The 142,257-nt window shown below is 48.1% G+C and overlaps 1 protein-coding gene across 3 annotated transcripts; it reads left to right on the plus strand.

Moving 5' to 3' along the window:
* Positions 1-16,240: 16,240 nt before the first annotated feature.
* On the plus strand, positions 16,241-107,629 carry TCERG1L (transcription elongation regulator 1 like). Of its 3 annotated transcripts, none has more exons than XM_054832724.1 (13): positions 16,241-16,617; positions 17,989-18,135; positions 18,938-19,118; positions 31,570-31,758; positions 69,780-69,905; positions 78,200-78,294; positions 80,340-80,428; positions 84,063-84,217; positions 90,002-90,071; positions 96,091-96,226; positions 100,759-100,848; positions 104,285-104,403; positions 105,518-107,629. In XM_054832724.1, the coding sequence occupies exons 1-13, from the start codon at positions 16,306-16,308 to the stop codon at positions 105,672-105,674; spliced, it is 1,866 nt and encodes a 621-aa protein (XP_054688699.1). In that variant the 5' UTR covers positions 16,241-16,305; the 3' UTR covers positions 105,675-107,629. The 3 variants fall into 3 exon arrangements, with proteins under 3 accessions (XP_054688699.1, XP_054688700.1, XP_054688701.1); XM_054832725.1 differs by having other exon boundaries at positions 90,005-90,071; XM_054832726.1 differs by lacking the exon at positions 69,780-69,905.
* Positions 107,630-142,257: the final 34,628 nt, after the last annotated feature.

Below are 142,257 nucleotides of genomic sequence, written 5' to 3' on the forward strand. Positions count from 1 at the left end.
GTAAGAGAGTAACAGGAAAATTCAGAGGGATTGCAGAGGAGTGTGGAAGTAGCACTGACATTTTGAGAAACTTTTAAAAGATGTGGGTAACTACAATGTTTGAAGCTCTGTGATATTTAATATCTACCACTCAGTTCAGGCTGCTCAGACGCGCAGGAGCTGGTGAGATACAAAAGTCGCATCACCGGGTGATGCGGCACAGACATGCCTGTGCTGCGTCCCCCACGGATGGAGACAGGTACCACCACTCGTCCCTTCCCTGGGGACCTCAGCGAGGCTTCCACAAGCCAAGGTCCTGCACGTTGACCGGGCAGCGGGGGCCAGCGCTCAGCAGTAAATCCCTGGTCCAGCCCTGGACTGGCTCACCTTGGGTGCAGCCTGAGGGATGATGCTCATGGCCAAGTTACAGGCTGGGTGGGGAGGGAGTACTTTTTTTAATTACTTATCTTTAATTTGTTAGTGAAAGAGCTGCTTTGTTGAGCTCAGAAAACCTTTACCTATGGCAAGTGGCAGCCTTCACTGGAAACATTACGCTTTCCCCACCTGATGAGAAACTTTTTGAGTTCTGCTGGCTCGCTACCATACATATGGAAGGATTTTTAACGGGAGAGGTCAGGAGAAGATGGGCCACAAAGTTAATCACGGCATTACCTAAGTGGATAAATAACTCTTCAGCAATGGCATTAACCTCTCGTGCTCTGCTAACTGTATTATTGCAAAGGTTGGCCATGTCACTTAGAAATACCTGTATTTGGTTTTGGTGTTTTTTTTTTTTTTTTTTTTCATTAGAAAGCTACTGGGCAATCCCTTTGATCTCTGTCCACCATGTCCACCCCTACCCCAGCATGTTCAAACAGGCCATTAGTATATTGAGTTTTCTCTGAAAGACCCCATGAAGAACTCAAGAAGGACTTAACCCAAACCCCAATGAAACCCCAAACAAACACACAAAAGACTGTGGTGAGCTCAGGGACCTCCCCCCCCACTTTTACATGGGGTCACAACAAGAGACACCCAGAACTCAATTACCAAGGAGAAATACCGTGGAAGATGTAATTGCCACCTACCAGCAGGACCCTCTTGAATTGATTACTTTTTCCCTCCAGGAGCTTGCTTGTCAGTTGAGTTTTGCTTTCATTAAAGTACTTCTTTTTCTTTTAATTTTCATCAGCTCAAAAATATCCTGAAAAGAAACCTGGGTGGGTTTTTTTTTTGTGTGGTTTTTTTTTTCCCTCCCTTGTAGAATAGTGCTACCAGCTATTTTTAAATTAAATAGAGCAGAGGAATTTTCTAATAAGAGAGGATTTCAGTCGTTATTAGTCTCCCTTAAAGCCCAAGCCCGAAGCAGACAGTTTTCCCCACCACTGTCCTTCGGAGAAGAAATGCACAACGAGTCTGCTGCTGCGCCAGGCACCACATTCTTTTTTTTGGATTATTTTGCAATATAAGTCTTTTTACTCTTGTCTTAAATTTGCAATCCTCAACGTGTCTGGAAAATTAAACTGCTTTACGAGGTTGATCACAGGTCTTTACTGAGTAGTAACAGTGATTTTTTTTTTTTTTTAATACCTAGATGTGTATTCCTTCCAAAAACCTGTATTAACTGATTTTTTTTTTAAAGCTGCTTAGAAATATTTCTCTCTGTCCCTGTCTTTCTTTCCATCTTTCCATCTTCTTAGGAAAATTTAAGATCATACCCATTTGTACCTTAAAAATAACCATTGCTTTTCCTAATGGTGAAGAAAGTAATAATTTGGGATTCTGTCTCAATGATTATTTAGTATGTATTTCTTTAAAACATAGAATCATAGAATCCCAGACTGGTTTGGGTGGGCAGGGACCTCCCAGCCCATCTAGTTCCAACGCCCTGCCATGGGCAGGGACACCCTCCACTAGCCCAGGTTGCTTGAATGTTTTCTAACAGCTAATCTTATAAAGTTAGGAAAGTGTTATTATGGATTGATGAAATAACAAAGGACATTATTACTTGAACAAAAAGAACTGATTTGAATGCAGTAATGCTTAGTCTAATTATAATGATTAGCTAGAAATACTTTCGGCCAACAAATTTTTTTTTTTTTTAGGTAAGCTGGATGCATATTTATAATTTACAAAGCATATCTGGCACAGCAGAAGTAAGTGTTTGGAAGCAAAACAATAGACCTCTGTGATATTGCTACCAAGACTTCAGGGAAAAAAAAGTAGATGTGCTCCTGCGGAAGGGGAAAGCTGTTGCAGCAAAGCCTGGGGTTGTTTTGGGTTTGGTGTATGCTTATTGGTGAGGGTTTTTTTGGTGTTTGGTTTTTTGTTTTTTTTTTTTTTTTTTTTTTTCCAATAACTCTGATCAGGTCTATCAGAGGGGAAAAACATGTAGATGGCTTTATGAAAGATGAAACAGTCAAATATCTTGTCTAATGATATTAACAAACAAGGAAAAAACATCCCCTTGCACCCATACCTAGTGTGAAATCATTGTTGGTGTATGTTCTGAGACGAGAACCTACGGCGTGGTTTTTAGAGCGGTGTCACGGCTCCTTTTTTTGCGTAACGTGTCAAGACGGGTGAGGAAACAGGAACAGAGGGGAAGAGCAATCAAGCAGGCGGCTATTGCAGGGGTTGCCACCGCCTGCTGCGGGAAGTACCGTGGGCGTTTATGGGACTCCGCGGCGTACGCCAAGGACTCCAGCCCAAAGCACCGGGTCGCGTGGTCCCGTCTGGTCTTGCAGCATCAGGTTAAGCTGTCCGTGAGCGTCGTGCTTGCCCATGGCTGAATTTCAGCCGCCGTGGGCTCACCGAGCGAGCGGCAGATGTAACGTTAAAATGTGATGTCGTGAGATCTTCCCACCGGGAGCTGGTTCTCGGTTAGGGGGATGTCTCTGCGGGTGACCTCAAACGCGCTCGCGTTCAGTTCATCTTGCATCGCCGCGTCTCTGGAGCGGTTTTGCTGCTTTCTGCACCTGACAGCTGACTCTGGCATCTGCAATGAATCCTTCTGTAAAAGAAGCCAAGTGAAGAAGGTTCTTGATGTCAGCTCATAGCCCGTAGGAAAACTCATTAAGAGATGAGCCGCTCCATGGACCGGTTTGAAAATAGAAGTTCTCGCACAAGGAAGATTATTATTCAACAAAATGATTTTTTTCACACAGCGAACAAAACACAAATTGGGCTTGTGACGTGAACGACATATTGCGAAGAAGCATCGGTTGGGAATATCGCCCTAAACCAGCAGAAGCATCTGCCCCGGCTGCGGGAGCGTGTGCTCCTTGAGGAGTCGTCGCTCCCCAGAGCACTGCAGGGAGAGAAGAAAGCGGGGCTCAGAGGGAGTCCCTGGCTGTAACGAAGGGAAGAAGGCAAGAGAGAAAATAATGCTCGTTTCTGCCCTCCGGTATTTCCTTTTAACACCGGAGGTGTTGTCCTCTTCAGCTGAGCAAAACATAAATAAGTTATGATGCTGGTGATGCTCAACCCAAAGACAGAAATGCACAGCTTAGAGAGATCTCTCGAGAGACGAGAGCGTGCGTTTACCTTCTGTGGACAGAGATAAAATCAGTCCTTGAAGGGGTTTTTTGTTTGGGGTTTTTTGTTTGGTTTTTTATTGACCAAAGTGTCAGGGAAATAAAGAGGGAAGATGAACTCCAAAGGCTAGCTGAAAAACAACAGCAACAAACCAACCCAAAAATGTTTTATAAGATTTTGAAATCAGCAGAATCAGCCTAACCATCTCAGAGGAGGAAAAGCAGACCCGAAAACCGGAGTTAAAACTGGCCTGGGCAGACCTGAGGGGAGGCTGCCTGGCAGGGCCCGGAGAAATACGGCCGTGCTGGGGGATGGGATGATCTTCAGCCTGAGCCTGAGTGATGGGAATAACTTTTTGTATTTGCTACTCAAGTCAATGCCATGTAGTGGGAGATAAAGCGCCCCTAGAAACTGCAAGCGAAAGTGTACACAGAATTAATTTATTTTTATTTTTGCGGTAATTTGCCTATTAAAAATCCTAGTAAAAAAGAAACAATAGAACTACTCCACCTCTTTGTGTAACCTTTCCCTGTCTTTGGCCTGCATCGGGCACTTTCTGCCCTTGAGTCTGGGGCCGTGCGGTCGTGCCCACCTGCACGCATGTCTCTGCAAGCGGGAGGGAACATCAGTGGCATCTTCAACCTAGAAATTCATGTTTGGCTGCTTTACAAGATGATTTAATAATTTGTGCAGTTTTTAGCATAAGATCTTTCCGAGCAACAAGTTTCTTCTTACGAAATAAGAAAATAACCTTTTATAGTGTTTTCTGCACTAATTTTAAAGGCTGAAAGCCACAGCTCAACGTTACTCACAACCGGTGTGAAACGGGGTGATCCACGCTTCTCTCTCCAAGAGCAGCTCCTCTGCATCCCTCGCCAGCCTGACCACTCGCTCGCCTGTATCAGTGCTTGCTTTGTGCTGGACCCTATCCTCACACGGTGACTGCATCCCGAGCCGGCGGCTCCCCATGAAGGCAGGGAGACATTGCCGCTCCCGAGCCCTGCGGCCGGTGGACCGAACCTGCTGCGTCTGCGGATGGGCGGGTGAGAGCCCCGCAGGGACGGATCCAGGACGGGGAGCGATGGGGCTGGATGCAGGATCTGTCCTTTGCCCTCCGTGTACCGGTGCCCAGCGGCACGCACCATCGCCTGCCTCCCCCCTCGCCCGTTCCTGCACCAGGGCTGGGAACCGGATCCAAGAGACAAGTCGGACAAAGCCTCCTGAACCCTCCCCAGCATCTCCTCCTCCTCTGCCCCTCACTGGAGGGTGGGAAGCTGCGGGCTGTTGCCGCTGTACATCGCGTTGCTGCTCTGAGCCGCGCGACCCAAGTACTGGGGGGATGCTCTGATCCCTTCGGGGGACGGAGCACCACCGCTCCCCTGCGACGGGGGCTACCCAAGGTGGCAGGACCGCGTCCTGCCCCCAAACCCAAACGGTGCGATAGAACTGGTGTCTGCGCCCAGCGTACTGGTACCAGCTTACCGTGCAATAGCTGGGAGCTTAGCACTTGCCGGAAAAGCTTGGAGCGGGCGTTGCTCTTGGCCAGAGAACTTCCAGGCGCCGGAGGCTTCTGGCAGCCCCCGCTTCTCCTGTCGGGGTCACGTGCCTCCCGTGCGCAGCAGCATGGCCTGCTCAGGGGGACAGCACACGCGCCCAGCTCGGCGCAGGGATTTTAACGCAAGCGTTTGTTTTTAGAATGGTTTTACGTTCTACCTCGTTCCTACGTAAGTGGCTGTGCGCTTTAACACACGTGGAAACCAGCCGCCTTTTATCCAGCCCGAAGCTGCTTACAGAGGAAGGTGGCTGTGCCGCCGTGGGGCGATCCCTGCTCACACGCGTGTGTGCCAACTGCTCACACGTGTGCGTGCCAAGGCAGGGAAAGCTCACGGCACGGGGCGGGCGAAATGCAGCATCCAGCCCTGCTCGTAGGCTTGCCGCTCGCCGTCCCGAATTGCAGGAGAAGGACCTGGGGTGGAATAAATGGCCTAAGCTAACAGCCAACTGCAAAGTAAAATCATCCCTGCAATGGGTAATTAGGTGGCAAGCAGAAGTAGCTGCAATAAGGAGAGACCGGGAGAGCTCCGTCCTGAAAGTGCTGTGAAATGCTCTTCTGGGAGCGGAGCAGAACCCATTACAGCTGAGTGACTGAAGAACAATACCGGGGGATTTAATGTCGGAGAAATTAAAGCTGAAGGTTTCCAGATGGAATAATTAGTTCTCGGTACATTTTTTTGTAACTTGACACTGATATTTCCACATTTGGTTCCCAAAGTGGTTTTGGAGATAAGTATGTGATCTGGTATGCTGCCTCCACCACTGAATCCAGAATAATAGTGACGTTACTTAGGAGCAATAATCTGGGAAGAGAAATAATTAGGTAACAAAAGTTTATTAAAGTTAGTACAAAGAGGATAAAGCTCATAAAAATGGAGTTGTTTGGCTGATAAAGTTTTAAACTTGCAATGAGCTTTGACATAACCGTGATAACATGGGGAGGTAAAACACCTAATTAAGAAGCTAAACCCATGTATTTGTACCTTGGAATAATGTATAAAAAGTAGAGGTAGTAATGATTTCCCACCTTCTGCAGAGACCTAAGTGCCCACGACTCACCCTCCCTCCCCTCATGTATTTTAAATAACCTGAGTTCAGCATAACCAACTGTCTCATAACGCTGCCTTTGCAACAAGCCCTTCTAAGCAATTTGTGAAAATAGCGTGTGGGCTGATGATAATTAGGTGCCTCAGGAAAAGTCTGTCCTTGGCATGAAGCATCGCTGTCTCTTCACCGACTGATTTGGTGCACGTCGTGTACGGCAGTAGTGCGGTAGGTGGGTGCAGCACCTTCCCCGCGCTCCCACTCGGCATCCAGAACGGTGCTGCGGGGCATCACGTCTGCACTCCTCCTTGCCTGGACACGAGCGGCCCTCGAGGACCAGCACTCACTGCACGTGCTGGGAACAGCAGCTCCGAGACAGAAAATTGTGTCCTGGGGGCAGTTTTGAAGACTTTCTACAAGACACGATATGATGAATGACTGTTTCCAGCCCTCTGCGAAGCTGACCGCGTTTTTTGTTGTTCTCGGTGTTACCCGCGTGTCAGAGCCGTTCCTATTGTTCCCGTTATTTCTCAGGTTGACTGCTGAGTTTGAATAAAGCAGGTTTCAGGACGGGCCTTGCGACTATCAGATAAGCTGTGGGGCTGTTTTGCTGTCTTATGCCTTATCAGTTAATGCAGTATTGCTCCCGTGTCTTTTCTGGAAAACGGATTAAACAATAACAAATGCTTGTTTAGGACTGCAAGAACCGATACGAAAACTCCTCTTCTTCCAACTTCCGTGCAAACCACAGTGTTAAAATGCTGAATGGTCTACAGCAGTGAGGAGAGGACAGTTTTTTATCCCTCCAGGATGAAATGCAACTTGCCTTTGAGAGTAAGTAAACAAGCTGCTGAGGATGTGACAGACTCTTTTGCTGGACTCTGGTATCTTCTGCCTGCCCTGGTAGTGTTATGGAGTGTGCAGGTTGCAGATTTGATTACTGCTCTTCACCTTTTATTGATAAACTAGCTACCAATGGGCACCAAAAAAAAAAAATTGATTCTTTATACTCTAAACCCTACTGTTAGTCTTTCTACAAGGGAGTTCATCTGACTATCCATCAAGTATCTCCTTAGAGTAGTAGGTAGATGTGAGATGGCACCATCTGTTGTTTGTTGTTTTGGAATCCACAGCTTTTTGACTAGCTAGATGTTTTGAGCTTATCATATACATACTGTGCTGAAATTCATGAAACAGTTAATTTCTAAGCAAGTTATTGTGAGTGAATTCATAGATCTGACTTCACTGAGAACCTGGAATGCTCCAAATTTCTTCCTAGCTACCTAAGGTACCTGAAATGCATGGGAGACACATGGTGATGCAGAAGACCAGATCTCCAGGCTTTCAGTGTTGGCTGAAGAATGTAAATCAGGAAAGCATCCTTCTTTTGAAAAGTTAAAAATAAACCACCCCTACTGATTCTCTTCTGGGGTGTACCAGCTACAATCCAACACCTTCTCTTCAAACCTTCAATGCTAAGCGTGTGCCTCAGTATTTTGGAGGACTAAGAAGGTGCAAATCTGATTCTGAGAAGGCTACCTTGCTGCAACATATCTCCTCTGAGATCCACAGGTTCCTTCCAGACAAGCCGTAGGCTCTGAAAGACGGGAGGGAATAAGGAAACCTGTCTCTGCTCGTGGTCAGCAATGCCTACCAGGAGTATCTCCTACAGAAAGACCCTACGGCCCTTCTTGAGCCTGTGGACCAGCACCGGGTCAATGCACTTGCCCCAGCAGTGCTTGTACTTGGGGGAGGTGACCGTACGTGGCTGGGAGGGAGCTCTTCCCTCATACCCACTCCCTGCCATCAGGGAGAAGCTCCCTTCCCTTCACGTAACGCTTGGCCAGCAGCAGCTACTGCGCTTCTAAATTCCACCGGCCGACACGTGGTGCCTGAGGGCAGCACCGCTGCCCCGACCGCGCTACACAAATTCCAGCTGCGCACCGAGGATTCCTCTCTCATGGGGTTTTAGCTGTCCTCACCTATCTGTCGGGATGGAGAGGGGAGATGGGGTGAGCCAGGGATCGCTTGGTCCCAAACTAGCATGGAAACTCTTCGGAGTCTTTCAAAGGCAGGCCCAGTTCAAAGTGAGTTGTGTGTGTTCTCAGGAGTGCTCTGGGACAAAGGGTGGCCAGAGGTAGATGTCTTCATCCCAGGGGGTTTTTATCCTTCTGCCGTTGGGGGGTGGAACTGGGAATAGCTACCAAAGAAAGAGGGTTAAAATTAGACCAGAGATGTGTTCCATCTGACTAGTTAAAAAGCAAACCTTGCCTCAAATGACTGTGCTCTTTACTCTTCAATTCAAAAGGGAAATATTTCCAGCAACTTAGTCTCTTGCATGAGCATACAAAATATGCCCTTTTTTTTTTTTTATATATATATTTTCCTCTTGGTTCGAACGCCTTTCTGTTTCTTTTCTTAGCTGCCTGAATTGATCTTCCTATATGCAAAACCCTGCAGAGCTTTACTCTGGACTATGCATTAGTTGTTCATTTTTTAAAGAAAAAAAAGGCATGTTTGACTTCTGCATCCAAGAGGATTAGAATAAATTTAGGATTTTAGCAAATGGGTTTAGCTGTCCCAGCAGTCCTGGCAGGAGATGTTTGCCTGTCCCCTCCATGCTCCTGCTTTCGGTTGACCATGCAACTGAAGGGCAGCAGCCTCTCATTTGTTTTCCCTTCCTAAATAGCCAGAGTTTGAAATTTTGGTATCAATAACTCCATATTTGTATAAACCCCCCCCTTAAGAATATTGTATAAGAAAACAAATTGATTGAAGTATAATGGAAAAGAAATTCACATTTTGAAGCTTAATTTTCCAATTATTTTTGTGCAATCGCGTCCTTCTCCGACAGCTGCTCAAACTGCCGCTGGGTTAATGCAGCACCCAGCAAGGTGACGATTAGCCATAATCTCCTGGTGGGGCCACCAAGAAACCCAAAGGCTGGCAAGTTTGAAGACAGGAACAAATGGCTAACTTGGAAATGGAAAAGTGTCAATGGCACAGCAGCTCCAGAAATCCCCAGCAGCATTACGAGGACTCGGTCGATTCTGACCAGCACAAGATGTTGATGGCTGCTGGGGCAGGCTGGGGATGGAGGACTGCTGCTCCACTCGTTTCCCCACCCAGAGATGGTTTTCTACCCTCGCCTTTCTGCAAGCTGTAAACCAGCCCCGCTCCCAGGCTGGCGGAGGGCTGTGCTGACCTGCAGGACAGTCCCTGGGGTGACAGGACCATCCGCAAAGCCTCAGCTGCTCTGTCAGGTCTCCAGGCCATGGCCAAGTCCTGCTGCTTGCTCCTCTGCCTCTCATTCTCACACCGGCTCATTTCAGTATCGATAATCTCTTACCCCGGGGCTTGTTAAGCAGGGAGATCCCTTCACTGAGATGTTTCCTGAAGTCCCTCCCCGTGTTTAACCACTCTTCTCTGCTGTTTGACTTTTTGTGTCAAAGGCGTCTGTGTCCTCTGGGTACTCGGCAGTGCTGCTCTGACTGCCCGGCCAGGTTTGCCATGGGTCACCACAGAGCTGGGGAAGGTCTCCTGGGGAGCCAGGTGTCTCCAGGCAGCTCTCATCATCCCCAGAGACTGAAAAAGGGCTCCTAGGAAGGTTGGAGTTACATACCATGCATGTTTTCCTGTAGTGATTTTTATTGCCCTGAAGCGGCTATTAATTTCACTCCTATTTCTGTGATTCCTCTTAATGGGGTTGAAATGGGGCTCATGGAAATCAATGGAATTTAGCAGAAATCAGACTGGAGATTGGGTATTTCACGTTACAGGAATAGAAACGAAAGGTCATTTTACTGCAGGATTTTTCGTTTGATGTGTTTGCTTTGGGAGCTCTGTTCGGTGGAGGACTGATGTGTGCTCTGAGGAGCAGCGCAGTCTGTTCCACCATCCACCACTCACACGTACTGCGCAGCTCCTCCTCGGCACGGGCATTGGCCACCAAATCACACGAGAACCTGACTGGTTTAGGCATCGGGGTTTAATCCCTCTATCCAGGTATAGAGGGACAACTGCCTGGTAGCCACCATTTCCAAAAAGGAGGATTTGTCAAAGCTTCAGATGAGCTGCATAGGAGAATAAAAATAGCATCTGTGATTCTGCTAGCTAGAATAAAAGCCGTAGGAACAATCAATCCTCATGCCACAGACTATACGCTGATCGCTAGCTGGACTCAAGCTCATTTCCCTTCATAGTATGGTATCGCACAATTAGGTGCACAGAGGGTTTATTTGATACATTTCTGAAATATCTGCTATTTACCGCTGCTGGAAACAAATGACTAATGCAGCAGATAAGGATTAACCCAAGGGACAGACCATTAGTCTATGTTGTTATGAGAAAACTCAACAGAATAATCACCTCGCCAGGTCATTTGTTTGGCCAGATATTTTGACAGCTCTGCTTGGGAAGAAATAAGAGCTCCTAAGATGGGGTTCTTGATTGCTGCACTGCGGTGAAGGAGTGAATCAGGTGGGTTAGTACCTCAAAAAAAAAAAAAAAAATCTGCTTGTGTTCACGCTTGCTTTCTCAGACAGCCCAAGATGGCCAAAGATGGCTGAGGAGATTCCCTCTTCTCGCTCCAGCCCCTCCACACGGTATGAGATGAGCAGTTTAACCTGAGAGGCAGACGCTGGCAGAGATAGCTACAAACCTCATTCCCTGGGACTCTGAGCTTAGACAGCGCACACAAGTGGGGAGGAATTTATTTATCAGGAATTTGCTGAAGCATGTAATTCTGCTGAGATTGTGGTCAGTGCTATCATCTACGGGCAACTTCAGCATGTTCAAATGTATGTGGCTACTGATATACCTGTATACAGGGGGTTCTACATAGAACCATAGAATCACTTGGGTTGGAAAAGCCCTTTAAGATCCCCAGGTCCAACCGTCACCCCAGCACTGCCCAGCCCCCCACTCACCCCTGTCCCCAAGCACCACATCTACACGGCTGTTAAATCCCCCCAGGGACGGGGACTCCACCACTGCCCTGGGCAGCCTGTTCCAGGGACTGACAGCCCTTTGGGGGAAGACATTTTCCCTCATCTCCAGTCTAAACCTCCCCTGGCACAACCTGAGGCCGTTTCCTCTCGTCCTATGGCTTGTTCCTTGGGAGAAGAGACCGACCCCCACCTGGCTACACCCTCCTGTCAGGGAGCTGTAGAGAGCCACCAGGTCTGTCCTCAGCCTCCTCTTCTCCAGGCTCAACACCCCCAGGTCCCTCAGCCGCTCCCATCAGACTTGTGCTCCAGACCCTGCACCACTTGGTTGTCCTCCTCTGGACACGCTCCAGCACCTCAACGTCCTTCTGGTAGTGAGGGGCCCAACACTGAACACACCAGTGCCCAGTACAGGGGGATGGTCACTGCCCTGGTCCTGCTGGCCACACCATTTCTGATACAAGCCAGGATGCTGTTGGCCTTCTTGGCCACCTGGGCACACTGCTGGCTCATATCTGGCCCGTATCAACCAGCACCCCCAGGTCCTTTTCTGCGGGGCAGCTTTCCAGCCGCTCTGCCCCCAGCCCGTAGCACTGCCTGGGGTTGGTGTGACCCAAGGGCAGGCCCCGTCACTGAGCCTTGTTGAACCTCATACATCCCATGTCAGCCCATGGATCCAGCCTGTCCAAAGATAATGCCTTCTGCATCATGGTACAGGATAAATTCTGTTCATGTGTGTCATACCAAATTGAATTTATCCCTACAGATGGCTACTGTGCTACAATGGAGAGTTGCATCACCTATTCTGTAAAATAGTTTGGTCATCACCTGATATTGTCTCAGCATGAAGAAAAGTGCTTAATAATGTCCTCAGTCTGTAACTTAGATATTAATGGAAGAGATCCCTTTTTGGTTGTTTAGACCCATTTTTCAGACTTAAAAATGAGGATGATGTGTGTAAAACTTTTATACCAGTGCTACATTGGCTTTTTAGCTACCTAAAGCACATTTTGTGGCTTTTGAGGGCTAACGTGTCTACCAGATGTGAGTGATTAATTGTCTCAGGTCCCTTTTTTCCCCAAAAGCACTTCCAAGTTGAAGTTGCAATTGTTGAAAAAAGTTATGCCTCAAACACCTCTCTTCTTCCACCATGGCCTTTTTATTAACTCTCCCTTTTGTCATGAAAAGTGGAAAATACCTCCCCCTCCACTGACACGTGAGGTTTTCCCAGTTTGGCTATACCCCCGAGGCTGGTACGGGATGTGCTGCGCTGGCCTCACGGCAGGGAGCTGTGCCTGGGTCGCTTCCTTGCCCGCTCCCCGACCTGCGCTGGAGGAGGAACCTCCAGCCCTTCTGTGTCCCTTTCGCACCCTTAGAAAAATCTTCCAAGGCCCAAACTAGATCTTTTTTGCTACAACTTAGGACTGGTACTTCTTGTTCTATCCACCAGGAGCATGAAAAACAGATGAATCCCCCCTTCTTGTCAGCAGCCCTTGTGCATATTTATTACCACGTCCCTGCTCCCCCCTCTCCTTTCCATTCTATAGCCCCAGTGGACCACAGGGATCTCCAGCCCACCGGCATCTCCAGCCCACCAGCATCACTGCCACGAATTTCACGCAGCACTGAGCACTGGGGAGAGACTCCTCGAGTGATTAACGCTGTAGCTGGGGTGACTGGAAGGGACTGTTGCTGAAATCACACGTGGGTTACTGTACCATCCTCTCGGCGATGTACGCCATTTCAAGCACACCAGGTTTTAAGGTGACCATAAATGCCGCCTTGGTTCACAGGAATGTGTAACGAGCTCATCAGCAGCACGAGCATCCCAGCATGATTGCCACGGGTGCTGGGAATAAGCTCTGCGAGGAACTGGGGAACTACCCAGCCCTGTGTTACTTCTCACTCGAACACAAGGACATCCCTCCAGCCTTTCCTTCACGGAGAGTGCAAGGGCTGGGCAGGAGGAAGATGTGTGTTCAGGGCAGCCCCCACCAGAGCAAAGCAACCTACTGCAAGTTGTGGAGACGAAAGCAGCAGTAGGTGGTAAGCAGCACTAGGGACACCGCTCTGTGGTGTGGTGTCTTCTCACGCTCTGAAGATGAACATGATGCAGATCCTGTGCATATGAGCATGGGAAGCGAGTCCAGAGTGTGAAAATTTTACCTGAACCTTTTCACTTTGCAAAGTGTGGCTTCAGAGCCGACCAGCGCTGTGCAGGGTGAGCGGAGTCTGTCCTTGCCTCCGGGCACCGCTGCTGGGGGTTCTTCCCAGCAATGGCACTCGCTGCCCGAACGCTCGCTGCTGCCTTGGCTTCATCTCTGCGCTGACGCTGGACTCGGCATCACTGCCACTCTCTGGGCTGGCCGGGAAAAGCAGAGCCCCAGCAGCGAACATCGCCTGTCTCTGGTGGGTGACGCAGCCCCTCTCTCCTGACATCACCCCTGTGTCCTGCCGTCACCCCTCGCTCCCCCGTCACCCCTCGCTCCCCCGTCACCCCTCGCCCCTGCCATCACCCCTCCCCTGCCAGGCTGCAGCGTGGGAGCACTGAGCTTGGACCACGATGAGCCTCGTGCGTGTGGGCTCGTCATCAACCTGCCACACAAATAGATGGGAAACACCCAAACACTTCCCCAGCTGCAGGGAGGAAGGCAATAATAATTTTATTACTATTTTTAAAGTGTAGGAAAAGGAAGCCTAAGGAAAAAAGCAGCTGACGCCGGCGTGTGCCTCCTGCAGCCAGGCTACAGCATGTCTGCCAGATGAGAAACTCCCCTCTGGCCCCGCTGACCCGAGTGAGCTGCGACTTTCTGAGGCTACAGCACGCATACGAACTGTCCCATCTGATGTTAGGAACGTATTTAGTAAGACTGCCCACTGGTAAGAAGTGATAATGATTTTGATCTATTAATCAGCGGTTTTGATGGTCTAAATAACAACGCTGGTTTGTGCTTCAAATAGTTACACGGATGCTGGGTCTCGGCTGGCCTTTGGTGATTTCAGTGGCCTGATGTTGGGCACGGTTTCCGCACAGGGAATAAAGTCCTCTAAGAAACAATCTTTCTCCCAGACCTTAACTTGAGAAGTCTTGCCAGCGACGCGTGCCTTGGGCAACGGCGGCTGTGAGTAGCCCCCACCGACCGGGAGCGGTGTGCAGCCACGGGGGCACGCCGCTGAGTGCCGAGGTGGGGGACACGCACAGCTGCTGAGCTTCCTCAAATTCGCCTTCGACCTTTTTCCTCCCCCAAATAAATCTTCAGCCACTAATAAAATTAAATGGTTTTTTTTTTTGCTGTTATTTTCAGTATTTTATAGAGGAACTATTGCATTTAAAACAGACTACTCAGGGACCACTGCATTTCATTGGAAACAACCTGATTTTTTTTTTTTGTTTATATTCTTCTTCTCGTTGTTGTCATGTTTCTGTTTCTCTGTTCACTTACAGTGACCAGGAAGTGATTTTTGAGTTTAACAAATAGCCAAGCACTAAAACATTTAGAAGTGATCTTCTCTTTATCTGATTTCTGTCACTTTGCAGATTACTCAAATCTGTATTTCCCAGTATTTCTCTAAGGATAATTGTAAGCCATGTATTTCTCTGGTCTCGTGTTTACCCACAGATCATCATAATTTGATTTCAAAACTTCTTGGGAATTACCTTTACTAAGGTTATTCACTACCACGTGCCACGGGAGATCCAATTCCTCTGCACCCCAAATAAAATTAGAGAGGCTGAGGAGAAAAGATTAATTTCTGAGACGTTTGACCCGTGCGGGTTAGGAAGCCCCTGGCTCGCCTACGGACAGCTGTGCCATCCCGGTGCAGGAAGGTTTCCCTGGCACTCTGACGGGCTGGGACCGCGGTGATTTACAAACTCTGGACGGGCGCAGCGGGGTATTTGCCTTTTCTCACCGTGCAACACGCACCGCGCCGCTGTGATGGAGAGCCGGAGTAGTGCTGCTGGTTTGGCAGGGAAATGTAAGCAACGATTTTAAACCGTAAAGTTGAAGCGTTCGTATTTTCTGTGAACTCAGGCTCAGCCCATTTGCCTGTTATTCATTCCTTTAATTTTTTGCTGGAGAGGCTGGAAGCTGTGATGCCGTCAGCAGCTAGAAGAGGCTTGCTCAGCTCCCCTCTCCTCGGAGCCACGGAAAGCGGGGAGGAGAAGGCAGGAGAAACAAGCCCACAGGTTGCAAGCAAACAAGTTGCTCACTCCGGGGACTGCCTGCCTGCGCTGGGCCAGAGAAGGGAGCTGCTCATTTGCAGGGGTTGGTGCTTGTTTTTCCCCGAATCATTACACCAAGTATGATGACTCACTCCTAACTGCTTGAGGTTACCTGTGACCAAGCCTCAAAGGCTTACTTTTTAATGAGAAGCTACCAAAGGCTTCTTCCACGGCCTGGCAGAAGCAGAGGGCACGCCTGGACGGTGCGTGGTGGTGGTGTCGGGGCAGTGGGACTCCTGCCCCCCTTCTCAGCAGCAGCAGCACCCATAGAGGCCAGCACGGCACCCCGAACGCCTGTCCCCAGCAGCTCCAGCAATGGGGGCCGCAGCAACAGTAACGAGCACGTCTCCTTTGCATGAGCAAATTCGTGTTATGAGGATTTTATTGCTGTTGAAGACAGGAGAAGGGCCTCATTCGAGGGGGTGTCCATGGGTTATTTGCACCCGATGCTGCTGCCAGCTCCCCCGGAGCAGCTTTCTCCGTTCCGCGCCGTACGTGGAGCTTTCTGGGTTCCGCGCACGGCCCGGGGAAGGGGTGGAGGTGGCGGAGGCGCCGTGCCCGCTCAGGACCGCCCCGCAATGCCGCCCGTCTCCTCGACGCCCCGTCCTGCGCTGCTCTCCCCCCACGGCAGGCCCAGAGAGGAGCCCCGATTCCCCCGAGTGCCGGGGAGATGTTTCCCCGCAACAGAGGCGGACCCGAGACGCCAGGCGCTGGCGAACAACCTCAACGCGATACGATCCCCAAAAAACCTTTTTTTCCGCGCCCCCACCGAGGACCACGGCAGAGGCAGCGCTGCGCCGGCGGGGGCCGCCCCCGGGCCTGGCCAGGCCGCTTTATCGGGTGCCCCCCCCCCGCCGGGCGGCCCCAGCGCGGCCCCCGCCCCTCCCTCGCCCCCTTCCCCCCCCCGCGCCGGGCGGAGCCAGCCGGCGGCGCCCCGCTGCGAAGTGGAGTTTCACTCGGCGGCGGTGCCGGTGCGGAGCGTGGGGTGCCCCGGCTCCGCCGCGCCCCGTGCCATGTAGGATGCTGCCGGCTCCCGCAGCCAAGCGGCCGCCGCCCCTGCTCTGGCCCCCCGCCGCCGAGCCCCCGGCGCCCCCCTGGGCCTGGGTGGTCCCGGCCGCCGCAGGGCTCCTCAGGGTCGGCGGCGGCGGCGCCGGGGCTGCTCCCCCCCCGCCTCCGCCGCCGCCGCCGCTGCTGCTGCCGGCGCCGCCGCCGCCCGCGCCCCCCCCCGCCGCCCTGCTGCGGGCCGCCCCGGGCTGGCGCGTCCCCTGCGAGCCGCTCCTGCCGCTGCTCGCCGCCGCCGACCAGCACTCCGCCGCGCTCCTCCACGGGCAGGTACGGGCGGCTCGGACCGGGCGGGGGCGGCGGAGGGGGGGGGTGTGGTAATTCTGCGGGGCATCCGCCGCGGGGGCAGAAGTTTCCCGGCGCCGCTGCCCGGAGCCCATCGCCAGCCCCGGGGACGGAGCCTCCGGCAGCCGCTCGCCCGTAGGGCGGCTCGGTCCGGGCAGCGGCGGGACAGGCGCCCGCGGAGCCGCGGGGGGGTGCGGCGGGCTCTGCCCGGCTCGGCTCGGCTCGGCTCGGCGCGGAGCGCTGCGCTGTGGGCGCGGGTTGCGCGGCCCCGCTCCGCGCTGCTCGGCCGGGCAGGCGCCGCCGGAGGCACGGCGTGTGGCGGGGCTTCCACCGGGCGTGGGGACCGCGGGAAGGAGCGGGGCTGGGAGAGGGTCTGCCCGGTCTCTGCTGCGAGGCTCGTCCCCATCACCCGGTGAGGGCCGGGAGCGGGATGCGTTTTCTGCAGAAGGAGAGCGGAAAGGAAGAAATACAGTCATACGTAACGTCAAGTGTTTTGAATATTGATAAAGGCTAAAGTTTGAGTCACGTCAGTTGGACCAATCTGTCTCGTCAGTGTTTTCCCTGATGAGTATTTCAATTATTAATTGCTGTCGTAAAGCTGCTTGAAATAGAGTTTTTGGGCTGGAGGCTTTGTCCTGTTACAGCAGAGACATCGGAAGCTGTACTCAGAGTTTTGCCTCGTCTTTATATTTTTTGCAAGAAAGAAGTAAAAATGAAACGGAGATGTGAGCCCTGTAGTATCCGCTCGATTTCATGTGAGGATTTCCAGCCTTTTCGAGCACGAGCGTCTCTTGTGGTTTGGGAGCAGAGTGAGTGGGAGGCAGAAAATAGGTAGTGCTGGGTCTAATGAAACAGTAACATCAATTATTCCCCAGTGTGAGACCACTTAAATAAACTGCAGAGGTGGTTTTACTGTGGGAACCCATTTGCCAAACGAATTTAAGTTAAGAGAAAATACGTTTCCGACATTTCCTTTGGTTCTCGTTTGTCTCGAGGCGAATTTTAAAAGCGCTTTCTCGTGATGTTTTTGTTTTGTATGTGAGATTCTGTTTGAGCAGAGAAAAACCAAGCTTCCCTAGCTACTAGCAGCCATCAGCCAAGTACTGGTTTTACTGCCAGGCTACTGATTTATGGCTTTCTAGAGCAGTTTATAACGCCAGTGCCACGTGCCACTCACCAGATATTGCCTAAAAAAGCCCACAAATGGTTGCTGGACTGAAGAGACGTGTTTGAAATTTTCTGTACTCTTTTTTTATATAATTGGGAAATCATGAAAAACATCGGTTTACTCAGGGTAAAATCCTTTTGTTAACTTTTCTTCCTGTTTTGTTGTTTTGTTCCCCCCCCCCCCCCCAGTGGATATTTGGAGCTCATTCTCCAGTCATAGGATTTTCACCTTCTTCGAGCGTGGAATTTGTTCCTGTTTTTCCACCTGTGTACACATCTACGCTTCCACCTCATGCTGGGAAAAACTGGATCGATAAAAGGCTACCGAACTGCAAAGTAAGTCTGATCTTGGTACGCTGAAGTATTTTAAGGCTAAAGTATACAAAGCATCTGAGCTGTGGGTTTTGTGAATTGCGAAGGCGTGCGAAAGGTCAGTAGTTTGTCAGGCAAAACCCCGTGGAGGAGGGATGTTGTAGGGGATGGCTCACGGGGGAGGCTACTTCAGCAGTTACACGTCTTCGCTTTTCTGAAGTTATAAAAAGACTAAAACATCTTTACTATTAATCATTATTACGTTGAGTAGAATGTTTTGATTTTACTATAGGGTGTGATTATGAGAGTTTTCAGTTTTCCCTTTCTTCTTGGTACTTCCACTATTTTTTCCCCCAAAGAGATGCCGTGGTACAGCGCTGGCAGCGGTGATGTCACCGCGAGCGCTGCCCCGTCGCCAGCACCACGGTGTCCCTCGCGGTCCTGCACCCTCGTCCCACCCACAGTTACCTACATCTGTACATCTGCCTACCTGAATAATTAAAGCACGGCTTTGTGCCTTTACCCCATGTCCCTCCCTCGCCCCCATCTCTCCGGTCTGGAAGACGACTGATGTCTCCGAGTTGCGGATGGGCTCGTTCCTGAGTAGCTGTCTCTGAGGCATGACTGCCTTCAGCGATTCTTTTCTTTTTGTGAGGCTGCATCACCCGATGGATGGAGGAGAAATCAATCTATTGTTGCAAGTTTGTCCCTGAATTGAGATACTATCTGCATTGTAATATTGACTTAAAGATGCTTTATTCTCACTTTTATTTCTGAGTTTTGTGTCTCTAGCCTTAACATTCTTTTATTTATTTATGCTGGACAGATATACTTGAACAATGCATTTGCTCTGGATTCGGCGTGGATATATCCTGAGGAATCGCGACTCTTCCAGGGAAATGAGAAGCCTCTGTTAATGACAAACCAAGTAGCAATGGCTATAGCCAGGCCAGCTGCTGCCTCCAGGCCTCTTCCCACGGTGGTGTTGGCACCTCAGCTGATACCAGGTCAGTAGGACATAAATAATTAAGTAGTTCCATTTGGGTTTTTTTGTTTGGTTGGTTTTTAAATGCATCTCCCAGAGATGCATAAGCCATTCTCTAAAGTAAGGGTTTCATTCAGCTGAAAATCTCTTGCTTGATCTGAACCTTGCTGGCAAAGCGCGTTTTGTCCTCTAAATGACTTCTAAAGAAAGAAAAGACCACGTGTAGTTACAGAAGACCGTAACAGATTATTCCATAACTGGCTGTTGACTTTCAGACTGAAGGGGCCAGCCACTCCCAACATACTCGGTTTATTTTCGAACAAGAAATTGCTGACACAATTCCTGTATAATTCTCCTATCGGCTGCTAATTTTAAGAATTCGATGTGGTCTGTGCAGACAGCTATCATAGAGAAGAGCGATTGATCCATCATCTTGTTAAGACTCAGTTATGCAAGACGATATTTGTGAAATAAATTCCATTAATCTGCATAACTTGAGTATGTCACAGCTGTTAACAGAAAAGTTTAGCTTTATACTAGGAAAAGAACAGAAAATACATTGCGGTAAAACCGGATCTCTCTATTTTGGTGTTCCAGTAGTAATTTGAAATAGCAGTTGTCTCACGGAAGAGGTTAAGAGGTAAAATGCTACCGATGTTTAAACCCCTGACGTACAGTCTTAAATTCAGAATTAGGATGTTCTTAATGGCTTGCTGTCACTGTCTCTTCCGTTGTTAGACGGAAGGTGACGTCTGTTCGGTTCACAGCAGAGCCCCTCTGACCTTGGTCTTGGCCGCATCGAGTACCTCCCGCTTCGCAGCTGCGTAGCACACGGGAAGTTTTCTTGTGTTTTGCCAGTAATGCAGAGATTCAGTGAGAGCGTGCTAGAGGAGATCCTTACTGTTTGGGTTCATTTCCCAGACTGATTAATTAGCAGCGAATATTGTTCTCTATCGCAACATGTTGAACCACTCGAATCGGTTCCGTATTTCGAGGTTTTAGCAGTCCGTTGCAGAAAGCTGCCTTCCCCTCCTGCCAGAACCGCCCGATGCTCAACTGGAGCGCGGCTCGGCAGCGCTCAGAAATGCGAATGCCACGGGCGGAACCCCATTACGCCGATGCATTCCTCCTGGGGTGCCGTGGGAATACTTGAGCTGTTCCCAGACAGGATGCGCTGTTGGAAGCGTGGTTTTAAGGAGAGGCGTGATGGCGAGGGAGGGGGGGAGAGGTGCGGGTGGGAGAGGTGCAGGGAGGAGCACGAAGACCCCCAACCATCCTTCTAAATCTTCCCATCCTTCTTGAAACCTTATTTCTGATTGAGGCAAGCGATGGTAATCCAGTGACACCCCAGACCGTGCGTGAGCTCCAGAGCTGGTGCAGGGAAGCGTGCACGGTGATGGCGTTACTGCAGGGTGGCAGTGTCGGCCCTACAGCCATAATCAGAAGCCGCTTCTAGGAAGCGTTATGGTAGTACTTGAAGTATTTCCTATATAATCTTTACACTTAATATGAAGAGTAATAAAAATACTGAGAGCAAATTGCTTAGTTAAGTGGTTTAAACCGAGAAGTTAATAAGCTTTTTGCAGGCTGTGGGGCTGTATTCATTTTGAAAGCCTGTCTTACGGCAGGTTTGCCTTCCACAGTTATCGGTAATGATATAATTGTTTTCTCAATGTATCAGCAGTGTTACAAAGATAAAGGAATGAGGCATCGGAGTTTGGCGAATGGTAATGCACATAATTTAACAGCTGTGAGCTCCAGCTACTAGGTGTTATTTTCTGTAAGAAAAGGAAGCAGCTATTATTCTCACGCATATTGCAAAACATGAATTTATGTACTTACCATTTTGTGTATCTAAAGTGACTAGTGACATTTTATTTTCCCACCTAGGAATGATAGCTTGCTTTATGTCTACTGGATACTGCATTTTTTGTGTGGAAAGCAGTGCCTAGATATTTTCGCAGAGAAAGGATGAATGTTTTTGTCTCCTGCATTGTGCTCTCTGCTGCGTGGATGAAGTCAGGGCTGGTTTGGTCCCGACTCAGGCGTGCCCGTATGGCATCTGTGCGTTCCGCACATCCCCGTGCGGTGACGTGGGGTGAGGGAACGCCTGCGGGGCCCCTTGGTGGCACCCTTGAGATGAAAGCTGTAGCCCCCCGGAACATGCTGTTCGGTGCTTTTACTATTATTGGTGCTATTTTAGGTGTTTGAAGGGACGTTCTTGCAGTTTGGCATTCCTGGCTCTCAAGAGCATCGCCGACAGTGGTTCCTTGTAAAGCGGGTGTTCTTACTGCTGTGTTTGAGAAGGTTTTCCCGGGAAACCTTGGAGAACAAGCCTTTCCTCCAGCCTCCTGTGAGGGAGGGAGCAGGAGATACAGGTGACGCGTGTTGTCGTCTCTTGAAGACATGAAGTTCCCCAGAAGTGCTTCAGAAGCTGCCGGTGGCGGAGCCCGTGGCAGGCTGCCGCTCTGGCAATGGCTGGGCAGTGAGGGGCGAGGGAAGCATGCCCGTTGAGGTCTGAAGAAATCCTGTGATTTTTGTGATGTCGAGATGATAGCTTTCAGCTTACAGCCCTTGAAATCCGTGTTTGCCTTCTGCTTGCTGGAGGGTGACTGTGAAATGCAAGGTTAGCGAGTCAGCGTCTCCTGTAATGGTGCGCACGGTCCCGTATCGCACAGGCTGCAGCGTTTGCCGGCTCTCCAGGGAACGCGATGCGATGCCTCTGCTGAACCTAACCGGCTGTGGGCACGCCGGTAGAACCACTGCTGTAGTGTCGTTACTGGGCTCCTTGCTGAAGACCATAATACTCTGCAGCTGATTTCAGGGTATCGTGCTTTGAGCAGATCATCTATGTACAGACCCAGGAATCCTGCGGGGAGACCCTCAGCCTGCGTAAGGACTTCCAGCCACGCCTGACCCAAGGGCTGGCCACAGCCAAGCACATGGAAACGAGGGTCGCTTCTGTAAATCTTCCCAATGGGTTATTGAATAAAAACCCTCAAGGGTTTCTAGGGGTTAAGTCATGGGCAGTTGCTCAGCAGCAATTTGGGGACCTGAATAACCTTGAAAATGGTTTTATGGTAGAGGAGCTTTGGCTGGATTGTTGGGTAAATGGAACCTGGATGCTGCCTTCTGCACTTTTCTCAAAGTAAAATCTAGCATTTCGTAGAACCCCAGCCTGGTGTGGGTGGGCAGGGACCTCCCAGCCCACCCAGTGCCACCCCTGCCATGGGCAGGGACACCCTCCACCAGCCCAGGTTGCCCAAAGCCCCATCCAACCTGGCCTTGAACACTGCCAGGGAGCCAGGGGCAGCCACAGCTTCTCTGGGCACCCTGTGCCAGGGCCTCAGCACCCTCACAGGGAAGGATTTCTGCCTCACATCCCATCTCCATCTCCCCTCCTGCAGCTTCAGGCCATTCCCCTTGGCCTGTCACTACACTCCCTGATTTGAACATCTGTTTTCGTTTTGAAACATTTGACAGTCCTCAAATGGATTCCCCCCCTTCATTTCAACATAAATTGCATTTTCTTACTGGTCTTGAGTGTCGTACTGGCCCTGGTGCTATGGACATCTCCAGTAATAGCTGCTGAGGTCTATGCAGGAGAACGCGTTACGGCAAACACACTGTGTTCTTGGAGGTCTCCTTCGGGGAGCCTTGTCAGAGCCACGAGTGCTGGAGGAGATGCTGAAGAGGTGAAAACCTTCTGATGCTTTTCATCTTTAACAAAATGCTGAGAGTATTTTTTTCATTTGTAACAGGGGCAATCTAACCTGGAATGAAGACGTTCAGTGTTGGTCTCCTTGAAGTAAAATAGTCTTCTTAAATCATAGAATCATAGAATGGTTTGGGTTGGAAGGGATCTTAAAGATCATCTAGTTCCAACCCCCTGCCATGGGCAGGGACACCCTCCACTAGAATCATATATTTTATTTTCTTTCCTTTTTTTTTCTTCTTTTTTGTTGAATGATTTTTCAGTAGAATATATTTTCTGCTAAGTCAAAGCTTTGTTGTTGCCTCTACATTTCCACAGTGTCTCTGCTCAAAATCAATCTTTTTTTGCTCTTTCATCCATTGGTGTTGAAATGAGGAATACCAGAATGAAGAGTTCATGTATATTCTTTCACCGAATTGCCCTAGCATTACGGATCCCGTGTATAGATTAAAATTTTGATCCTCCTTATTAGTGCCCTTTTCTTTCGTTTAATCCCACTAACCTTTACAGAACTGAGCCAATATTTTTCATAGCAAATATCAGTGTTAGAATTTATATGCATATACACATATATGTACAGGTACAGTTTTCTAGGCAATTTCAGTTTAAATTTCAGACGTTACAAATCTATGAGGAAATGTCGTTGCTTTGTGTTAAATTTGGGTTCCATTCTCCTGTGGTTTTTAACAGTTTTGAAATACATGACACAAGTTGTTCGACCTTCTGTATTTCCTAAACTGAAGGATTTCAGTCCCAGGAGTCCTGTACAAAACTTTAAAGTTGGGAGCTCTTTCTCTTACTATTTTTTTTTTTGGGGGTCAGGTTTTGGGCCTCTCAGATTGGATTTTTTTTTTTTTGTATTTAATGTGCATGTGGTAGGGCTCTCTGTTTGTAAAACAAGAGTAGCACTGCAGGAACTTGAATATCCCTGAAATGCCATGAAACCTCCTTGATTTGTGGAGCATTCAGGCACTGCAGAGACGAACACTTTATTAAATCTCTGGGAATGCTTGGTTTTAATCACAGCCTTTACAGAGTTTTTGTGCTTTCTGTCTTATCTACCCAAATCGAGTGAAAACTGTAGCCCAGTTAAGATATGGTTTTTTCCATTTAAATTATCAAAATAAAATGACATGTAACGTGTTTATGGGAAAGGTTTGTAGTTCTGACCCTTTTGTAAGATTATCCTAGCTGGCCCCAAGACCTTGTGATAAAGAAGTCCAGATCATTCAGTGATTTGCAGAGGCTGTTTTGGTTCGTGAGGAGCCAGGGTTTTTTATTTATTGCATATGAGCAACAAAGTGAGGTCTCAGCGATGCTGTTACTGGCAGACTCGTGCAATAGCTGGAGTTTACAAATGGAAAAGACAATAAGCTTTTTCCTTTTCTTTGCATTGGGATAAATATGTTATTGAAGTCAATCCACTGCTTCATTTTCTCGCTTCAGTTGCTCAGCAGCTGACCCTTCAGACCGTGTGCAATTTAGATAGTGGGTCCAGCAGGTTCTGTCTTCTGCATCCTGCAAGCGTCAATACCGGTGCTAAAAACGTATGTGCTAGAGGTCTTCCAAGAGTTTGGGCTTGATAAAAAGACAAGGTTCCCTGCAAGAGGCAGTGGAAGCTCCCGTTAAAATGCTGACTGGTGCCAAGCCCTGATGGGGCTGGGGGGGCACTGCACTGGGGGGGGGGGGCACTGCACTGGGGGGGGGGGGCACTGCACTGGGGAGGGGGGCACTGCACTGGGGAGGGGGGCACTGCACTGGGGGGGGGGGGGCACTGCACGGGGAGGGGGGGCACTGCACTGGGGGGGGGCACTGCATGCAGGCAGGCAGGAATGGGAGTGGAATTCCGGGCACCCGAGGGGAGCACCCAAACCACGGTTCAGCAGCACCACGCCGGAGCGGGCTCTGCCTGGCGAGCGGGCGGGCTGGGGTGTTTATAAATTGCTGTTCGGTGAAGTCTGGATCGTGTAAGAGGTGAAGAAATGAGAGGAGGGGATTAACCGAGCAGCAACTGTGTCTCCACCTTCAAAGTTCAAACCCGAGGGTGCACCCTGCTGAGAGCCACGGGGTGCTGCTGTGCCGGATCGGCCAGGTGAGCCCCCCAGACCCCCGGCACTAGGCTCGGTTTAAATAACGCTTTGCATTTCCTCCTCCTTTTATAGAGATACTCTTGTTCTACGGAAAGTACCCAGCTGGAATGACATCCCAGCCTGCTCAGGCGTATGGGTCCCATTGACTTGGTGGCACCAGGAAATACCTGTTACAGGGTAGAGAGCCGGGTGGGGCAAGCAAGGAGAGTAGCTGGGGCTTCATCCCAGGGCTTGTCGTGAGCAGCCGGCTAATCCTATCCGTGAGTAAAACAGCAGTGAAAGTAACTTACCTTCCCAGTTGCTATCCATTTATGGGGAATTATCTAAAAAAAAAAAAAAAAAAAAAAATTAAATCCAAATATTCATAAAATGTCAACAGGTATGAAGTTTACCTCTGACTCCCTAAACTTGGACCTCCCTCTTTTTTGTGTTTTGTGGGTTTATTTGTTTATTAAACCTCTTTTCGCTTGGCCTCTTGCATCTGGTCCTCTACCAGCGTGAGGGACAATTTATCGGGAGAGTTGGGAATCGCACCTTTCAGTTCAGGGAGCGTGTGTCCCTCGTCTCAGCCCTGAGAGGAGAATCCGAACCAAACCAGCCTCTCCTTGGAGGTACTGAAGCCAGTGTATTTATGTGTATCTATGTGTAGTATAAAAGTCTATATTATTAAAAAAACCTCATGTCTTCATACGTAACATTTTAATAATCAGAAGCCTTTTAATCCTAGCTCTCATTTTTTTACGTACAAGTGATCGTTTTTATCGGCTCTGCAAATGGCCCAACACGTAGGGTTTTCAGAAATACTGGATTTGGAACTGATGGCTGAAATACTTTTGAGAAAATGTTTTTCTCTTGGTGTCCTGCCGTCCCCGGGGGTTTCCCTTCCCGGCTGCCGTGCCGGGGTGCCTGCCCATGGCAATGGAGGAACTGGGAAAACAAGCAGAAAAGGCTCATTTTCTTCTGTAAATCGTCAGGTTTTGCCCTGTTGCGGTGTTGGTTGGTTGAATAGATGAGCTGGCCAGGACGGCCTCTCTGGCTCCACGCGGTGCGAGCAGGACCCCCCACTGCGGTGCTGGGAGGGCAGAGACCGCCGGTCCCCGCGTAGCTTTGGTTGTGCTTTTCCCCTTTTATGGCTCACCTTCAAGGAGGGATGATGAAGCACGGACAGGACTTTTAGCCTATTTCAACCACCTGTTGTGTTGGGTGTTTTTCCTCCTGTCATCAAAAGACAGTTGTTGTCAGTTTTAGTATTGATAACGGTCTGATAAGTTTAATAAAGAGCTGTCATCGGAAAGGCGTTAGTATCGTTCTTTTTCTCTTGCAGATGCTACAGATGAAGGGAAAGGGAATAAGGGATAATACACAATAATTCACATTTCAATCTTTTTTTCCTTTCTTTTGGAGCTGTTTTTTCATACATCATTGGAAGCAGCGTTAAGTATTTTATGATGGCTGTTGCCTTAGAGCTAAACCGCCGTGGTGCCGGGACGCGTCCTCGCCAGGCTGGGCTCTGAGCTGTCAGCTCTTCCTTACCGCTCCCTCCTCCCGACCCGTCTGGCCGCAATGGCCGGTCAGGGAATTTGCTCCGTGACCAGCGTACCCCTTCCCGGAACGTACTGACTCCAGGCTGGCAGCCCTGCACCGCGCACCGGCCCCGCGCCGGCGGGCTGCACCGGGGGGGTCGGCTTGGGCTGCCTTGTCCCGGGATGCAGCGACTTGGGCAGCATCAGCTGAGATGCAGTGACTGTTTCTGAAACAGCTTTGTAATCACAAGTGATGGACTTTTAATTTTTGGGTTTTTTTAATAGCGGGGACTGTGCAGTGCTTGGATGCAGCGAATTGGGTAAGAGGGGGTGTGCAGCTGGGTGGGTGCCTGAGGCCAGGGCGGGCAGCAGGGTAACCCAAAACCAACCCAGGGATACAGGCAGGCGGGGTGTCAGGGTCAGGTGGCTTAGGAATAAAACCAAGGAGCTTGTATATTGCTTTAAAAAGAAGAAAGAACAGTATATATCCTTCTATGGGTGAGGTTCAGGACCTCAGCATTACTAACTTTTATTAACTCTATGGTCAAAGTATTTAACTTCTATTTAATTGAACTGCTGTTTAATTTTATATGACTTCCATAACATACACATTTAAATTGAAACCCTTAAAAAGAGTTTTTTATTTTAAATATACATGGAAAATATTTCAGATCCCTGAGGAAGCTACTCAGTACTTGGTGTGATTTTTTCCCAGTAACGTTGAGTTCTGGTATCCTTTTCCCGTGCTAAACTGCCCCAGGTTAACGTGGGAAACAGCACAGACCCAGGAGGTTCGGTGGCTGGAGAGCTTTGGTAGAAACGAAGTGCTGTGTGTTTCCATATGTGTGGTGTTCACCTGGATAGAGACAGAGCAGCACGTTGCAGTGGAAATCTGTTTGTGTTTTAATTGTGTCTTTGGGCTATTCTGGGCAAAAAAGAAGAGGCAGCCAGGTCAGTGTCTGCGTTGGTGCCCCTCGGTCCTCACGCGAAGCAGGACCTGCTGATGCAGAAGAGCTCTTGCGGGGTCTTTGGGCAGTTGCTCATGGGCTGAAAGGATAAGCAAGACCCAGCGATTCGTTGGGTCATTAAAAGAAGTTACAAGGAATGTTATGCTCCTGCGTATTAATGCTTTTTTCTCCAAGAGAGACGAAAAGTTCAAAAGGTCTTTAACCTGCTTGAAATTTTTTCCTCTCTTATTTTTTTAATGTGGGTCTTTTGGGAAAGATATTCATAACCTTTGGTAAAGATGTTTTCCTGTAGGTAAAACTGAAGACAAAGACTGAAAGACTATAATAACCCAGTGCAATTTAAAGTTCATTACATTGTACAGTAAGTTTTCACAATGTGGATAATTTTGTTATGTGAAAGGGAAAGTTTTGAATGAAGGTAAGAGTGGATCTTCATATCTCACAAGTGTTAGTAGTCTTTGCTTTTGTCTTGTTAAATAAAGTAATTTCTGTTCTTTTGGGTGTTTTTTCTTCAAGGAGAGAAAAATCTTGTGGCTTCAGATTGTAACGTGTAAGATGATGTCAGTAGCCAAAGGCAGTTTTGGTGTGCTCTGCCTGGTTGCAGAGACCGTGTGTGAGTGTAGGGAGGGCCCTGGCACAGACCGGGGGGAGCAGAGGCGTTTGGTGGATTTTGGAAAGGACATTGGGCACGTTCTGTGCTGGACACGATATGTCTGGTGGGTCTCTGCGGGGTTGGCCTTTATGTCGCTGATGGTCTCCTTCCCCCCGGCAGGTGATGGAGACTACTTCAGGGCAGTGCGTTGTGGCGTGTGATTTAGCACATGCCGTAGGACCACCATGTCCATCGGTCTCTCTCTGGATCGCGTACCCGCGTGGGGAAGGCTGACAGCCTGCTCTCGGTGTCCCCTGGAGGGAGATGCTAGCTTTGGGCAGTGGTGGTTGTGCTGTTCTACCCAGCCATGCGCTGGCCAGACACGGCAGCGTCGCCCAGGCTGGTTTGGCTTACACCAGGAATGGTTCCCGATGGTTCCGTTATGTAGCCAGCAGGTCGAGATCTGCTGCCTGAAAATGGGTCTTCTAGGTCAAGAGCAGGAAACGGGGTACAATTCACAAGCGTTTTGTAGAAGATGCTGTGCTAGAAGAGAAGAGAAGGCACAAGAGAGACTCTTCTCCTCTTCTACACCTGTACGCGTAGACCCTTCTCCACATGGATGTTAGCAGGTAGAGCTTTGGTGATCACGCATCATCCTTTGTGATGGGTTTGCTGGTGGGTTCCAGTGCCTTCACCGTGTTTCCCAACTGTCGGTGAATTATCTCTGAATAATCTCTTCACTGCTTCTCCAACTGTTCTCTGCCCTTCAATTGCTTCACACCAAAATGTGCTGCCCATCGCGGATGTTTCCCCCAACCTGTTTGCCTGAGGAGAGCAGAGCTGGAAAGCTGGGGAAGGACACCGAGATGGGGTTTGTTACTTCAGCAGACAAGTATTACCTCACCACCCAGGATGTGGTGTGACTTGGCAAAAAAGGATTTGGGGAAACCACCAGTGCTAGGAAAAAACCTGCGGGTTTTTTCCATCCAGGGTATTGGATGGAATACTACCATATTGATGGTGGTATTTTACCACTATTTTCAAGGCATTTGACTCTTGAAAGTCATGTAAATGTGGGGTGATTAATGAGGATTCTGAAAGAAACCCTTTGAAGAGGTTTTTGGAAATACTTACAGCACACTCTGGTTTGTTTCTGAGAAGAACTTCTCTCCAGCTACGCTGAGTGCAGATGGAAGTCCCTACCTCTGCAGAAGTCACGTCCTTGGCCAGCTTCCAGTGGCTTTGGCAAATCATACGTTGTGTTGCAGGTTGATAAATTGCCAAGATGATTGTTCAGCTGGCTGCAGAGCAAGAGGTGGGCTTGGTGACCCCCAGACACCCTGTGCGTGCTCTCCTCTCAAGTATTAACAATTATAGGGGTAGTCCTTTCGTCGTGGAATTATTTAGCAGGAGAGAGGGAGAGAGAACTTCATCAAAGGCGGGGAAATCGCCAAAACTTCTCTTTCAACCGACTGATCAAACTTTAATAAGGGGATTGATGAAACTTTAATAAGGAAGCCCTGCTTCAGGAGCGTTGCTCATCTGTGCTGGTGGAAGACTTCAGCTATCCGAGCAACTAAGGCTTACGTGATTTTGCTGCTTTCCTGGGCTCTTTGGGGAAATTGTATCTTCTTCTCCAAAATAAAAGAATCAAATGAAAAGTAAACAAGCTATCTGCTCCTGTACCCTGTAGGAAACCAGGAGAAAAGTAATTTTTCTAGATAACATTATTTTTCATAAGAGTTACAGAAGATGTTTTGTGGATTTTTCCCAACTGCCAACAGCTGGAGTTAGGAATGAGTGCAAGCTCTTGGAGGCCAGGTGTTTAACCTGACCTAATGGTCTGTGCTAGTCCTCAGGTGAGTAAACAGTAAACTTGTATTAAACAGTTGGATTAGTTGGACACTGATTTTTTTTTTAATTTATTTTCTTTTTATTTCCATCGTGACTCTGGCAGAATAATCTGTTTTTCATCTATCCACGGTTGAATGATCAAAACTTCAATATTTGTGGGCTTTTGCCTGTATGCCTGTTAGAACACCTGCATATGCATTAATTAAATTAATTCTTCTTGGCATTGACAAATACAGCAGAAATCAGAAAAGTGTGGGTTTTTTTGTGATGCTTACTGAAAATATTTGCTTCTGTTTTGCTAATGCAGAGCTTATTTTGTTGGCAAATAACGGTTTGTAAAGAGTTAGGAGCAAAGCTGCCAAAAGTTAGTATAATAGACAGCCTCAGGAGTCCCAATTAGCCGCAACCAAAGCAGGTTCCTTTCCAAAAACCATTGACCCAGTCTTTCCCCCAGCGCTAACTGGGGAGCGAAACGGCGCCTGGCATCTGAAAGTCAAAACTTTTTAGGTGTCTGAAGCCGGAGCAGGATGGAAAGGCATGGATGGGCTGTCTGGGCTGTGCAGGGGAATGGGATCTGAACCGGGCGTGCTCCCGACCCAGGGCGGCGGCGTTGGGAGGGAATGCATCCCGCTCCCGCGCCGAGTCCCTCTCCTCCTCGCAGAGATGCGCGCAGCAAAAAGAACCCCTGCAAACTCCGGGCACGCCTGGAGCGAGGAGTCTGATCAAATAGTGATTTTTTTTTTTAAATTTTTTCTTTTTTTTTTTTTTTTGCAGAGCTGCAGTTGGCTCTTATTGCCTGAAGGATTTCCACATGAACTGAAAACATTTGCTAAATGACATAATAAGCTAATGATTGCTTAATTTTTGAATACATAGCTCAGTGTAGAGGGAGTAACAGCTGGTGTTTGTCAAATTAGGTTTTCTCCTTAAGATTTTTACTACTCATTTTCTTGTTTATTTAACATATTTAGCCAAGATGGAGCTCTGAAGGTCTTCCCCCCCCCAGCTTGTTAGACTTAAAGGTAAATGTTAGATAGTCTAAAGTGCATTTGAGCCTGGATGTGGAGGAATTCTTCTGAGCTCCTGTGTAAAACCATTGGAAGTTTTCAAGGTGAAGAGTATTAGTACGTAAAACCTGTAAACCTCAGGTAAATGCATGGATGTTACAGGAGAAGAGACAGGCAGATAACGAACTGTGGAGGGTTAATAGAGCAAGTAACAATACCATTCCAATTTGAAATCAGACAACTTCTGTTTTGGAAAAGTCAGAATAAGGGTGGTCACGTGCCATTATGAAGCTGCAGGAGCTGAAGAAAATGCCAACCAATGCGTTCGAATATTTGACTTTTTTGTTGAGTTGTTTTCATTTAAATTTAATAGCTCTGCAGGGGTTATATATGACTCGCTACTGTCTCGTCCCTGTAGGTTATAAGGGTGCGTTCACGTGTGGGGGGTTTTAATATCTAAAAATGCACCAACCACAGACTAGGACTTTAATAATAACGATTAGGAAAGGGGCTTTAAGAGTCCTTAGAAAATATATCATATCATATATATTTGCAATCTAGTGTTTCACCAAGGTGGACATGCAACCAGTGGCGGCCAGGTGGAAAATGTTGCCGACTTTTGTTCCGTCTTGCATTGAAATTCAGAACGCTGAAACCATCATCTTACATAAATGCACTGGTTTCCAACTAAAAATAAAATCTGTTGCATCTCACTCTTCCACAGGTGGGTGCCAGAATAGCCTTAAACCGGTCAGCAGCAATCAGACCCTGGCGCTGGCCGCCGCGGCCACCACTGCCATGGTGTCGGTGGAGCCCGAAGCCCCCCAGGGACCGTCGGTGCCCAGCGTCCAGCCCTGCCACGTGCTGACCTTCTCCCCGATCAAAATTCCAGTCCTGGCTTCGCCTTTTCCAGGTAAGGTCACTCCTGGTGGCACTAAGGAGCAGGTTTTTATGTTACTTTGCTTCCGAGCCCGAGTTTTGCTGTTGGTGTGCTTTGGTAAATTAAATATTTGGGGGATGTAGGTGGCGTTGCTGCAATCCAGAATTGCTATTTTTTATAAAAGCTATTTTTTTTCTTGGTGCTGCTTAGAAGTGTTCTCTGAAAGTGTGTGTTAAAAGTGGGTTCAGAACTCCACGCACGTTTGCAGCGTGACGTTCGCAGGCAGCGTACGACCTGAGCTGCGTCCTGTCACCGTAGCGAGGTCTGTAAGAAAACGTGGTCGTCGTGCAGCAGATCCTCAGGTTGCGATGCTGGGACTTGAAAGGTATCTGCTCGACATACACTAATATTCGATTAAGACTTAAGTAGATCATTTGGGTGTTCATAAAATATGCTGGAGGAATGTAGCCATGGTTTTGTGTTTTTTCTGATAGGTTTGGCTGTGGTTGCTTACTGGAAAAAACGCTGTTTGCTTAGCGTGGCGGTGCGTTACAACTTTCTGAGTCCGGCAGCTGGGGAGGTGCTGAGGCATCCCTGACTCGCTGCGGAAGTCTGACCGATTTAAAGTCTTTAGGGTAACTTTTGAAACTGTATGTGCTTAATGCTCTATTTAGAAATGTTATACCAATACCAATTAAGTTAAAAATTCAAATTAGGGTGCATTTTCTATCTTTTTGGTACTCGAAGTGTAACACCGCAAGATAGAGCGAGATTGAATTTCGCAGCAGGTATGCAGTTATGACTTTCAGTGTTGAGATGAAATCTTTTCATGAGCACTGTACCTCGGTAATTACCGTTCCCGTTGAGCAGCCATTAGAATCGCCCGGATAAACGCCTGCCGAGGGCGGGCGGCAGCGCCTTTGTGTCTGGGGAGCCCGAAGAGCGAACTGGCCCGTAGGAATAAAGGTACAACAGGTCCTCCAGACTGTGTCGAGGAAGGACGGTGCCGAAGCGGGAGCGGAAAGCGGAGCCGTCACTGCGGCGGGGCAGGGAGTTGTTTGGTGCTTCCCGCCGAGGGTCGTCCGACCCACGGAAACCGTTCTGCCCGTTCGGAAGCGAGTGTCTTAGAGGAGAATCCAAAGGGGAGAAACCCCATTCTTTATCGGCGCTGCAAACCAGCGTTACGTGCCAGATGTGTTCTTCCCTGAATTGAGATGCTCGGGCGGTCTGGGAAGGAGCCGTTGCAGGACTTTTGATTTACAGCTGCGGAGGTGAGCTCTGCGTGAAGTCTGTTAGACGTGCTCGAATATCGTAATGCCGGGAAGCTCTCCCGCTTTGGTGACTGGCTCAGCTCTGCGATGATAAACATGTCAGGCCATGATAATTGTTGCTTTCCTTTCGAATGAGTGTATGATAGGCTATCAAATATCACGCTTTGAGTGCCTGAGCAATCATCCTATTATCAATCATTCACGGGAAACCACACACTTCTGGGTGTTTTCTCCTACAGAATATATAGTAGCTTTTTAGAAAAGAAAGCTTGAAAATGCCCGGTCCATGTACAATAAACTTGAGATCCAGCTAACCGTTTTTCTCTATTAATCACCCTCTCTGGAGGGAAGGCTAGTGCCTTTGCAAAGGCTTACATAAAACATTTTTATGAAATTCCTTTTTATTGTGCTGGCAGAGAAGAGGACTCGGAGGTGTTGGGTTTAGATTATCTTTGTCAACACCAGCTCCATGAACGTCTTCCCCGGCTGGGGCTGGGCGGGAGGGGTGGAAGGTGGTGGTAACGAAGGAGCCAGGCTTTTGATAAGTGCAAATAAAGAGGGGGGAGAAGCCCGTGGGGAAGCCCAAAGGTCAGCGTGTGCTCCCCCGGGGCTGCCCCTGCTCTCGGCGGCGAGGTGCTGAGGCTGGATTCAGCTTAATTTACGGGAGAAATGCTCGGCTGGCCAAAGGCAGCTCTCTGCTGTCCCAAAGAAATGTCTCTGTTGCCACGTAAGTTAATGGCTGGGGAAGCATCAAGAAAGCGTAATCTAATGTACAGATAATCCCGAGCGTGGAGCGTGCTTTATAGCCCTGTCGGCTCAAAACATCGGGGCGTTGGCGTTTATGAAAGATGACTTATTGTTCCCAAAGAGAAATACATCTTGGAGAGAGCATACTCCGTGCTCCCTGGGGGCAGCTGCGTTTTTCTTGATCCGTGTGTGATTTATAAAGTAAACGTCGTAATTAATGAACTTTCCGTGTTGTCCTTGTCTAAAGTTTATGCAGGCACTGCTCACGTAATAGGAATGAACTTAGCAAACAAAAGATGACGTTATTTCCGTCTTAAATCTGCCTGTGTATTGGTGCCTGTAAGACTGCACGTGGCATGCTTCGTTATGCGCCGTTAATTGATTCTACAGGAGATGGGTGTTCTGGTACCACCTTGTGCAGTACGGTATTTCTAATCACGGCAGTTTGTTCAATCAATAATCTTATAATTGAATATTTACTTTTAAGGAGGCCTTTTAACATGATTAGTTTTGCGTCCTTACAGTTCAGCTGTGTTACTTTCTGCCAGCCTAATTAGTAAACTCGTTGAGTTAGTACAAAATAGCAGGTTAATGAAACAAGGTGGAACGTCGGGGAGGGATGGCAGTGGGTGCTGGCCGGGACAGGATCCAGGCTCCAGCATTTTTCCAGCCTTGCAGAGGGAATTTCTTGGAGCTTCCTCGGAGCTCGTCGCCAGGTCCCATGAACTAAGGAGAACTTGAAATGTGCAGACTACAGTGGTGATTCTTACAAGTTCATTTTAATAAATTTTTTTTTACATTTTGTAAAAGACAGTCAGAGTTAGAATGGAGTACAGGATATCTGGGGAATTTAAAACCTTTTGTCGCCTTTCCCTGTGCGGGATGCTGTGAAGGATCCTGCTGGGTCTTTGGCCCTGGGACAAGCAGGGAGGGTGGGATGCGCTGAGGATCCCACCCGGAGAGGAGGGTGCGGGTCCGTGCCCTTGGCTCTGTGATGGGAGAAGCTTCTGTAATCAGTGTTAATATCCTTTAAAATCAGAAACCCAATTGAATTTTGGTATGATGTGGTCGTTTGAATAAATTGATATAACAAAACCTTGTCTTGGTGCTATAGGGGTTGAAATTAAATACCAGAGTCGTTCTCGGTTTGTGTTTGGGTTTGTTTACTGCTCATAGGATTGATGATGATTGTTTCTGGTCTGTAAAAGGTGTTTTCTGCCATTGCCCTGGTCTGGAGCTGTGTGAACGCGTTGTGCAGTTCATGGCAGAGTTAAGTCGCTGCTGAAGTAACTTGCTGGGAGTGAGGAGTCAGAGCAATTCTGTAAGCAGAAAAGGAGGGAGCAGAGGGTTGTGTCCCTCCTTGCCCCGTCCTACCTGCACTCTGAAAACCCTCGACTTCGATGGATGTGCATGCAGAACATCTGTATTGAAGTTCTTTTTTTTAAATTATTATTATTTTTATTTGGTAATAATTTCAGATGGAGCAAATCTGTTTTTCTTAGCCACCTGAAAGGCACGTTATTCCTACCTACCCTTCAGGGAGGTTCCTCATGGACAGGGGTGTGAGAAGGCCACCGAGCACCAGGTGCCCTGACTCCAGCTCAGTAAAAGCTCTGGGGGCTTTGCTGATGATTTGAATGGCCGTAGGGTCACATCTACAAATAGGGAGTAGGTGTTTGATAAGTCTGAAAAGTCTCAACATCCTTGTATGTGTTGTTGCAGAAGGATAAAGCTAAATGCAGACCACATGTGATGTGTAAAGCCAGTGGTGCCTGGAAACAGTGAGGCTCCAGGATATTCCAGAAAAAGTTGAAATAAAAAGAAATAAATATGAAAAAGGAAATAAAAATTAAAATACAATGTAAAGTCAAAAGTCTGAACTGTGGCAGCCGATGGTGCTGGCTCCTCTAGCTGCACCCCAGGGAGATGTAATGGGAGGTCTCGGGGGTCTGGGCTGCTGCTTCCAACAGCTGGGAGAAAGTGTTCTCCTTCTGCTCTCTGCTTTTCTAGACTGGTTGGGTTAGTCACTTCTCATTTGGTTGTTTCCTTTAAAAAAAAAAAAAAAAGGCAAATGGTGTGGAAATACCTGGGGAAAATCACAGAATTCTGTTCTGGAGAGCAGCTCAATAGTTTTTGTAGGAATGTGATATTTGAAGTTTTTGCAGATGAAAAGTGATGCCCCTTAGACTTGACTTCCAGATTTCTGCTCTTCAGCCATTCCTGCCTCAAAACTGCTGATCTTAAACCATTCAAGACCAGTCCTGTGGCAATCGGTTTTCTAATATAGTTCTGAGGTATTTGTACAATTGCCAGATACGTTATTCTGTTTTCTGTCCACCAGAATGTAGAATTCTGTCTTAATTCGTTGTAGCATTTTCCAACAAACTGCTAGCATGCTGCATTGATGCCATTGTTGTTTACAAAAGTCACTTTTTTCCCTGGTATTTTTTAAAGAAAGTTAAACATTTCAATTTTCTGTTGCGGACAGGGTCTTTGATGTGCTTGTTTTCTATTACGGAGGTTTCTTTGGGTTTAACACGGTGTTTATTATCATTCCCTTACAGTGAGGTCCGCTTCTAACACGCTAAAATGTGGAGCGGCGGTGGCAGTCCCTCGGGGAACTTGGCTAGAGCAGTTTTTTGAGTTTTAAGCTGATAAGAAAGAAGAACCATGTGGTGTCTTCCATACAGTATAAAAAGCAATGCCAGGTAAAATGCTGATTTAGCCATCTTGAGGCTAAATGAGGCTTTGGGCAACGTGGTCTAGTGGAGGGTGTCCCTGCCTGTAGCAGGGGGGTTGGAACTAGATGATCTTTAAGGTCCCTTCCAACCCAAACCATTCTATGATCTTCTAATGCCGAATATCCTGAATATTATAACTAGACTTCCTTCTGTAATTGTTAGGGACTCCTGCGATGATAAAATTAATTCTTTGGCACTATTTTCACTTTCTTCTAGATGCTGTTGAGCCTCAAGTGGTTGGTTTGGGGGAGGACTGTATTGTGGTCGGCCAGCATTTGCTCTTGGAGGGAGGGATGTTCTCAACGATAGTGTGTCACCTAAAATGCTTATGCTGCAGTTATCATCTGCAAGCTTCTGGAGAGTAAGATGTAGTTATTTTATGTTAAATTTTATCTGTGATGTCTTGAGATAAGCCTCAACCAAGCTGGAGATGCAATATCAATCCTGTTGGCTAAACAAATGTGAAAATGTTGGCAGCTGAGTCATTCATCAGCTGTTCACTGAAACATCCTTGTGTATCCAATGTAGCCATGTGAATGCTGTCTTTAATAGCTTCAATTGTTAGTGTCTGGTGGGAAAAAAATACCAAATTTTCAATACTAGCAAATACCCTTATCCCTGGAAAAAAAAAATCACCCTTAAGCAGTTGGGTGAATCTGATATATGGACTTGGTAGATGGCACTGTGACCTTGGGATGCAACTTCTGCTTTCTGAACGTTTGACATCCCAAAAGGTGTCAGACCTTTTCTAACTCTTTTATCAAATGATCCTTTTGGTCATCCATTTTCTAGGGAGCCTCATGGGAACCCCAGGGACCTGGGGGTGTTGAGCCTGGAGAAGAGGAGGCTGAGGACAGACCTGGTGGCTCTCTACAGCTCCCTGACAGGAGGGTGTAGCCAGGTGGGGGTCGGTCTCTTCTCCCAAGGAACAAGCCATAGGACGAGAGGAAACGGCCTCAGGTTGTGCCAGGGGAGGTTTAGACTGGAGATGAGGGAAAATGTCTTCCCCCAAAGGGCTGTCAGTCCCTGGAACAGGCTGCCCAGGGCAGTGGTGGAGTCCCCGTCCCTGGGGGGATTTAACAGCCGTGTAGATGTGGTGCTTGGGGACAGGGGTGAGTGGGGGGCTGGGCGGTGCTGGGGTGACGGTTGGACCTGGGGATCTCAAAGGGCTTTTCCAACCAATTCTATGATTTAAGTTAAATTGTTTGCAAGCAGCAAGTGTGTTATAAGCCATGCTTCTTTAAAAACCCCATGCTGCTTTGAATAACTCTAGTCTCCATCAGCTGGGATTAAGCAAGAGCAGTAGGAAGAGATGCAAAGCGGAGTGAGCCTGGAGGTCGTTGGTGATGCAGGGATGGGCCTGGCCGTGGTCACACCTGGAGCATCGCCCCGTCCCTCCCCCAGCCCGGGGAAGCATCACTCGCTGATCAGTTCTCCCTCCAAATGGGTTTTGTTCCAATGCGGAGATGGTCCGTGCTGGGGGATGGTGCGTGGGAGCAGTCACTGGGATGAAGCTGAGGTGCCCGGGGATGGAGCCGTTCAGAAGCACGGTGCAGTGAGAAGGGTCTTAGCACAACGTTTCTGTGCCGTCTGCTGGGCTCGGGGACAACCGTTTCCACATCCCTGAGCTAAAGCGGAGGAGGTTCCAGCAGTGCGGTTGGAGCTCCATTTTGGGTTATTCGTTCCTTTTTTCCCTTCTTCTGTTTTCATCCACTGGTGGTTCAGCTCATACGTGTACCAGGCAAAATGTTCCCTTAAATATTTAATGTCAGCCTTGCTGTTAACTTGGGTTTTGTGCCAGGTTTAACATAAAGACTAAATAGGAGCTTGTGGAGAGTCAGGCACTCAGTGATCTGGGCTGCATCGTCACGCTTATTTGCTCTGCTGGTAAAGAGAAAACGTAATTTTCCAGCACTATCAAGGCACGTCTTTGAAGAGGGCTCTATCTTTAAAAAAAAATAAAAATACAGTAACCTGTGGGAATGTAAACAGCTATGGGGAGTAAGTCAGGTATGGTTTATCTAGCAACCTCTAATACCACTTTTATGGCTGCTGTATTAAGAATTGAGATATTTATTTTCTTACTCTCCCATACGACTTCTTAATTATTCGAGTGAAAAAGGTGAGATATGAGTCTGTGGTTATGGACTCTGTAAATTAGCAGCGAGTACAAATATTAAAAAAGGCACCATCTGCCATATAAACCATTTGCCACCTGTTCCCTTGCTTTCAGAATTATTTAATGGTTTAAATGTAATGTTTTAGCCTGCCACAGAACAGCTGGGAAGTGACTAAGTATTTTTCCTATCGGTACCTTAACGGCCAAGCAACGTTATATGTTAAAAACAGCTCTTAATGCCAGCGTTTTTCTACATGCTCTTTCATGTGTCTGTCAGCTTGCTCCATTAGCAAATTCTGCTGATATACAACACGTTTTCATGACAACAATTACTCAGTTATTTTTATGGTGGTTTTTTGGAAGCAGCAGCCTCTCTCCTGCAGCAGTCAGGAGCGATGGCCGTTTCGAAGCGGTCACAGCACTTGGGTTCCGCGAGCATCTGCGACAGCAGAGTTACTCCTGTGAAACCCTTAAGCTCAGCCTAACATCGTCCCTCCCTGGTTTCTTACTGCCATCGTAGGCGAGATTGAGTGAGGCGAGGTGAAATTTGTCTGCAAGAACTGTTGTGTTTTTTGGTTTTTGTTTTTTTTTTCTGGGAAAAGGGTGTTAAGAAATTATTAAGGAGTGAGGTTAGACATCTCTAGAGCTTTCCAGTTTGTTCTGCTGGAGGGCTGGGGAAAGCTGCGCGGCGGTTTGACAGTAGTGGCACTGGTGTTTCACACCAAGGTGCGTTTGGCCAGCCTCTGCAGAAACTGCAAATGCTTTTCTTTCCTTTCTTAGCAAGGCTAATTAAAAAAACCCCAAAAGTGACCCGGTGGGTAAATACTCGGGGAGCTCGTGCAGTGCCGGGCGCGCTGCTCCCTCTCTGCCGGCGTGGGAGCGCTCCGCAGGGCTCTTTCCCCAGGAACTCGTTCCCATCGTTAAGACGATTCTCTCAGTGGTAATTTTCCTTGTGCGTTCGTTATTTAAGACAGCCTAGCCGTTACGTGTACCAAAATTCCTGGGTTTTAGGTGAGCAAGAAATAACGATTTTGGAAAATCAAATGAGCAATTCCAACTATTCAGGCCAGAAATTTGATGTTAATCTGCTCAGGAAGCTTTTCTTTCCCTTCCTGGGCGTCCTACGTGTCTCGCAGGAAAACAGACTTTGAATACCGAGTAGTTCTAACAAGCTGCTTGTAAATGATCTGCCCGGCTTTAATGCTGTGTAACGAAGCAAGCAAATGAATGTTTATAGTTATTAAAGTGATAACTTCCTACTCGAGCTAATATTCAGCATAAAATTACATTTCGGTTTCATATCTGTGTTGGCACGTGCGAGGAAGGCATGCGTGCACACTGGGTTTCTAAGCTAAAATGATGCCAGCGATCCCATTTAAACGAGCATCAGTTTTCTTCTGCTGTTGGACAGTAAATCTCTGCTGGAAACCGCAAGCGCTCAGCTGCCCGACGAAGACTCGCTACGAAATGGGATGGTCGTTCCTAAGGTGATTCCTGTTGTTTGTGTGAGAACTCAGCCCTTTTTCTGTCGTCCTTCCAGAGCTGGCTGGCCCAGCATGGTGCTCCTAGGGAGAAGGGCTTACCGAGGCAAACAGATTGCATGAGCAGGAGATGCAGGGCACGCAGAACTTCTTGATATTGCAGATTTTTCACACCATTCCCCATTGAAAAATGAAGTAAATCACGGAGCATTTACTGATGCGGTTATGTGGACGGACTGAACTGGCTTTACGGTTCACGACGCAGTCAGTCTATACAGAGACAGCGATTTCCAAGGCATTAAGATGATGTCTGCCGGAGCCCATCTCATGTATCGATACGAAAATACGTCTCTAATCCTCCTTTTCCTGGAATATCGTTGATACGACTAACTAGAAGTAGAAGGCAAGATCTTCTGGCAGGATAAAGATACCCTTGCAGGGGGAACGTGCTGCTGGGGTGCTTCATCTTCTCTTGCAAGAATCGTACGGCCGAGCTGGTACCAGTTACAAATTGGTGCTGCCTCGCTTACGCTGTGTTCTTGGATAAACAGCTGTTTTCTCTGGTGGGAAACAGAAGAAACTGGTTCAGTGTCTTGAAGGTGGTATCAAATACTGACAATAGCGAAAACTTAATTAAATATTTCACGTAGTAGTTAGAAAAGACAAACAACCCAAATCCTTTCATTCATGCCCAACTGTTTGCTTGGTAAATGTCATGAAAGTCAGACTTAATTTACTATAAGTTTAATGGCTTGTTAAAACAAGTAGTAGGTTTTTTCCTTTGAAAAACGCCAGCGCGCTGCTGTAGAGAGAGTTTAAATCGGATTTCACGCATTAGTAATAGCATTTACACTGTTAAAATACCTGCAGGGTGGTTTTTCCCCATTCAGGAGACAGGCAAGCGGTGCAGACCGAGGCGGTGATCGCTGCGATACGTGCAGGATTAATACCGATACGGCGGTTAGCGATTTTTCCCTGCGGAAAGCACAGGCACTTTGAGGAATTTTGTCTGAATCGGTGACGTGGTGCTCTTTCCCCAGCCGGACGGGTCACAGTGCCGCCAGCCCCCCTTGCTGCGTCACGCGGAGAGCGAGCTAAAAGCACGCCGTTTACCGCTTGTCTTTGCAGCTTTGCGCTCGTTCGGCTAGCCTCCGAACAGCGTCGTGTCCGTCTCGGGAGTTTCGCAGTCCCGCTGCGGGACGTGGACGCCCTGCCTCTCTTCATCTCCCGCCTAAGAGCGGGGCTGTACCGGGGGCCGGGGGATCTCTCGGGGCTTGCTCCCCGCCTCAAGGGCGGACAGGACCCCCGGGGATCCATAGGGAAAGGTCTCCTCTTCCATACGTTCCTGCCCACCGACAGCGTGCTCCCTGGGCGGTCCCGTGTGTTTCACACCCTCGCTCAAACATTTCATTTCAAACCAGTTCAGCTGCTCCTCGTTAGCTACACGAGACACCATTCCCCCGCCGAAGCCTTTTCAGTAAGGGATTCCCCTGCTTCGTGTTTGTCCCGTTGCAGACTCAAATTTAGTTGAGATTTCTGTAGCTTAAAGCAGAGCCTTAGCTAACCTTCACGTGTTGTAAGTGGAGCATTAGTCTTAGAAGGAAAAACCCAAATTGACTGAAATGAAGAAATAGGTCTTGCAAGGATAACGTAATAGTTTGAAGAAGAGAGTCGTTAGATTGCTCCCCTCCGGGAAAAGATGTACGGACGGGAATTGCTGTTTGCGAGCGTGAGTTTTAAATCAGGGCTGAAGGAACACATTGCTTTGGTGGCTGCTGCTGTTGTTTCCTTAAATTTATTTACACAATTAAACCATTAGGAACTTCGCGCGCGTCGCCGAGGCTTAATACAGTTGCGAGGTAATGCAAAATAATTCAAGGTATGGTGACGCAAAGCCATCTTTTCTGAGCTGCGTATCGGTACCCACCAGCAGTGTTGCAGGGCTTGGGGAGCGGTACGAAGGAGCAGGTTTTGCAGAGGTCCATGTGAAAGGTGGAAAGGTGCAACAGGAGTGGCGCTAACTTTTATGTCTGTCTTTTGCACTAGAGAAAATTGTAGGTGTGTTATCCGTGAGGAGAGAAATGAATGAATGCTTTTTCCTTAGTTATTTAGTTATTTGCCATAATATATTCAGACAACTTTGCTCTATTTTTTCGGTTTATTTTTTCAGTTTATTTTGATGTTGTAAAATGAAGCCGTAGCGTGGATTTGAACCAACACGTTCTCAATGTTTGCTCTGAATTTGCGGGACTGAATCAGGCCTGTACGTTGTGTAAACGTAGAGCAAACCCAGCGCCCGATGGAGGAAGGAATTCTGTGGTCCCGGTGGATTGGCAGAATTTGCATCCGCAGAATCTTCTACCTTCTGGTAGAAAATGGTCAGAATGATGTGTTAGATGAAGAAATAATTTCGCAGCATTCCCTGAAATGGAGTGGGTTCTCAAACGGCTAATAGTGTGTTAATTTTCTCCTAAACTGTTTGTCTAAGGCAATTGTGAACTGAGTAAACTCCGTGCCACAAAAGCGTCCCCCAGATAATTGAAAAAAATGCTACTGCACTTAATCTTGGAAAATAAAAATAATACAGACATACCTGTTTGGTAGTTAATTCTAAAGAAACCGGAATGTAAATAGAAGTTTCAGGGAACCGTGGCCGTTACGTGCTGCTGTCCACGGGCAGGTGGGGGTTCCCTGGCAGGGACCTGCTGGCCCTGCTGCTGGTGGCTTCGGTCCCCAGCCCCGGGACACGCGGGGGGGTGGCACGCCCCGAGGGGCCGCACAGGGCATGGGAGGGTGTGCAGCATCATTACTGGGGTGGTTGTTATTGTTATTAATCCAGTAAAACAGCTATGCCTGTTCAAGCTCTTAGATGGTGGGAAACAGACTTGTAGCAATTGTCGTGGCATTTTTAACCAGTTACGGTCGGGAGTCAGCGCTTGGGTTCTGGTTGACGTCGTGTGTTTCTTAATCAAGCCCCACTCTCCAAGTGTGAATAAATTTAACGAAGTAACGTGAATATTAGCTCGTTGGCCAGGATATAAATAAGGAAAATTAATTAAATTCTACAATTTTAAGTGTGCCATAGCTGCTTCCCTAGAGTACCTAAACAGAATTTCATTGATTTCATTGCAAATGTAGTGCTGTTTACCGCACGCGCAGCGCGCTAACGATGTTTCCGCCGCGGGCGGGAGGCGCGATGGGCTGGTGCTGGCACCGCGCGTCACCGTTCAGGTACAGGACCTTCTCTGAACGGCGAGCCCCAGCGCCCGTGCCCGAAGCTCCTCTGGATACCAGCCCGGCAGCAGTGATGTAAGGTGAAGGCAGGTGACGTCATCTCGCAAAACCCTGGAGTAAGATTCAGGGGTGAGAACTACGGAGCGAAAGGTTTGCCAAGGGAGCCGGGCTGTTTGGTTGGAGGAGCTGGCAGCAGGGAGCCCAAAGCGGAGTCCGTCTGTCTCGGGTTTGTTTCGGAGAACGGATAAAGCTGCAGAGAAAAGTCCGACCGGACCCCGCGGTTCCAGGAGAGAAAACCCCTCCTGTCGACTTCCCACCGTGATTCCAAGAATCAGTCGTTTTTTTTAAATCTCGGCTCGGATCCCATCATAAGAATTGTGCAAGAATTGAAAAAAAAAAAGAACGGCATTTCTGGTTTCTACTTTACTGGTTTTAAAATTCCAAACCTAATTTAGAACTCAAATCCTCCTAGAAATAAGTATTTGAAGATTTTACTCTGAAATACAAAGGATTAGTTCATGCAGAAATAATTACTCTGCTATGATGGACGGAAAGTGGGAGTTCCGAAGGTTTGATACTGCATAATTTAGTGTATTCTTTCAGAATTACATCCTATTAAAGGAAGAAATTGAAATTTTATGCTGGAGTTAGTTTTCATAAGGCTGGAAATAAATCATACAAGTTTTGCAAATCGGACTATATTACGGAGCAGCGAGAAGCGTTACAGGAGACAAACGGTGTGGGGTGATCATCATCGTCCCCGTCCCATCCCCGGTGTGGGCAGGTGCTTCCCAGCCCCGCGGCTCCGACGGGTGCAGGACGGGTGCAGGACGGGTGCAGGACGGGCACACCGCAGCCCTCCTCTGTGTTTGCTGGTGCATCTCCCGTGCCCCCTCTGCCTGGGGAACCGCCACGCTCCAGCCTCGGAGACTCTGTTACCTGCGAAATGTGCCGAGCCGCGCTCGGCATACGTCACTGCGCTCGGGTGCAGGGACCTACGTCCTTGTTTTCCAGTTTTGTATGATGGGTGCCGTGAATAATTGAGAAGGCACCTTTCATCCGATACCGGCTGTCACGTTCCTGGGTTCGGGAGGAGCCCTGCGCGGGGAGGTCACCCGGACTAGGTGCTACTGACTGAGAAACTTCCCGCAAATCTGACAGTCGCTTTTCTTTCTGTGTGAGGGGACTGCGTTGCGCTCTGTAACGCAACTGGAGCCAGCGGTGCCTGAAGTGATCTCGGCGGGGTTTTAGATGTGCGTCCCTAGAAACACGTAGGAACCGCGGCTAGAAAATCAGCGTGCCTCAAATGCCACTTCTGAGCCATCAGCTACATCTCATTTGTGTTTTACTGAAGAGTAGAATAGTAATGCCACGATCATGCCCTTTATAAAAGGGAATTAGGAGGAAGTCATCTTTAAAATGAGAATCCAGAAAAATTTGAATTATTGATACTTTAAAACCAATGTTAATAATGACATTATTTTAAAGACCAATAAATAATTCAAATGTCGAGAACATGCCGGGTTGGTTGTGGATCTATAAGATGCAATGGAAGGGTTTAGCGTGCTGCCTTTCTACAGCCGGGTCCCGGTGTGGGGACATGGTGCCAGGTGCCACCTCCGTGCAGCCCAGCCCCGCAGCAGAGCCTTCCTAGCGGGGAGGAAGGATGGCGCTTCCCCCGTGCAGCGGCGGCATCGGCTCTTTGCGTCCCAGCAATCCGTATCGGTTCCTCTGGCGTCGCGCAGATGAGATCTGGGATCCTTTGCCCAGTATCCTCCAGCGGGGAAGGCGCGGGGTGATTCCCCGGACCCGTCGCCTGCTCTGCCTGGAGCAGCTCTCCCGGGACGGAGGGTGCGAGCAGGAGCCCTGCACCCACGGGCAGCTGCCTGCACCCACAGGCAGCTGCCTGCGCCCCGTGGCCGGAGAGGGACGCGCCCCCGGCCACCCATCCGTCTGCGGCAGCTGGGGGGCTCGGGCTGGAGACGGACCCTGGACCCAGAGCCCCCGGTGCGGCCGGCTGCTGGGGCTGCTGCGTAGCTTCGGTAAGTCACTTCAGCAGCGACAACCGACGTGGTGCCGTCTCTTGTTGGATGGCGGTGGGTTTCCTAGCTATTAAAATGAAGCACGGAAGAGAAACAGTCTTTTCAGATAAGAGTAAACAATTTTTTTGCTTTTCTTTTTAAGTAAGCAGAAGAGCTTGGCTTCGCTTCACACGTGGCTTATTTGGATGGTAAATCTGGAGAATGATTTAATTCCATGGGCTTTGTAAATCCCACAAACTAAGCATCCAGATTTCATTTGCTTCTACCAAGCGCACGGTTTGACTTTCTGTGCAGTACTGCGCAAATCCAGCTCCGGCGTTTGTTATGCCTGGCAGGTGCGCTCTGTTTACTGTAGGCGAAGATGATTTTGCTGGGGGAATGGTACTGTTTGAATTTTTTTTCTGAATTAGCATATTGTTTGCTTTCCAGAGGATCATATTCACTGGGCTGCTTGGGTTTAGAAGACTGTAGCTGCTTTGGAAAGGATGAAGATAACTGTCCTTTGGCTGCTCGCTGTAGCAGCCCGCACGGTGGGCTCCCTCCTGCTGAGGAGTTTTTGTCCCTGGTGGGTAGAGCATTTATTTCCCTTTTTAATATTTCCCTCCTTCCCTTCTGTCTTTTCCTGTGCCTTTTCCCTCTCCCGCCTCGCAGCCCAGGCCAGCTAGAAAAGTTTTCAGTAGTTTCTGTTTTCATACAACCTCAGCCATCACCGTCGTTATCATCCGATAATGGGATCTAGCTCTTTGGTGCCTCACTTTTTTGGCACAATTCTGGCAAAATTTCTTTTTAACTTCTAATACCACCTCAATACCTTTTCCTCAGTGTAGTTATCGGTGTAGTGTTTTGAAAACCCGGAGAACGTTCTACCAGGCAGGTACCGACGCATGAAGAAGGGCAGATGTGATGCAGGGTCTCCGTGGTGAGAGCTGGCAGGGGTTCACCCCGGGAGGCGTGGGGTGCCAGCGAAGGAACGCCGTTTCCCACGCCGCCAGAATGGTTCAGACCCTCAGAGAAACTTGTCATAAGCCAGAATAATCCCAAGGAGCATGCCTTAGGGAATTGTTTGGGTTTTTGGGGTTTCCGGTATATATTTTGGTGTCGCTGTCTGGTCCCCCTGCCCACAAAACAAGCTGGAGGACAAGCGGTCTCTGGGACAGCCTGGTTTTCCCTGGGTGCCCAGCCGAGGGGAGGGTCTCCCGGTTCGGCTAAATATCGGTGAGGGGAAAAAGTGAAAAAGTGAAGGTGCTGTGTCGACAGCTGTGCCTCGCTGTGTCGACAGTGTGCGTATGTGCATACCTATAGAAATGCCCGCAGCCGGGCGGGCGGGAGGTGCTGGGTTCGGTGCTGGGTTTGGTGCTGGGTTCGGCAGTGGCAGCTCGCTCTGGCACCGGCACCTTTCCCGGCCACGGCTGGTGCTGGGAGCAGGAACCGCACGGTGTGAGGCAGAGAGCGAAAACTTGGACCTAATTTTCTTTGTTGACTAGAATTGCGGCAAATATTTGTTCTCCCTTTTCATAGTTAATCTGCGAGCAGCGGCGCTGTCGCGTGAATTTTCCTGGGCAGGCTCCCGGGAGGAAAGTCGCGGGGCTGCCCCCTCCTCACCACCGGCACTGCAGAGGCTCCGTCTGGTCTGAAAACGGTGGCACGGAAACTGAGAGACCTGAGGAGTGCTTTTTGGTGGAGAAGTCTGCTCGGGTTACTGGCATAAAATATGTGAGATTTCTCTAGTCCTGGATATAAAGAGAGATTTCTCTAGGCCGTCTTCTTTCCCCTTCCCTTTTTCCCCCTTCCCTTTTTCCCCCTTCCCTTTTTCCCCCTTCCCTTTTTCCCCCTTCCCTTTTTCCCCTTCCCTTTTTCCCCCTTCCCTTTTTCCCCCTTCCCTTTTTCCCCCTTCCCTTTTTCCCCCTTCCCTTTTTCCCCCTTCCCTTTTTCCCCCTTCCCTTTTTCCCCCTTCCCTTTTTCCCCCTTCCCTTTTTCCCCCTTCCCTTTTTCCCCCTTCCCTTTTTCCCCCTTCCCTTTTTCCCCCTTCCCTTTTTCCCCCTTCCCTTTTTCCCCCTTCCCTTTTCCCCCTTCCCTTTTTCCCCCTTCCCTTTTTCCCCCTTCCCTTTTTCCCCCTTCCCTTTTTCCCCCTTCCCTTTTTCCCCCTTCCCTTTTTCCCCCTTCCCTTTTTCCCCCTTCCCTTTTTCCCCCTTCCCTTTTTCCCCCTTCCCTTTTTCCCCCTTCCCTTTTTCCCCCTTCCCTTTTTCCCCCTTCCCTTTTTCCCCCTTCCCTTTTTCCCCCTTCCCCTTTTCCCCCTTCCCTTTTTCCCCCTTCCCTTTTTCCCCCTTCCCTTTTTCCCCCTTCCCTTTTTCCCCCTTCCCTTTTTCCCCCTTCCCTTTTTCCCCCTTCCCTTTTTCCCCCTTCCCTTTTTCCCCCTTCCCTTTTTCCCCCTTCCCTTTTTCCCCCTTCCCTTTTTCCCCCTTCCCTTTTTCCCCCTTCCCTTTTTCCCCCTTCCCTTTTTCCCCCTTCCCTTTTTCCCCCTTCCCTTTTTCCCCCTTCCCTTTTTCCCCCTTCCCTTTTTCCCCCTTCCCTTTTTCCCCCTTCCCTTTTTCCCCCTTCCCTTTTTCCCCCTTCCCTTTTTCCCCCTTCCCTTTTTCCCCCTTCCCTTTTTCCCCCTTCCCTTTTTCCCCCTTCCCTTTTTCCCCCTTCCCTTTTTCCCCCTTCCCTTTTTCCCCCTTCCCTTTTTCCCCCTTCCCTTTTTCCCCCTTCCCTTTTTCCCCCTTCCCTTTTTCCCCCTTCCCTTTTTCCCCCTTCCCTTTTTCCCCCTTCCCTTTTTCCCCCTTCCCTTTTTCCCCCTTCCCTTTTTCCCCCCTTCCCTTTTTCCCCCCTTCCCTTTTTCCCCCCTTCCCTTTTTCCCCCCTTCCCTTTTTCCCCCCTTCCCTTTTTCCCCCCTTCCCTTTTTCCCCCCTTCCCTTTTTCCCCCTTCCCTTTTTCCCCCCTTCCCTTTTCCCCCCTTCCCTTTTCCCCCCTTCCCTTTTCCCCCCTTCCCTTTTCCCCCCTTCCCTTTTCCCCCCCTTCCCTTTTCCCCCCTTCCCTTTTCCCCCCTTCCCTTTTCCCCCCTTCCCTTTTCCCCCCTTCCCTTTTCCCCCCCTTCCCTTTTCCCCCCCTTCCCTTTTCCCCCCCTTCCCTTTTCCCCCCCTTCCCTTTTCCCCCCCTTCCCTTTTCCCCCCCTTCCCTTTTCCCCCCCTTCCCTTTTCCCCCCCTTCCCTTTTCCCCCCCTTCCCTTTTCCCCCCCCTCCCCTTGCCCCCCCTTCCCTTTTCCCCCCCCCTTCCCTTTCCCCCCCCTTCCCTTTTCCCCCCCTTCCCTTTTTCCCCCCCTTCCCTTTTTCCCCCCTTCCCTTTTCCCCCCCTTCCCTTTTCCCCCCCTTCCCTTTTCCCCCCCTTCCCTTTTCCCCCCCTTCCCTTTTTCCCCCCTTCCCTTTTTCCCCCCTTCCCTTTTTCCCCCCTTCCCTTTTTCCCCCCTTCCCTTTTTCCCCCCTTCCCTTTTTCCCCCCTTCCCTTTTTCCCCCCTTCCCTTTTTCCCCCCTTCCCTTTTTCCCCCCTTCCCTTTTTCCCCCCTTCCCTTTTTCCCCCCTTCCCTTTTTCCCCCCTTCCCTTTTTCCCCCCTTCCCTTTTCCCCCCTTCCCTTTTTCCCCCCTTCCCTTTTTCCCCCCTTCCCTTTTTCCCCCCTTCCCTTGTTGCCCGCTTGCCTTTTCCCCCCCTTCCCTTTTTCCCCCCTTCCCTTTTTCCCCCCTTCCCTTTTTCCCCCCTTCCCTTTTTCCCCCCTTCCCTTCCCTTTTCCCCTATCAAAGTAGGCAGAATTAGGTGGGAAAGCATGCTCACTTGTAATGCTACTGCTTTTGAAAGAAGAAACACACCTTTGGTTTAACACGAAAAAGAAGTCAGCACCGGGGTAGGCTGGGTGGTGGTCGGGGTTTGGAGGGGTTTGTCGGTAAGGACAGTCTCCTCGCTGGGAGGAGGAGGAGGAGGAAGAGTGACCCCCTGGGAAGGGGGAGAGCTGGAGCTGTTGTACAGTCTGTGATTACTGGGATGGCGGGGACGTTTCTACAGGGTCTTTTTTTTGGGTATCTGGGATGGGTGGAGGGGGGCTGCTCCCCTCCGGTCCATCGTCGCTCCCCGGCTGAGACGGGGCGGCGGTGGGGAGGGCGGCGGGTTGCTGGTGGTGTCGTGCCTTTCCCCCTCGCTCAGCTCCGACGGGGGTTTTTGGCTGTTTTTTAGCCGATGGTGTTTACAAGCATCAGTAACACAGTGCACAGTGTTTAAAAAAGCCTAAACACGGCACTTCAGCTGTGCGCTTCTGAGGGGTCTCACTAGTTTTGACTTCGCTTTGGTTTTGAAGCCACTTTGACTTTACTTGTTTCTCTGCCCATCTGTTGGAAATTGCAAAAACCAGGTTGTTGAAAGAAGAGAAATGGATAGAAAAATCTTACCCCAGCTCGGCTCGTTGGCAGAAGATACTCATTGACAGTTGGTACCTACTCTGCAGATCTGCAGAAATATTTGCTGACTTGCTATCTGCACATCTTCAGTTCTCACTCCAGTGAGCAATTTACTTCGGCATTTACTCGTTCCTAAAGTGGCTATGCCAAGCCACATTGAGGTGAAAGCTTGAAATTATCCTGCAGGAAGAAAAGCGCAGGCAGCGTGGGTGCTGCAGCGGGGGTTTTGCACTTGCCGTTGGCGGTACGTGGCGACTTCGGCATTGCCCACCTTGGGTGGAGGGCGAAGCTGCGGGGTCCTTGTAGCAGGAACAAGTGTGGAGTGAGGCTGTTGGAGCTCGGGGAAAGGAAGGAAAATGTTGAGAAAGACTGTAGGACTTGCTGTATGGATGTGCCTAGGGAGGAGGACTGCTGTTGGTGGCTTACCTGCAGGAAGACACGCACCAGAGGCACGGGAGGTGGTGGGACAGGACCAGGGTGCAGCAGGCGGTGGTGGAGGACAGAGGGAAACCGTTTCACGTGAGGAGCAGCATCATGGGGAGCTCTGAAGGAAAGGGCTGAAACACTCCTTCCTTCCAGCCTGGCAACAGGAACGGGCTGTAGGAGCTTCCTCTCTTGACCCAGAGATGTCCAAATTTACTTTCAGAGTTTTGCGGAAGTGTTTGGGGCTCTGTTTAATTATTTTAAAACACGGGGCAGGGTGCCCATGGCACTCCCACAGACATTCCTGATGCCTTCTGCCGGTGGTTGGCCGTCTTCGCTTCTAGACAGTTTTCTCCAGCTACTTAGTGAGCACGTGTGCTTGCAGTTCCCCAAGAGCATGGCATAGCCGGCTTCCGATTGCAGCAGTCCCATGTCTCATGAGGTTCCATCCTCACCTTGTTTTCCAGAGCAGCTTTTCTGCCAGGCTGCTGTGCCTCCATCTCTGTCCATCTGGTCACTTCTGCCACCCAAACCGGTCCTACCAAGGAGAATTTGCTGTCTTTCCTCAGGTCATGGCTTCTGTTTGCCAACAAATTTTTGAGAAGAAGAAACAAAATGTCTCTGTTTTCTGTTTGATCTTGGTCTTTAGCCAGTTTCTGTGTTCTACTACAAGTAAAGTAATGGAAATTAAACCCTGGCTGGAGGTAAAGGTGCCCAGGGCATCCAGCTCTGCTGCTTGGTGGGCTGCTTAGGTGGCTGTGGAACCTTCGAACCTTTGATACCTCTGGCCTTTTCTGGCAAATTCCTTTTAGTTGGATAAATTGACATAAATGGGTAGTTGGAAAGTTCAGAAAACTTCCGGATTCAGCTTTCCTGAAAAGCCAGATTCTGCCTGGAGATGTCCAGTTACTGCCCTGGGATTTCTGTGGGAATTTGGGCATTTGGCTGAGCTGGCATCGCTGCGGCATTAGTCAGGTGTGAAGCACAAGGGTGCGGGTGTCGCGGTGAGCCCTGGTTAGGAGTCTGGAGCGGGCTGTGGGCGTGTGGATCGCGCGCGGGTCACGGAGCGGTGCACGTGTAGTCCCTGCTCTTTTTCAGGGTTTTTAAGTCGACATCGGGTGTGTTTGCACTGCTGATTGTTCCCTGCACCGGCCGCGTTTGAGCTGGGGACCGCGTAGTGCTCCAAGTACGGTTCAGAACAGCCTGCGGCGATGCCGAGAGCGCTTGGCGTCTGCTGAGACAAAGCCACGGAGATGCCCACGGAGCCGGCGCGGTGTCGAGCGGCTGCAGCCTGGGGAGACGGTTCTTTGGGAGGGCTCCGGCGAAAGCCTTCCATGGCACAGCCTGTGCTGGGTGCGCCTGGGAGCTGCTGCCCGGCCGCGCTGCTGCCCGCGTCTCCCCGGGGCGGCGGAGGGGACGGGATGGGAAGGGACGGAAGGGAGCTCCGCCGCACCGAGCCGGGCAGCAGGCATCCCTCGGCGGTCCCAGGAGCATTTCCGCCCCACGCCGCCTTACTTTGCAGGCGTGAACCCGTCTGCCCGGTTTCTTTTTATTAAAGGTGACAAATTTTATCTCTGCTTAAGCAGCTGTTTATGTCCCACTAAGTTTGAGGTTGCATTTCCTGGAAACTCTGTCAATAATGCTTTTATAGGATTTATTTTGAAAGAATTTTTTTCCCTTATTTTTTTTTTAAGGACAGTCACGGCAGCACAGTACGGAAGGTGCCGGTGTATGTGTCAGATGAGTGCCCGGTTACCCTAAATGCTGTCACTGCCCGTCTGTCCGCGCACTGGGTGGTCGTCCTGCAAGGCTCAGGGTGACGGGGAATCCAAGCTGGAGAACACCAATAATTTGCTAATGTCTCAGCACAAAAGTGAAGTGGCTGATTTTGCTCTGCTTCCCTCCAATTACTGTTTTTGTGTGTGTGTCTGCAATATATACTTGATATCAATACAGATCATTTCGAAGGAAAAATTTTCCTGGGTAAGCTTTAGTAGAAACGAAGTAATTTAAAACCGTGCGAGTCTAGCACAGATTGTAATCTAATTTTTGTAGCCATGTCATCTTTATGATTTGTATCTTGTAAATATCCGCTTGCATGAAATGAGATGAAATCGTATTTTCTCTTCGTCCCTAAAAATCAATTGTCCTGTTAAAATCGAAGTGAATGAACATTATACATTGCAGAGCAGTATCATCGTTGGCAATCATCTCGGGCAGTCTGACCATCTGCCTAGGCTGTTGTGGATATGAAGACCGTTGTCTCCATCGTCCCTTTGTAAAGCACAGGGGACGTGTGCTGTGGTTAAGGATGGGTGGGCACGGTTTTGTGCATGGCTTTTTGGGGACACGCACCCCAGCACGGCACGTCTCCAGCCACCCGCGCCGGGGGAGCAGGGACCCGGCGCTTGGTCCCGCAGGACACGCCGGAGCCAGAATAAGTCTTCAGAAACAAACGTTGAGCTTTCTGCTATTCAAAACGCGGTTCCACGGTATTTGTGGAATTAGCTTGTACAAAGCTGGCTTCTGGAGTACGGGAAGAGGTGCAATGCCGGAACTTTGGAAAAGGGAACCCAAACTGAGATTCTTGAACTTCTCCTGGTCTCCTGAACCCTGACCTGGCTGTGCAGAACTAGCAAACGATTTAAAAAGCGGCGGCGTAGGAGGAATGGATGGTACCAAACCCATCCGCGCATCAACGCCTGAGGCCGAAGAGCATCCCGAGGTGGAAGGGTTTCTCTGGGAGCCTTCTGCACCGGAGGGCCCCGGGTCCGTCCGCCCAGCTCCGCGGGCTGGGCGCCTTGGTCCACGCTGGCCCCTTGCAGGCAGGCCAGTCATCCCGAAATGCCGGGCAGGTCTGGCTGCGGGGGGATGACACCCGGCCTGCCGTCACTACGCAGCGATGTGAAAGCAGTGGGTTGGTTTTTCCTAAAGCTTTTTCGATAGTTTAAGACCCAAGTTTAAAACAAGACAGTAATTAAGGTGCAGGAGGAGAGTGCTATATGGTCTTGACTGGGCTCTATAGAAGTAATTGCCGTCTTAGCGGGATTTGGCTCTGCTCCAGAATACGTCTCAATTATCTGAAACTGATAGTGACACACAGCTTGCCAGTTATTTGACATGATAATTTATTTTTTGCTGTATCTTTAAGGGAATGAAGGATCATTGCACATAAAAATATAACCCCCATAAACTCACAAATGTTGGGGTTTTTTAAAGAATTATATCTTAGCACCTCATCATATTGTTTTTCTGTTAAATTCTGTGTATTGCTTTCCTGAAGAAAACCAACGCTGATTCAGATTCCATGTAACCCAGCGCTTCCTGGACAATGAAAATACTAAAATGCTCCCAGGATTTTCCTTCAAACTCCTCCAGCAGCAGAAGCGCCAAGTTGCTTCCTAAGTTAGTGGTGAGAATTTAGGGCTGCCTCGGACGGCGTCGCTGGCTGCAAGGTCTGGTCCTGCCAGCCTCGCTCAGAGGGGTTTGTTCCCCGGGACAGCGCTGCCTGCGTCGGACTCTCGACAGAAAGGAGCAGTTTCCTTTCTCCAGCTTTACGCGAGGCTGGGGAAGGAGGTTGGGATCGGGATGGTTTGACGAGTTGCTGCGGTGTGCACGGCACGGCCGGAGTTGATGCTGCAGCGCCGTCGTGGTGCACGCCTGCGCTTCCTGCGTCCCGAGCTCTGGGTAACCGTCTGTCTCGTGGTTCGGCCGTGGTAGCTACTCAACCTCCGCTATGCGTACGGGCGGGCAGTGCCAGCTGTACCAGCACAGTGTATGATTCTGCACCCAAAAAAATTTCAGTTTCAATTGTGCCCGTTCCGGATGGATGGAGCACTGCTGAGGGTACAGTCCTGCCTTTCCCCTGAAGACATCTTTGCATTTTATTTCTCTCTCTGCTTTTGAAAAAAAACCCCAGAAAACCAGCGTTGCTTCCACTTTTGGCCTTAGAAGTTATGCTTAGTGGCAATTATATATTCAAGTTCCCAAATCTGTCTGTAAGTCCGAGCTGGTTGGGTTGAGCGCTGGTGGCACTGTTACCAGATCAGAGACGCTGAACCTGGGCGCTTCTGGAGACCGCTCTGATGTTCGCTGGGGAAGATTTCCAGAGAGAGGACACCTTACGCAGTAAAACTGTGGCCTGGGAACACGGCATGAGCTGTGCCTTTACGTAGGGGAAAGGGAGTTTTTCGCCACTTGTAAGCCTCCCTGCTTTGGGGAGAGGACAGTCATCAGCGGCGATCCCACGCTTCCCTTTTGGTATCAGGTGAAACATGCTCTGGTTTAATTTCTCTTTGCGGTTGGGGCTAGCCCACGTTCTCCTTCCTGTGCGCAGCCAGACCTGAGAATCACTGAAAACAAAGGAAGCTGGTGAGAAAAAAAAGGTGCCAAACAAATTTGTTTTCTTAGGATCCCTAATTTCTCTTTAATGAACTATAATGTCATACATAATTTTAAGCACATGTTTTGCATATTTTTAAAATGCACTTTTGCAGAAGAAAACTGTAGCTGTTGCCCATACCTCCCAGCTGATCTAGATCTGGTGCAATGTTCTGGTTCCTTTAAAAATTCATGATAAAAAATGTTCCTAGCCCAGAACAGCCATTGTTTGTGCAGCTGGCAGAGAATGAGAAGCGTAATGCTGCAGTAGCTTTGCATTACTGTGGTTTGGTTTGGCTCAAGAAGGATTCCGCCCCCCCCCCCCCCTTTTTTTAATCCTTTTTGGCACCTTAGGAAGTGCCCTGTTTCATTTGTTTTCTGTTGCTGAAACAGGTGTTGAGCCATATTATGAGCCAACGTTTTCCCATTTTTTAAAATATCCCTTTCCCAAAGGATAGAAAGAGCTAGAGGAAAGGGAAGATCAAAGTCGTTGTCTTTTCTAGGTGTGCCCATAAACCTTGGTCCATGTAGAAGATTTATGTCTAAGGGAGATTGTATCATGAGAAGCTTCTCCACAAGTGAGATGAAATCTGAAATGATAGTCCCGTCTCAAATATCCCCTGAGAAATTAAGTTTTTCAAGGAAATTTGAATTAGCGTGTCGGAGGATGTAAGAGCTGGAGAGGCAATCTTAATTTTAACCACAGAGGTGCCGTGGATCTGTCAGTTCTGTCTGCCAAGGTAAGACAAGGGCAGGTCGCTTTTGTACGGTGCCAAAGTACTTCGTCTCCACAGAAGTACTGAGAGGGGAACTGGTGTCAGGTTATTTTCCGATCTTAGGAAGCCTGAGGACTTACCCAGAGCCCCTGACAGGTCACCGTCCCGTCGAGGGATCCGCTCTGCGGATGGCCGGGTCTCCTCTGGCTGAGTCCTGGGACTCGCCAACCAACCGCCCCCGAACCAAACCTGTTTTGCCTTGCAAATCCAAAGGTGAAAAATACTGTCGAACGTTCCTGGGGGTGCAGGGAGGAGTCACAGCGTGCGTTGCTGTCTGGGCAGTGGAAGGCAGCGGCGGGCTTTGGCAGATTCCCGAGTTGAGATGCTGCCACAGGCAGAGGACTGAATTGTGAGAACTAAGCGAAAGGAAACAGCTTGTTTTGTGAGCCGCCGCAGTAAATGTACACTTTTCTACTCCTGCTGAGTAAGGATATTCTCGTTCAAAGCAAACAGTTATTTTCTCTACTTTGGCTGTACTTTCAGCGCTGAATCCATCTTTCTCAAGCACCTTGCTCAGGCATCACAGCCGGTTCCTGTGCAGATTATCCTGAAAATTCCCCACGTGAGCATTTAAGCAGAAGGAGCCCCGGACCGTGGTGCCTGCGCTGCCGCTTCCCCTCCCTCAGCGAGTGCCTCCCAGGGCACCGCTGCCGCGTGCCTGAGCCCCGAAACCCGCTCGTTACCACAGGGCTACTAATAACGTAGAGGAAAACATTTTTCCAATAATCTGGTTTTTATGGCAAGAATTCGCTTGCCAGCCTGGCATTCAGAAGTGTAACAGAGGGCCGTTGTAAGGAAATGTAAATATTTCCCAAACACAGGGCCTTTTCCGTCGCGAGCCCGATGCCGCCTGTGAGCCGTACCCATAGGCTGCTCAAACGGCCGGTCCTGCCGCTCCGGGGTCTGCGCCCTGATGGCCGGCGGGGACGTGCAGGGGAGCATCGCTCGCTGCAGCAAATCCCCGGGAATTAAAGCCGGGTGGAGTCCTGAAACCAAACAGCCCTTAATTCCTCAGCGGTACGGGACGATAAAGCAAGCCTTTCCGAAAGCCAGGTAATTCAGCGGTGGTGGGAGGAGATGGCTTGCGCTTGATTGCTGAGACGGCTGTCTCTGGCTGGTAGGCGTGCAAGGAGATGGGCAATTACCTCCTCGAGTAATTCTCTGACCTAATGAGGGCTGGTTTCCTGCGGATTTATGCCTCCTGGTATTTAAATAAGTGCAAACTTCAGGTGAAGCTTTTTTGACAGTCAGAGCACTTTCCTTTCTCGCGGATGCTCGGGTGCTTAGGAGAAGATGAGCTTTTACCTGTCGCCTTCTTTCAGTCCGAGCACTTCCAGCATCTCGGTCCTCCTCCCTGCCCCGCTGGCCGTGAGTACGGAGGCGTTCCTTCAGTCTTTGAACGATGCACCTTTCTTTTCAGAGTTGCACAAAAGCTACTAGCGGTTTCAGAGGTATTTGTGGAGGAACGCGGGTATGTTTGGGCAAATAGCCCCTAAAAGTGAAGGTATGATGACAAAACTTTGCTTCTGTAGGAGCCAGGTCAAGGAGCCTGGAGCCGTGCTGGGGCAGGTCCAGGGGGTGAGAGCTCGTCGCTGAACAGCTCGTTAGTGAGGAGCGAGGGATGAAGGGCTGCGGGCTGAGGCTGTTGGCGGCTGCGTCCTCAGCGCGGCTGTCGTGTTTCTGCGCCTGCTTTGTAGCAGGCGTCTTCAGTCCGGGTTTCTGTCCAGAGCCGTACGTGCTGGTCGATAAAGAGCCGTCCGTCGGGCTCGAGGAGGGCTCTGGGTGTCACCTCCCTCCCGGCCGGGGGGTGCGAGGGGTGCAGTGTGAGCGTGCGGGGGTGCTGCCGGTGCTTCGCCGGGCAGAGCTGCCTGTCACGCTTACCGTGTAAAGCTGCTCCGGGTCACACGCTTGTTGTTAAGAAGTAGGAATTTGTTTATTTCATATTAATTAAATGATTATTCTTGTACCATTTAACTGAATTCTGGTGTAAAGGTGAGGAAAAAAAGGGGGTGTATCCTTTAGAAAAGATGGGGGATGGTTCTTCATATTGCCTTTCTGCTGTACGGTTGTGTGCGTACGTGTGCATATGTGTGCATGCATGTGTGTACATCTGTCTGTCTCGAGGCGCGTGTGTCATGCTACTGTTTTTCATATAACCAAAGAGTGAAAGTCTTACACTCATTTTCTGACCTCCTTATTGGGCGATTTATTAATCTGCTGGAATAGCAGTGAGATGACTAAGCTTCTACAGTATCCATTTTTAACTAAAAAACCCCCCCAAATTCCTGTGTCAGAACTGATGATCCAGCCAATGCTTTTTCCAGTTTGCTGTGATGCCCTCGAGTCCCTCGTGGCTGTGCCAGGCGGTACCGTAACCTGCTGAGAGCTCTTCCTCTCCAGAAACATCCAGTCATCTCGGTATCACCCTTCACCCTTCCATCTCATTGCCATTCTTCTATTTTCCATCCCAGGTCATTGAATACATTATTTTTGTTACTTTCCAGTACAGTAGCAAAATAGATTTTCAGTAGCAATTTCCTTTTATTTTATTTTTAAATTTTTTTTCTTTTTAATTTAAAAATAGGAAAACTCAAAAAAAAAAATAAAACCACGAGAAACCTGGACAAAGAACAGCAAAGCAATCAGGGTAATTCTGCCAAAAGCAATGATACTGCCAAAACTTAAAGTGTTGTATTGGGATAGGAAACTCTAAAAGTCTTGATCTGTAAAATCCTTCTCCTTTTTCCTCCCTGCCTGCGCAGTCGGTCCGGTCGGGGCCGTGCATCAGGTGGGGGCACGGCCGGCGCTGGGGGTCGGGTGCCCCCGGGGATGTTCTCCTTCAGCTTCCCACCCGGGGGGTGGAGCAGCCCCTGACTCGAGGTCTGCCGATGCTTCGGGGGGTGTTTTACGTAAAGGCTTCCTCAGACATCCATGTGAAGGAGCACGAGCGTGGCTGGTGTGATCCTGATGCCCATGGAGAAGGTGCAGTGCCCTCGGCCGGGACTCGAGCGGCTCTCCACGGGGTGGACTCCCGGTACGGCTTGTCTCCTCTCAAGAGTGTCATGGAAAATCCCTTTTAACGGCAGATCCGCATACGTTTGCTGCTGAAACCCAGACCGTACTGAGACGGTTTTACGGTCCGAGCTCAGAAGGTCCTTGCTGTGCTGCCCAGCTTTCCAGGGGTTTCTCCTCACCACCCACTTCCCTTTCTGGGTGAGTTATGAACCAGTAGATGTTTGGCTTTGCTTGGCCTTCCAGTTCAGTGCCATTCACTGGAACGAGCAAGACCTGCTTGCAGATGGCCGCCTGACACTTGCGTTGCATGGGGAGGAGGGGAAAAACCCCTGCGGACAACAGTTTGGCCGGACCAAGATGAACGAAGGGGGGGTCCTCATGGGGAAAGCAGCATGGCGAGTGTCCACATTGCCTTGTCCTGGTGCGGCGGGTGGCAATGTCGTTGTCCTTGGGGCTGGGAACTGGCAAATTCCTCCAGAGCAATATGTCAGTAATGAAAGAGTTGGACCATATAGGGATTTATTCCGTTTCCTTATTACCGAACCATCCTGCAGCGGCTCTTCTGCCTGCGACCTTCCTCGCCAGCAGAAAGGCTGCGTTTCTCTGCTGGGTTTGGTTTGCATTGGGTAGTGGGTTCCTTCTGGTGCTTCTTGCCCAACCTGCTCCATCCTAGTTACACAGTTCTTTAGGTTATTATCTTCTTTTTCAAGATTTTGAACTTTACCCCTCTTTCTTTCTCTCAATTCAAGCCCAAATCCCACAGGAGACCTTAGAGAGACAACAGAAAGGAGTTTGATGTGAAATGTTGTCAATGATTTTTATAAGCAAGCAGTGGCTTCCCTGCTGCATCGTGCATTGGATTTTCATTCCCAGTAGTTAGCTCCGAACTACCGAGCTGCCCGTGGCAGCAGCAGCAGCAGCGGGGTGTTACGTGCATTTCTCAAATCCTTCACAATGCCTCCAGCTCAGACAGCCGGGACTGTTTTGTAAAATCGCTCAGGCGCCTGTCCCGGTGTCCGTGTTGGGATGCTGCGTCTGCGTGGGAGGGCAGCATCTTCAGGCGCGGGAGGGATGAGGCCGGCACGTGCCTGCCCTGCAACGCAGACCTGCTCGTTAGCTGCTGCCGAGGAACCGATCGCCGCGTGGCTTCACTCATCTGCTCTTCGATTTTCTGTTCCTTCCAGCAGGAATTTGGGTGAGATGTCTTCACAGTTCAATGCTTTTCTTTAGACCAGTTTTGTAATTTGGCAGTGTTACAATAGTTTGATTATTTTGGATTGAGCCAGATGTATAAATGTATATATCTCTCTATCTAAATACAATCTTGATTCCTGTTTGTTGGTGACCCTTTAGCTGCACGGCGTGTGGGGCAGCACCAGAAGAACGCACGAGCAACCTTGTGCCCTTCAGCTGGAACAGGACAAATGGCGGGGGGGGCGAGGAGGTGACAGAGGTCTGTAAGGTCATGGGCGGTGTGGGGAGTGCAAGCGAGTATCAGCCTCTCACGAAGGCGCAGAGGTCTCAGATGTTAAACAAACCGGACATAGAATATTTGGAACTCCTTCCCAAAGAGTTTTGTCAATGCAAAAGCCTCTGTGTGGTTTTATCTTGATGGGTGCAAAAGAGTTGCTAGAGACATTTGTGGACAAGGAAAGCCCATAAAGGTTTATTAAATTACTTGAGCCATGGGTATTTGAAGGGTTGGAAGAGTATCCTATTGAAATATTACGCTATCTCCATGGTTTTTTCTGACGCTTTTTCCCTGTCTGTCACTACATCCTTGCTCCGTTCCTACACTCTTCCCGCAGGCTTTGCAATTAGCTGTGGCTGGGAGCAGGGTGCTGGTCGGGAAGGACCTCGGCTCCGATGCAGCGTGTCCCTCTTACGCTTCAGGTTCTCACGGACGCCGTGCCGTAGCGCGTGTTTTCACGTGCGGGAATCCGGAGCACGTTTCAAACCAGGGCTCTCCCCGCAGCCAGCGGGAGCTATCCCGTTCCAGCACGCCCGCTGCACTTGCAGCTATTTCTTAGGTATGGGCAAGGGTTGTTTCTTCGGTTTGTTATGTTTTCTGTTAATTTGATGTTATATCCCATTAGATTATTAATAGGTGCTCCATCCTTTGCTGAGCGCGGATTTTAGTTTGAAAAATCCACGGAACCCAGGAAACTTTTGAGTCAAATTGTGACCCTTGGAAGACAAGGGAGGGTTTGATGAGCTCAGTGCCAGGATTTCCCCTCTCATCTCTGAAACAGGTTTTACAGCACTGTGTTCATCCGCCCCGGGAGTTTGTACGCATTCAGGGTCATTAGCAGTAAGAAAGAAGGAATTGACGGCAGGTTTGTGAGAAATGTGCTCTGCTCCCCACACAGTTGCTTTCTGTAGGTACTCACCGCAAAAGGGAACAGCAGCTATATCTGCCGCTGTGAAGAAAGCTCTTTTGAGTGTTTAGATTCAATATTTGCGTTTTATTTCACATGTATAGGTTGTCTCCTGCTTTAGGCTTTTCTGGTGTTGGTTAGCTGGGTTTTGTTTGATTTCTCCCTGCGGAAGGGGAATTCCTCTCCACGGGATCACGGGGCAAAGCCCGAAGCCTGCCTTACATCGGCATCGCTCTGCGGGTCCCTCTGGAAGCGTTAAGGTAAAGCCTTTCCCGAACAGAGCCACACCACTGAATATTTAATGCTCTTTGTTAATACATTCTCATTACATTTCAATTTGAATGTAAAAAAGAATCATCGCGGCTCACATTTGACTTAGAAATAAGCATATCTTGGATTGCCTGCTGGGCTGCTTATTGAGTGTGGGATTTTCAGCGTTGCATCAGTGACTTGAAAGTCAACAAAATTATACTGTTAATAGGTTTTCTACTCCTTGGTCATGGGTACACTTTTGGAAATTACATTCTTGGGCTTTATACCACTGAAAATTTTCTCTGCCTTTAGAAACCAAAGGTGATCCTGCCTGTACACAGCAGAATGTAATGAATATACATGCAAACAGGAAAGACTAAAACTTCTGACAGAGCACAGGAATTAACACACCAGTGTTCCAGGAACAAAACAAGGTGCTAGAATAAATTAAAATATTACGGGAAAGGAAGCGAACGTGCCCTTTTCCCACGCCTGAGGCCAGTTGCAGTGGCAGGAAACCGCCATCGCCGAGGAAGCTTGGGGTTGTGCGGATTTCAGGCTCTCCGGTGCAGTGAGCCCGGCAGCGCTGTGCGTTATCCGGATAAGCAATGTGAATCTTCTGGGCCTTTGCCTCGGTCAAAAGATTAAGCCGGGAAAGCAGCAGGAGCGGGGACCCTGGAGTCTGGCGGGAGTGGGAAGCGCCGACCTCCCGGGCCCTGCGGACCCAACGGGATAACCCCCGTTACCTCTAGCCAAGGGTGCCAAAATGGATTTGCCGTTAGCGGTGTTCTGTTTCTGAGCTATCGCAGGTGTGAATGAGCATCCAGGTGTTTCTGGCCTCTTTCCGAGGCGGTTGGTGTTTTCCCATCGCCTCCAGTGGCTCTGACGAGCTTTCCAGTTACAAGTCACACCCGACTGCAATCTCCATCTCTCAGCAGCAGAGGCAGGGTGGTTTTTCTTGATTTACCTTTAATGCAGGGGACTTTATGATGGTGCCATTTGGACGGGAGTCTCCAGTCGAAAAATAACTTACCTGATTTAAAGATGGTATTTAAATAACATATACATTAATGGTGTGTCTTGGTTTTATTAAAATAGCATCGAATTAATGTGGAACGCACCAAGGCAATGAAGCTTTTGTGTTTAAAACCGTTTTGTGATAAGCCCGTGGGCGTTGCGCATCCCCGCTTTGCTGCGGCTTCCTGCGGCGAGGTCTCCCGGGACAGGACGGCTCGCTTGCCTTCTGCTCCAGCCCAGTGCTGCTCTCCAGCAAGTGCTGCGCCCGCGAGCTTCCGGACGTCCGCGCTTCGGCTGCTCGCTTGGTAGCGGGGCCAAGGGGAGCAGCACCCACGGCTGGGAGGTTCCCAGGTCCCTCCCGGCTGCCTCCCCCCACGTCGGGCTGGGCGCGTTCGGATGCATCGGTGGCACCGGGGCCGGTGCTGAGTGCCGGCACCTCCGTACCTGAGCACGTCTGGTCCTGTGGCTGAAGGTCGCGCAGAGGTTTCAAGTGCAAAGCAGCTCTTGTAAATCCTCCGTTGGGCTTTGGCGTGATTTAGGATTGGCCATGAAGAGCGGCTGGGTTTGAGCGGGCCGGGTTTGAGCGGGCCGGGTTTGTCCAGCTGCCGAGGCTGGCAGGGTGAGGATGAGCGCAGGTGGAGGAAGGCAAAGCCGCTGTGCCCACCCGGGTGGGAGCAGGGACCAGAACAGGGCTCATCTCCCCAGGCAAGAAACGAGACAATTCACCCACTGTGGGCACTGTGTGGCTTTAAAAATGGGGGAGAATCTTCTGAAATGAGCAGAATGCAGGAGGCTAAGAGGGCTCGCTGTAAAGAGTTTGTTACAGACTTAAAATACGCCGAAGTGTGTTTTTGAAGAAACATGCTTCACTGTTTCCGAAGGTTGCCACCAGGGTTACTAAGTCATTTGAAGGGCAGCTCTGGCAGGCTGGTGCCATCCTCCGACTACCAGCTCCGTGGCATTTTCCTCCTGAAAACCAGTGGATGGATAGGCAAAGGTTGAGTTTGTGGGTTTTCTTAAAAAACTGTTCGTGGCTGGATTATTTCAGGCAAAACAGGTTTAATGTTCTCAAAAACGCCTGCGGTTTATATTCCTCTGTAACCATCTAGTCCCCACGGTACAGAAAGAGTGCTTCAGTTAAATGTGTTTTTCATATTTTTGAAACAAATATGTAACTACAGGCAAATATGAAGTACACCATAAAAGGTGAGAAAAGATAAAAAAGATGACTGGAGTAGGGATGGGTTTAGGTATATGACAAACATTCAGTTTTTTTAAACGAGAGCCTCAGCATTTTTCTCAGGGCTGAACGGGACGGCGGGGCAGGCTGGGCCATCGCTGAGCATCCTGTTCTGCACCAGGTCCGGTGGCTGGTGTCCGCGTGGAGCACCGCGGCCGTGGCTGCGGTTTGGTTGAAGGATCTGGGGGCAACCAGCGGCTGCACTTTGGGCAGGCGAACAAACGGGGTTGTTCCATCGCCTGCCCCGCAGCTGGGTCCATAAAGCCCAGCGCCACGGGAGCCGATCCCTTCGGAAGCAGCCGGAGAGCTTTGCAAGCACCCCGGGCACACGAAAGCGGGACTGGGTGGGCTGTGCCACCCCGCAGCGCCCAGCCCGCAGCCGGGCAGTGACCCTCCACCCCCCCAACCCTTCTGCGCAGGAAACACCAGTCCCTGCGGCATCCTGGGTTTCTCACCAAGGCAGCGTTGGCTTTGCCCGCGATGCGCCCGGTGCCGCTGCCATCGCCCGGGCACGTTGTGCTCTTACGGTTGGTGCTGTTTGTGAGGCAGTCTTACAAAGCCGTCAGTGAAAACAAGTTCTGAGATATATTTAGCAAAAATAAACATGAAGGACAAACTGCGCCGTTCAGTAACGCATTAAGAGCTTTTGTCCTGTGGCATAAGGAGAAGTTTTGCAAGAGATGAACGCGTTGCAGGAAGAAAAGCTTTGGGTTTAGGAGCGTGATTCAGTGCCCACAAAGCTCAACAGAGAGACTCGTGCTGACTTCACCGGGGAAGAGATTAGGCCCATGCTCTGGATATTTTCAGTACAAACGTGTTAAATTATGTGGCCCCTGTTCTTTTGGGTGCGGTGCTGTTAAAGGCTCCTTGAATCACACCAAGGAAAATTAGGCTTAAACCCTTGCTGAACTGCTAACCTAACTTTAAGATAATGTTGGAAGCGCCGTGATTTAATTGGGAAAGGTAAGAATTACAACTTAACAGCAGGAGCAGGAAACCTCCATGGCCGTAGCCAGCCGAGCTGTGATCCGGGACAGGCGTCGCGTTGTTTTGCCACGGGCAGCGTGACTCCCCTTAACGCGGCCGTTAGCATCCCCGCGCTGCGTGATGGAATGATGAGAGACGGTGGGTCTGCTGAGGCGCAGAGCAAACGTTTATACAGAACAGTTTTGCCCTGAAAATCTGTCCTGTGCCTTTCAGCCGGGTCACGAGTGTCAGGAATGTGTCCGCTCCCTCTCCTGAGGTCTGTTTTGGCCACAAGCGAGTAGAGGAGGGAGCGAGCATCTGTATGGTACGGGGTAAAAACGAAATAGCCTTTAAATACTGTTTGCTAGAAATAACAAAGGTGGAAAAGTTAGTTGTCTGTTCTGGGAAAAATCTACTATCTAATTCAGTTTGACTCCTGGTGCACGCCTGGGGACGGTGGTTTCTGCTGGAGGTGAGGCACAGCGGGTCTGTGACGTGATGGGGAATTTCCCATTCTGCAGGTGCTTAAGCAACAGTGTAAAAATGCCAGCTGAGACGTGACGGGGTTGTCCATCGCAACCATTCCCAGCTGGGCCAGAGCAGCTACGGGGCTTGGTCTCCCTGAGCCGCCCTTGCCCGAGAGCAGAGGAGAGCAAACGTTCCCGGGGGCCGAAGCTGGGGAGGGGGGGGCCGTGCCCTGCCAGCCCTGGTGCCGGGCTGGTGGCCCGCAGCTCGCGGTGGGAAGGGTTTTGCTGGGGGAGGCTTTGCTGAGCTGGGGGACCCACCCCAGCGTGGGAGCTGTGCCCGGCGCGGTCCCTCTGCTCTGCTCCTGGTGCCGCACAGCCACGGGGCTTGGCCGTGCGCCCGTGGGACCAGTGAGCTGGGGGTGGGTACCTGGAGCCCCCAGAGCCCCGGCCACGCACGGAGGGCAGGGGACCCCGGCAGCAGAGCCTCGCGCACCCCAGCTCTCCCCTCGGGGTTCCACCATCGGGCGTGCAAATCAGCGTCTGCTCGTCAGGGGTGCAGATCAGGACGGCTGTATCACTCGCAAGCGCATCTCCAGACTTCTGAACCTTCTGCTCACCTGCTGTTGTCCTCCTTTGTCCTTGCAATGTCCTCGCTGCAGTTAAATTGAGGCGTAGGTCGCTTGTATTTGCGAGCGGCAGTAAAATGCATCTGCACTGAAATAGTCTTAAAAATGGACAGATGTTCTCAAAACGCACGGCTTGCTAGTCAGGGCTCCTTGGCTCTAGCAGTAATCAGAAACTTCACACAAAAGATCACTCCCCCCTCCTCAGTAATGTTTTGTAGTAAAATTTGCCTAAACGTAATCATGAAATGCCCAAAGTACGTGTGGGTGGCTGTGAGGTTCTTTATGGTTCATGTTTAGGTCTTATTCCAGCCCAGGTTGTGTTCGGCTCAGACTGAAAGCTCCTACTGCATCATGACATTAAGCTCAATCCACAGGCTTTATTTGTATTCCAGATCCATCTATTGCAAAGACTGCTTTTTATGAGCATGAAGAAAGCATAAATATTTATTCCTTAAAGGTTATGATTGCCTTAAATCATTCAAGCTTATTTGGTGAGCATCAGATATAATTAAACTAAGCAGTTGAACTTGATCTGCATGTATGACATAATATATATATGTATGTGTATATAAATATATATATATGCATGATGCCAGTATGGATGGAAGCTGTGAGCTAATTGCTTCCATTGCATCAAAAGAGGCACTGATAATTTTATTGTTGCTGGATGTGATAATAAATCAACATGAAGAAGCAGTCGAAATTAGAAAATGGAAAGTCACGTGCAGCACACGCTGTGGTCAGCCAGTGAGCAGCACACAAGCGCTACGTATCTAACTAGAGGGAGATGATTAGGCACGTTAGGAAAATTACTCCAATTTTGGGTGTGGAGAATTGCTCGTGTACAGCAGGAGGGGACGGGGGCTGAGCCCCTTCGGAGGCACAGATCCCCATCTGTGGGTGTGAACCTCTCCCGTTTCCCTTGCCAATTTAAAGGTGGAAAAGGACAAGCCAGAGATGCCCAGCCATGCTCATCTCCAGTATTTTTTATTTGGTTTTATCTTTAAAGGTGGTAATTTTGGATAAATTCAGAATATCTGCGTAGCCTTTTCCGAGTATATTGTTGTACATAGCAAGGCAGTCATGTGCATGTAGCTCACCAGAATCAGAAGAGACCAGGTGATGAAATACCATTTTAATCTGTCTCTGATAACTCTGCAAGCGATAGGATGAAAGTGTCCTTTTTGCTGTCATCAACATTAATTTGAAAAGTCAAAGAAAACCAAACAACTCTTGCTTTATAAAACATTACTCATGGAATTAATTGTGTAGTAATGTGGATCTAAGTTACAGGTGGAAGTCCTGGCTTAAGAAATGGTGTCCAGGGGTACGGAAACCAGAGTTTCAGTCCGTTCCCGTGCGTGTCCTGCTGGGCATCCCCGGGAAACTGGAGGGGCTGTTGTGAGGCTGCTGTTCCGTGGATTGCTCCGTATAATTGGAGACGCCTTAGACTTCAGTGTTGGGATTGATGCTTCCCCAGCATTTCTTTATATCCAGAGAGCTCATCAAAGTTAATAGTTTTGCCAGGGGCTTTGACAGCAGCAGAAAAAAGAAACTGTCGTTGCCTGAGGTCCAAACATCGTCTCGAGCTGGAAAATGTTTCGCTGTCTTGTTAGAGATGGCCACGTTACAAGTGCCTCCAGTAACATTATTGTGCTGTAGGTAGCACAACAAGCATCGCACTGACCTGTTCCTCTTCTGTAAATGCTTTATTTATCATTCTGCCTTCAAAGGAAATACGGATTAAATTTATCATAGTACCTTGCAGGGTAATTTCTTTATCGTGCTACTGATCATGTCTTGCAGGAATTTCTCTTATCCTGGCTTAATGGCAAAAAAAAAAAAAAAAAATTTTCCTTTTCTGGTGTTTTTCCTTCTTTCAGCTGCTTGCAAATCATCTTCCCGGTGCCCGCAGGTAGCCTGTGCTGCTGTCCCGGGGAAGGACCGCCAGGAGAACGGCACGGGGCTGCTTTGCCGGGACGGTTGGTGGATCGCAGAGGTCTTGCTGCCGTCTCCCCTCTCCCTGGCTCCGTGGATGTTAACGATCTCGCAGCGTCACTGGGTACCCGTTTTGCTTTGTTCTAGACCGCCGCAGGTCCGTGAAGGGCTCTCACTCGCCGGGTCAGACGAGGCATCGTGCCTGGGCGTATACGTACATCTTACGGCTTAAGAAAGTCTGTGCTGTGCGTATATATTTTCACGTGTGCCTCGAGACGTGTAGTCTTCTCCGTTGTCTGTCCCGTACGAATCGCTGCTGGGCCTGGGGGTTACGATGGCGTTGGCACGTTCCTCCCGTTCCCTCTTTTCTGCCCCTTCCACGAGCTGGGCTGGCGCGAGGGCGGCTTGCTAATTAATCCTTGGCCTGGCAGGGCTGCCCTGCAGGCACACGGGAAGGCTGCGGCGTGGGAGGAAGCCCGGAAAAACCTTAAATGTGCTTCTTATGTTCTTGCGACTTTCACAAAATAAAAATGTAGGGATGTTCATGCATCGCTCTGAGTCGTGAGGGTTTGGAGGTGAAGAGGAGGATATTGGGGGGATCCCCCCAGCTGATTGGGACTAATCATCCTTTTCCACCCGTTCATACAGAAACGTTGCCGTTGTCCTCCCAGTTGTTCCGTTCGGCACATTTGGAAACTCGTTTCTTTTTTTTCCTTGCCGGATGGGGGTTATGGTTTTCTGAGGTGTTTGGTTTGCATTTAAAATTAATACATCATCCTTGACCGAGTAACGTCTGTAAGATAACCCTCGCTAACAGCAGGTGGGTACCATGCAGATGCGTTATTGGACATTCACTGAACTTGGTGTTCTGGCTCCGACTCCTAAAGCTTCGTGAACCTCCTACTCTTTCCTAGGATAATTTTTTGGCAAAGCTTTACTATTCCCTGGATGGTTCTTTAGCCATGTTAACCCTTTATAAGAATATGACTTTCTAATTTTGTAAAATGTTATTTCTTTCATAAGATTTATTATTCTATGTCCATTTCTGTTGTTGTAAAAGATTCTCCAAAAATTGAATTTGATTAATATTATGTATTATGTTTTAAATTCTTTTTCACCTGTTGGGAGGGTGAATCCCACAAAGTCCAGTGATAGCCTGAATTCCAGTCTGCCCTCAGGAACACGTAATTGATAATATTAGCAAGTACATTCAAACGGCAGCTTTGAAAACATGCTGGCTGGGAAGGAAAGCAGCCCTGCAGTTGCTGGAATTATATTTCCATAGAGAATGTCACCAGGTCTGGGCAGAAGACATGGGCTTTCCTTGTTTCAGTAGTAATTGTGGACTTTGTACTTCCAGCTGGGCAAAAGCAGATGTTTAACATCGCTTGGACCAACAGGAACTTGTTTAAAAAGATGAGTGGTGTCCCCGTGTCGGTGAGAGTTAGGTTTAATGATCTGCTTTGGCACCTGGAATCGGAGGAACAAAATTCAATGAAGAGGTTTATAGCGTGCGAGTGCGTTTTTCCGAAACGAGTGAAGGTTCCAGAAATGATCCCTACTACTGCGAGATGCAGAGAAGTTGGGACGAGAAGTGTTTGACAGCACAAAGCAGCTAGTGAAAGGAAAGGGCAGTGAATTCTGCAGCGCGGATCGTGCTTGGGAAATAAGATGTTATTCCCAGAGCCTGCCGTAACCTAGGGATGTGTCCCCACTGCCGGCTCCGTTTGAAATTGTGGCTTCTAAGCGGGATGTGGAGACTGCTGATGGGACACCGGGATTCACGTCTGGAATGAGACGATGCGGTATGGGGGGTCTCAGTTTCTGAAAAGTGGTTTTCTGCACAGCTAATGGAGAACTAATGCTCAAGGTCTGCCCTTAAATTCAGCCATAGCCAGGAATCCTCGAGGATTAAGTGGTCTGATTTAATTAGCATAGGTCAGCAGCAGACCTGGATTGCTACTTTATCATGAGTAACGTGTTTAGTGCAATTTAGTGATTTAGCGAGCTTTGTGAATTGCCTGAGCAGACTGTGATTCTCTTGGATAAAGCTGCTGTTTTAAATTATTGGCAAAATAATTTCCCATGGATGGAGCGAGACGCAGAGTTTGTGATGGGTAACAGTAGAAACTGGAGGTGTGCTGTTTAGTCTTAAATAAGAAAACTGATCTTTCTGCAATCTGAAAGCATTAATGTATCTTTGAAATTCTTGTTTTAAGGGCCACATTTTTTTTTAATTTAAAATTTCCACCAAAATTCCACTGAGAATCAGTGGACATTGTGGCCAGATCCAACTAAACACAAAGCCTCTTGTTTTGACCATGCAGACAGGTAGAGAGAGAAACGTTTCGCAGGAGGTTAAAAGAGCGTTCTGTGAAATACGGCTGGGAAAAACATGAGGTTTTTTAAAGGCATTTTTGTTTACCGGAAAACAAAAAACGTTTCCTTATGGTTTGGATGCAGGTTCTGCCTCCAGAATGGATGCTCACGTGGGTCCTTTGATGCCGACGCAAGTCACCCGGGTAACTGCTGTGTCTGCACCGGCCGTGACGTTCATGGCAACCAATTTGGTGGATCAGACGTTAACAGGTGTGTTTATGTTTCTATACACTGATTATATTACTGAAGCATATGTTGTATATTTGTGCACTTCCAACCAAGCCGTGCTTGCCACACTGCCTAGAAATGGGGAACCCTGAAAAAAATCGGCTCAAATTTTATGACGTTTGCTTTAGCTAATTACGAGCACATTCAGAGTGTTTCAGATCCTGTTTGCTGCGTCTGGCAATTGGCAGTAGCTTTGCATTTGATGGTACGAAAGGCAAGTTTCTGAGAGGTCCTCGGGCTTTTCCTGTCCCGTGGCGTGGTATTCAGAAGCATTACAGCGATAATGTGGTTATCTTTTGGATAGTTGCTCCGTGAAGCCTCGTTGGCTGAAGCCTCCGAGGATGCTTGATGCTGTACTGTGCGATAAAACTGGTTTATTTTCTGTCATGTAAATGTGCGCGTTGTCGTGTGAGGTGGGGCCGTGCTGTACCGAAAGCCTGGAGGAAGCCTTGTGGCTTTGTTCCTGTTCACGTATACGCGTTGCAAATCACGATCAAAAAGAGATCAGGTTTTGATAGGAAATTTGGAACATCTTTCCTAATAACGTGAAATCCCTCTTAGGATGCTGTCGTCACGAAGTCGGGAGCTCTGTTAATGGAGATGAGAAGCTGTGGTGGGGCTGGACAGGGTGTTCCTCTGCTGACCGGGGCGCGCACAGCCATGGACAGGGGGTACCGGCCGGCTGCGTGGCACCACGGGGTCCTGAACGCACCTTCCCAGCCGTGTTTCGTGGAAAAAACTGGCATTTATCAGGAATTACAAGGTGTGATTTATGTGATCCTTCACACCTAGGGATTAGCACGGTTGTGGAGGTGTTGAAGAGTCAGAAATGGATGTAGCTGTACTGTGTTTGTTCCTGTACGGATGTTTGGTACCAAAGCTATCACTGGTCCAGCTAAGCCGTCTCCTTCGTGGGCACCTCAGGCTCACCGGCTCTACCCACGGCTGAGATAAAAGTTTCATGAAATACTTTGTGGTCAGCTGTGCTAGGCAAATCCGAAGTGGAGCAGGAGGCTCCCTTTGAAGGAGGTCTGCTTGCTGCTCTACCTGTCCTGAACAGGATCCTCTGATGGAATTCAGGTTGCTGAGTATTGCAGCTTGTCTGGAAATTGCCGAAAATTTTATGATTCAGACACCTTAAGACTGAAGGAAAGTTCATACATGTCTCTTTTGACATACTTCAGTTAAAGTTTCTTGTCTGGTTTGGTTTGCTTTTGGTGAATACCTACTTCTTTTATCATCTGTACAGTTACTGTGCTTGAAGACCTCTCCTCATTAAAGTCACCAAGAATTGTAGTGACTTGCTTTCTTGTCAGAAGCAGGTGAGATGGAGGAATGTTAAAATAGTTCAAGGAATGCAGGGACAGAAAGATGAAGATTTGTGCAAGGGTCATGCTGATCTGCAGCTTGTTCCTTGTTGGAAAACTGAAATCGTGGTTTCTAATATATTTCATATCAAGTATACTTCATAATCTTCTTCTTGGCAGACTTCAAAACACAAACGCTCCTGATGTTATCCCTCATGCTGAAGAAGGATTTAACTGTATAAAGCTTTCGGATGTCTAGATGACTTCTGATGATGAGGCCAGCGTGACATTTGGTCAATAGATTGCCTAAATCAAGTGGCTATACTGTTAGGAGTCCATCATTTTGGAAGAGCAATCCTTACATTTTTTTATATGCATACAAATAATGTAAATAAGATGAACGTTATATTTCTGTTTCCAGCTTTCTCTTGAAAATACAAAATACCTTCATCTTTCTCTTTTCGTCATCTTGGATTTGCTGCCAACTCCATTTAAGAGAAAAATGGTAATTTCACTCAAGTATAGTATGGATTTTTATTTAAGGTTTTTGAGGAGATCCCACTCTTTTATATAGGTTGCTACAAACTCCTGATCTTCAGGGGAAAAACAATCAAAGTAGGCATCATAATTAAGAGCAAATGGCAGCAGTAAAGGTGTTTTCACACATCAGCCTCAGAGTGCTACAGAAAAGCAGAGGTGCACTTGGGGAAGCTGTCAGGAGACGCTGGGCGCCTGGCAAAGCTGTGGGACCTTCCAGTGCCGGGGTGGGAAACTGCAGCACGCAGCCTGCTCCGGAGAGTTACGGTGGAGAGATGGTTTGAGAAGATACCATCCTCCAACTTTGAGGTTGGTTGGTTGTTTTGTTGTTTGGTTGGGGTTTTTTTGTGGTTTTGGGGTTTTTTTTGTTAAATTTGAAAGCTCTGCACCTTGAGGAATGTATTCATTGAGGGTTTCCAGCCCAGGAGCACTGAAACACAGGGGTGGTTGTTTCCGAGAGAGGACTTGGACAGACGATTGGAATACCAACGCATTAAGCCGTGAATCTTACATCTGGTGTGTTTAACGTACGTACGCAGGCCTGCCCCAGCAGGTTTCGGTGCCAGTGCCTACGCTGGCGGCGTTAAGCCAACGTACAGGTTTTGTACGGCACTACAGCCACGCTCTCGCTTTGCAATATAGGTAAGCCTTTCTTTGACTCTGTTGCTAAAGAGAAAATGGAGTGTTCAGCGAGGCTTGGCACAGTTGGATTTTGCTCATGACAACACCAAATCCCTCTTTCTCTGAAGACAAAATTAATAAAACTTGCTGTATTTCTGGAGCAGGAGGAGTAAACTTTGCAATGCTGCGGGCTTCTAGAAAGCATTTATGTTTGTATTGGAAGCTGGAAAAGCCCAGTCTCAAGTACAAATCTGACTTTTCTGCATTACGGGAGGTTCTGGAGAGGTGGAGCTGTCACTACCACCCTCCCAGAGCTCTGCATCCGTTCACAGAGACGCAGAGCTCAGACCATGAAGTGCCTGGAAGTTCGGGGCCGAGATCTTGAACTTGATATTTAGAAAGAATCGCATGTAAAGAGCGGGGGAAGGAAGGTCAGCACGAATTAGCGAAGGTCTTTGGCTCAGAGCCTGGCTTAGCCTGGGCCAGCCTTGCAGAGGTGCAGAAACACCTGGAGAGGGAGGCTGAGCAACGGTATGGAGACTTAAACGAGGGGAAACACAAAGCCAGGTGGAAAGTCCACGCCGATGAGCGGGCGGCAGCAGCTGCCTCGTGCTCAGGGAGGGAGGAGGCGAAGGAGCGGGGCCCCGTGCTGCGCGCGGTGCGGTGGGAGCTGGTGCTGCTCGGGGGGGGGTGATGCTGGGGGGGGGGCGATGCGGGGGGCGATGCTCCTGCCTGTGCAGCGCTATGGGAAATGCAGAGACGGAGCCAGCCGCGGAGGTGGGGATGGTGCGCCCTGCACGGAGTCCGAGGGAAGGTGCAGGCAGGGGGTTTTCACGTTTTCCTCCTTTAACAAAGGAACTGTTCTCAGGGTAGTGGCAAATAGCGTCTGCTGGGTAGTTGGCTGTGTGCCTGAGAAGTCCAGCACTGAAATGATTTTGTCCTTGAACTCTGCACCAGGGATATAGCCCATGGTATGGTACAGGAGACGAAGAATTTGATTTGTCCTTGTTATTCTACTGTTCCCATTACAAATCTCAAAAAAAAAAAAAAAAAAGGAGTGGGAAGAGATTGCTGCAGAAGGAGAAACCCACTGCTCAAGGAGACTTGTTCTGGGAGAGGAGGCAGGGCGTTTGGCAGGGCACAGGGAAGCTGGTCAAAGCAGACAGTAGGCGCGGTTAAAGGGCGACATACAGCGTGCAGGCAGGAGCAGGATCTGTTTCCCTGCAGCAGCGATGACGGGCTGAAGGTGGGATCCCCCTCTGCGGGAGCGGGGCATGGACCCGGCTGGGGTGGCCGGCACTGCAGTCCCACGCTTGGCTCCAGCCGAAGCGAGAGGGCAGGACTTGCCAGTCAGATAGGGTTCTTAGGCTCGTCTCAAACAACAAAAGCAGTAAGATTGTGAGGAGAGACAGAACTGATGGCAGAGATAGTGGAGGGATAATAAAAGCTGAGTGTTTAGATGGGCGCACTTGAAGTAAATTCAATTCTCTGAAACATTTAGAATCAAAATTTTAAACTTCCTTTGAGATTAACAGAGGTTTGGCCTCTAAATACCTTTGCAAAACAAATTATTATCTCTTCTCTGTAGCTGCTTCTGGAATGAATCAGTCCTCCCTGTTCTTCCCTCTTCCTCTCATTCTGCTTTTAATAAGATGTTTATGATCATACACCTACATCCTCTGCGATATACCCAAGATAATTTTGCTACTTCACCTTTACTTTTCACACTGTGAATTATTCATGTCTCTCTACCTGCGTGGAGCCTGAGAGGTCTCTAATCAGGTATCTTTATCCTCCCGTCTCCAGCGCATCCTTCGGCAGCGTTACAGCAAGTGCGGGAGCACGTCGTTGGTAATTACGCTGCTAAGTTTAGGGGCAAAAAAACCTGCGTGATCGTGTTGGAAATACGTCGTGGTGGCTTAGTTGTCAGACTGCAGTTTATTTTATGCACTTAAGTTAAAGAGGGGTGAAAAGTGGTTGATTAATGGGAAGGGAGTAAACCCGAGCACGGCGGTGCGCCAGCTGCCAGCGGAGGGTAAACCTGCACCTTGCTGGCGGTGCTTCTGCAGAGGAGAAATGTGTCCCGATCCGAGAAGCCCCAGCACTGCTCTGCTCGATATCCTCCTCGGACGGCAGAGCGGGCCAGCGGCGCGGGCTCCCCGCGGCCCCCCCTCCCTGCCGCCCCTCGCTTTTCGGGAGCTCAGCATCCCTCCTGGGCTCCGCCAGCCCTGGCCCGGGCAGCGCTCCCTGCCCCACCTCACTGGGGGCTCCTCGGCTCGGGGGCTAAACACAGGCTTGATGTTTTTTATTCTTGGGGAAAACAGTCACAATGTTCAACTACAGATATAAAAATAAATGACTCCTGACGTGCACAGTGACTTTCAGGACTTTTTTATTTTATTTTAATTTTTTTATTTCCATCTTATTTTACATGTGCTGACTGTCCAAAATTTTGTGGAAATATATTTCACGTGTGAATGCCTAATGAACTGCCTGCTGCAGAAGTTCACCTACGTGTGCTGTGCCATTGATGCTCTACTTCGAGCAAAAGATACAGCACGCGAGTCCTTCCCTGGGGCTTCAGCTTTCCCGTTTGGGTGCAGAGAGGGGGAGCTTTTCAAAGGAGGAGAAAAATAGAGAGGGTGCCTCAGGCACTCGCAGCACGGTGTCTCTCCACGAGGAAGATGTGTAAGGTTCAGACAGGAGCGGGGATGGCTGCCCGTGCACGAGAGCCTCCCGGCTTGGTCTGCCCCGGTACGTCCGTGCTCCACGCTCCAAGCCAATCTTCAGTTACTGACGAGCAGGGTAAGAGCAGCCGTGACAAAAGCAGTTATGCCTTGTGTTGTACCTTCCTTCGCATCACACTGGAGCTGTGCGAGTGTGGTTTAGGCGCTCTTTCCTATTTCATTTCTTCAGCATCAGCTGTGGGAAACTCCTCTGCTGAATTTCACTTGTGCAACAGTTTGTTTAAATCTGCCAACGGATGTTTATGTGTTGGTATTAACGTTTGTAAAGCTAGCTAAACGTGTTTCCTTGTTCCTCATGCACGTGTGCGTATGCATGTACATGAATGAATGATCTTGGCTACTTCTTAAGCCAACATGATAATGAAGAAAAAGTCAAAATTCTAATAGTAACAAAAAGCTTTTTTTTTCCTAGGATTAGAGAAATAGTTAGAAAGAAGCAGAGCTGGAAGTAGGGTTGATGTGATGTCCCTATTAGAAGGAAAAATAAATCCCAGGTCCGTAAAGCATCATTTCCCAAGCGTGCTGCTCCATGTCCAGCTGCTCCGCGGTCAAGTGACAGAATCCGAACAGCAATTTGTTTGTGGCTGTTTCAGCAGCAGCTCATCGGCCTTCCGGAGCTGCTGCTTCAGGGGCTACTCCATGGCGAGAGCAGAAGAGTCAAGAGCTGGAAATGCCGCTTGGCAGCGTTGCCCTCAAAGGCTCCCAGCATGTGGGCGGCCGTGGTGCCCTGACCCCCGCGCCAGCTGTGCGTGTGTGTTTGTGCCAGCAAAACGTGGCCAGCGCCAGCTGTGCGTGTGTGTTTGTGCCAGCAAAACGTGGCCAGCGCCAGCTGTGCGTGTGTGTTTGCCAGCAAAACGTGGCCAGCGCCAGCTGTGCGTGTGTGTTTGTGCCAGCAAAACGTGGCCAGCGCCAGCTGTGCGTGTGTGTTTGTGCCAGCAAAACGTGGCCAGCGCCAGCTGTGCGTGTGTGTTTGTGCCAGCAAAACGTGGCCAGTGCCAGCTGTGCGCCTGCAAATGCCGTCCCAAACTTGGGCTGCTGCGGCTGCCTTTAAATTGCTGCCAAACCGATGACTTGCAAGGGAAGGGTTGCTGCAGGGGGGGATGTCTCAAGGTTCCTTTCATCCTCTACAAACATATTTCTGGAAGGCACGCTAATATTTTGGTTTAAAAAGCTTGTCAGAAGGGCGGGAGGCTGCACAGGATGCGCTGTGCCTGCTGTGCCACGCGGGGAAACCCGAGGACTGGCTCGTGGCACGGCGTGGGAACAGAGAGCGAGCCCCAGGGGTACCCCAGAGCAGAGTCGGAGTGACAGGGGCAACGACACACCGCCGTGAAACGGTTAGGAAACGCCACGTTGTCTTTCTTCTGCCACGTGTTAGAGCTGGAGGACGTGTTAGCAGAGTTCAGTTGAAGCGAGGTGCCCTAGTTGTGCCTCCCAACCCCAGAGGCTCCTGCCTGGGCATCCCTGGCCTCCGAGCGCTCGGCCGCAATTGCCTGCGCCCTCCCCGGAGCCCGGCCGGAGAAGAGAGGGCAGCGGCGGGCAGGCTGAACCCGGGTGCGACTTTGCTGCGTTCAGAGACCGCCGTGCCCGGTAATGCTTTGATTGCCCGTTACCAGATGTTTCGTGAAGAAAGACAAATTTAGAGAGCCTTTTGATATGTATTATCTGCTCCCTAGTCCTAGCTCCTTAAATATGGAAATTAATTGATGTCGTTTGTAAATCTTCTTTTTCACTCAATGAAAATTAAGTCAGTCAACTTCTGGAAAAAAGGACATATATTTAAATTTTTATGATTGTGATCTATTCCACGGTGAAGCAGAGTCAAACAGCTCAGACTCCAGCCTCGTCCTCTGCGTAGCTCCAGTTACGCGTGTGCCTGTTCTGTAGTCTGAGTAATTTTAAAATGAACCAAACGGTATTTCGAGATGTGAATCTGCCCTTTAATAGGCAGTCCCTAAAAAGCAGTGCTGGCAAATAGCTTCCTGAAGCTGCTACAGCAGAGTTTTGGTCTGGCGGGCAGAACAGTTTGACTCCGTAGCTCTTGAGCTGGATGAGGGCTGAGCTGTGTCGTGGCTCGTCCTTGTTTCAGCATCCTTCACGCGGGTGGTAGCACCCTCCGTGTGCGGCGTGTCATTGTGCTGGGGCTCTCCGAGGAGCCTGCGCGGGGTGGCTGGGTGCAGGGTGGGCGTCCCCCCGCGAAGCGGGACAGGGGGCTGCGGGCAGAGCAGGCAGGGGCAGGGGGCTGCAGGCAGAGCAGGCAGGGGCAGGGGCTGCGGGCAGAGCAGGCAGGGGCAGGGGGCTGCGGGCAGAGCAGGCAGGGACAGGGGGCTGCGGGCAGAGCAGGCAGGGACAGGGGGCTGCAGGCAGAGCAGGCAGGGACAGGGGGCTGCGGGCAGAGCAGGCAGGGACAGGGGGCTGCGGGCAGAGCAGGCAGGGACAGGGGGCTGCGGGCAGAGCAGGCAGGGACAGGGGGCTGCAGGCAGAGCAGGCAGGGGCAGGGGGCTGCGGGCAGAGCAGGCAGGGGCAGGGGGCTGCGGGCAGAGCAGGCAGGGGCAGGGGGCTGCGGGCAGAGCAGGCGGGGACGGGTCACTGCCGGCGCCATTCCCGAGCGGTTTGAGCCTCCTTCGGTAACCGTACTGCCGTGCTGGAACCCTGCAGGCGCGTCTGCACGGGAACGCTTGGTTGTGATTATTTATTGCTCGTGGAGTCTTTGTCATGAATGAGTTGAAACGTCGTCATTTTTTGTTGTTTAACTCTGCCTAAAAATTTTGTGGGATTTAAGGTCAAAATCCAAGCGCTGTGGTTCAGGGAAAGCAGCAGAAAAAACTCAGTGCAATGAAAACCCGACTGTAAAGCATACGGACGCGTCCCATTAAAATACAGCGTGATGCTCAGAAAGGTGATATGGCCCTCGGCACAGACGTACGTGTGTAAATATAGGAACGAGCGAGGAGGAGTTGAGGAGGCTTGGAGCCACAGGCAGTGGTTTGGTTTTCCTTCGCCAGTTTTAGCTTGTTGGGAACGTATTTATTGCACATTAATAAGAAATCCTTTCCCCTCACAGATACTGGCAAAGAACCGAGCAGATCCTCCTGCCCGCCGACCTTGATTTTACATACGGAGAGGAAGAGCACCCCTGTGGAGAGCGATGGCGATAAGGTCTGCGATGGAGTTTCTTCTTTTAAAAACCTCTTTAAACTATCGAACTGCACAAATCAGAGTCAGGATAAAGGACTGTCCTCTGGCTGGAGCTGTGCTGGTGATACGGGATTGTTTCCTGCAGCCGGTTTTAAAGAGCTATCTATTTAATTTATCTTGGTGCTTTGTAGGAGCTCTGTCACTGTAGTGTCGGGCTATCAGAGGAGGGATGCTCGCGGCTGGTTTTGTCCCCGTGCTGGAGGAGAAGCGAGTCTATGGGGTGTGTGCGCTTGTGCAAATGTGGAGGTGTGACACAGCCCGGGGAAAAAAAATTCAGCTGAGAAGCTGACGTGCGGAAACAGAGTGCCTGTGATTTTGTGAGGCTCGGGGTGGTGGCAGGGACCTGCGGAGCGGGGTCAGCCCCTGCTGCGAGGGGTCAGCTCGCTTACCGCAACGCCAGCCCCTGGTGCAAGGAGGAATTTCTTCGTGGCCCTCACCTTTCTGGTGTTACTGATTTAACTGCTGGGCACTTCTGTAGTCCTCCTTTGCAGATAATTGCAAGGTCCTTAAATAAAACTGACAGGTGAACGTAAACAGATAGCAAATGGTATGTGCAGCTTACAGACAGGTAATACTATATGCGTGTAACTTCATTAGCTTTTCATAACGAAGCCTAATTATTGTATGAAGGAAGGGGGCGTGAATCATACGCCCAGCTTCTGTGAAATAAATGGAAGCCTTTGCTTTCTGCACAGCTCATGCAGACTTCATGCAAATGGCTAAAGCTAAAAGAGGGAAACCTTTATCCGAGCGCGGGGGTGTGGAAGAGCGTCTCCGGCTCAGAAAGCAGCAGCGCGGAAGATGCTCGAAGCCGCCCTGGAGCAGCCTGTCTGTTCCCCTGCGCCTCTGCTCCGCGCACGCGTGGGTTTGGCATCAGGAGCGCTGTCCTGCAGGAGGAAGACCTGTGGGCTGAGCTGCTCTTCGCTTTATTTTCACGTGGCGCGTTCCTGTCACGCTGCTGTCTTTTGGCTCTCTGCGAGCAAAGCTGCCCGGCGCTGCAGGTGTTCCCCACGTTTGCAGCTGCGTTGGTGCTTGGGCACGTTCCTTAAGGCTTTAAGTTGTAAAATACTTTCAAGATGAAGACCTCTGGACGTAGGCTTTATTATTTTTTAATTAAGTACGTGCTTCTCTTGATACCGCACTGAGCTAGATCACCGCCTTCCTCCCATGCCTCCCCCTGGCAGCTCATTTCCGTCGGCTGCTGCGCTGAGCAGCCGTTCCTCAGCCGGGACGGCACTGCCCGTCCTGTCAGCCGTAGCACGCAGCCCCGCCGCGCCGTCGCAGCTCCGTCCGTACGGCCAGCCTCACGCCGAGCGGCCCGGCCCTGTCGCAGTGGGCTTCGATGGGGACCGGAGTGCCGCCGGGTCCCTCCCTGGGGGCTCGGGGGGGGCTGCTGCCGGCTGAAGCCAGGGAGAGTCGCTCCTGCGGCGTTGTGATGTCTTTGGGAAGTCCCAGAAAAGCTGCTCAGAAGTGGGCAGCCAGCGATGGCCGCGAGGGCGCTGAGCTCTGCGCTCCCTGGCCTCACCGAGCTGCTCCCGCAAGCCGTGCCCCTGGGCCGAACGCTGCCCGGACCCGGTACCGGCGTTTTCTGGCCACCCGCACCCCTGCCCGGCCGTTTCCCCACGGCTCCCCCGCACGCACTGCCACTTTGTGCACGGACCCTCCTGCCTGCCCCTGCCCCGTCGCTCCCCGAGCTTCGTTTCTGACGAGGCGGCTCTCCTCGTTACCGCAGTGCACGGATTTATTCCTCCTGTCCCAGGTGAGCTGTTGGCCCGGACAAAAGCGTATCTGCTGGGTTTTCATTTGTATTGCCGTAAGCGGGGCGACATTTTTATTATTTCCTGTTTATCTGGGCTGTTCCCAAGGTAGCTGGTGGGTCACACAGCCGCTCGTGGAGCAGTGGCAATAAGGGTAATCCACTTCAAGGCAGAGGGGGTGATTTGTATAACAGTAACAGTCTTCTGCATCAGCTTTATTTGTTGACTAATCTCTATCTGTCTTTCAAGGATCATTCTTTTAAACTGGTAAATGAGGATGACAGCACATCAAACGGCAACAAGCCCGTGGCATCCACTCCGGTGCCAGGATCGCCATGGTAAGCAAATGCAGTCGGACCTGCTAGAATTCATTCATCGGTGCTGTTTCCCTCGCCAAACGCGCGTCGGTGGTCTGCCGCGTGGGGAAAAACGCGCTTCCCCGGGCGTGGAGTAGCAGTGCTGGGTTCCCATCCCAGCTCCCGCCGGAGCTGTTCCTCGTTGACGGGGTACGCAGGGAGCACGCGGGGCGGTGGCCGCAGGCACGGTGTGAGGCAGCCGACGGTTTCTCTGCTGGGTGCGTGGTCTGCGCGGCCCCTCGCCCGCTGTGAGCAGGGCTGCGCTCGGCCGTGCTCCTTGGGCTCTGCCTCGGGCTCTGGGCTCGCACGGTGCTTGGGTGGATCCGAGGCGAAACAGGAGGTCCGTAAGAAAAGTTCTTGCTTTTTAGGGCCAGGTCCTCTTTCTCTCCTAGTTACCTCCGTGGCAGCGGATGTCTCTTAGTGTCTTGCGAGAATGGGGTTGATTTCAGGTCGTATTGGTGAAAACAGGCTGCGTCCCGTGACCCTGACCGTGTTCCCGTTCAGGTCACTGCGTGCTGGGTAACTAAAGCTCTTGTGTCATTTTTAAAGAGATAAAAACTTTCTTCACTTTCTGTCCTGAACAGTCGACTAGAAGGATTATTATATTATCCATATAATAATTAGTTTATACTTAGTGGCTGATATCTATGGGATCTTTGGCTGAGGCGCTCCATGGAGATACCAGCCATTATTTGTTATTGTCATACTGTGTCATTTTGCAAACCAGTGTTGTAAGCGCAGTCCGATGTCCTACTTTAATCTCAGCATCATAAATACGTGATTTACATCTATCGTGTCTTCTCGAGAGCTGCTGCTCCGTGGTGTAGTGCAGAGGAGTCCAGCAGTGCCATGGGCAGGTTTTGGTTTCGTTGGTCCGTTCTCGCAGAGAAGAGCCGTCGGCAGCGGTACCCGCAGAGGGGTCCCACAGCATCCCCTCTCCCCAGCAGCATCTGCTGAGCGGTGGGTGGGCAGCCGGTACCTCCGCCAAAGTGCCCCGCTCTCGGATCCAAACTTGTGGCAGTTCAATCTCCAAGGAGAAACCTTACGTTTCTGGGTTTCCAGGGGACTGTTTAGCGACCCAGCGAGTGCTCCGGGTGCAAGAAAAGGCATCCAGATCTGGTCCTTGGGACCGGCGGGAGGGGGCACGGTCCTCGTGCTGGCAGTTGTCCCGTGTTCTGAGGTGACAATGTCTCGTCCGTCCCATGGCTCATGATGGATCATGGAGTGAGCCTGCAGGGTGCTTCAGTCACACTTTACAAGTTTTTCTGGTAGGTTGGAGCTAGATATGCAATACAAATTCAACAAATCCTGAATTTACTTCAACCACTCTCCGCCCATAGGTTGGCTCCCTGCTTCTGCGGGACCCATGGTTGATGTGGCATCACCAAGAACCTGTCAGAAATAGCTAGACCATAATTTTTAATGGCAGAAAAATTTTCAGAAATGTTACCAAACCTTACCTACCTTATGAAATAAAAAAAAAAACCCACTAATACCATCATCTTGTGCCCTTACTCATTCTTAAATTACAACTTTCTAAAGGGAAACACGAGCATAACAATATTTGCATTTCCAGTTTATACTCTGTGACTGAAACAAAATACCATGCGTCCCCTGTGGATAATTGAAACCGTTATTATACCAAAGAGGAACAGGTGACGTGTTACATGGGGAAAGGGACATTAATTTTAAATTAAATGTCAAATTATATTAGTCATGGAAAAGTGAAGAGGCATCATGAGGGACCCCGGAGTTTCTAACCTGGGGTGACGGCACGCGAGACCTGGTGATGCCGGGTGATTAATGAGCACCGTCACCATCGGTGTGCGTGGCCGGAGGGGCAGCGAGCCCAGCGGCGTGCCAGCAGACACAAAACACACGTTTCCAGACCCAGCGGTTAGAACCTCTGTCACATAACGGCTGCCACGGCCCCGCGTGCGTGTGGTAGCATCGCAGGTCCCAAGCGAGAGGCTGGTTTCAGGTTCACCATCCTTTGCCACCAGTTCCCCAAGGGGTTCAGGTTCTGCAGCACGCTTACTTGCCAGTGAAAGGAATGACCGCACGGGGCATTTCCAAGCAGCGCGGGGCCTCTGTCCGGGCTGTGATTGGAATATGTAATTAAAGGATAACAATAAGATGTTTATGTTAATCAGCTAAGTCTCTTCACCGAAATGCCTGGATTTTTTTCCCTTCCTTCTGGGACAGCTGTGGGTTTTGCAGGAGTCTTGGCTGGGAAGTGTTCCTGTAGAAGTGCCTCTTGGTGTGTTCTGCAGAAGAGACTCGGGGCTGGTGGGTCGGTGTTTGTGGAGAGCAGAGGTTCCCGTAGCTCCAGGGTACAAAGTAAGAAGTCCTAACGATGCCTAATCATTGCCTAACAGAGGATTAGAGCATCTGTCTTGCGAGGCTCTTTCGTGACCCAAATCATTTGTGCATTAAAATAAGCAGAAAGTTATTAAAATGTGCATCGTGTCCGTGTCGCTGAATCCAGGATGCCAAAACTGCCGTGGGGTGTAAGTGTGACTGAAGTGCACGGCTGGGTTTGTACAACCGGTTTTGTGCTCCTGTTCATCGGGAGAACGTTTCGCTCTACTGAACGCAATTACTGTGATGCTCGGGCTCAGTAACACGCTTACACCAAGCTGCTCCTGGCACCCTGCAGCTCCCTCCGCGGTTTCTTACGCGGGTGACGTGCTTTTCAGGACGCGTTTGGGCACGGTCAATGGCGATGCCCTACCAGCGGTACGCAGAGCGTGTTGGATTATCTTACTGCAGTACTCTGCAGTGCTGGAGCGTTTTCCGTATTCGCAGCCTGTTACCCAGACCAGACTTCTGTTTAAACTGGTTTTGTTCCCTGCTTTTAATGACAGTCAAGCAGCAGAGCTTCCGATGGTAAGATTTGTTCCTTCCAGGTATTTATGCCTCAGAGACGCCAACATTTTCCTGTTATGAGAGAGCGTGTGGGGGCGTGTGTGTGTGTCACAGTGTGTGTATGGTGCTTGTTGGTTTTCATTATGATTCCGAAAGTGCAGGCTTGAGATTGATATTCTGTTTGTTTATTTACATACAGATTTAGTGAAGTGCAACTCGAGGTTTTTGAATGTCTATTAAGGATGGTGCGATACTTACTTTCATATTATTTTAGCTGATTTAAAATGAATGTCAGGACAAAAAGTTGAACCGCTGTCACGCATATTTTAACTGGCCAAGTCAAGAAACTGCGGTTTGCACAGCAGCACTTGGCCACATTTTTCAAATTTGAAACAGAGCCCATAAAAATCAATCTAAACCTTCGTGGCAGACTTCTGCGGTGGCTGGTTGCACCTCTCTGGCGCAGAGCCCGGTGGGAGCCGGCTGGGATGCCGTGGCATCCTGGTTCTTTTTCCCTTCCGTGATGGAATATTTCACCTACTGCTTTTTAGGATGTTTGGATGATTTCTGTGACATCTTGGTGATATGGAGAGGGTTACTCTACCCAAGGCGCCCGGGGCAGGCTGTCAGTGCGAGGGGACTCTCACCCACACGCTGCAAACGGAGACGCAATACGCTGGCTGTGGGTTGATTTCTTGTTCGTGGGTGTACCTGACATGATCTAAGCATAGTTTATCACTTGGAATAGGTGTGTAGTCTGGACTGGAGATGACCGGGTCTTCTTCTTCAACCCTACAATGCAGCTGTCAGTCTGGGAGAAGCCGGTGGACCTGAAGCACCGCGGCGACATAAACCGCATCATCGAGGATCCGCCTCACAAGCGCAAGCTGGAAGCTGCAGCAAGTAACTAAAGCCCTGTGATTATTTGCCTCTATTTAAACTCAAATGTCGAATGAAACTTGGTCGCTAAATGCATTCGGTGAAAGTTTGATAACCGTAATGAGAATGGTTTTCCTCTTGAGATTTCCTTTAAAGCATTGTGTTAAAATTGATGCTTATTGCAAAGCACTTGCTGAAACGCTGAACTGGGGCCAGAGCGGTCTCGTTATTGGCCATGACGGAGCAGGTGGCTGCTTACACTGGACGGATCTTTGGTGTATAAAACACATCTCGGAAGACGCTGTCTTTATGTTTTATTACGCTTGTTTCCGAGATGTACATTAGGAACGCATTACCAATGCATTATTCAGCTGTTACACAAAAGCAGATACTCCGTAGCTAATAACTATCCAACCAAGTTGTAGAGGGGCAAAGAATCCCAGTAGTAATTCTCCAACCAGTGCTAAAGGGTTTGGTGGAAACGTGGGTGCTTCTATCTAAGCGTGGCTCTGCCGGTCACCTTGTAAACACTGCGGATTGCCGCAGGGGAGAGTCACAGCTGAAGGGTAACTGCCGATGTGCAGAAATACCTGTGAAGTGGTTCAAAGTGCAGCTTAAAAGCAATGCCTCGGCTTGTCGCTGATCCACGGTGTTTGCCGTCTGCTCCTTCCCACGACAGCCGGTTTGCGGAGGCAGTTTTCCCAGCCGGGCCTTCCCATCCCACGCTCCTCGCCATGCCGTCGCTTTGGTCCGCTGCCCATAGCCTCGACGTTCAGCCCGGGTCTTGTCCGTGGCGGTGACCGGTCCGGGAGCAGCCCGGCGTGCCAGCCCGTGCTTGCCGGTGCAGTAGTGGCTCCACGGTTTGTTCCACCACATTTCCCTCCAGAGATTTGGTCCCGCCAGCTGAGGTTGACTCCCTTTGCTCCGTTACTGGGAGCTGCTCCGTGTCCTGTCAGCGCTGCTTTCATCTCCTGACGCTTGACGTCACCTTTCCCGTGGGAGCTGTGCCCCTGAGACCTGCCGTTACTGCGAGGACACCCAGACGCGCGGCAGTCGCTCGTAGTGCTGCTTGTCCTGGTCAGCTGCCTGTAATTCCTGAATATTCTGCTTTACAGCAGTTTCACAGGAGAGCCTCCCTCAGCTGAGGATGCCTCTTTAGTGGCGAGGGCTAGGAAAATGGAGGGAGGGAAAAAAAAGAAAAAAAAAAGAGACTTTTTTCATTCTTTTAAAGCGTAGTATTTTGCAAGTGACAGTAAGTGACCTGCCTTTTACGCTGAGGCCATGGGGGCCGTGGTGCTCGCGTTGATCCATGGGCACGGCTCCCAGTTAACTGCCGCAAAACGGGCCGGTTTGTGGGCTTGTAACGCTATGTCTGCAGGTAGATAAGAGTGAGTGATAATCAGGGTTTATGTTATCGTTATTAGCAGAAATTTACTGAAGAAAAGCTACAGAGAGTGGTTTTCTATTAGTGTAGCAGAGAAAAATATAGGATACGTTTTTTATTACAGGATAAATTGACAGATCAGTTATTTACTGACAAGGGGGAACAATGGCCAAAGACAAAACTGAGGGTCATTGTTCATGGCCATAATTAATTAATGAGAAGAGCCTAAAGTCATTGTTGATATGTGCCACTTCAAAAATCTGTTTTTTGCTGTGTGTTCCATCCTTTTTATTTATTATCTGCAAGTACCACCAAGATTTGATTCATGCACCGGTTTCTTTATGACCATGGTTTTCATTGTTGCTAATAGTCTTCATCTTCCTTGATATAATTGGGACTTGCGGTTGCTCAGTATTTGAGGCAGTCACGTTATAATTAGTATATATTAGCTGCTGAGGTGAAAGGAATTATTTGTTACCATTTCTCTTAGCTTGTAATCTCGAGTAAATAAATAACCCAAATGAGCTGTGCGTTTGCAACAATGGTTGCCAAATTTATTTAGCTTAGTTGCTGCTGCTGAGTTTTAATTAGAATTTTTAAATCAAAGGCACAAGAAAAGTTGGCAAGCGTAGTTATTCATGGGGTGGTATAGGTTATCTGCGCATCGCTCCGCTGGAAGATCAAGTGCATTTATAATTTAGGCATAAATGAAAAACTACTCATTTACCAATTACTCCGCCTCCACAAAGTGTTAGCTCTTAGGGAGATTTATGGCGGTGCCATGGCTCTTTGCTAACGGCTTCCCGTCAGGCCGTCCCGTGGAATCGGGGAGGAGGCGCAGCTCCGGCCGGCACCACCCCGGCCCCTCGAACGGGGGCGTCACCCGGTGCAGGGACCCACCGCCGGCCAGACGCAGGGCCGGGACAGAGACGGTGTTTCTGGGGCTTTCATACCTCGATCTTCCATGTTCCCAGCTCAGCGCTGCGGAGGGCAGCGCCTGGTGACAGCTCCCTCTCCTTCTCCCGGCTGTCGTTACTCCTCCGTCTCGGTCACAGGCTGACCGGAATATCCCTATTTCCCCTCAAAGATTCCTCACAACGTTTCTGTCGTACTGCAATGGAGACCACCCTGTTCCTCCACCTGCTGAATGGTTTCTCTGGGTGTTTAGGCCGAGGAAGGTATTGTTTCAGCTGATTGAAAGAAACCTGCCATTCCGACTACAGAAAATGGCGTGTGGACTCACACGTGGTATGATCCCTGTTCAAAGCCGGTTGTGATGTCGTTTACTCTGTCCCCACAAGTATTTCGGACCCCTTAGCATTCAGACGAGGATATGGGGCACGGTCCCTAGGGCAGCACAGGTGAGCGTACGTGCCATCCGTGGGTGCCAGGTCTCTTTACAAAATCGCAAATCAGGTTTTTGTGTGTGGCCAATGGATTGACAACGCTTTAACCCACCTGGTAAATGTTCTCTTTGTTCTGGAAAATGAACCGGAATTCGTGACATGGCTGGGATTAGCTGAATGATTTAATTCATCAGCGCTAAGCTTGATAGACCATCAGATTGGGGCAGCGCTCTGCTGTGTGATTTCATGGAAAGATTACTGTCAAGTAATATTCTTCCTCAAAGCTTTAAATCAATTATTAGGTTTTGTGCTCGGCTGCCTCTCTTCCCTTTCAAAGTCAGTTCATAACCTCACCAGAGGTCCAGCGGTGCGACGGGATTCAGCGGGTTCCTGAGTGAGAGCGTAGGTACCGTTCGTCATGTTTTACTGGGGTCTCCATGGCACCGCGACTTGAAGCGATGGTGCTGGCTCTGATCTCGTCCCATCTATCCATGAGCGTGCACCCACAGCGGCCGCTCGCGCAGGCGAAGCGAAGGACCCGGTGTCCCCGCTCAGGGAGGCTGTCATTGCTCTCTGGGAGAACCCGGGGCGCGCCGGGAACCAGCGCGTGGAAGTGAGCCCTGAAATCAGGGTGTATGGTGTCACTGCTCTTTTAGCTGAAGGCTATATGGTAGCTAAGATGTGGTTTTATAAGTGCCCAGTTCACCTGTTTTTCACAGCAGAAGTTAAGAATTATGTATCCTTTTCAGAAATCTGTGAAAGATCTTGTCGTAAGATGACTCCAAATTTGATTCCACCCTCAGGTAGCTGGAGAGCTCCACGTAACCGTTTGTTGTCACCAGTGAGTTAGCTCTTGTCCCGTGGAAATGTGGGGCAGGAGAGGCTCACGGTGTGGCCAGGCTTCTCCCCGCATGCTTGCTTCACCAAAAGAACGTCCCATCAGGATTCGTGGTGTGTGAGCGTAGCGCAGCGCACGCCCCGGAGCCGGCTCTGGAAGGGCTGTCCGTGGCGTGAGACAAAGGCGGGAGGTGCCCGCCGGGCATGGCTTTTTTTTAATTTTCTTTAATAGTGGTGAAGTTTGGTAGGACCAGGATTGTGCTTGCCCGGTCGGTGCTGAACCTAGAGACATCTTTAACTTCATCCGTCTCTGAGAACACCATCGAGTACTCTGCCATTCCGTATTCTTGCCTTCAGAATCCATTGCAGTTAAGACCACCGCTGCCTCCGCAGGTCGTTCAGCTCCTGGTTAACAGCTTTATAGTATCTCTGTTGAGTTACGCTCCACCTTCTGAGTTTACAGGGTGTTTTTCCTATTACTTTGTGGGTTTTAATTGAGTATCCCAAAGAAGAACTTAGCAGGAAGACATAATAGTTCCAGTGAATTTATGTATATTTAAAGCACTATTAAATTCATTCATGTATTCATAATGCACGTATATTGTCAGGAACATTGAGATCAAAGTCTCCTTATTTTGGAATGCCATTCGTTTCTCCTCATTATCATTTTAAGTTGCAGTTAGCAAAGCATCCGTTTGGACCTGCTGTGTATTTCCTCCTCATGTGGTCTCTGTTCCTGGTCCTCCCACGCCGCAACGCTACAGCTGCTGTTTGTTTTTTATCATTCCGTTTGCAGTGATTTAGTGTATGCTGTGCTCCTGCACTTAAAATAAATAAAAGGTAACATTTACTGAAAGCATACTAATAAACGTGTAATTTTCCCTAGAACGGGGAAACAAAATGAGCTAAGAACAACGTTGTTAAATTGAAATAAATGGCCAAATTTCTGTTAGCTTCAGTGATGTGAAGACTCAGATTACTGAATGAGTAAAAGGCACTTGAAATTAGTTTATGAATTTCAAAATACCTGCTGATCGCTATTTGTGTTCAGTCATTTTCTACTAGATGTCTTGGAGTTTCATCTGATTTCAGTGAGATCAGACCTCACCACACCAAGTTATTCAAACCTTTTATCTCCATAACCTAAGTTCAATTTTGTATTTATTTTTAATTTATTTTTTCGTAGTTCCTTAAATAGCAAGACATGCCTTCATTACTAATCTCATACAAAAAGGCTGAGGTTTGGTGTTTCTGATATTCCCAAGCTAACCACGTACGGTTTGATTTTTTTAATTTTTTTTTTTTTTTCCTATTTCTCAACTAATTTGTGGCAAACTACTGAAGAGTCCCTGATACAAACGAGGCACTGGATGGACGTAACTTCTGGTGGTCTGTCCATTTGAATGTTGATGAAAACTGCAGTTTGTATACATGAAAAAAAAAAAAAAAAATTAGATTCCAGAAAGAAATATCTGTTCCATACGCTTGACATTTGTTATTACTGACAGCAGGCCAGGTTGGATGGGGCTTTGGGCAAGCTGGGCTGGTGGAGGGTGTCCCTGCCCATGGCAGGGGTGGCACTGGGTGGGCTGGGAGGTCCCTGCCCACCCAAACCGGGCTGGGGTTCTAATGCAACCTCAGAGTCCTTCAAGGACGAGTGTCCAGGCCAGACCAGGAGGGTACCGTTGCTTTGGAGTTACTCTGCAGCACCGGGAGTGTGAGGCTGTTGGTATCTCCATAGCTTTGCTATACTGGTGGTTGGGTTTCTGGAAAAGCAGCATTATATTTGCTCATATAAGAAGGAGAAATGGGCTAAGGAGGGAAGTTCTGGTGCGAGTTAACACTGCTGAATCCTTCAGGCTGCCAGGACTGAAATAATTCTGCAGAAGTGTCTTTGTAGTTGAGTTTTTAAGGGAAGGGAGGAGGGAGTATCAGGCGAAACAATAACAAGGTTTAAATAAAATCATGTCACAAATGAACAATGAACAATTTTGTTCACAACATGAACAATGAGCAGTTTTTCAGAATGAAACTCGTTGGGTTTGTTGGTATCTCTTTCATTTGGATGAAGGTGTTTCTGAGGATATGATGAAACATGTGTTATTTTTAACACACTCTGTGGAGAGTGAAAAGTAGTAAATACCTGAGCAGCGGCCAACGACAAGGAATGAAAGGTTAATCTGAGGAATTTGTATTCCCATTTATCTAGTTCAAATCTAATAACTATTTATTTCTTTTTAGCAGATAAATGTGTTAGTTCTTGTCCAGGGGATGAAAATGATGATCTTAGCATCAAAACTAAGAGAAATAAGTAAGTTCTAAAGTTTACTTATCTATATGTAATGTTGGGAGGCTAACGTCTGGTACAAATAAGTGCACTGAGAAATATTTTCTTCTGTATGGATAACTACACCAATAAATTATGAGAGTCATTCCTACGGTATCCAATCTTCATCAAACTCCACGATTCTCTAAAATACCTGTTTCCCATGAACAGCATCCATTTTTGCCTGAGTAACTCTTACACACTTTGGTTAAAACAAGACTGTGTGGATAAGTAGTTATTTCAAAGACGTTGGATAAAAGCTTTTTCCTCATTGATGTGAAGCAGAGGTTTTTTCACTGGTGTCAGGGTTCCCAGGCTGCCGGCTCAGAAACATCCGGAGGTATTTCTGTTATCGTGCTTTTGTTTGACCTTTATTACCATGCGTGTTTCAAATTCTCGTGAACTAACAGGCAAAAACCCCCTGTGCCAAATAAGCAACTCCCTCACCCTTTGCCAAAACAGCAAGAAAATGAAGTAAACACTTCTGGTTTAAGAAGTACCTTAAAGACGTTTCATTCTGTTAACCTTTGGCCAGTAACCGCATGTAACATGGGCTGGCTGTGAGTCACGTACTGGTGTGGACCACTAACAAAATAAATCCTTAAAATAAATCTACATAGATAGCGTGTTATATTTTTGCAGGGCATTGTGATGAGTAAGCACAACAAATTTCTGGATTTTCCAAGTGAATATATTGAAGGTAATTCTGTTCTCTCTTACGCTGGCCATTCTTGTCCTGCTGCATTGGGTGGTTCTGCTGACCTCGTTAAGACTTTCTGTGGCTTTGTATTATTATGAAGGAAGAATCGGATACTCTGAGTTCGATACTCAGACTGTTTAAGCATTTGATGCTGGGTATCAAAGAGTATGTTTACACTTTATATATGCTAAATATGTACTTTTACTATTTACATAGTATTTAGTATTTATGAACAGCATAAGTGTTTATATTTAGTGTAAAAGTATTGAAGAATATTTTATTGACATCAGTGGTCTGACAAGAATGGGCCGATACCGTGAAGGTGATTCCTTTCAGTGATTGATTGAGACAATGTGAAAACATCTTTCCATTAATGCACATAAACAGAATTCTAAATCTGCAGAAGCTCCTTCGCAGAACCCCGGAGAAAGGCGCTTGTTGAAGAGCTGCTGTAGGAGCAGGCTGGGGCTTCCTGCGCCGTGTGGGAAGGTCGGGCAGCGCCTCCTGCGCCGACTGCTTCTGCATGAGGAGCGTTCCCTTCGCTGGGTTTCCATGATGTACTTTGGGCTCTTGAGTCTCTTATTTTCTTTACGCTCAGAAGGACATTGTTAAAATTGTGAGACCCAAATATGGACCAACCTTTTATATATTTGCAGGATTTATATTTTATTATATTTGATTACTTGCAGAAATACTTTTTCATGCAATATTTCCCCCCCCAAAACCAAAAGGTAAATACACAAGCTGGGCAATCTCAGCCGGTCACAGAGCTGCTGCCTGACTCTCCTGCCCTGATGCTTTGTACCACCTGCCTCGTGGGATATATTTGTACATCCACAGGCATGTATGTATACGGGTATAAGCATAAATCTCGCAGGGAAAAGCGCATTCGTGGGGCGGGCAGTCCCCCTGGGGGTCTCGAGCAGGTCGCTTGAGTCGGGCGCAACGCAAACTGCGCTCAGCGGCGGCTGCGTGCCGCAGAAGTTAAATAGCACGTGGTAATGAACGTGTCACCTGCTGCTCGTGTCATCGTTGCTCTTCAGATTGCGCTGTGTTCCTGTGCACTATAGCAAATGATACAACTTTTATCGTATTGGAAATTTGTGGCAAGGCATCCATTGCGAGGGTACTTCAAGCTCTGAGCACCCTATCGTAAGTTCTGCCGTTCACTTTTTTAATCTGTAGATTAGGAGGAAGCAATTCTCATTTGCTGTATTTGGGCAATTAGTCCTGTGAAAGTCAAGGGCAACTTTCAGATAATGAACAAGTGAGATCTGAGTTGACAACATAGCATTTTCTCAGACTTCGTTGCGATGATCCCAATTCCCCAGAAGTTCGACCTGTCACCAGAAAACCGTGAAGTGTTTATTTTTCTGTCAGCAGAACATACATCCCCAAATGACTACAGGATTTCTACAGCCGTTTTGAATTTTAAATTCTTTTTTATAACATGTAAACATTTCCTGGCATTTTGCTTTGTGCCCCGAAACAATGGCAGAATATAGAGGTTCATGGATGGACCTTTAAAATACTGACCTTTTACTAAAGAAGTGTGGTCTAAGCGCTTGTTCAAATGTATTAATATTAGACTACAGCGAACAGCAGATGACATAACAAAGTAAAATAGCGTAGGTTTTTCATTTCAAACTAGAATTTAGTTATCCTCAGGAGGAAAATCATGTACAAGCTCTTTTGCTATAGTAAGATTTTTGTCGTTAATGTGATTGGGACGTCTCAGTGGAGATTGCGTGGTGCCATCCCAGCTGGGTGCCCACGGCAGCGGGCAGCCTCCCGTCTGCAGCTGGGACCTGCTCATGGTTGTTTGCAGAGCAGTTGAAATCACTGCTGCCTCACTCTTTGGAATGGGTATTATTGTTTCTAAGTGCTGTCTCAATTGTCTGCATCTCTGGGTGTCTGAATTAGCCGAAAGCAGAACTGATTTTAAAACTGTGGCCTGTAATGCCTTGTAAGAAAAGCAGCTGAGTTACTCCGTGCCATAAACGGCCGAAGGGGAGTTCTCAGGAGGTAGAGGATGCTGGTTAAGCTCCGAGTTTTGGATAAGGGGTTACACATCACCAGCTTTCCATCTTCCAAGCTGCACGTACAAGGTCCAGATCTGACTTTGTTTCCTCTGCTTTGTTTTACCTGGGCACGGACACAGTGCTGCTCATTCCGGACTGAATCCAGAGGTGAAAAAAGATTGGTCTTTACAGAAACCTAAACAAATTTTCATTTTGATTCCAGACGGACAGAAAAAATATTTACATCGCTGTCATATCCACATTAATAATTGCGCGTGGAGACAGTGAACGTTTTCCTACATTTAACGCAGAGTGCCGTTGGGAGATAGGCAGCACTATCATCCTGCCGTACCGTGATGCTCTGAGCATCTGTCCCCTGCAGGTGCTGGGGCTGGAGGGTGACGCCGGGCTGGCAGTGCCCCCGAGCCCGGCCTGGCTCGGCACGCTGCGGTCCTGCGCGGAGCTCCGCTGCAGGCGAAAGGCGGGGTGCAGCTGGACGTGCACAGCCCTGCTCCTGCCGTCTGCAGCAGAACGGGAGATTGGGCCCCGTTTTTACCCCCACGCAGCCATTGTCCACTTATTTTTGCAATATGAACGTTTTTCTTGGTTAAATATAACTCAGGAGATAGCGCATGCTGTCAGGGTTTGTTTTTAAATAGGCCGTATTCCCTATTCTATCTAATGTAGGTAAGGTTACTTAGTAAATCATATTCTTCCTTTGCCATACAGTAAATCATCCGCTATAGAGAAAGCGCTTTGCTAATGATAAGATCTAATGGCATCCAAGTTCCAGCACAATTCCTTACAATTCAAGCAGAGGGCCATCACACCGCGGTTCACATCGCATCACCAGTTCCCAGTGTAAGAACAGAGCTGCTGTTTCGCCTCTCCCGCTGTCCGCTTTGGTGGCAGAGCTGGCAGAGGACCTGACCCAGGGCTGGCTGCAGAAGACAGCAGGACTCCCTTCTTTCTTTCCTGGACGTTTGCAGAATCTGCATCGGCAGGTTTAGGAGCTCTGGGGCAGGTTTAGGAGCTCCGGGCTCCTCAAGCTGCCGTTGCACTTTCATTTGCATTTCCTTGGGGTAAAATGAAACTGCTTAAAAATACTGAAGTCAAATTCTTACTCGGGCAATGCTCTGATTGTACTCTCTGCAAAAGAAAAAAACATCTTCAGAGAAACTGAGGTTTTCTGGGGTTTCTTCACAGAATGACAGAAGGGCTGGGGGGGCTCTGTCCCACCCTGCATCCCGCAGGTCGCTCAGGGACCCGTCTGGGGGGGCTGAGCATCCCCAAGGATGGAGCCCCCCATCCCCCTGGGCAGCGTGCCCCAGTGCCCCACCACCCTCGCAGTAAAAAAGCTTTTTCTTATGCTTAGAAGGATTTCCCTGTATTTCAGATTGTCCCTCTTCTCCTTTCCGTGGGCGCTGCAGGCACACAAAATCCTCTGCCCGCCCTGTCCATCATGACACCTGCTGGCTTCCAAGGTCGTGCTCGTAGGCTACTCGTGTGTGTCCTTCTGAGCTGGAAGTCGCTTACTTTGTTGTGCAGATCATTGTATTATCTGCTAAAGAAAATTGTATTATCATCATTTGTGGCATGAGGAAAAAAGTCTGTGTGATTTGCAGCATCGTTCTCAATTGTGTGAGAAGGGCTGAAGGGAAAAGGGGCAATTCTGGTGCTTGGCTGAGGGAGTAGTGCGCTGTATTTCTCTCAGTTTGAGCTTGAAAAAGCTCTTTGTGGTAGAAATTGGGTTGGGCCTTTCATGCATCATGTCACAGAATAAAAGTTGTTATTACGATATGAAAGTCACTGTCATTCTGTGAAGAACGCCAAGTTGATATCGCTCAAATCGCTAGTGATGCAGCATCATTTTCGGATAAACGCAAGGGTAATGTAATTATTTGTAGAAGGAAGATAATACGCTAGGGCTCACGTTACGCACTGATCTAATTCATTTGCTTGGAAATAAAAAAGTGTTTTCCTGCTGAAATTTCAAACTAAGTATTATTCCGTAGTGGTGAAAATTGCATCAGTGGAAAACGCAGTCATGCCTTGTAGGAGGCTAAAAATCAAATCACCTTACTTTCATTATCCTCACGTGAACCTTGGGATCATTTTAAGGCTCCTGATCTTTCCAGAAAGAGCCTTAATTTGTCCTGAACCCATTCACCGCTCAGAGCATCACCAAACAGCCGGCTGGACCCAGAGCAGAGGTCCGATTTTGAGGTCCGAGGTGACCACCTTCTCTGAAGTCAGGCGTTTCACACCCCCGTCTCAAATCCCATCGCCTCCTGCAGCCGAGTGCTCCCTGCCTTCCAGGTTCCCGTCTAACTGACCTCTCCCCGCAGATGCTGAGGGCGCACGGGGGCGAATCGCCAGCCTCCGAACGATGGGGGAATAGGTGTTCGCTTCCAGCGCCGCGAGAGCGCGGTGCGAACGGTCTTTAACTCTGATGAAATCGTGTAGGCATTTATCTGGTGCGAGACAGTTCCGCGCCAGGGGTGACACCGATGACGTAGGGTTGCACCTGAGGAGAGCATCGCTCTGACGCTGCTGCCGCTTTATGGTTGCGACTTGGAGTACGCCCTCCTCCTTTCCTGAAACGAGCACAGCGGTGCTACGTACGTGCCTTTACCCGGGGGGGTCTTGTAGGCAAAGGGACTCTGCCCATAAGTAGGGAGTATTTCCTCAGAAACCCCTCTTTATTCTAATCAGATGCAGCCTTGGAAAGGCTGCTGGGATGAACGCAGACCTTCTGGCACTGACAAAGGGCAGGTTCCTCGCTGATGCTCCGTTGCAGGTTTGTGCACGCGATGCACTGCCCGATTGCTTCCCTTAGGACTGAGCTCCTGGGGTGCATGGGGACGTAAAACAGAGAGTAGTGTTGACTTCCAAGTTGAGGGGAACAAAAACAGGAGAGAAAAAGAAAATAATAGTCTCTTCAGTCACTCCTTTAAAGTCTCCACTCCTTGACAAATTTTATATAAAGCTGTCACTTTTCTGTTGCTTGAAATATAGCAGAGTATTTTGCTGCCGAGTTCCTCTCTGATCCCACCGATAGACCATCCCTCCACATCACGAGCTGCCGGAGGTCCCCGGCAGGGCCCGCAAGCCCCGCGGTTTAATAACGAACCGCAGGTTTGGGTCACTTCTCCGCTCTCAGCATCCGCTGCCTGGCTGCTCCGTGCACGCCGAGACGTCCTGGGGGATTTTCTAGAGAGGGTTAAAAATCCCCTCCCGAGCTGGCAATTACTGAACTATTTTCTATCTTACCTTGTTAAAGAACAGAAGATTCCCAAGCTGCCGACCAGGGGAAGGCTGAAACGGAGGAGAAAAACGAGGAAACATCAGCACCTGAGGTCACGCCTCCCCTAGAAGAGCGCATCACTCATTTCCGAGATATGCTCCTGGAGAGGGGGGTAAGAAACGCGCTTGCTTCCTTTGGCGTATCTCATTTGTGAAGATAGGGCATCATCTACAAGGAATCATTTCATCACTGTGCCTTAGCAATCAAAGGAGGGAGTATGGAAAGGGGTTTTTCTGTCTGTTAACCCTGTCGGCTTTGTGCTCCTTTACTGTGACGTTTCTTCTGGCCGTGCAGAACCGCAGCACTTTGCAGGTGCGGTTCCATGTACGCTCCTATAGACAGACCCACCGATACCCAGGGGCGGTAGCTCCCCCGGCGCAGACCAGCGGCTCGGCAGGGCCTGGGGACCGTAGCCACGCGCCGTCCCGGGCGCCCGCACGGACCCCAGAAGTGGTCATTGCCTGATGACAAAGGACAAAAGATGTGTCGTATCACCTGAAAGACAGCACCAGGCTCCAGAACATTCCTGGCAAGCTCTTCGCTGGGTTTTGGCATGGGAGAGGTTTCATCACCTCCGACTCCAATGATCCCAGCAGCAGGAAGCCAAATTCAGTTACTGGCCGTCCAAAATCTGCCCGGTCTGTTAGGAAAGTGCGTCTCGGGAGGGTGAAGAAGACCTGCCCTTTTCCCTGGACCTCCCCAGCTGTCCTCGGACTTCCTAGAGAAGAGCTGGTGGTTCCAGCCGAGGCTGAGGTGCAGGAGCGTGGGATGCTCGGGGCTTTGGGCTGAACGGGGACGAGAAGAGGTGGCCCCTCCGCAGGCAGCCAGGCGAGAGCACCCGGAGCATCCTTCCCTCCCGCATCCAGACTGGCGGAGCTGGTACAGGTTACCGGAGGGCTCGGAGTTATTGCAGCCATTTTACCGTGACCTAATCAAGATTATGAGTCGATGGATGGAGCATAAATTCAATTTGCAGATAGAACCCATCAGCGCAATGAGCCTCCTGACCAAAGGAGAAATATGAATTACAGGTTGCGTGGCAGCATCCGCTCACTGCCTCTGTAAAGAGCTCCAGCCTGATTTTTGTTTTCTGTGGTAGCACTTACAGACCGGTGTTGAACGGGCCGCCTTAGGATTACCGTCAGTATGAGGAATTTTGGATACCCTTATTTATAAACATAAAGTCACCTCCACAAAAGTTCACCTCTCAGTGTCTCTTCTTCCAGAGAACTGATTGGTTTGAACGTGAGTGGAATTAATAAGCGTTCTAGGTTTAGGTCCTAATCCTGCAAATGTAAGTGGGTGTATAATGGAGCAGCATATGCAGATTTTATGCCTCCTTCCAACACTCTGCACATATGTATTCCATAGAAGGTCACGTAATTTCTGTAAAGAAAAAAAATCCAAGGTGTCTGTCGTTAGGCAGTAAAGCCTATAAAATTTGCCAGCAGTAATCAGCAGACTTTAAAGGTAGATAGTTACAGCTTCGGAAGCTCAACAGAAAGTTATCTCCCTGCCAGACCTGCTTTATTAATGTATTTTGTTATTTATGCTTAAAAAATGCAGAAGTGTCATAAATGAGGACTGGTTGAAGACTTCTGCTGGCATATTTTAAGTCAGGGGGCAATAAGTCAAAATTTGAAAGTATTAGGGATGTTGTATAATAGGATTCCTCAAGTGTTTCCAGTGTCAGAGTCAGACTTGCTCAGAAAAATAAGAAATTCAGGAAATTTACTGTTTGCTTTTGCTATTATTTAAAAATGCATAGATAATAGGTTACTTTGCTTTTGCCCTGAGCACTTTTTAAGCATCCAGCCTGGCCGCTGGTTAGCACCAGCTGGTTGGCATTGCTTGAAATGCAGTGAGGCCATTAGCGTTATTTTAAACGGATTATTTAATGAACGTCTCCTGCCATTTTCCCTGTAATGTTGTTATTTCTCAAGAAGTTACTTGCTGGCATTACAAAGAGCTTGAACTAGATGGAGTTCTTCAGCGTAGTTCTGAATCTTCCTACTTAAATTATATCAACAGAAGAATATTTATTGTAACATTTTAAAAATATATGTGATTTTTGGTGTAGCTCCAAGTCAATGGCACTATTCTTAAGTCTGTGGCAAGTTTCCTTATGTAAAAATGCAATCTCTGACATACTCCTGGAAGTTTAAAAGTGTCCACAAAATCCTGAGGGGAAGGGGAAAATTCAAGCCTTTTCTTGGCTCCCTCGCAGCCAGTCTGCGTTTCTAGGAGAGCCTTCTCTTTGCTGGGACGCTGTCAGTGAAACAAGAATTTTTTAAAGGATTCCAAATGGAATTTTGTGTCAGGATTTTACCTTCTTAACACTGGGGTAAAAGGGGCTTTCAGGGATCCTAACCCCCCCACCTTCCTGTCTCAAAACAATTCTTGCAACCTCAGCGTTATCCTGAAGAACAAATTTAAAAAATCAGATAACCAGGATTTTTTGATTTATTTTTTCCCCCCAGCCTGTTTTTCAGACAGACCCAAAGAGCCCCTTTCTAGAAGGACAAGCCACTGAGTCCCCCATTTTAATACCTTGTAATGGGGGCTGTCGGTGGGTTTGGGATGCTGGGAGCGCGTCGGGGGCAGCAGCGGGCGATGGCGCGGGGAGGGGGCTCCCAGCCCGGGCACAGGGTGGTCCTTGCCGCTGCCCACCCGGTGCCCCCTCTCAGCCCTTCGCCACTCCATCCTTCTTGCTGGTTTTTGCGTGTTTTGGCAGCCTGTGTCCGGGGTGGACACCGTTCCCTACCAGAACATCTCCTGAAAGCTGGGAATCCTTCGCTGATGAGGATAAATGCATCTGCTAAAATTATCAGGCACTTCACCTTTCTGTTCTTATAAATTTTTTATTCAAAGCCAAAATCTCAACCTACCGTCGTTGCTGAGCTTCCGGAGTGAATTAAAAATCAAATCAGCTATTCAGATAGATGTCCTTTCACTTCTAAACATACTGCTCAACCTCAATACGTTGAAATTTTGGTGAGTTTTTTTTCCCCCTGCACTTTGCACTCCAGTTAAGAGTAGGAGTTGAGAACTGGAAACCCATGACAAGCTCAGATCTCTCTTCTCCCTTTCGTCTGTGGTGATAACTGGGCCACGGAAGTCATTGGTTATTCTGGGAGGAGATGCCACCCCCACCATCCCCAGCGCGTGTGTTCCCTGGTTGAATGTCCCATGGTAGGGAAGAAGACCACAATGCAATACTCATTGGGAGATTAGTCAGAATATTAATATTTTATGCATTTACAAAATGAGTATCTTGAACAGCGTGTAACGTGCTAGAATTAAATTATAAATATCAGTAGCCAGCATTTTTTTTAGGTATATGTCTGCAGTAAGTGAAATGTAGTAATTACTAAACAAAAAATCATAAACAGGAATGATGACGTGATAAATTAGCCCGAGCTTAACTAGCTTTGAGTTCAAACTGGCCTTTGTACTGGGAACAAAGCTGATGTCCAAGAAAGAGTTTTTATAAAAGACATTCTGAAAAAGGGATTCCAGCTGCTGGTCCCTCTGAAGGGGGAAAACCCCCCAAACCTCAGGACTTTGCCTCCTGCGTAGACATGGAGGGTGAACGCTGGGAGGAAGCAGCCCTGGATCTGCGCTCCTGGAAGGTGAGCCTGAACCTCCACGTTGCCGAGCTTCCAGCGCTGACCCCTCCGAAAGGAAACCCAGTCCATCTAAACCCACTTCGCTGCGTCAGAGCTTTCCTGTTTGAGTGTTAATGACTCAATTACATTTCACGTGCTTTAATTTTTTAGTGAATTTACTCTTCTTTGTAAGAATATTTATTGGTTAGAATATTTTATGTTACTCCAGATTTTTCTGTAGCAAACTAATTAACAGCGATGTTGTACGAGGCACCAAAAGCACGCTGGGGGTTTCAGTCCTACGCTCCCGGACTCTTTGTGTTGTAGAAGTCCCGGGCAAAGGGGACTGGGCAAGTGAGGGACCTGCTCAGGTTCGTGGTGGTCCTTGCAGCCCCCTCCCCTAAGGAGGTTCTGGAGAAGATGGAAGAACCTCTGCAGGAGTGTGACATTTCCACTTGGCGTGGCCACGCGAGTGGTGGCCGGGGCTTGGGTGGGCGCCCAGGTCCCACGGCAGAGAGCCGGATTCAGCAGGGAAGGGTGGAAGCCTGGAGTGGAGGAGACGTGACAGCCGTGCCGTTGGTGGGAAGCGGCACATTCACACGAAACCACGGTGCTTTGGAGATTTTCAGTGTGTGCATGCGTTGACAGCCTCATTTGGGTTGTAATTTAAGTTTTGGAGAGGAGGAGAGTTAAAGCTGAGATAATTGCCTAAATGGAAATTGATGCTTCTGTTGTACAAAGGGGATAATAAAATGGCATTTTCCTTTCTGCTGCAGATTCTTTCCATCAAAAAAATGTGGAATGAGCGTCTCCCAGATCCTCACTGAGATGTCCTAGAGCAAATCAATACTAATGGTGTGGGGGCGACCAGAGCATTGCCAGAAACAGATTAAAATTCAGCTTCCAACCGCTCTGAGGCATCCTTTAGAGGGTTCATTAGCTTTCTGAACTACTCTTTTGCTTCACCTTGGAACATTTCCTTCTTTCACATCCTTATTAAAATTCCTTAATGCAACTGTGTTTGTGTACTTCACAGGTCTCAGCATTTTCTACTTGGGAAAAAGAGTTACACAAAATAGTATTTGATCCACGCTACCTTCTCCTAAATTCAGAAGAACGTAAACAGGTAAGCATTACCTCCAGCGTAGCTTCTGATTGGCAGCAAACATCTCCCAAATTAACCGTAATAACAGAGTAATTATCGTGGTAGGATGAAAAGAATTGCACCAAATTAAAATTCGGGGTTTTTTTAGTTTTTCAGTAAGACCTGTAATTTAGGCTTGCTCACACGAAAGTGCAGTCGCCTTTGGAAAGCAAGTGGTGACAAATGAGTTTGCACATGGAGACGAGCTAGGGTCTCTTGGGTGGTAGGAACAATTTCTACCAAGTCTGGGAAACTGGGCTGTAGAAAGGGAAATGGCCATAAGGTAATTTTTCCACTCCAAATTATTTAAATATGGTAGAGAGACTACATCATTTTAATTACTTAGAATATTTTCTAGGAGTTTGGCGGTATTTACTGCTGTATTTTGCAACAACAAAACTTGCTGAACATAAATGGTTAGAGCACTGTGGCTCTGCTGGTATCTGTTCGAGTGGGTTTAGGTTTTCTGGCAAGCTGCAAAGGGAAGTGGGCTTCTTGCTGCCTTGCTTATTTGGGCGTTGATTATCACTAGGGTTCTAAAAGGACCTGAGGGCTGCAGATTGGTCTAAAAAATTTAGGAGAGATGCAAGGATGTTGCAGAGAAGGTGAGCACTTCTATTCTGTAGTTATTTCTCTTCCTTGTCAGTCTTTTGTCATCCTGGAGAAGGAAGAATTTCAAATATGGGATTGTTCATTTTTTAAACAAACATGATGAAAAATGTACTTATTCCTATTCAGTTGCACTGGGGCCCATATTGTCTTGTGGTTCTCCAGAGAGCTGCTTGTAGGGATTTACTGAGGGACTGGGCACATACATCTTCATTTTCTCCCTTTCCAGTATTTTATTTCCAACAAAAAAAAATTGAAATAAAATAATAATGAAATATGGGAATGAAAATGTAAGAGAAACTGCTAGAATGGAAAATACTGCTAAACGAGAATTTCAGGGAATTGGCAAGGACGAAACCTAGACCTTAATGAGTCAATCAAGATATATTCCTTCTTTCATTTTATCAACCTTGGAGATGATAGAATAAAAATACATCATGAATACACATAACAGAATGTGCTTGAAGCACTGCTGAGGGGAACCTCGTTTGTAGGGTATATTTAATACTCAAGGAAAGGGTTGTGAAAAGCGAGTAGTTGGCAGTCCGGTAGGTTGAAACCCGTGGTCAGGTAGAGGTTGGCTCTGCGGGTGACGGTAATGCGTGCTCAGAGCTCAGGGGGAGGAGAGTCATCGTCGGTGGTTCTTCTGCAAAACAGGGTTTAAAAAAAGTAAGCTTGGGAGCACATGCCAGGTGTGTAATATATTTTAGATACTACGCTTGAAGTTAAGATTTCTAGCCATTCGTTATGAGTAGTTCCATTTAATTAGACCCCATTTTCCTCCAAGAAGTAGTTTAAGAAGAAAATTAGACTCGGACAAGAGTAGATGCCTGATTTAATAAAAGTACTTCTTGAAGTGCAACTCAAATTAATAGAAGACATTATTTAGGTTTATGGAAGCATTTACCTTCATGGATGCTGACTGTGACATGAATAGCGAGTGTCTGGGTAGTTTTTAAATTATGCAAATGAATTTGGATTGGAGGGGGGTTAGAGGTGAAAAGTGGCTCACAATGAAAGTGAGGAAGGAATGGATGAAGGAAGGAACGCAGGAAGGAAGGAAGGCAGGAAGAAAGGAACGTAAGAAGGAAGGAAGGCAGGAAGAAAGGAATGTAGGAAAGAACGCAGGAAGGAAGGAAGGCAGGAAGGAAGGAAGGCAGGAAGGAAGGAATGGATGAAGGATGGAACGCAGGAAGGATGGAACACAGGAAGGATGGAACACAGGAAGGAAGGAACGTAGGAAGGAAGGAAGGCAGGAAGGAAGGAATGGGTGAAGGATGGAACACAGGAAGGAAGGAACACAGGAAGGCAGGCAGGCAGGAAGCAATGAGTGCCAGAGCATGGCTGGCTGTACTGCAGTTGTCTTCTCCCCATGGTCATGGAGGTGGGTTGGAAAGGGCGGGGAAGGCGTTTTGACTGTGATCTGCAGGCGTCTGAGGAAACTTCCTCTTGAGCTTGTGTTGAGGTGGGTTTGACTTCCAGGAGTGCAAGCTCTGCTGTCGGTGGGTGTCCTTATACAGCCCAAGGAGCATAACGATCTGTTATTGAACATCGGCAGTTTGCTCCCCTTACTTACCAGTATTTTCCAAGGGGTTATGAACAGTTGAAAGATGCTACTATGTTTAAGCAAGGAACAGTGAAGGGTAAAGGAGTAACTGTATTAAGATAATGAGCTATCTGTTAATTTTGATTTATTACCTTCATAATAGCTTCACTGATACCACAAAGGCAAGCAACAACAGTGTCACCTACTTTATTTGTTTCATTTTTCCGTCTCCTCTTATATTCAACTTATGCAATTGCATACAGTATAATATATTCAGAATTCCTAGGGTTTTTGTAGTACTTTTTTCATGGCCATTTTTTGATGTTCACTTTTCCAGTGCTATTTTTTCCCTTTTCCACATACCATACTAAATACCAGTTGTAATTTGGTTACTTTAGCTTTCATGACATGTAGATTTGCACCTGTGCATCCTTGCGACTGATGAGAAAGCAACTGTGGTAGTAACTGTAGTAATCATATTTAATGTATGTCATTTGTGGTGGAAAGGATGGGGAATATGGAAAGCTAATAGCATTTTGAGGAGCAGCTCCTTTTATTCAACAGCTTAAGTGTGCCACACCTTTTAGAGCGTGAAAACAGCAGGGCCAGATTTTTGATATTAAAAATTCGATTAAAGCAGTTGGCAGAATTTTGTGACATAGTGAAGTCCTTGAAGCCTTTTCAAGACACCAAAAATCCTGATGCTGAGTGCCCTGCTGCATATTTAGCTGCCAAATACTGTTAGGGGGAGGTTGTTGACCCCTCCAAACACATTAAAGCTTTTGGGTGTATATGTGTTCAGAGGATCGTGTGTCAGCTCATGGGTTTTGACAACTGATTTGAAGGGTCTCCAGGCTTTTTTTGGGGTAACCTGCAGAATATTGATGTTTAGCATTATAGACATTTTCATAGATTCCAGCAAGTTGGGAGAGATGCGAGATCCAAACTAAATAAATACAGTCAGTTTGTACAGATATAGGCATGAAAATGCGAGCAAGACACTGGAGTCAGGAAATTTTGATTTATGTTGCACTTGATGTTTGAATTAAGATGTTATCTGTCCAAATTATACCTTTTCCCAGCTACTTCTTTTGCGGGAACATAATCGGTGCTGCATGAAGCAGATTCAGCTGCACGCAAGTCAGCCTATACTGAGGGCAGATAAGAACTGTAGGTCGTGAGATTGACAGCCCTTTGATCAAGTATAAATACCATCAAGGCTTTGTTAATAAATGCTGTATCTTGTTTCCCTTTCTCGGAAAGATATTTGAACAGTTTGTCAAGACCAGGATCAGAGAAGAGTACAAAGAAAAGAAAAATAAATTGTTGTTAGCTAAAGAAGAATTTAAAAAGCTCCTTGAAGAATCCAAGTTATCGCCAAGGTATGGCTTTGCCTTATGAAGATTTGTTAAGATAAGCTTTCTCATTTAGCCTGCGCTTATCAGCCCCGGGACGCCGTAACAGCGAACGTACTCTTTACAGCAAGCTCGTGCATCCACTGTTACAGTGCTGGGTTGACATTTCTTCCCTAATATTCTACAATATTTTGTTATATTACTGGGAAAGGGAGCGTACCGGTTCTCTCCCTGTTCCTTTCTCTCTCTCTTGCTGTCATTAGGACTGTGTAATATTTTACATAACATGTTTATTTTATAGGCACATACATGGTACAATTACAGAGCGCGCACACACATATATGTTAGCTATACAAAATCAGTACCTGCATGGTAAATCTCTAAACGCTGGTTCCAGCAACGATGTTTTCAGTCTGCAAGGGCAAAATCGTGCTGGGCTACAGGACCAAGAGCATTTTAGCAGTGAACGTTTTTGTTGAGCTGACAGTGAGACCGCAGCATCAAAGAAACGCGTCTGCCAGCAGTAGGGTCTGGCTGGAGTTCGATGGGCAATCACACGCCACGTTTGCGTCGGGAAATGCTGGACCTGACAATGAAATCCTGAGGCAAAGCTGCCTGTGGGTTTCAATTGCACTGTGCCCATCACTCGGAGTTACGATTAATTCATTGCTAATTTTAGAAAAGATCAAACGAGCGTGGTATTTCATCAGGTGTGCTGTACTACCGACAGTCAAAGTGCATTTGTTTGCAATTAGACACGGGTGAGTTTCTCCGCTCTATTACAGGCTAATTATTGAAATACTGCCCATAAGTACCAGCAGGCGTAGATTAAAACCGCAGTAATCTGTGCTGTAGAAAATACTGTGTTAATAACTCAAAGTTGTCCTGTCAGCTGTCACCCAGGTTTTTCCAAATCAAAAATTGGAAGTTCACATTTGCAGGCTGATCCTGAGTCTGAAGCCTGGGCAGTTCTGGCACGGTCTGACCTCCCTCGTCTGGGGGTTACTGATGTGTTCCTCTCAAATATTCCCCAGAACACCCATGTTTAGTGTCTGTGTGAAAAGTAAAGCGAGATCCAGGTCAAAGAGTCTGAGCGCGGACTGACAAAGTCGCAGCTTTAAAATGTCTCTCTTTTCTGCAGAACGACGTTTAAAGAATTTGCAGAAAAATACGGAAGAGATCAGCGGTTTCGCCTTGTTCAGAAGAAGAAAGACCAAGAGCATTTTTTCAATCAGTTCATACTTATTCTTAAAAAGAGGGACAAAGAAAACAGGATACGGCTACGGAAAATGAGATAAAACCTCCTGAAACTGGCAATAAATAGACAAGTCGATGTTGTGAGTGCAGTAAGAAACTCAAATGAAGGCTAAAGCGTTCAGGGTTAAACTTCCAACAACTTGACGCGGAATCGGATAGCCCTGAGAAAAACTTTCTCTAAGTGGAGTTTATTGAATATATATTGAATTTGTGAAGGTTGTTCAGCAGGAATCAGAAGGATATTTTGTTCTCAAAGAATTAATGTTTCATATTGAAGCTCTCTTTTGTACAACATCCAGAGTTTGATGCATTTCTAATTGTCATGATATGTCAATCCCTTAATTGTTTTAATTATGCAAATTACTTGTAATATACACAAATTATGAATCCAATGCAGATTTGTAATTAGGCAGAAGCAGATGCCATCCATAACAATCTCAAGATATTTTCATCATTTAGGGGAATTATCTAAAGCAATCTTTCGGCAACTTTATGCATTAACATAAAGTATTTAGAGGCGCGGTGGTACGCAGGAATTCATTACGCGGTGTTCATACGTCTCTGTCCAGTTCTCTGAGTAGTAGTAATAAGATATTAATCGTTAATCTTAGTGAAGAGTGTGAAAATCTTGGCATACGTTCCATAGGAAAACTCTCAAGTTTCAGAAATTGCTTCCTACTTGCCGTGAATGGTGCCGTCAGGCACGGGCGATAGCAGCACTTCTCCGTCAGAGTTCCTAGAAAGAAGTTCTTTTGTAAAACCATCGCAGTATGATTTCAGTTACGTTACTGTATGTGAAAAGTCTGCATGAGATTTTTCTCATCATCTTTGTATAAATAAATATTTAACTTTTTTAATTAATAAATATTTTAAGCCAATTTTCAGGGGGTTTTAAGCTTCTAAACTTTTTGAAATACTGGGTAAAATAGTGCAGGTCTGATGGTTTTTACTTGAGAGGCAGAAAACCAGAGAGGGCTCCTGCCGCTCATGCTTTGTATGCAAATTCCACGAACAGCGGCTGGAGTTCTGAGCATACTGAGAGCAAAATAGTCGCTCTGACTATGAAGGTAGGAAATCACGGCTAGAGAAAATCAGCACAGCTCTGCTGAACATCAGTATATCCCTTCCTTTATGCTGAAAGAAAGACACGCTCTCCTCTGTCTGTGATCATAACCATTTTCTCAGTTGGCCTAATTTTTAAGTTACTACTCATTAGATTTGTAGATTTCTATTAGGTAGGAGTGATTTTGATATTTTCCCCAACCAATGGTAATTTTTCTTTAGACGTGTGCTGGATATTTTTTATAATCAAGGAAATAAAGGCTATTTTATAGTGCTTTGGAAAAAATGAACTCAGAATAATTCCCAGAAGAGCGCTTAACGTAAGACGCGTTTTAGAAAGTACGTAGCATTTCACACTTCTACACGGAAAAAATGGTCATTTATTTCTATCAGAGCAAGACCTGACCCAAAGTTGCTGTTGGTATGAGCGAGGAAACACGCTGCAGTGTTGGAATTACCAGGTTAAAGAGATGCTGCCAGCTTCGTCTCCCCTCTGCAGGTGGGGGTTGTACTGTGGGGCCGGAGTGCGAGCTGGCAGATGCAATTGGATTTTGCGTGGCTTGCAAGGCTTGTGGTAGCCGCTCGCTTACAACTTTATTTAAGGGTTATTTTTACCTCGCTGGAAGAGCCTGGTTTGGTTTGTGAGTCGGGAGTCCTGCGGGGGTTAGGGAGAGCCAGACGCTGGTCGCTCGTACGGGTGGTAGGACGAGGCAGCTGTGGCCCAGGAAGAGGTGTAGGTCTTTCAGGAGACCTGACGACGGGCTTCACAGGGGGTTTCATAAGGTTTTGCAAATTTTCCTGTTAAAAAAAAGGAAAAGTAAGGTGCATAAAACCAGTGAGATCTTGCTTTTATGACCGAAAGCTCTTCTGTTTCAGTGGCTTGTACCCCTCGTGTTGTTTTCTGGTTTAAATGTATGTGCGTATCCAGACCCTATACTGCCATCCCCCATTTCAAATATGAATAAAATGGGGTATTATTATCTTGGGGATTCTCCTTGATTTTAGCATTTCCTGACAATGTCGGAAATCCTCGTCACGATGTGAGTATGGTAGTGAATGGATAACGTGTTTGATTTTCTGGTGAAGTGCTGTGAAACACAAGTGATCGGTCCCAGTGGTGAACCGTATCTGTTAGAAACCCTCCAAGTTCGGCGCTGTTTTCTTATATTTAAAATGGAGGAATATTGAAATGGGCAGCTGGCCCCATCACGCAACAGAAGGAAAGGTGTATATTAAGGCACGTTATAGTGCAAAATACTGATAGTCACCGAGGTAAAATACCTTCAGAGAAGCGGTTCAAATTTGCAGAAGCGTATGATCTCATCCCAAAATAATACTTTGCTGCCCTATTCTCTTCACAATACCCTTAACAAATCCTAATCTCACTTCAGGTGCCTCAAATTAAAACATTCTCCTCTCTTGTTGTTAATATGTAAGAAAAATGACTTTGTCGGGAGCGACTGCTTTTCATTGTTCATCAGAAGTCTCAGGCGATAGCAGAGCCCATCCTCCACGTTGCGTTCTTGATTCTTAGATAGAAATAGTTTTGCCGAGCTGAAAGAGAAACGTGGATAACACTAAGAAACAACAAAACTATTTTAGATTTGAACTTAAATCACAGAGCGCCTTGTTAGGGATGCCGTATTTATTCCTTCTGGCTGGAGGTGGTAGCGGAGATGCTGCTCCTCGTCCGGATTTGACTCCTCGTGAGCACGGAGGGTGGATGCAGCGCAGCCGGTCCCAGGGTGCGACCGAGACACCCCCGTGCTCATGGGGATGCACTTCTGCCGAAAGCAGGAGCGCCTGTTCTCGGAGCCAGGGCATAGAAAATTAAACAACTTTTGGGTATCCTGTGTATAATGCAGAAAACTCCCAAGGACTTGAGGGGAACCATTACATCCCCTTTATTTATGTCCCACTTTCACCACGTATTATCAAAATATACGCATTAGCATTATGAATATAAATGGATTAGCATTCATGTCTACCATGTCAAAGAAGAACCTTCTGTCACAACTTTTTAGTACAGTCCGAGATGAATATAGGTGCTTTTTGCTTTACCACGCTATCCTTTGGATTGGTATAGTATATAGCACATAATAGCCCTTAATATTCTAATTATTGTTATTGTTTATAGTCATATTACTTTAGTAAAATGTTACTACTTTACAGTTAGGAAGGCCTTGAAGGTTGCAAGTGCCTTTGATGGGTCCAAAAGCTCCGCTCCAGGTCCGTCCATTTGTGCTGCAGACGGTTGGGCGAGGCTGTTTCTGTCAGGTTAGAGGTGAGGTTGGTTTGGCTTCCAGGCAGTGAAAAATGAGGCTATCCCTGGTGCCAAATCCAGCAACTCTTAGAGAAAAAGTGCTGACGCTTGGTTTGGTTGTGATTCCCCAGGAAACGCCTGCGTGGTGGGACCAGGGAGGTGCAGGAGCCCCCCGCACCGATTCAGTCCATCGCTGGGGATAACTTCATGGCTGGTTTGGAAATTGCACAAGAATAATGGCCACAAATGCGTGACCATCATACATTAGTGGCATATAGTGGGTGCCAGGATATTCTAGCGATGTAAGTCCAGGGGAGATCACCTGCGGAGTCATACATAACACCCCAGGGCCACTGCTCGCCACAACCACAGCTCTGAGCTTCTTCAGGAAACTTTGAAAAGCGCTAGGCTCCATCAAACGGTCAGAGTTGGTTATTTTTGTCAGGAAATACAATGTTTGCAGAATTAGTTATTTTCTGCAATATACCTAAATTTTCATGTGCTGGGATGCCCACGTTGGAGTGTCTTAGCCAAGATACAGTGAGGACAAACAGACTGCTATTGCATCATTGGCCAGACCACATTGCAAATAATTTGAATGGAGCTCACCTGTGCAAGGTGACGCAGCGGTGGCTGGACCAGGGGGGCACAGCCCCCATCACTAGAGGACACCAAGGAGAAGAGGAGGTGATCATGTAAGAAAAGACTACCAAAAAAAAAAAAAAGCCCTAAAAGCCTCAGACTTTGTTTGCCCAGGGCAGTTAAATCTAGAAAGGGAGATGTTTATTCTGCATGATCACACTAGGAGGGGGTAAGCATAGCAGGAGATGATGTTCACTAAACCTGAACAACTCCACAAGAACAAATCAGAATAAACTGATTTTCATGAGTTAGGAGTTAATTTCCAGGACTCTCTTTTTAGCTTCTAAAATGAGGACACTCTTCCTTTTATCTGGGTAACCAAGAGGCAAATCTAATTATTCCTGATTTGAATAACCCATTGAATTTTTTTCTAGAGTGGTTTCAAGACTGTAGCACTCTGGGTGGATTGCAACTAGATTGTTCAAATTATTTTTGTTAGAAATTTTATTCATCTTCAGCTCTCCAGGAATCCCCACATTTCCTAATCCCTGTCATATGAAAACAAGTGAAATCAATCTTTTAATTCCTTGGCTCACCAGGATCACCTGACATGGGTGGATTGATGAGGGCAATTTATTTATTCCCAGTCACTGCCCTGGTGATGGGTGGGAGGTTGTTGGGGGGTGGGTTGTGGTCTCTCTCATCTTCTCCTGACCCAATGCAATTTTTCCAACCAACTTGATCACCTCTGAGCCCCTGTGCCAAGGACTCTCCATCTCACACGGGGGGGGGGGGAATTCTTGACCCCAGCGGCAAGAAACTCAAACTAATCCCCCAGCCTTTTACAGCTGCATCCATCTGCTCAACGGGAGGGAAGTACCGAGGCTGACCCACCTACCTGCAGCCACTTCTCAGCTGCTGGGCTTGGGTGAGTCTGACCTGCCCTGGTCACAGCTCAGCCAGGAGCTGCCTGGGCAAGGGGACATGGCTTGGGGGTTCTGGTGTCTGTTTCTCCTGAGCCTGTGATGAGCAGTGGTAGTCTGGCCGTTGGAAGTAGGTAAAGGTCAAATTATACTGGATTTCTGAAAATGAAAAAGAAAAAAGGGTGGGGTGTTTGAGAGGCTTTTTTTTTTTTTTTTGGTGAAGTCAGAAAACAAAAAGTCTAGAATGACCTTAAGTGTTCCTAAAGGAGCCAGTAAAACTGTGTAATAACCTTGAACTTGATGTTTCTGCAGGGGAAAAGAAAGGAAAAATGACTAAAACAGAATCTTCAACAAGATTTTTAATAAGTGTGGTCTTTCTCTGTCATAAGAGGAAGAAAACCTTTGCTAGGTTTGAAAGTACCAGGAAAATGAAATGCAACCAGCAGCAGAGTCAAAGCCTGCTGTAGTAGCAAGGGACAGAACTAAAAATGAGTTTGGGAATGCGGGCAGTGAGAACGAGCTAAACACCTTCGGAAAGAAGCTGCTATTGTTGGTGAAACTTTCAGCATATTGAATTTCTTAGGACCAGAAAATCTTTTATCAAAATGAAAAGATTTTGATTCTACAGCATTTGTTCAACGTCGCTGTATTTCAGTAAACCAGATCCCGGTCTGCTTTGTTGAAAGAGTTATGGAAATTAAGCTTGAAATATTTGAGGGTTAAAATAACCCAACACCCTGTTCCTCTAACCCGTTCCCTGTGCCCAGGAGCTCAGCTGTGTATAATTCCTCCTGACAGGCATTTGCCTATTTTGGTTCTCAAAACCTGCAGAAACAGAGATTTCAGAGATCCCCAGGCAATTCGTTCCCCTGCCTGACTGCTGTTAGCAGAAGTTTTCCCCTTTGTCGTGGTTTAGGCCCAGCCGGTAGCTGGGTGCCACGCGGCCGCTCACTCAGCCCTCCCCCAGCGGGATGGGAGAGGAGAAGTCTAACAAAAGGCTTGGGTCGAGATAAGGGCAGGGAGAGATCACTCGCTAATTACCGTCACGAGCAAAACAGACTGAATGTAGAGAGGAGATTCATCTAATTTATTACTAGGCAAAACAGAGTAGAGCAATGAGAAAATACAATCAAGTCTTAAAACACCTCCCCCCACCCCTCTCATCTTCCCGGGCTCAACTTCACTCCCGGCTTCAGCCTCCTCCCCCTCAGCGGCACAGGGGGGCAGGGAATGGGGGTTACGGTCAGTTCAGCACACATTGTCTCTGCCGCTTCTTCCTCCTCAGGGGGAGGACTCCTCTCAACATTCCCCTGCTCCAACATGGAGTCTCTCCCACGGGCTACAGTCCTTCACGAACTGCTCCAGCGTGGTCTCACCCACAGGGTGCAGACCTTCAGGAGCAAACTGCTCCAGCGTGGGGTCTCTCCCACAGGGTGCAGACCTTCAGGAGCAAACTGCTCCAGCGTGGGGTCTCTCCCACAGGGTCACAAGTCCTGCCAGCAAACCTGCCCTGGCGTGGGCTCCCCTCTTCACGGGTCTACTGGTCCGGCCTGGACTTGCTCCAGCGTGGGCTTCCCACGGGCCACAGCCTCCTTCAGGTGCCTCCACCTGCTCCGGCGTGGGGTCCTCCACGGGCTGCAGGTGGAATCTCTACACCCCCTCATCCTTCCTCCATGGGCTGCAGGGGGACAGCCTGCTTCACCATGGCCTTCACCACGGGCTGCAGGGGGGATCTTTGCTCTGGTGCCTGGAGCTCCTCCTCCCCCTCCATCTGCACTGACCTTGGTGTCTGCAGAGTTTCTCACATCTTCTCGCTCCTCTCTCCGGTTGCAAAAGCTTTTTTTTAACTCTTTTGTTTTCCTTCTTAAATATGTTATCACAGAGGCGCTGATTGGCTTGGCCTTGGCCAGTGGTGGGTCCATCTTGGAGCCGGCTGGCATTGGCTCTGTCAGACACAGGGGGAGCTTCTAGCAGCTTCTCACAGAAGCCACCCCTGTAGCCCCCCCGCTACCAAAACCTTGCCACACAAAACCCAACACACCCTTCCAACACGTCCTTCTCTTGCTGCAATTTAAGTCCATTATGGACCCTCATGGGCATACGCAGCAATGTACACGCTTTTTATTTTCCATGGGAACTTCCTTTGAAACAGTTGGCTCTCTGAGCAATACCCAGTCTTGGCACGGGAGAAGGAAACAGGCTAGGTCACACCTCGGAGCTGCTCTTGCCCCTGCCCAGCCGCGTGTGTTGGACACGGGCCGTGCCTGCCGTCTGCTCGCACGGTGATGTCTGTCTAGGTACTGGGTCTGCTGCATCTCCTTGGAGTCTCCAATTGCTCTGTGTCTTCCTTCAGGTGCTCCATGATTTCATAGCTGCGATGGACTTGGTGTTCTTCTGCTCAGGTAAGTGCCTTGGGGGTTTTGGATATCAAATTTCTCAATTTTCAACTTGGGGGAAAATAAAAACCATTACAAAGTGTGTAATGGTTCCCAGTTCAACCAACAGTGTAGAGAGAACAGCCCTGAAACCTCAAAAAAATTACCTAGAACAGGACACGTTTAGCAGATATATTTATAAGTTGGCTGGGTCATTGGGAAACCACTTGAGGAAGAAGAATGAATTTGAACTGGCCACAGAGAACATATCCAGAGGGAACTCTGGTTTTGCCTCCCTTACGAACAAAATGCTAAAAATTAAGGAAGTTGTAATTTAAAACTAAGTTGAGGTGAAACGGCCTGCCAAAGGCTCGAGCTTGTTGCATATTTGCTTCGCATGCTGGTAGACTACTGATAATCACTTAGCTTGAGTAATGCTGTTTCAAGAGTAATTTGTTTGTTTACATCCTTAGCAGGATTATTTTTGAATAAAAAAGAGAGAAATAGGAGGAAAAAAGCAACTATGATTATCTTATGGGTTTTTTTCTTTAGGAAAAATGAAAAATAATAAATTCTGAACAATATAGGCAATGTGAAAATATGCAAAAGTCTGTTGATGGAAGGTTTTTATGGGTTTTTGCTTGATGGGTTTTTTCTGCTTTTTGGTCTCCTAACAAGGCTACACGTTTTTAGGTAGAAGTTTAGTGGTTCAGTGATAGGTTTTTTTAGTAATTTTGTTTTACTTTCCTAAGTAGTTTGTGGCTCTGTTTTAAACTTAGTTCTTCCTGTTACGATTTCTTCACTTGGGTTTACTTTGGTAAATATTACTTTCATCCCATTCCTCTGGGAACACGTTTTTATATTGCTGTGATCATTGTTGGGAGAGCTAATCTCTAGCATAAATGAAGAGAAGTCAAAGAAATGAAAACAAATGATGGCAATGTTCCCAAGAGACTACAAATTTACTTTTCTAGATTCACAGCAAGATGCTTTGGGTTTGCTTCTGTGAGCAATTTAACTTGATTTATCCTTCCAACCGTCAATGAAATATCTATATATTGTATTTCTTCAGCAGTGGCTGTGACATCCAGAATTGTTGCCTCTCCACATGCTTTTCATAATGAATACACTTCTGGCAAGTTCGCTTGTATCGGAGCTGTTTTGTATCCAGACAGTTTTTCATGGTTTTCTTCCATTTACTTGTCTTGAGGTTGTTATATTTAATAATGTCTTCATGTTGGGAGGGAAAACAGGGCAGCAACTAGAAATGCAGAAAAAATGCTTCCTCTCAGAATGGGATCCGAGTTGCGCACCTTTCTGCAGAGAGGGATCTGAAGCTGATGTTGAGTATTCAGTTTTTTGAAGAGCTTGTGAAAAGTTACCTTGAAATATTAAACTGGATACTCGGTCTACCCTTGACTGATTGCTTTATCGTTTGTCAAAATTGCTGTAAATTGACTGTTTTTCCTCAAGCATCCTATACCGGGCCGGGGAAGACACTATTGCAAAATGCTGCAGATGTCTACCTGTAGTTTTGGTGTGCGTTAACCTAGTTTGTTCAAGAGACAAGGTAAAATATGTAGTGGTGTAAATGAAATGGGTGGATGTACGAAAAACGTGTTGGGAACCCAAGTTCTGAGTGTCAGCACGCTGGTCGCTGCAGTCGCTGCCTCGGCTGCATGTACATGACATGGAGAACAGTAGGCTTAAATTTGTCTAAGCATCCAGATCTCCTAATAACTGATAACCTTAAATTAATGCAAAGATAAAGGGTTTTGTTGAAGTTCCTGCTGACATCAGCAGAGTCAGGCTTCACCTCTTGGGTCATAAATACTGAAATTTGGAAAACAGCAAAGAAAGCAGGGACTTCAGTCCACTTCTCAGGTCTCTTCTCTTCTCCTACATCCCTGCAGAGATGCCGAATGCCTTCCTAGACTCTAGTCCTTTTGTGTTGACAATATTATTTTTTTTATCTAATTTCCAGTCCAAATGCAACCATAGGAAACATGTACCACTTGTTCTTTCCCGCCTTTAGTGGTCATCTGCCTAGTGTGTTGGTGAAGGTGCCCCCGCCCTGCGTCACTCACCCAGAGTAAGGCAGGTTTCTTCCAGCCTTTCAGGTTAGACACTTGTTTTTGCAGTTGCCTCTTAGCTTTTCTTTGTACCCACCACAGTTCATGTCTATGGAGGTTTTTTCAGTGATCACAGCAAAACGTGATAATTAGATGCAGTTACCATACAGGTATAAGGTAAATCTAAGTCTGCCATGTTTCTGCTTGATGATTGCCTTTCCTTTAGCATAAATTAATCCCCAGGTACCTGATCTCACATTCCTTATTGCTAAACATTGCCCATTGCTATTCATCCTACCTGCCAGGTGATCGGTTTCTGCCATTTAAGCCTCCTAAGTTTGAGTCGTGTTCGTTAGCACATCAGCGGTGAGCACGTGGTGGAGGTCATGCAAAGCCTTGAAGACGATGCCGTGTAGCCCCAGAGTTTCTCCTGCAGCACATCCCGGTGTTTCTGTCCTGTAATTCTTCCTCCTTTTCCTTCCCCCATTCATGCACTACCCCCAATGCCTCTGTCTCTCCCAGCAGCTGCTGGTGTGGCATCCTTCTCAAAAGCTCTTCTTGAAGCCCAGCCGCATCACGTGAACTGTGTTTGCCTACAAATTGTGTAAAAAAAAAAAAAAAAAAAAAAATCAGTGCTCTGCCCCACTTCAGTCGTGGAGCTGTGAGCTGCTCCACTTGGTTTATTCTCCACCCTTCTTGTGCCTGATGCGTTTCCCGCTGTTCCTCTCCATTAAAGACGTTTGGATGGTGATCGTATCAATTGTGTTTGGGTTTGCTTACAACTCATTTCTGATCCATTGTTATTTCCATCCCACGTGTTCAGCAGCATTTACCTTGTGGGAGAAAAATGAAGGAATTTTTTTTTAAACTACAGTTAGAGCTGTTCCTGTCCTCTCATCTTCACTGAAGATCACAACACATCTTTCTTTTCTCCTCTGTTTATAAAACTGAGTAATTTGTCAGCATTTACCTCTGAAAACGATTTTCAAGATATATATCACAATGTCTTCTGTAGTTGATTTCTTTTGAGTTAGCTTCTGATAAAAAAGGGAGGGCTTTCTTTGCTGAGTCAGCCTTTTTCTATTTGCAGGCTCTGAACACTCCCCCATCGTTGTGAGCTTGTTATTTCTCTAGAGAGAAAAAAGCACCTGTCCTTGGGAGTTCTCATTCTGGCTTGAGATGTAAATTTCAGATATCTTTTCAATTGAAGAATCTCCAGTTCTACCCTACATATGAGTTGCTGTGCTGTAAGCAACAGTCTATATCTTTCTGAATTAATTTTTTCACATTTGCCTGTTGGAATCTATTTTTCTTTAGCCATCATTGTCTTCAACCAAACCACTTTGGAATTAACCAACCAAAATGATTTGGGGTTTTTTCCTTCTATATAACTAGCTCTTTTATGCAATTCCCAGTGTTTATCAAACCTATTGTTAACCTAGCAACATCTTTTGTTAGTAGTTTTTATATTAGGTGTTCAGCTAGAGCAGGTCTCCTGTTAAATCCTCTCTGTTGTTGCTTTCATGGCAGAGCGTGATTGCGGTGAAATTTAAATTCCAATGTTGTCCTTCTTGATATGAGAACCTCCCCTGGCTCCTCTCAAACTTCTTCTGCAGTGCCTCCTCCTCAAATATATGCAACAAAATAAGACAACTTCAAGGGGCACTTGTTAGAGGCGATGTTCTTCACCACCTTCTCACAACTTTGTGGGCAGCGTAAATAGCTCCTGATACTAAATCACGTCTTAACTGCCCCGAAAGACTTGACGAGGAAAGGAGAAGGAGAGGTGAGTGCTAGGAAATCCTGGGTGGGGGCGCGGTGGTCTGGAAGGCGAGCTGCAAGCATGGCAGTGCCATCTTCTTAAATCAGGTTTTACCTGATGAAGCAAAATATCTTTTTTTATATATATATTTCTCCTTTCCCTACTTTGAAGAAAAAAGCTTTTCCCTGGCATCACAGGAAAGCAGAGTTTCTGCTTGGAACAAGCACTGCATGAAAAACAAGAATAAATTTAGCTTTAAAGAGCACTTTTAATAAAGACCTTCTACCTCTGAAAAGGCTGTGACTGTAAGCGCAGTAGGCTGAGACTTTCAAGGCCTGTGTTTTGCTTGTATTAAAAATAATTTTCCATAAGATGTGATATTTTTCCTCCTAAAAGAATAACATATTGATTTAATAATTCAAACATAGTCAACCGAAGGTTGATATGTCTAACCTGCATAGATCTTCTTACAAATTGCAACAGTATGTTTTTATTTTTAAACAAAAACTGCTAACATTTTCTCAAGAATAATCAGAGTAGCTGTAATGTTACAAAGTGGGGGAAATCCTCTTCCCTGCGGCACCTGATAGTGCTGCTCAGAGCGAAGACTGTGCTCGGAGCGGGGTGACAGGCACAAAAAGGCACAGGGGACTATGCCAAAACGTGGGGGAAGGAAATACGTTTGGATGTTTTGTCTAGGAAGGTCATAAAATAGCAAAAATAGAAACTTTAGAAGAACTTGAGCAATGATAATAGGGTGGTTTTGGTGGCGCGATGCGCAATGTTTCTTCTTTCTGCTCTGTTGCCATTTAATACTTATAATCCTAAAGGAGATTAAAGGTGTTTAATTCACTCATCAGTTTCTGTAAGTGGCCTAAAGTGAAATTCAGGCCTTTATTAAAAGGTATTATTTACAGACCACTGGAGAGCTCTCTCTTCTCTTCCATTTCCTCATGTCGTACCTTTAGAGGGGAGTTATCTCTTTGATTTCAGTCCCGGTCCTGCTCAGCCCCAAGGAGCAGCCCGACGTGCGATGCTCACGCGCGCATCACGGCCGAAGCCAGCAGGAAGCGATGATGGGCGGTGACTGGGAGGAAGGCATCTCTGTTCTTGAACTGCACGCGATGTGCTGGAGGGGACCAGCACCAAAGTGGTGTTACTGTGTTAGGGGAGGGACGGCCGGTGGTCAAAGGCAAACAGCTTTTCTGGGCAGGGTGAGCTGCTCTGGGAGGTCCCTCCTGTCCTCCTCGGACCAGGGAGAAGCCGTAAGGTAGGCTGGCTGCCTGAACTGCTTCTGTGGGATCTTATTCTTATTTAAATAGCTTGAAGTGAGTAGTGGGGGCAGTTACTGCTTGCCATCTGCAGCACCAGTCTCCTGGGGTGGGATCCTGTCTTATGAGAGATCCTTATGGTGTTTAAGTTATAAACTCCTCTCCTCTCTGTCGGAAAAGCCACAGGTTTCATGAGTGTTTGGCCTCCTTAAAGGAAGGATGAAATAATATCCAGGTCTGAAACATCTTCACTTTTCAAGACAAAATATATTCAACTGGTAACTCCAAACATGCACGACTGAATACAGCGCAGATAAGACAGATGATGTAGTTGGTCCGTATTTGTCCTGGAGACTCTTTTGGAGAACATGCCCCCCAAGGCAGTCTGCATGCTTCATGCTGAGCTGGGGAGCGGCCCAAAAGGAGCCTCGCAAGCCTTATCTGACATCTGGGCAACATAACTGCCTGCGGCGATGGTGGGGCTGGCACATTTGCATCTTCAAGTCATTGAGTGTCTGCAAAAATAGTACAAAGCAAACCCTCACCCTCTGCTGCTTTTCAAGGCAGAGGTTTAGACTGGAGATGAGGGAAAATGTCTTCCCCCAAAGGGCTGTCAGTCCCTGGAACAGGCTGCCCAGGGCAGTGGTGGAGTCCCCGTCCCTGGGGGGATTTAACAGCCGTGTAGATGTGGTGCTTGGGGACAGGGGTTAGTGGGGGGCTGGGCAGTGCTGGGGTAACGGTTGGACCCGGGGATCTCAAAGGGCTTTTCCAACCTAAATGATTCCATGATTCTGTGATTCTAAGCAGATGTTGTTCTCAGCTCTGGCAATCTCCATGTATTTTTCTGGCCTCAGAGCAGTCACTTACCAGGGATGCTGTAACTTTTTCCCCCAAGATAACTTTCCATCTGTGCAGTTGTCCCGATAGGCTCTGGGGATGGTGGTGGTTCAGGGCTGCTCTGCATTTTCCTTTGCAAGGCAACGTGGGTGCTCAGCATGTCTAAATTCCCTGTGCAGCCTTTCTGCTGAATCTCCTGTGGCTTCGGAGCAGGATCTGTGTTTGCGGTGCACATCTCCACGGTCTCACGGCAGCCTGTGTGTGAGATCACGTTTCCAGCCCCTCGCCCCGGCATGGGGAGAGCCGCGGTCGGGCTGCTGCTGCCTGCAGCCGCTGCGGGGGTTCGGTCGCTTTGCTCCAGCAACTTAATGCTGGTGACCTAAAAGTAAAGCTAATTTCTTTGTATTGCAATCACTTAGGTGGGTGTTGGTTGGGTGAGTAATAAATTGCCGTTGTTGATGAGCAATGGAAGGTCTCAGTAAAGCAGAACTGCTCGTCCCTGTGCTGCTGACATTTGGAGCAGGCAAGCACAGATGAAGCGCTGACAGGGGCTTGGGCTTTTCGCAGGGGAGAATTACAGGTGGCAGATGCACTCTACGGATAATACCTTTGTCAGTGCCGATTTGCACAAATATTGGCTAATTAAAAATTATTAAATCTTTCAAATCTCTATCATCACTTTATGTTGCTAAAGTCTCTGCAGTTGCTATAAGCAAAGAGAGTTTTGTAGCACGTCAGCTTTTGAAATTGTTACACCAAAATCTCTATTGCCCTAGGTTGCTTTGGAAAAAGCAGATCAGTGTACTTTAAAATGAAAGTATTTGCTTTAGACAATTAAAAACCCAATATATTTTGACTTTTAATTTTTTTTAAATGCAAACTACAAATTTTTGATACTGAAATTAAGAGCATGAATATTCTGATCACTGTTCCCATGAACTGCATGAGTAATTTTTTTCTGTAATTTTTTTTCCAAAAAACTTAAGCAAACCCCCCAAAATACAGTGAAATAAATAAACCACAATTTATTTATTGAATTATAACCTCCCAAAGGGTCTTCCTCATCCCTTGTGCTGGAGAGTTGTTGCTGATGTTGGAGTGGCTACGTGGGGCTCGGGCAGAACGACGGAGGAAGGAGAGGCACGCAATAGCAGCTGGCTGGCTAACAAGGGTGGCTTGCACGGGGAATTTCTGCGGCTAGGAAAATGTTAAAAGGAAAAGTGAGCAACTGCGCCACTCTCTTGACCACGTAGACTTCATGGGTTTCGCAGTGTGACACCGGAGCCGTGCAGTGAAAGAGCATCTCTCCTGGAGACCCCGTTATCCAGGAGCGTGGCCTCGGCTCTTTCCAGAAATGACTATTGATCGGGCGGCTTTCAGAGCCTGCCCCTAGCCTGTCCAGGGCAGAGTATTGCCATTAAAAGAAGAGCTGCTCTTCACAGCAAGGGGCTGCAGCCTTGGCTGTGCCCTACTGCGCTCGTCATGGGGGTCACCTGTGCCACGAGTGTGGAGATTCGTGGTGGTTGTTCTCCAAAGTGGAGATTGGGAAGAGAAAAGGCAACTTTTTCCTCTCTGCTTTGTTGGTCTCTTTACGTATTCTGCACTTGTCCTCTGGCAGGAGAAAAGTTTTGCCGCAGGAGAGACGCTAGGGAAAAAGAAAACAAAAAAGCTATAAGATTGTTTACTTTCAATGCTGGGAATTATAACACAAATTATGCAGAATGCCAAAAGTAAGCTGAAACGCATTCAGGAGAAGGAATCAGTTTTGCATCCCAGCACTGATTTATTCCCAGCGCTGGTGGCTGCTGCCACCACCAGCCATGAGAAATCCAGATCGTTCTGTCGAGGCAGGACCTGACCGTCCCGCAGTCGGTCACACCTCTGTTCCTCGCGGCTTTGGGTAGGAATTCTCATTGCACGAAAAACGTGTTTCTAGATTTCTTGCCATGTTTCTGGATGTCTTTAACCTTGGTTGTTAGGCTTTACATATGGGAAGAAAGAATTTTATTTCCCTCGGTGGAGTTGTCAGCTGCTTCTTGGGCTATGTAAGTAGCTTGTGATTATCTTTCATGATAAAACCTTCATGGTGATAAAACCACTGTGTTTTCCAGCTGGTACTTGGTAGTGTTGGAGAGAAGGAGGAGATGGGTTTTTTGGTGCTTTCTTTAATATATTTATTTTGAAACAGTAGACAAGATGACAAGTTTTAGTCCACCGGTCTGTCCATAGTACTCAGGAAGACAAGATATTATATTTCAAATCTCACTTACTTTCTCACAGCAGCTCTTTGATGTGTATTTCGTAGACTGTCTCCCAGCGATGGGACCTGTACCTTAAGGAAGAGGCAAAAAAATTCAGTGTATTCCTTTACTGGGGCATGTTGTGGGATCAGCCCTGGAGCAGGCGGGCAGACAGCGGGGCACCGAGGTCCTTGCTCCTGTATGAGCATCCCCAAGGGTTACCACAGGAACCTGCTGCAGGAAACCCACCAAAAAGCTGATTTCAGTCCAAGTGAATCAGAAACATTATTTTTTAGTCCGGCAAGCTCCAATCTGATTCCCAATTAAATGCAAAAGAAGCAGGCAAAGCAAAACAAACTGGAGAACCTGTTGTGGCTGATGCCCTTGATAATTTCAGTCGCACCGATGCAAACCCATAGTAAAGCTGATGGTTCGGTGGCTGGTAGTAACTCAGCTCCTTCTGACAGTAACGACAGAAGCAGATGGTTTTGCACATGGTTTTTATTTCCATTTCTATAAACAAACATTTATTGTGACTGCTATGCTAAATATATATATTTTATTAAATGGTCTTAGCTGCTACTGTGAGTAACGGTAATTACCCAACCCATGTGTTGGGTTTATAGCTAGACTCTGACACCTACTTTACAGCAAATGAATATGTGATATATAGATATATGAATATAGTGACATCACTCCAAAGTTTAAAAAAAAAAATAAATTGGGCCACCTTTAGCTGATGTTCCACAGCCAGAATAATTTCTAAAGCAATCTTCATGGCTGTCTTGCATGGTGCTAAGGGCAGTCTAATATGAAATATGCAATAGCTCAAGTTCTTCCTTGTACATCTGACGTGACACTTTTAATAAGAAAATATACCTTCACACCACACCCCTGCATCTTCCCAGCAATTCAGGGAAATGTTTCCAGGTTTTAATTAAAACCAGATGATGCTCTTCCATCTAGCTGCAGAAAATCAGCTAATCAGGGATTGGGAGGGAGAGTGAGTGCTTGAATGCACATTAACCCTGAAGGACAGGCAGATGCACTGCTGACAGTAGAGCCTCAGCAGTGCTGCATCAGCAGGGCCTGAAAAACAAGGAAAAACCCAAGAATAGCTCCCCCTGGTCCTGGCTCTGCCGCTCCCTGCAGCGGGCAGCAGATGAAAACGTGGAGCAGCGAGCATCCGCCGCCTGAACCACCGCTTGGCTTAGCAAGTGGCTGGAGGCAGTTATGCATTTCCAAAGCCTTTAAGAAATCACACCGCTGCTTTTTCCTCTCCGGAGGCTGAGGCTGTGGTTGTTTGCGGGAGGGCTGGGGACCAAGGTCACTGGACGTGCTGCCCCTTGAGCCCTCGGATGTAGAAACCCTCCCATTTTTTCAACGTGGCCATTGGGCTGCGCACCAATGTTTCGCCCAGGCGTGCCTGAATTTTCCTAATTTTTCTCTGGGCTGACTTTTTTTTTGTCTTTAAGCAAATTATTTCACGAACCAGCATGCCATTTGGTAGCAGCATTAGCAGGGTGCAGCCCCAGCTGATGAGCTGGCTGAGCCCTACCCATGGAAATGCACATCCCGTATTAACCTGGGGTGCTGGAAGTCTTGGCAGGCAGGGCTGCAGCAGGCAGAGCTCCAGCCACAGGCCCTCAGACCCTAAGCTGGTTCATCTCCCCGTAACAGATAGCTGTGGAGCTGCAAGCCCATGCTGTTGGAGAAAGCCCACACTGGGCTCTGCACCTTCCTCTGGGCACTTGCTGGCACGGCTGCTGTGATGAAACGGGTACGGCCAAATGCCAAAGCTCCCGTCCTCTGTAAAAGACATTTAGCTTGCAGCCTAGTTCCCTGCTGAGCTCAGACTGGTGTAAAACCATTTTGCAATCCAGCACGAGCTCCACCTGCGATGCATTAGCTTGTGGGCACAGCCTTGTCAAAGCAATACACTTGAAAATGAATGCTAACAAATTGGAAATCATACTGCTTTATGGAGACTAGAGAAAAATTGATATTACCTCTACCATCTCCTCCGCTTCCTTCTCCACTCAGAAAGCTCCTAGACTAGCTGCAGCAGTGCATTAAAAATAGCAGAACCAACACAGGGAAGCAAGAGCGTGTGCCCTGCTGCTCTGAGCCCACAGCAGGAATGGGGCGTGCAGTTACATCTCTTCGGTTGTATCTTGCAGTCACCATTGCCCGTGCTGCCCTGAACACTGCAAAGCTGAAGTACTGTCCCGGTTTTGGCCAAAATAGAGTTAATTTGTTTTCTAGTAGCTGGTGTAGTGCTGTGGTTTGGGTTGAGGATGAGAATACTGTTGATACCACACTGATGGTTCAGTTGTTGCTGGGTAGTTGTTGTGCCTACACCAAGTCAAGGACTTGTCAGCTCCCCAGGCCCTGCCAGGTGCAGAAGAAGCCGGGAGAGCAGAGCCAGGACAGCTGACCCAGGCTGGCCAGAGGGATGTTCCCTGCCGTGTCACCTCGTGCTCTGGATAGAGCTGGGGAGGCTGGCCGGGAGGGGGGATCGCTGCTCGGACACAGGCTGGGCGTCGGGTGGGTTTATTTTCCTTTTGCGTGTGGGGAGCAGTTGCATTTGTAGCATCATCATCATCACTTTCCTTTGTTATCCTATAAAACTGTCTTTATCTCAGCCCACAAGTTTGTTCCCATTCTCCTCCCCACCCCCTGAGGGGAGAGGGGTGAGCAAGCGGCTGTGTGGTGCTCAGTTACGGGCTGGGGAAAAACAAGTACCCTCAGTAAGTGTATAATTCAATTTAAATACTGGAGCTGATGTTTTTATTGGTGTTGGACAAGCTGTTGGTGGGCAGCTGGAAGCTGGTGGGTACCTGTGTATGCTCAGGGCAGGTTCTTGTTCTTCCACAGCTCGTCTGAAACCTGTCACCATGCAGGAAAGTGTGACAGCACTTATCAACAAGCCAAAATAACAGTAAAAGTCATAAATACTTGAATAATGTGTTCAGTGTTGGGCCCCTCACTACCAGAAGGACGTTGAGGTGCTGGAGCGTGTCCAGAGGAGGGCAACCAAGTGGTGCAGGGTCTGGAGCACAAGTCTGATGGGAGCGGCTGAGGGACCTGGGGGTGTTGAGCCTGGAGAAGAGGAGGCCGAGGGGAGACCTGGTGGCTCTCTACAGCTCCCTGACAGGAGGGTGTAGCCAGGTGGGGGTCGGTCTCTTCTCCCAAGGAACAAGCCATAGGACGAGAGGAAACGGCCTCAGGTTGTGCCAGGGGAGGTTTAGACTGGAGATGAGGGAAAATGTCTTCCCCCAAAGGGCTGTCAGTCCCTGGAACAGGCTGCCCAGGGCAGTGGTGGAGTCCCCATCCCTGGGGGGATTTAACAGCCGTGTAGATGTGGTGCTTGGGGACAGGGGTTAGTGGGGGGCTGGGCAGTGCTGGGGTGACGGTTGGACCTGGGGATCTCAAAGGGCTTTTCCATCCAAAATAAGTTTGTGATTCTAAATAGGCCCAAGTAGAGTGTTTGTAGTCAGAGAACAGCACTTTGCACAAATCCTGCCGGGATCAGATTATCCTTGACTTGACTTTCCTGATCTTTTGGTATTCTGCTTGACAGACATCCTTCTAAACTCCATTTCTTATTTTTTCACTTTAATTCCTGAACTCGATCAGCCGCTCTCCCCTGTGTTTAAGCCAGTTTTGGTTCACTTACTTCACACTTATCTTTTTCAAAAAGTGTCTGTGTTTACAGTTTAGCTCATTTAACTTTTGTTTTCCTCTCTCTCTCTCTGCAATTATGTGTTATAACTGATAATTTATGCTTGGGGGATAAAAAAAAAGGAATACTTTGTTCCAAAACTGCCAAGGTCTTTAGCAAAGCCAGCTCCTATTGAAGTGCTCTCCACCGCTGGTAAATCTCCTGCAAATCCTGCAGACGTCCCTCGGCTGGGTTGATATCTGCAGCCCAGACGTTGCGTATCCTTTCTTATAGAAGGAATAATATTTTTTTAATTTTATCTGGGCTTGATTTAGAAGCCGTACCATGGTGACAGTGGTGCGAAGGGATGCCCAAGCCTGCAGGTCTGTCTCCATTGCTGCGCTCTACTGACAGCAGCAAATTACTGATGCTAACCCAAGGCGGCTGCTTCCCCTGCTCGCTTCCCTGCCCCTCCAAGTTATTCCCACCTCCCAGATATCGCTCTTTGTTGCAGTATGTCTGCTTTGGTTCTCCTACTCAACAGTTTTCAAAAACATAGGCAGTGAATTGCATTTGCAATCAAAATATTTCTGGCAATAAGAGTTGCGTGTCAGTCAGGGTTTGGTTTCCGTCTCTTGGCTATTGCAGGGGGAGCTGAGCGGTTGTCACGAGTTAAGGAGCTGCTGCTCTTTGGAGAAGAGAGTGTGTTTTTGATGGAAGCACTGGTGTAAATGACCTTAAAATCTCTTTTCCAGCAACTATGACACACACACAGCAGTTTTGGATTTAGTTCTTTGCGAACAATTACATAAATAAATTCAGGCAAACATTCTCGGAGCAAATAAAGCAGGGAAGGGCCATGGTCGGAGCACATTACTTCTGATCGCTATGGGTGTATTTGCCAAATGCCTGTGGCTTTCTTCAGTGACATTTGCTACATACGGCTCGTTAGAGACGGAGACGAAGTGAGCTCCCTGTTGCATAGGTTTAAACATACCATAAGGCTGCAAGCGTCAAACCTCAGAGACAGAGAAATGTCCCAGCCCCATCGGTGTGGGCTGTCCCGCTGCTGCCCTGTGCTCGTGGCTTGCTGCAGTTGTCACCGTCCCTGCGTGGACGCAGACACGCTGGGACGCGGCTGGCACCTGCCCCGTGCTTGCACGGTGTTGGGCGTCCCCGAGCTGCGGCCACGCAGGCGCCGGTGGTCACGAGGAGCCCACTTCACACGTAAGGCCCTTGCGGAGGGGACCGTGCACGGTCCCCAGAAAACAGGGATAGCAAAGCAGCTGATTGGGTTAGGGTAAATATGAATTGCTCATCTACCAGATTCATTAAGCAACCCAGTGTGCTTATGTATAATCAACCATTTCCAACACCTCCTCGTTCCTTTTATCTCCCGATGAAAAGGGAAGCATTCAGTTAGCAAACAGAGGCTTTAAAAGGGTGATTAAACAGAGCTCAGGAATTAATAAACCCATTTAATGAGCAAGGTCTTTCTAGACTTGCCATTTAAGCTACTTTTGCTCTTTGAGAGAAAGAGAGCTCTTGCCAGAAAACTGCTCACCGCCGCGTTAACCGGGGAAGTCTGTGTTCCCCACGTGCACACCGGGTAACCTCGTGGGCCCTTTCAAGGTTTTGGCCACCCAGACCCATCCCGTCTCCCCTGGGTGATGTGCCGGTGCCCTGGGCGAGCTGCCACAGGGCAGCACCCGCTTTGCCGCGGTGCTGAGCGTGTTTTACCCTGATCTGCCGTGCAGGGGAGGGATCCGCCATCTCCCGTGTTACTGCCCGGGCACATCCCTCACGTGGCTGTGTTAATGTATGCTTGGAGAGCCTCGGAAATGGTGCGCTGAGAACTGTTAATTACATTTGCAAACACAACTGGCATAGGTTTTGCATCTCTGGCGAGCGAGGGAGAACTGCTTGTTCAGAAGGCATGGACTGAAGGTGGCATTGGGGCATCCCCCCTGCCCTTTCTTACGTGGGTGCTCTGAGGAGCTCCACTCACCACAAAACACCTCTGGGACATCTGCAGTCACCGACTGGTGGGCTTTTGGGCTGCCTGGCTTGGAGACTGTTAAATGCCCAATCAAAGGATGCTCGGGGAGAAGTTTACAGCTGTTCAAGGAGGACACTGGAGGTACAAGGCCAATTGAATTTTGCTTTTAGAGTCCTTTCCCGTAGCGCTTTTGGAGCTATTTTTTTTATGACTGATGCTGGAGGCTGAGCACAAAGCTGCTTCCACAGCACTGTCCCAGAAAAGTGACACCTCATTTATTCCAGACAAGAAATAGCCATCGTTATGACCAATTAACCAGGGAGGTAAAGTGAGGAGGGATGGAGACGTGCTGCTTCCCGCAGCTGCTGCCTGTGCTTCTCTCCACACTCGCTCAGGGTGGGAAAGCGCCAGCTTCCCAGGAAAAAACTCCCTGGTTTGAAGATGCTACTTCTCATTTCGGTTCGACTGTGGTTTCCAGTCGGAAATTTCAGTTTCCTTGCTCCTGACACAGCGAAGTGTCGAGCCAAGACCCTGCTCTCTGTGCACGCAGCCATTGCCTGTTATCCCCTCTTATCTGCTTGAATTATTGCTTTTTCTTTACTCCATCTCAGCATAAATGGAAAGCCTCCTTGGCACAGGTTCATCTCTTGGCCTCCCCATTCTTCCCATGGAGGCTGGTACCACGAATTCCCGCAGTGCCAGGAGGGAGCAGCATCCCCATGGGCCAGGCAAGGGTTTTCCAACACTTTGGTTGTTAAAATTTGCATCGCTCTCCTGTAATGCCCACTTTTATTGACATTGTGTCACTTAACGAAGCAAAAACTCCATTACCATCTGCATCGCTCCTATCAAATGTGCTCCTTCCCAGCTGAGCTGGCTCCCCGGAGTCTTTTACTCCTGCGATAATTTTGGCAAATTGATGCTTATGTTCCTCTGCAATACTTGTAAGCGTGTATTAAGTGAAGCCATTCGTCCTGCATCGCTCCTCCGTAACCTTTTGTCGAAAATCTCGAGATTCCTCCTAATGTGCTTTTAATTTGCCTTTAACACCGGCAATGTCTCTGCCGGAGGTGTGCCCTGTGCTGGATGGGCCACCAGCATCGCTGCTCCTTCCTGCTCAGCAATGCATGTTTCTCTTTTGTGCGCGACCCCCTTCTTTTTTCTTGGTCTACTTTGCCGCAATAATTTAAAAACATCAAAACCTGATAGCAGATGTGTTTGAAACTACGCAGTTCCAGTTGAAACAGGGGGCTGCAAGAAATGAGACAGAGTGGGGCTGCAAAACCTGGAGCTGTGGTGCTCCGCTCTCCTCCGATTGAAAATCCCCCTCTAGGTCACCAAAATCTATGGCAGGCTTTGGAGCCCCACCAAATCCAAGCTGAAAGTCAGCCGTTTCCAGAGAGCGGGTATCTCTGTGGAGGAAAGGCATGTTCAAAATCTAAATTTTGACCGGTGGCAGCCCTGACCCCCTCTGCCCCGAGCGCTCCTGCCGCTGTTCTGCATCTCTCCCGCCGCGGCCGTGACGGGGACGAGGTGGGTGCAGGTACCTGCTCTTCTGCTGGGCACTGGCGGGCAGCTTCATCGGGTGACGCTTCTGTAAATGGCATTTTACATCAAAACTCCATTAACAGTGAGTTTGCTGTTTAGGAATAGAAGAAATATTCTATTATTATTCCTTTACATAATATATATACATAACTATGTATATAGAAATCGTACAATTATCCAGTCCTCAATTAACGCGGGTACTAATTCAACAAGTTTGTGCACAGGCATTAATCTTTCTAATAACCTTCAGAGAAGATATTTAATCTTTGATTGTAACAGACTCTCCTGGTTTGTTTTCCCTCCTGCTCTGGTTCTGGCCCTTGCCCTGCGAAAGCCAAAGCGTGAGGGCAGCGGCGGTGGCCGCTCAGCTCACGGGCAGCAGCTGGTGCCCAGGGGCAGGTCTTGGAGAAAAGCGGTGGCTTGGAGAAGGCTCCCAACACCTTGCACACGCGTGGCTGGAGGTGGAAAGCGCGATCTGTTTTGAGGTCGCCTGAAAGCATCTCCGGGTAGATTTCTTGCTCTGTCAGTCAAATCGAAATGGAGTTTGTTTCATGCTAGAAAAATAGCTTTTCTCTGTAGGTGGTTAGGAAGTGTTGGGTTTGTGATTTACTGCGTGCTCAGCGCAGTCTGGTGCGGTGCGACTGCAATGAGCAGGACATCGGTGTCCTGATGTCAGGAGAGGGACTCGCTCCTCTACCCTGCCACAGAAACCAGAAGGCAGGGATGGAGCTAACCCTGCCCTTGGGAGGTTTGAGATGGCTTACAACATCCAGCTGGTAGTCACTGTCCTGCAGAAGCCAGGTCAAAGAAAATTGGATTTTATTATCACTAGAAATTCTCATTTTTGCAAAGTGTCACTGCAGAAAATTTTTTTCTTAATAGGAGGAAAATATTTTTTCCCTGATTGACTGTGTGGATAAACCCAGAAAGGGTAACAGATTATGCTTTATGGAAGTAATTTCCTTAATCTTGTGGGCTGCTTGAAGGCTTTAATCTCAGTTGTGAGGATCACAGCAAGATATTTTATTACCACTGGTATTGCTGATCTGGTTAGGCTTATAGACTTAACAGAAATCCCGTATGCCCTTTTCCTGAAGATCACATCTTCTTTATTAATCTTTTAATGTGGTTCAGTGAGAAAAGAGAGCAAGACTGGGCTTTTTTTGTGTCAGAATACTGGAGCGTATTTGGGAGTGATTTGGTTGTCCTTTCCTTTTGCTGGCCAGCAAAGTCCTCTTGAGCATCGTCTGAGCGCAGAGAGATGCGTATGAGTTCCTTACTCTGCTCTGTTTCTCCTTAACACCCATGGAGCCCCGTCAGTTTCCCAGGACGTTTAGTGATGAAAAACCCCAGTTTCAGTTCCCGGCAGTGCCGGAGGACTCCCTCTTCTGCTGGATTCCAGCTCCTGCCGCGGAAGCGGTGCTTGATGCTACGCAGCGGTGGCATGGGCAGCAGCGGGACCCTGCTAAGAGGCACAGGTTCACCTGTTTGAGCGTGGTGTAAGGCATTTTGGTTCAATAAAAGTGAACATTCAAGAAAAAGCCTTCAATCACCTTCCAGTTCCTGTGGGAAATGAAAAATTAAAACACACCCTAGACAAAAAGCTCCCCACACAAGTCAAAGTGCACCTGCAGTGAAAAGGCAGCAGTGATGAAGGACCCCCAGGAGACAGAGAACTGTTTCCCCGCGGGGTCAAAGCCAGGTCCATCCCAAAGGAACGCATTGCAAGGATGCAAAGCTTGCAGACAGCGGCTCATCCCTTGCCTTTAGCAAAACCAGCAGAAAAGGCCCAGATGGTGATGATAAATCTTTGTGTGTCTCTGGAGAGTTTGCAAGCAGTTTGGCAATAAACTGGTGTAGCTTAGAGCAGTAAATGAATGACTGCAAGGTCTTTCCTCTCAATAGTTCATCAGATTGTTTAATTGATCACACGAACGATCAGTCTAAGGGCAGGGTTGTGCCTTTTCTTCCCATTTCTCCGCAGGCAGCGGGTGGTGACACCCTGTGCTGTGCCCCCGCCCCGTCCGGCAGCTCCCGTGGGCTTTGCTCACCCATGATACCGGTAAGGAGGGGGAAAGTGCCCGAAATTCCTGCACAGGCTCCCGTTTCGTGCAGGGAGGCATTAGGGATATCCGCAGCAGAATGAAATGTTTTTTAATGTGATTGGTGAGCTCTGATATACGCACCACTTGATCCGCTCCTTGGGGAGACAGTTAAATATGCCTTGAACGGATGAGCTTCTCTGCACCAAATCTGCTTACATTTAACCTGAAAAAAGCTCTGTGAAAATATTCTACGTCAGGATTTTATTTCTCCTATCATGGAAGCTGGTTTATAACAACATTGCTTGCAAATACTGCGGGGGGGGGGGGGGGGGGTGGGGGGGAGAAGGAAAATGCAGAGAGGCAGATCAGGCAATGGTTGGGATGACTTAAGAACTGGGAAAAGTTTAAAAAGAGATTTTTAAAAAGCTCTTTTGCACATGCATATGTGGCTGTGCGTGCCACTTATATGGCATAACATGTAATAACAAATGTCTAAAGGGGTACAGCTGTTTGATTAGGGATCAGCCTTGCCGATGTGATGCTGATCTGGAGCGGTGCGTGAATCCTCGTGCGACGTCACTGTGCTGTGGTGGATGACGTGCATGGCACAGCAGAGACCGGCTGGAGAGGCGTTAAAGCAGGTCCCCGGGGGATGCACCGAGCAGAGCATCACCTCGGCCGAGTGCCGTGCAGTCACAGCCAGGCAGCGTGCTAAGCCACGGGGAACTGAAATACTTACCGCTTGCAATGCTGCTGTCGGGAGCTGCAGAGACCGTCGCAGCCAGCTGAAAGTGCTGCTCAGGAGGGGTTAAATACGCTTAGAAACTTACCCTGTATTTCTTTATAAATCTGGACCACAGAGAAGTTCAAAAGAGGTTGTTCTGATGTAGCAGGATTGTACCAAACCGATCAGAGAAGGATTCACTGTAAACCACACCTGTAGCAATGTCCTTAAATCTACCCGCAGTACTTTACAGCGCTTTCTGGCGTTTCCCATTAACCGTGTGCCTTTACCAGAAGCTGGTAGGGCATTGCCAGGAAATGTGTGGAAAGCAGTCTGATCTGTTTAAAAATTTCCAGTTGGTAAATGCAGTGAGATGATTAAATGTGCCTCTGTAGACACACACTTAACACGCATCCAGTAATAATGCATGCTAATCTTAAATGATTAAATTGATGTAAATCTAAATCTAGTTAGTATAGGTCTTCTTGCTGACAAATTGAGTGTTTAACTGCTCATACTATTTTTATGCATGGTTTTCTACGAGCAGCAGCAGCTATTGCAGAGGCTGCTGAGCCCTGTGCCCATCGTCCGGACCCCCCAGAGCCCCTGGCAGCACGGCGATGCCCCGTGCTGCTTTCACGTCCCCGCGCCAGGACAGAGATACTGCGGCTCGGCCGCTGCTCTAAAAGGCTTTCCGTTTTCAAGCAAAAAGAATTAAAAAAAAAAAAGGCACACAGTGAAACATAGTGAAGCAGCAGAGGTAAATATGGGCCGCAGAAAAGTTTGTTTCCAATAATTGCCCTTGAAAAGGGAATTACCTAGCGCTCGTGGAGTCTTGCAATGGGAAGCACTGGCAGGCATCGCCCAGCCATCCCAACAGCTGCCACAGGATGAGACAAATCCGGATCATCTGGCAGAATGATCCTCAAGGATGAAATGGGCTGAGAAACTCATAGATTCATAGGGTGGTTTGGGTTGGAAGGGACCTTTAAAGGTCATCTAGTCCAACCTCCCTGCCATGGCCAGGGACATCTTAGATAATGATTAACCCTTGTCTTTGGAAAACGTGAGAGGCCTTGACCTCATCCACATAGAGACTATTTTTGGAGCATGACCGCGTTTCACCCACATGCAACACTGGGCACTCGGGCACCTGAGGGCGAAGAACTTGCAGTTTCCCCATGCTGTGCTTGTGGGGATGGTGAGGAAAAGGAGAAGGGAGCACAAGCGGAGCTGCAGCGGGGGAGCATCACGGCGGGCTGGCAGCCTGTGCCTCGAGCAGCACTTGCTCTGCCGTGTCCCCACGTTGCTGGGAGTGGGGGAGTGGGGGAGCAGGCTTCTCCTCCCCGCTGGCTGCAGGGGCTGCTGAGTCCCAGGCGTAAATCACCAAGATGCACTGCTGCACAAAAACCAAATTGCAGAAGCTACGGTGGGAATAAATCTTTCAAATCAGCCAATTTATCAGTGGATTCACAGTTCCTAATTCAAAACAAGTGAAGTAATTATTGAAAGAAAGTCATTAATTGGAGTAAAGCTCTTTATTGAATATGCTCCTAAGTCGCTCTTGCAGACACTTGGAGGTTTATTGCATTGTGTTCAAAATGAAGGAAATTGCTGTGAGGTCACTGGAAAGTGTCAGCCGTGGGGCTGGAGCAGTCCCCACACCACAGGGCACGTGGATTTAAGGGTGACGGGCTGGTGTGGAGCTGTAGGAGAAGCTGCAGGAGGTGCTGATTGCTCTTAGCACTGCTTGATGAGATGCCTGCTCCACTGCTGCGTCCTGCCGTGCCCTTCTTCCAGCACGGGGCTTTTCCAGCAGGTTGCTTCTGCCATGTGCAGCTGAAATTGGGATGCATTTCTTATATTTGAGTAGAAAATATTTTATACTTCAGTATTCTGCTGCTAGAGTTCACTGCAAATCTCACCTGGAGAGACCTTTAAGACACCTTGCAGCCTCCAAAGGTGAAATGGAGAGGGGAGGTGCTGTGTCCAGGGGTGCATCTCCGAGCTGGCTGGGCTCGCATGAAGGACACGGCTGAGCTGGCCACTGAGCTTGCAGTAATGCTGAGGGAACTGGAAAGCTTCAGATGAAGAGACCTTTGTATAAAGGCGTGGTACATATCTGCCGCTGTGGTCTTTACTGGATTGATGGTTAGTCAGAACGTCTCTGCAGCATGCCTTAAGGGTCACTATACTGTGCAAATCCAGCAGGCTGTCTCGTTCAGTGGGTGACAAGCTCCCACTTCAGCACACAGAGTCCCAGCATTTGCCCTGGCTCAGCCCTAGCAGGTCTGGATGGTGCCTCAGGACACCCCTCCGGTGGCAAGGGAGCCGAGGCTGCTCCGTGCTTTTGTCACCGAGAGGTGCCACGGCTCCTTGGCAGATGGGAAACCACGCTCCCACCTGCAGCAGCCACCTGCGTCCGTGCGGTGGCTTGTGGTGAGAAGGTCTTGACCTAACCCGGTGGTTGCTTGTCCTAGAAGGATGCAAGGGGTCTGTTCTCCCCATGACCCACACCTCCAAAAATAGAGATTCGAGGGAGTGTTTTGAGAGAGTAATTTTCTACTATGTGAATAAAAGAAATGAGAAGATGAAACAACCTATTCTCTTATTCCAGCTTTATCTATCTAGGGGTTTCTGCTGCTGTTCTTTGTTATTGAGTCTGAGTTTATACTGTAATTATCAGCTCCGACTGGCTCCTATCCCATTTTCTTTCAGCTGATGGAAAGTATCGAGCTGTCCCTATGTCTATTAAGTCTCTCATTGCTCCAGCCTCCACAGCTGAAAAGGCCGAGATGGGTCTGAAGCCAAGGCGAGCTCTGTGCAAAGTGGTGTCTGGCTCAGCCTGGCTCGCCTCGGCTCTGGGGACACTTCTTGTGCAGTTTGGGTCCTAAAGTCCTTGTTCGCATGGGGAGCAGTCGGGTATTTGCTCATTGGCAGAAGTGGAAAGAGATGGTCTTCAAAGGCTGGTCAAGAGGAACAGGGAAATCCAGATGTAAAGATGCCTTTTGGGTAGTGGTGTGTTGGTCTTGGTCTTTGTCATTAACTGCTGGCTTTCTGATAAAATTTAACAGTTGTAGGAGTCCGTACTCACTCACAAATGGCCGATGGGGAGGGTTGCTAGTTGACTTTTCTTGTGAGGTACAGACTTCTGTGGTACTTTGACAGGGTGTAGGTGATCAAACGCCCAAAATTACTCTGGTTCAAGGAAGGCAGCTACGTACTCTGTGCTGTGAACAGTACATGAGCATAAAATTGTAAGCCTATATTTGTAATTCATCAGTATTGCATTCAGTATACGGCGTCATTTTAGTTTTGCTGAAAAACCCCCAGAAAGGAACAGCCACTCCAGCAACAACGTTGGCTTGTCCGTGTGTCTGTCCGGACCTGCACGCTCAGAGTACAGTGAAGCTCCCTGTCAAGAGACTCACTCAAGAGGACAATTTGCTCAGGATGGTTTTAAACCACGAAGAAATCAATAGCAAACTAAACAGCCAACCCAAACAAACCGTCCCAGAACGAAGCAGCAGGAAAAGGCTGGTGTCACCAGCACATCGCTTGAGATGTCTGGCTCTGAGGTTGAGCAGAGTTTTATTTTCAAAGGGCGCTGAATTAGGAGGCGCAGAAAAACCATACAATTCCTCAGTTTGCTGTTTCCAGTAATACGAGTACTGTACTTCATTTACTCTTTTGATAGTGGTTTTTTAGGTTGTTTTCAAAGCTCTACCTACCTCTCCTTAGAATCACTAATATTAATTGATTTCCAAACCTGAAAAGTTACAGAAAACATAAAGCAGACTGGCAATTTACTAGCAAAATATATTTCACCTGTGATCAGAAGATTAATCCAAGGACACTCGTAGCAGGGGAACTGCCTGCCCACCCCCTGTTACTACAGTAATCTGTTCTAAAAATGTGTAATCAAGAATGACAACAGGAAACAAACGAAAAGGGCTGGTAATGGCATGGGCAGCAGCGGTGCTGATTAACATATATAATCCATAGCTTCCAAGTGTAATGCTTTATCTGGAGTGCAGCCTGCAGAAATTAAATCATTTATTTCTGTGACTGTGATAGAAAGGTTATATCATAGGTGAAATGGAATAAACATTCCAACAGAATTTAACAATGTTTTAAGTAATTCTAATTCATGTATTAGTGGTTTGTAGCGTGGTCACTAATTTCTATTTCACGTTCTTTTGCTAAAAGAGAAAAATTTTCAAAGGAGTGGATAGAGAAGTGTGTCGGGATTTTGTCTGGCACTCTGAGGGACAGCAGCTATCCCATACTTCTGCTTCTCCAGTGAGTCTTCACCTCCTGGTGGATTTGGCCTCCAAACTTCCAGGTAGAAGTGAGCAGTCACTGATACTTTCACCGTTGCATTTGACCACCTTCATGGTAAATTTTAGCTATCGTTTATGTGAGGCTCTCTCTGCATGTGTCACTCCTGAGGGTACCAGCCACAGCTCCTCTCCTTTTCTTTCTTTATTTCAACTTCAGCAGAGATTTTCAAAAACACAAATAGAATTTAAAGAGCCAGGTGTTTTATGGACCTAAAGCTTCCTCTCCCTGTGATGGATGGGGAAGATATGGCAGATGTGCTGCTGACACCTCCTAGCTGCAAAGTGATGAAAGTGAGATGTTTTGGTTATTCTTGTTCTGTGGTGCTCTTGGGACTTTGCTAAACATTGAGTTTCTAAATCTTCTAGGTTGTACAGCAGCCTGGACAAGGTCTGTTTGGAAAAACATGAGGATTTTGCTCTCTTCCTTTTGCATTCAAAGACTATGTGAGTTTTCTTGACTGGGGTGTAGAATTGCATTGACTGTTTCAGCTCAGTTCTGACCCATTCTAAAGCTGCTTTCTGCTCGTTTGTTTATATGCATGCACAACGTACTCGTGCTCCAGAACATTGACCACAGCCTTGTAAGACATGTTTTCAACTCTCCAGGAATTGTCCATAGCATTAACACTTTGTACCGTAGCGAGTTAATCAATATGAAGACGTAGCCATTGCTTGATCTGCCTGCACGGGCCAAACCCACTCTTGGTTTCCAGCTCCTGCCACCCCCGGGATACAGGCACTGCTTTTCTGGGTGATGGCCCATAGCTGTACGTTATTCTGTCCATCTCGTCTGATCATCAGCTCAGGTGTTGTGGAGAAAAATCTCTTGTGCTGGTTTTGACTGGGATAGAGTTAATTTTCTTCCCAGTAGCTGGCACGGGGCTATGTTTAGGATTTGTGCTGGCAACAGAGCTGATACCACAGGGATGTTTTCGTTCCTGCTGAGCAGTGCTCACACAGAGCCAAGGGCTGTTCTGCTCCTCACCCCACCAACCAGCGAGTAACTGGGGGTGCACAGAGAGTTGGAGGGGACACAGCCGGGACAGCTGACCCCAGTGACCAAAGGGATATTCCATACCAATAGTTAATCATTGAATTGTACCATGGTGAATGAGGGTCTGTCTTCCTTATTTGCTTTAACCTAACAGCGTATTTGGATATTTCCATTGCTAGGAGGAATGCTGATTTTTATTTTTTTTTTTTTTTTAATCCTGTTGAGCCCATGACCTCAGTGGTACCCTGCTCCAAAGCATCTGACCATGGAACCAGGCCACGTACATACCCAGGAAACGAGAGGTGTGCTGGAGGCAGGAGGCACGAGCCCTGCAGTCATGACTTCTATCAGGTCCTTCTCCATGGATGTCTCAAATGCTGTCATTGTAGGATGCTTTACTTCATGGAAGGCTTTTCCTTCACCAAAACAAAATAAGTCAAAGGTAAAATTAACTTTGTGTTACAAATTGGTGGTGTTTTATACATAGCAAGACAGATCAAGTGTCAGGTTTAATGTCTTTTGCTCTTCTCCATAAATCTCCACAGGACACACTCTTATTTATTTCCTCTTGAATTCAACAATCCCATCTTTCTATGTTTCATGTGTTAAAAGATTATTGACACGGATAACTTTCTAAGTCTGCCCGACTCTTCTGAGGTAGTGAGAAATACTGAGTGCATTTTCCAAGTAAGGCCACTCTAGTTTAGAAAAACATAAATTTAGGTTGGGACAAAGATTCTACAACAGGCAGGATACCAAAGTATCCTTCATCTAGTCTGATTTCTATTCTGTTTTTATGCTGCCTAGCACTTTACTTGTAATGAGCAATACCACGTAGTGAGCTTCCTCTTACAAATGATTCCCAGGTCTAATCCCTACACGACGGCAAGAAATCTTCCAAAATTTATACTAATGTGTCTTTGGCAAGATGCGGATTCCTCCACCATCATCCTGCCAATTGACCTGGACTTGTTTGATACCCACTAAATGTCCTCACAGTCTGTTTGGTTTTTTGACCTTTGACTGGTTTCAAGTAATTTGCGGCATCAGCAATTTTGCCGTTGTATTGCTCGGTCTCTTTTCCAGAGCCCAGACAGCAAAAGACGCCAATTTAAACTGTAGAAGGTCTTGGCCATTCATGCTTTGACCTTGATTTCTGTTGGTTTCTGAGTCATGACAAATAAAAAGCTTGAACTTTCTGAGAAAATTCCCAGAAGTTTCTTAAAAGCTCGCTGGGGTCATAGGTCTGAAAGCTGCAGCAGAAGCTCCCGGGGGGGTGGCTGCTCGTCCTGCTGTGAAACCCAGCAGAAGGGGCCCCGAGCACTACTACTCTTTTCTCTAAATACCCAGAATTGTGGAACTCTTTCTTTTAGTACAACAGCTATGTCTGCAACACCCATATGTAGCTTCTCCCTGGGGAGCTGGGGTATTTTACGCTGCTGGGGACCAGAGATGGCTGAGGAAGCAGCAACGTGTGCCCAGGACAGCAGAGTCTACCACCTCAGTTATTTTTAACCACATCTTATTTTGACAAAATTTTGTGACTCAAGCTTGAGAGATCAGTTCAGAGTTTGGGTTTTTTTTTGGTTTTTTTGTTTTTTTTTTACAGATAATGGCTATATAGGGTGCAGACTGCAGAATAATGGCCATGAATATTCATTCACAACCTGTCAGTAGCATTCAGTGCTCTTTAACATGATCTGACAGCTTCTTGGCTTGCTGGAGGGGTTGGCAGCCTCTATCCAGCTGCTAACACACAGGTGACAACATGAAAAACAAAATCCCCATCCTCACGGTAATGGTAACCCACACCGGCACCCTCAGTGGAGAGGCATCTCCCACGCACGGCTGGAGGCTGGGGGGTCCCTACCCCGAGGTCCCCTGAGCACAGGATGGGGGACAGGGCGGTCCTTTGCCCCCTTGTTCCTGTAAAAACAATTTTCCACACTGGTCAGTGCCTTTTTACAAGAACAAGAACTACAAAAATAGAATTATTGGTGAATTTTACCAGGGAGTCACATCTCGTCAGTGCTATTGATCCATTTTACTTGACACGGCGCTTCTTAACACGGTACAACCTGGTGATCAGAGCAAGGTGAACCTCCTGGGACCGGAGCAGGCAGTGCCTAATTTGTGGTCTGTGCTGATATAAAATCTTTTACCGCTGTCAGTTAAATTCCTTGCTTATATCGGACACGTAGGCATGTCTTCATTTCTTTTTTTTCAGTTTTGAACTCATCTCAAATAAAAAGAATTTTCCACACCTATTGAAATTGAAATTAGGAAAACCCTAGTAGATTTCTGCAGGCAATGAAAGAGGGAATGGTTCAGGCTTTCGTGAGACACCTGTAGGTATTCCTGAGAGCCAGGCAGGCACAGCCGGAGCTTGCACAACCTTTGCAAAACAACCCGTCCCTGCAGGACGTGGCAGCAGCAGCGCTTTGGCTTTCAAAGGGGAGCTGCGCTGAGCGTATTTGGGCACAGTAGGCAAAAAGGGAGCAGCCACCAGCCCAGCGTTTTCCCATGATTTCCAGAGCCTGCAGCAGCTCCTCTGTGGGGCCGGGTTCCCGGGGGCACTTTGGGAGGAACTGCCAGCATCATCATCCCCGAAGCATCACGTTTCATGGGAGGGGTGAGAAGGAGACTCTTTCGGATTAACCTTGGGGAGCTTCTGAGTTTGTATGATGCTCCATTCCTCCTTTGTGGGATATTCCTCTCTTCCTCCCACCCAGTGGCATTAAATTCAAGGATAACACAGAATTAATCAAAAAGCCATTTGATGGCTCATCTGAAGATTTATATTCTTTTTCTCAAAGAACAGAACACAGCCTTGTGCAGCTGAATAGCCATGAATCACATCAGTATCACTGGCAGGACAGCAGAGAATTAATGTTTATTTTGCTTTTAAAATCTGATATTTAGGAAAGGAAATTCTTCATGCATTTTATAGTGTTATTTTTATTACACTTGTCACTCCAGCATTTAGCTGAAATTAGGTTTCTGAGGAAGAGAAATTTGGAGATGGAGTCAGACTTTGTGATGCAGCCCTTGTTTATAGGGGCTGCTCAAGAGGCCGATTCCCTCCACGTAGCCGGGCTCAAGTGGTTGGAGTTTCTTTGCTCATAGTTCAAAACCCTTTTCATCCACCACTTGTCTCTATCTTTTTCTGCCTTTTTATTTTCCTGTTTCGGTGCATAGGTGATGCTACCAATGCCCCCGTTGCTTGGCTGGTGTCTCCTGCCTGCTTCTCCCTCTGCCGTGCTGCTGGTTCTGCATCTCTCACCAAGCCCAGCCTTCACACACAACGTCCTTCGCCTGTATCTCAGGTCGGGGCCACGATGCGCGCAGATGCTGCGTGGGATGCCGCTGCCATTTCAGCTCCTTTCTACCATACAACAGCCTCGTTGTTGTTGTGTTCGGGTTTTTACTAACGTGTAAGTGAAGGATGGCTCTTACACTGCCCCGTGTCAAGAGACCACTGGACTTAGCAGGGGTCTGCCTGACATTTCCCACAATGGCCTTTCAGAGGGGTCTTGGGCCCCCAGTTCGATGCAGACTCTTGCTGGCTTTGCTGAAACCGCTCCTGTAATTGTATGGAGGGCTCTGCGCTGATCTCTGTGGGGTTTGGATTCACTGACACACGCTCTCAGTTGTCTCGTTGAGTTTAGTCTTATTCAGAGTTTGCACTCTGGCAGGGTAGAAAACATTTTGGTGCAGGAAGCTCAACTCTGACTACGATGCAACTGGTGGAGATGTCAAAAGACAGCCTGGAAATCCTGATCTTGTCAAGTAAATACTAAACAAAAGATGAGCAACCTCACGGTTTTGCCTACAAAGAAGTTACCACCAGCATCCTACCGGGCTTGTTCCCGGCCTGAGCCCTGACCTTGACCTGTCCCCACTGGTGGGATGTCCCTGCCCAGCACCTGGGAAGCTCTCCTGGGGGGAGCACGTCCCAACCCGCAGACCCCCATATGACTATTTTGAGCAGTTTTGATGGCCAAAGAGTAGCTGCTTATACCAAATGAATTTATACACCGCCTTTTATAATTTGCAGTACAAAGGTAGCAAAAAGCTCAGGCAATGAGCTCTAGTGCTTTGTTGGGTTCCTGTATTCATAAACAAAAGGATTCAATAATAAGTTAATTCAGGGAAACTGATTTCCCATGTCATTAAATGGTCTTTAGCAAATTGGTTTAAATTTATTTTTCAAAATTTGAAATTAAAATTGTCATACATTTATATCATGGTCTAGTTTCCCTTCACTACCATAACCAAATCTTAGCTGTGGTGCTTAGCTCAATCACGGTGGCATGTAATGGTATTTAACATAGCTTACCACGTTAATCTTTATGGACTCAACAGAGACTTTCAGTTTAGCAACCTGAACTGTCTTGGGAGTGATTTTAAGATTGTGTGTGGAGCAGATATATTTCAAAGCTATTGCCTTATTCGGCGATCAAATTTCTTGACCAAGTTTTATGATCTATGCATTTTTATTGTGATCCATATTAGAATAAGTACTTTGTCTTCTGTAGTCATAACTGACGTGGTAAGTGTTATTGATGCTCGCAGTGCTCATCTGTATCTGGCTGGCAGAGATCATTGTGCCTCTGGGTAAACCTTGAACAGAGATTCATCTGCTTTGCAAAAAAAAATGTATGAGCCTCAACAAAATGTATAAAAGAAAATGAATAATGACTTGAACTTTAAAGTTCCTAAGACTAATCCGTGTTGCTCATAAGTTTTCAGAATCCCTCCATACAACAGACAAAAGTAACAAATGCTGCTTTTTTCCTTTCCATCCTTTCCGTTGCAACAGGCCCTTTTGTTGCAAGAGCAGTCCAAGTTTCACGTGTGCCTTTGGGCACTGAATAGCAGAGTTTATTCCAAATTGGCTCCCTCTTACGGGCTAGCCACTGCTGAACGCAGAGTGGGCAGGACAAGCAGCTGCTTTTTGCATGAAGATGGGGAAGATGTATAATGAGTTGGCCCCTTCTATCGCTTTGGAGAAACAAAGATATGCATTGCTGTCCTTTTTATATACCACTGAAATGGCAGAAATCTGTCACCAGAAAAAGGTTGTTGGCTGATATTTCTTTTTTGCAATGTGTCCAGAATTAATTGGCTTGTGTGTTTGCTGGCGAGTTACTCCTGGGTGGATGCTGGAAGACAAGGTTATTGAAAAATAGCTCCCTAGGGTTTTGTGGGGGTTTTTGTTTTTAATTCAGAAGGCAAATACTTCTGTTTTCTGTGGGTAATGCATGAAATTCCCATCGCCTGTCATCATCTCATCTCACATAGTTTGAGGGAAAACTTGTGATCGTTCTCTGCAAATAACCTTGCACAGTCAGGCTGCCTGTGACAGTCATCAGCTGGTTTTCAGATGCTTAATTAAGGGCTCTCAATACATACCAGGTATATAAACTGTTTCTTTACCCCTCAAAGCTCTCTGAAGCTGTCTATTTGATGAGAATTTTGGAGAAATCCTTCTATTGATTGTTGAAATTCTTGTATTTCATATGTCTGGGTACAAACACAGTCTGTCTTTGCAGAAATCCTCCCTTAGACAAAATCAAGTAGCACAGAGTTTAATCTTACTCTGTTGAGCTGAGCAGATTAGTACCATGAAATTGTAAATGTAGAACTTGTTCATCAAAGCTGGATCCCTGCTAACCAGCCCATTGATGTCCTGGGCTGGAAAATAAGGTGTAAACAGCCAGAGGTGAATAAAGTGCCATCATCATCATTAGATCAGACATCTGTCTGGTGCCCACCCATTGTTAAAGCCATCTACTGCTGAAAGGTTGGGAAATGGGAGCTCGATGTAGATAACTGAATATTTTTTGTAATTAAAATAACTGAAGGCTTATGTTCTGTTCTTAATGATGAGAACAGTTCTGATAATTCAAGAGGTGTA

The sequence above is a fragment of the Grus americana genome, chromosome 7 (genome assembly GCF_028858705.1).
Source record: "Grus americana isolate bGruAme1 chromosome 7, bGruAme1.mat, whole genome shotgun sequence".
Taxonomy (NCBI): Eukaryota; Metazoa; Chordata; class Aves; order Gruiformes; family Gruidae; genus Grus; species Grus americana.

Coding starts and splice junctions, on each gene's coding strand:
- TCERG1L (XM_054832724.1), top strand. CDS start 16,306: ATGCTGCCGGCTCCCGCAGCCAAGCGGCCGCCGCCCCTGCTCTGGCCC. Junction 100,849..104,284: donor ATTCAGAAGAACGTAAACAG/GTAAGCATTACC, acceptor TTTCTCGGAAAG/ATATTTGAACAGTTTGTCAA. Junction 104,404..105,517: donor GAATCCAAGTTATCGCCAAG/GTATGGCTTTGC, acceptor TCTTTTCTGCAG/AACGACGTTTAAAGAATTTG.